Raw genomic sequence first — 144,179 nt, forward strand, 5'->3', positions numbered from 1 at the left:
GCAGATGTATGAAAGGAATGTATTCAAATCAAGTGTTGCCAAATATTGTTTCAGAATCCACTTGGGACAATAAAGAGGAGGAATGAAAATTATCAGCAATAAGGGAGTCCATATTTTAATGCTCATATAACACCATGTGATTGTTAAAGTTAAATATTGAGAAATTGCCTTTTGAAACATTGATAATATATTTTTTTCCTATTTCTATGGCATCAAATACGATACTTAATTTCCAAACTTAAAAGCTTCTCGTGCCAGGTGAATTGCATGCTGGCTCCTGTAGGAGCTTTGTTTTAGGGCTGCTCGTGCAAGTAAAGCTAAGCAGATGCTTCAATGACTAACTGGTTTGTATATGGGAACAAAGGTAGAGCAAACATTGGAAGTGATATACACATTTTTTTTTTTTTTCTCTTTTCATGTTGTTACAGGAATCTCTAGTTAGGCTTTGAGACTCTCAGGTAGTCTGCAGAGAATCAAAAAACCATGGATGGCACAATGTATAGGGGCTGAAGGTAAGGCACAAAAAAGTGGAATTTGTCTGTCTGCATTGGCATGTCAAGCTAGATACCCTATGGCCTGCTTATATGAATTAAGGGAAACGGGCGTTTCCGTGGCAAATTTAGCTTAGTCTAAAATTGACATCTACAGTGGCTCAGAAGAATCTGACCTAGAAGGACAAACTTTTCCTCGCTGTTTTTAAAGGCAGCCCAAGCCACGACTTTGCTCACCTGTAGGTATGGAAGGTTGGGTGAGATGAATTCCATGAAATGTGTTTGAACTGCCAAGGGCATGAAGGACGAGAAGGTGATTTACCAAGGGCAAATCATGCTTGCCTGGCCTGTTCTCCTTCTCTGATGAAATAAGTGGCTATATAGAGAAGGGGAGACTGGTAGAGGGGACTCTTACATGGGCTGAAAACTGCCTGCACTGCCAGGCCCTAAGGGCAGCGATCAACGTCTTGGTGTCCAGCTGGCAGTGCTATCAAGCGGAGTACATCAGGAACTGCTGCTGCATGAATATTGTTCAGTATCTTCATCAAAGACCTGTGTGATGGACCAGAATGTAGCCCCTTAACAAATCTGTGGTTGACACGAAATCAGGAGAGGCATTTGGCACAGTCAAGTGTAGAGCTTTGGTTCAAAGGCAAAGCTGGGGAAGTTGAACATTGCACAAAGAGCAGTCTCATAGAGTTCAGCAAGGAGAAGCAGAAACTCCGGTGCCTGGGGCAGGGTAACCCCATAGGCAGCCACTGCCTGAGTAGCAGCTGTGCTGGAAAGGGCATGGAGGCTATGGTGGACTTCAAATTGAATGTGAATGAACCCTGCTCTTTCTCTGCAAATGAAGGAAATCCTATACTGAGGTACCTTAGGAGGTGTATGGTCAGCAGTTATGGAAAGTTGTGATCTGCCTGTCTGTACTTGGCACTGGTGAAGCCACACCTGGAATACTGTGACCACTTTTGGACCCTCTAGTTCAAGAGGGATGTGGAGAAATAGGAAAGGGTCCAGAGAAAACCACCTAAGCTGGTTAGGGGCCTAAAGCATATGACCTACAAGGGAACCTGAGGTTGTTCAGCCTGGAAAAGAGGAGGCTGAGGCGCAATCTACAACTACTTGAAGGAGAGTTACAAAGATGATGGAGCCAAACCCTCCTCAACAAGGGGCAGCAGCCACAAGTTGTGGCTTGGGAGAGTCACACTGGACATTAGGAAAAGCTCTTCCACCAGGAGGGTGGTGCAGCACTGGAACAAGTCACCCAGGGATGGTGTGGGTTCTCCCTCCTCAGGGGTTACAAGATTTGGCTGAACAAAGCCACAGCTGACCTGATCCAGTGTTGATGACCAACCATCCCGCTGTGAGCACATCTATGGTACTGTGAAAGTCAGGTGTTATCCCACTCAGCCCCTCAGTCTTTCTCCTGGGTTTAGCCTTGTGTTCCTGCACATCTAAATATACATCACAAATGCTCTTCTGTGGCTGGTCTCTTCTTACTATTCACACTGAGCAGGGAAAATAGATGCTGAGGGTATGTGGTACTGCAATTAATTCCATTTTTTTGCCTTTTTTTTTTTTAAAAAAAGAAGCAAATTTATTCATTATATCAGCATTGGAAAGGTTAGAGACCTGGCTGGTTTTGTGATATTAGATTTGCTTTTAGAAAATTAAGATCCTCTGGTAGGTGACATACAGGAATTTGTGTACGTGTGTGATTTGCTTGGAGTTGTTGCAGCAACTTCTCAAATATAGAACAGCCAGAAAAATTATATTTTTTTTTTTTTTAATAGGCACTCCTACACCAATTTAAAAATAGTAAACTGGAGCAAGGTAAGTATCACAGAGCCTGATGTGAAAAAGTACATTGATAGAAAATAAGGAATAGAATATGTGATGAAGATTGACATCACAAATGAAAAAGGAAGGAAAAAAATAACACAAAATAACAGAAGATGCAAAGTGATTAGGGAGCACCGAGAGAGACGGGAATGGAAAGTTGGTGACAGATGAGGTTGATAAGGCAAAGGGCCTAAAGGAATTCCTCGCCCCAGTAATCACAGAGGCAGCAGAAGGCAATATCCCAGGAACTGGGATTCGTTTTCCTCAGGGAACGAAGGAAAATGTCAAAAGGTTTTACTCTTGCACTGGAGTGGATAATAAGGCAATTAGTACTATTAAAAGTTGTCAGCGCACCCAGACTGGAGTGATAAATCACATCCTAGGATTGTAAAGGGAGAGGGAGATGCTGGAAAGGTTTTGTGGAGCAGTTGCGATAACTTACCGGAAAGGGAATTATTGAGAACTGGTGAGTGTTTAATGAAGTTTACACTGAAAAATGAGAGGGAGCACCGCAACCCCAGCATTTACAGATCTGTAAGCTTGACTTCACTTCTGCAGGAGAAGCTAAATATTGGTGAGTCATGGCTGTGTACATTTGTAAGTGGCAAAATGAATATATTATTAAAAACACATTGTATTAACATACATGCTATGGGAGAAGTACATATAACACAAATGACTTGGAGTCTGTTGCACAAAAAATTTATGCAAATAATCTCTATTAATAGGATTTCTCCGTGCAGATCCTTTCTTGTCAACACAGGGAAAGGTCTTGGCAATGTTATGCTCATGATTTATCTTTCCAAAGGGTTTCTGATATTTCTACGGTTTCAAATAATGTTTTTCCATATGTAAGCAACTATTATAGAGGAGGTAACTGCTAACCTTTGCAAAGCTTTGTAAATATATGTACTATGCAGTTTATCATCCACAGATTGAATAAGAAGGTAGAGGAATATAATTTTTTTCATATACTATACCTCCACATACCTTCCCTCCTCTGGTCTCCACACCTTCTTATTGCTTGCTCTATTTTAGATAGCAATGCAATTCCTCTATGAAATAGTTTTAACTGCTGCCAATAAAAATAAAATAAAAAAAAAACCAAACAGGCAAACTTCTCCACTTGGTGTTGTGAGCTGGTTAAATCCTCTGTTGCCCAGTGGGGGCAAGATCCTATTACCCACACCCATCCCCAGGGAGCGGGGTGGCGGGGGGGTCCCCGTGGGAGGGTGGCAGAGCACCTCCTTGTGTCGGGGACATGGGCACGTGGGTGGGGGTCAGGATGAGCAGGGCCTGTGGCCAGGCAGGGCTGCACCACACCTCCGGTGGGGACCAGGACTAGGGCCTGCACCGCACAGTAGCTCCCCGAAGAGGCTGCCCACAGCTGCTTCTCCCACAGCCCTCTTCCCAGCACTCTCTCCAGGGTCAGGTGGGGGCTACCCTCGGGGCCCTGAACCTCAACCAGCATCTCCAGAGATGAAGAGGGGCTGAAGGAGTGAGACCAGGTAGGAAGGTCATAAGCTCTGGAGAGTGCTTCATTTACCTTCTCCTAGAGCTGCATGTAGTATGTTCCTTCAGGGGGATCTCTGCTCAAGGGGAAAAAAAGGAGATAAGGAAATGGGCTGGAAAAATCTGAACCTCTTGAGGGGAGCAGCCTCTGCAGAGAGTGGTTGAATAAACTAGTCTGTCTCCAGCTGGCAGGAGGAATCATCTGCCAGAAGATGAGAGCTGAAGGGTGGCAAAGATGCTTTGCAGAGTGTGTCCACAGTGCCCAGCACCAGCAGCGCTGGGCTGGCTGAAGAAAACCAGTGAGGAAAGAGCTGTGGGAACAACAGACTGTGTTAGAATAACCACCACTGGGAAAATGAGAGGAGCATTGAGGGACACAAAGGCATCCTTCAGGTCCTCCCCATCTACAGTGACTGTGCTTCCCAGTACCCATACATAGCACCTGCCATGAGGGGTTTCTTCTTCAGGACTTGTGCACACTCAAATCCTAAGTGGATGTCAATGGGAGATGGTCATCATTGCACAGTGGCCAACAGACCCTCAGATACCTGCAGTTCTTGTGTGGTTCAGACACACGCCCAAGGCTGGGAGACCTCATGGGACCACTGTGCAGCTGCACTGCCAAGGCAAAAGAGCTGCCAAGGCCAACCTTGCCAGGACACCTGGAGACACAGCTACCCAAGGCTGGGACCTTGAGCAGTCCCCATGTCCTACTCCCATCTGAAGAGGAGCTCCCCTCCTCTTCAGCTCCCCGTGGACACCAGTTCATTCTCCAACACAGCCTCTGCTCTGCTTGGCAGCTGCTGTGCAAGATTGGATGTCCAAACTCATCTTTGAATAATTCAGGACTTGGGAAAATCAAAGGCATGACACAGTCCAGCTGGAATTAGCCTGCTGAGGGCCAGAAAAACTGGTAGCGACCCAGTGAGTGGCTCTGCGTGCGTGTGCATGTGTGCGTCTAGGCAGGCACCACATTCCTGGGGTTTGTGCAGCGGTCCAGCATGCCTGACCCACCTGCATCCTTGCCTCACCTCGAGGTGTCAAAATGAATACCTCCTTTTCAATGCTGCGCGGCTCAGACAGGACATGGCCATACCCCTGGTGCTGTTGCAGCAGCATCTCTCCATGCATGGAAGAGAACCTTTACTAAAAGGGACGACGGGCATTTCAAAAAGCCGGGTATCCCTGTGCAGTGGGACGTAACACCGACGACCCAACCAGACCATCCCCTAACTTCTGACCAGCCCCAAACAGCCTCACTTGTGTGTGTGGGGGGGGGTTGTTTGGGTTTTGGTTTGATTTTTTTTGTTTGTTTGTTGGTTTTTTTTTTTTAAGGATTCAATATCTTTCCCTGCAGGTGTTTTCCCTCTTGAACTCTTTTGAGTTCCACAACAAGTTTGTCTCAGCATCCCTACCTCTGACTGTAATTTTACCTCTCTTATCTCTGTGCTGACTTTCTCATGGCTCTTTCTCAGCAGCCTGACTCAAGGTTACGCAGCTGTGCCGTATCCGAGCTGGGCCTTGGGTCCTTGATACACAGGCAGCCGAGCTCCCTGCGGGGAGGTCACAGAGGGGTACAGCACTGCGCTGCCTGTGTTACAGTATGGGTATTTCGGGAAAGTCGACCAAGCCTACAAAATCATGCTTTACTCCTCAGGTGGAGATGGACAGATGGACATTGCTTCAATTTCTATTGTCTTGGGAGTGACAAGGCAGTGGCCACCGCTGTCACCCATCACTTCTGCTCCTCCTTGCTATCATGTCACACCACTGAGGAGCTATATAACATGCAAAACTGGTGTTTTCTGAGTGAAACTCGAGCACAAGTATTTCTACAAATGCCTAAAAGTGATACCATTCCTGTGCAGTGGGTATTATTCTCAATTTTGGGTTTGAGTTTCTTCTAGCCTGCTCAGTGTTGGGAGACATGCAGTTTGGCTTCCTCTATGCTTCTTCCTCAAACCGATCCCCTTCAAGACAACAAGCAGTGATGGACTTGATCTCCCCAGCTCCATAATCTAAACTGGAACGGTAGCGTGAGGCATGCACAGGTTTTGCATTGCTTTTCGAAAGCTGTCAGTGCTTCTCACAGATGACAGTGCTTCTCGCAGCAGCGCCAACTGATTCTGGGTTTCAGACAGGGTTCCTGTTCCCTGACAAACAGGTTTCATTTTTCAGAAAAGGCAAGCTGAGTTTTGTGCAAGAGGTTTTTTTCTGAAGAGAGGAGAAGACATGGATACATGCAGCCCAAGGTTTCCACCAGGAGCCAAATATGCACAGCTGAAGTGGCAGCATTGGTCCCACACAGCTAAGAAAATGCAAAATGCTCCTGAGTGATTTCTAAAATCAGCGTATTTTGATTTTGTTGATTATCTGCACTTCTTTTCTTAATCTCCAGCTTTGTAAGAAGTGGGAAGTCCATTGTGTTGCTATCCAGATTACCTAATATAGCTTTCCTTGGCTCAGCAACTAGTCACTTAGGCCACTGCAAGTTCAATAAGGGATCAGAGGCAGCAGCCAGTTGAATTCTCCAAACGCTTTTGTTGGAACAAAATTGCAAACCTTTATCTCACTAGAAGGATTTACAGATTACACATGACACTGATAAATAAGAGTATCAGTTTAACGTCTGACAGGTCGCCTCTCAGAGGACTAAAACCTGTGTTTGCAGAGGGATAGAGATGGTTATCAAATGATCATTCCTGTCTCTTTCTTTTATGAAAAATGCCTATTTTGTGGCCAAGTGGTACAAAAGCAAAATAATTTGGGAGAGTTATTTTAAGGCCAAAACCAAGTTCTCAGAAAATCTGTCTCCCAGTCTTCCAGTATGTACAAGGTTGTTATAAAGAGGATTATGATCAACTGCTCATCATGTCCATCAGAAGAAGGACAAGAAGAAATCAGCTTAAACTGAAATAAAGAAGATTTAGGCTAGGCAATAGGGAAAACTTCCTAATGACGGCAGTCGTGCAGCACCGGAAGACATAACCCAAGGATGTTTTGTTCATCTTTTCAAAGAGGAGATTATGGAAACATCCAGCACTGATGGTTCAGAAATGCTCACCCCTGTCTCAGCGCATGAGGCAGCAGGGGTTGGGAGGGTGTCCCTTCCAGCTGTGAATTCCTGTGACTTTGTGATGCACTAATCTAATGCAGTGAGAGGCTTTTCAGGTAGCCTAGAGTTGCTGAGGGATTCGTGGAGGCATAATTAAGTCCTTCGGGCATTTTGCCCTCTTAAGCATCCTAAAATTTCACCTGATGGACCTCTTCAGTAAAAAGTGCCATCCCTGCATGCATGCAATTATCTGTCCAGGATGTTGTAGATCTGTGTGTCACCTCATCTCTGGTGGCGCAACAAAGGGGACAGGACTCAGGTGCCTGAACAGGGAGGGTCCAGTGCCCTTGGGACACCTCAGGATATCCAAGCCATCCATATAGGGTTTTACGTCGTCTCTACCAGCTATTTATGGATGACTTGGACACTGTAGGGTGTTCTACATGGGACGGGGTGCCTCTGTTTAGACAACCGAACCACAGCCTCCAGAGATCCAGCTTGTGTCTACAGCTGGGAGTCTCACCCTCACCTCTATACAGCTCCCATTTGAAAACACGCAACCAACTCCCAACCTGTCATCTTCCCAAATGCAAAACTGCTGACCCTGAAATGTTTTTTAAAAAGGAGGTTGGGTTGTTTTTCCAAATATCACCATAGTTACTCAAACCTCCTGTAAATAATCTGCAGCAAAAGAAAGCAAACATTGCACCCCGAGGAGTCTTTCAGCTGGGAGAGGAATCATGGCCAGAATGACCACATTCCACATGGAACGATGCCCCTTTCCCTTCCCTGGGACCTCGTATTGATATGATATGATCTGAAAGGCAGATATTTTCTGTGCTCAGCTCTTGCTGGCAGCTTGGCCGTGCAAAAATCTTCATGCATTAAATTACCAGTGCCACCATAGCAATCCTCACCATGGCTGACCAAGCCTTGGAAACGTAGAAAACTGCGGCCAGCAGTAGCACAGGACAAAAGCGACCTGTTTTTCTTGATAATGGGCTGACATATGCTATGCGTGACTTGTCACTTGATGTGCAGACTGTAAAGTTGTGATTAGACAATCTCCCCTCACTTTCGTGTTCTCACCTAAGAGAGAAACTTGACAAAAAAATGGAAAATGTGATTGCAAAGCTATATAAATTAGCAGAGGGATCCCAGAATCTGTTAGCTCCTGAATTTATTTAGAATGATTTTTTTTTAACTGCCTAATTTCAGTTTGATGGGTCCCTTTGAGAGCTAAGCAGGTCATGTAGCTAAACTAAGCAAGAGCTTGTCTTCTTTATGAACTGCTTCTGAGTCATGTTTGTACTCAACAGGAACAGTGTCATGCATTAATTGAGTCTCACTGGTTTAATTTCCAATTGACAAGTAAATAGCTCCGGTACTTAAAAAATTACACAACAGAAAAAACTCTCAGTAATACTCTCAGTGACAGTCTTCCCAGGTACATTTTTTTTTCTTTCCAGATCAACACAAACTGCAAATGCAGTTGATATTGCATCATTCTGTTTCAATGGATGTTATTACAGTTCATTGTATTAATCTGATTATCCTGAATTTTGGCTCTTATTTACAGTTAAATTAACTTTACTTATTTAATACAGCTGCATGTTTAACACTTAATAAAACTGCTGTTCATTTCAGTGAATCTGATTTTGTTCCAAAGAGAAATTCATGAAATCTGCCAAACTGCTGGGTGAGGAATCCAGAAGAAAAGCGGTACGGACACAGTTTAAGGGTCAGCCTTTCCCAGCTGTTTACAGATACAGAAGAGAATTTAGGCCTCTTGATCTCTCCATGGGAAACAAGAAAGTGGGAGTGCTTATTTTCCTGACTACAAAGATTACAGAGAAAGCAGCCTCTCCTTTCGCCGGTTTTGAGATCATGCCAGGGTGAAGGAATCCCGGTGGAGGAAGACAGGAGGTAAAGGCGGATTGTGGCTGGGATCTTCTGTGTATAGGTGTCAACCCATCACCCTAGCTGGTGACGGTGCAACCCATCACCAGCCCAGGCTGCTTTTGCCTCAGTTGCATACTTGCTTCTTGTTGGGACACTCTCAGTACAGGGGAAACGTGTGAGATGGCAGTAGCTTGAGCGCAGCATTTTGTCAGAAGCATGGTTGGTGCTTCAGGAACAAAAGTACGTGCAGAGGAACCACCTCTCAGTTGTGTTTAGCTGTTGAGGGCTGTGGGCTGACAGAGAAAGTCTGCTGTCTCCACCACCCCATCCCCTGCCCACCATGCAGCTGGGAGAAGACCAAAGGGCAGTGGTACACACAGCTGCACCTGGAATACCGAGGGCACAGCACAAATTAACGCCTTGCTAGCAACCATGAGGTCCCATCTGTGCATACACCCAGCTGGCTGTTACTTTATTTCTATATGGCAATCTAGGAAAAAGACTTAGTTGATATGCATTTATTTATATCCTTGGGATAGGAGTATCACTGACTCCTATGAATAAAGTCGAACTATTTGAATAAAATGGAAAGTGGCAATGGTCACAATATACAGATTGCTGCTTCTTGACATTTGCCTGTCCCCTTGAGACAGCTAATGAAGAGAGAAGGCTTTGGAGGGATCTAGCAGTCACCTTCCCACACCCACAGAGAGGTCACTGAGATGGAGGAGACGGGCTCTTCACAGGGGTGCGTGGCAGGATGGAGAGAGACAATAGGCATATATTGAAACAAGAGAGGTTCGGACTGGATATAAGGAGGAACTTTTTCCCTATGAGGACAAGCTTGAAGCAGAGCAGGTTGCCAGAGAGGTGGTGCAGGCTCCATCATTGGGGGTTTCCAAGTCCTGTCTTTCACAAGCCATAAGCCACATGGGTTGATCTCAGAGCTGATCCTGCTCTGAGACACCCAAGGCCCCTTCCAACCCGAGTTATCCTGTGATCCTATGATTACTTTAACACCTGCTGTTGGCAATGCATCTCCCACAGGTGGGATCAGCCTCACTGGAGCTTTGCTTCCCAACCCCCCTCTCTGCTGCTATCTTACCCCCAGAGAAAACAAGTTATCTTCTGGCCAAGGGTACTTGGTGGTGTGTCACCATGGGTTGGCTGTTGCAAGGTTGCTTGCAGCTTCTGGGTGAGCAGTAGCTCACTTAGAACAAGATATGGGAGAAGATGTGACAGGGGAAAAACATGTGGCAGGCTAAATTTGAGCCTTGTAACTTCAACACGGTAATTTCCTCCTTTGGTAAAACACACAAATGTGTTTCTCCTTCTGTGCTACGTGCCATGTTGTGGGGCACATTTTGCAGGTCATCTGTGGTGGTAATTCCCTCATGTCATAGAGTTGCACAACTGAGCATACAGTAGAACTGCTTTTGCAAAATAATGGAACTGATTATTGGCAAAAATGCCTTTGATTAGGGATATTGCTCATTGACTTCACAGTACCAATGACAGAGTCTTGATGCCATTTAGGAATACATAACATTAATCTTAAATTGACTATGTTGTCAAACCTTGTTTTCCTTGACCAGCAGATGACAAAAAAATAATAGGTTCCTAAGAAACTGTAAGTCAAAGTATTTTGCTTCACACAGAACACATATTTTTATTTACTAATCTGTATGAATTGCATTCTTGTAAATTACTCAAAACTGCCCAGTATCTGGGCTGATCACCATAGCTTAGCTGTGATGACAACCAAGCACCACAAATTTTTACATTTTCAAATCTATGACTATGATGAATCAGGCATAGAACACAGTTAATATGTTCCTACTTTATTAAAGAAGAAGGCAGTATAGGTATTAGAAAGATGGCCTCTCTCCCCTCTTCTTCAAACCAAATAGAAAAAAAAAAAGTCCAGGAGAGAATATTCTGCTGCATCTCAAAGTCCCTTTTGTGTTGTCTGTCCAGCCAGCGTGGACCAGAAATGGTGCTGAATTTTCTCTGTATCCGTGTAATAATAGTACATTTGCCCAGAGACTGCCTCCTTGATCAGAAAAACAGTCCATCTTGTCCAGAATCTATACTGCTTCCTAAACGAGAACGGGTCCTCTAAATAATCCTCTGTATACCCATAACTAAAACCCGTATTGCTGTACAGAGGGATTTAGATCACAACTACACAAGAAGCTTTAATCCTGGCATCTCCTATCTTTGTAACCAAAATGTTTTTTCAGTCTTTTTTTTCGATCCTGTATTGATATTAATATCCCAAAGAACTGTGTAACTTGATGAGTGGTATCTGCAGTACCTCTTTGTGATCTATAAAAGAGGTGCAACATGTGAAGCATCTGGGGGAGCAACATCTGAAGGTGACACAAAGTTATTTAGGTTAGGCTGAGCCAATGGATAGAAAAGAATTCTCAAAAGTTTTGTCCAGCCTGAGCATGTGGGCAGTGGGATGATAAAGCTGTTGGTGCTCATTAACGCAAAATCATGTCCAGTGGATGGAGTAGCCTGAAGCACTCTGCTGCACAGTGCTCGGTCCTAAATCACAGACGACAAAGTCAGGGAAAGACTGTGATGACATTCACCTGGAAGCTCAGTGTAAACCAGTAGTCAAATCACAAGAAAGATGTTGGGGTACATAAGGAACGGGACAGAAAATATACCCAATATTATGACATTACTGTGTCGTTAAGGTTTAGTTATTTACCTTGAATACTGCATTTGGTTCTGTACAGCCTAATGCTCTACAGAGACCTACTCCGAAGAGCTAATTTAGTTTAAGGAGCTTACTCTCCCTAAGATCCCTCTGCAGACAAGGGATAGCTTTTGGCTCTCTCCTAGGAGGCATTTCAAGCATCTCGCGGTAGGTTACTGTTCTCCACCATCCTTCAGAATAACCTGTTTTTCTCCATTAAAACAGAGGCTAATGTTAGCCCTTTCTCTATCAAGACACACAGAAATGTAAGGCACAGTTAATGAAAATTGTTAGGGAAGTTGGGAAAAAACAAATTAAGATTGAGGAAGCTGTTTGGTTTACCTAGGGAGCATTCAGAAGAATACAAGCTAAGGAAGTCAAGAGCAGGTAGACCTAGCACTTCTCCCAACTTTTTCATAATAAGACAGCAAAACCCACCAGTGACACTGAGAGGCAGCGGATGAGAGAGGGAGGTTGTTCCACTCAATGGGGAGATGAAGCTCCATTGCCTCGAGAGCTTTGCAGGATTAAAAAAAAGTCATCCACTCCACAACTGACAAGATTACCAACAGTTATGCCAGCATGGGCTAAAACGTTAGCAGCCTCAGGGTTTGGGTAGCTGTGCTTCAGATTATGACTTCGCGTCTAAATGTAGAAGCTGGATTCTCATATTTGCCCTTCTTCCTCCAACGAGCAGTTTATTCACTGGTTACCCGCTCACACGGCTTCTGCGTTTCTCCCTGAGAATCTGGCACAGCTGCCCCTGGAGAAAAAATATCCCACCCGCTGGATCGGCCTTGTGGTCTCCTCAGCCATTTCCGAGCAAGTGTACATTTTCTAGCTGTGCAGAAGGAAAAGAGCCCACAGGGACAAGCCTGAACGAGCACCTCAGAGCAAACGATAAGCCAGATTGCCGTGAGTGAAATGCCACCTGTTCCCTCACCTTTCCAGTGGGGTTCCTGCTGGGCCATTACCGCAGATACACTTCGTCATACCCTGGGTGAAAAACAGTGCTGAAAGAGACTACGCAAACTCATCTACAACATCCCACTGACCCTGGGGTGGATCAGCTGTACCTAAGCCATACCTAGCGGAAATCTATCTAACCTGTTGTTACAAGCCCTGGAAGATGAGGATGCTCTGCCCAGCAGGGGCATGACGCTCTTCTTCGCCATCCTCACCACTAAAGCATTTTTCTCTTGTAAGTGGATTGCTTTTTGTCTTGTCTTATCCACTCCAGCCATTAAACACAGATAAAGAATCACAGCTCCAGAGATGTATTTTGAACGTTGAGCTTCCTTACATGCAGCACTTTTCCCCGCGTTTAGTGCTCTCTGTAAGGCATTGGCCCGAGCATCCAGGATGCAGAAGCACAGCGAGACGCTGTCAGCACTGGGAAGGCCGGCTCCCTCTTACCTGCAAGGCTTTTGGGGTCGTCCCCTTTTCCTGCCATTCAGCTCAGAAGCACAGGGTGCTCAGAGCTATGCAGCAAATGGCCCCACCAGCCTTCAAGCACCCCCTGTGTCCTCCCTTCTCTTCTTAAAAAGGGCCACAACCGCTCTCAGCTGCAAGAACGCACCCACCGCTCACATCTCTCTCTCTGCCAGCTCCTTTCAGCTTGGGTGCTCCCTGCATTTTACAGCTATTACAGACCACAGAGTCCTCAGCGTAGGCAGCTGCATAAGCACCGGTAGCAGGAACCAGAGGGGAATCGCACATTTTTCCTCTGTTTGAAAGCCCCCTCCTAGCGTATTCGTGGTCGGCCTGGCCAGGTTCCCCCTGACCCCCAGCACACACACATACACACACACACAACTTTGTGTGCGGCCCATATTGTTCCTCTTGTACCTACAATGCCTGTTTGCCTGTCACAAAAGGTAATCTGGTGGATTTGGAAAAAGGCAAATCATATCAAGCTGCATCTCATTTTTAAATTCCATGGAGTTATAAATCACCTTATTATTTGTTTTAGTCTTTTTGCAGGTGTTACAGGGATGGTGATTATTTCTAATTCCCTGGCTCCACAATTCCCTGCTCCTACTTTTGACAGAAGCACTCTGTTTGTCCTCTTCTAGTCTTCTTCAAAAAGGGCACTAAGCTCTCTGAGCCTTTCAGCATCATCTGCCAATTTTCCTACCCATAGAGTAATTCTTCCCTTGGTTTCCCTTTTTGTTATTATAAAAAATGCCCTTAAAAAGCCTTATTAGTATAAGCAAAGAATAGAAGTGTTTTATTTTGTGCCTTAGACTTTCTGATTTTGTCTCTGTATGCTCATGCTGAGGTTTTTTTAACATTCATTTTTAGATATTTGACCTAGTTTCTATGTTCTGTACACTCTCTTCTTGCACTTGAGATCATTGAAGAGCTTGTGATTTCACAGATATCTCCTACTGCATTTTCTATCCTTTCTACACGCTTGGATATTTTGTGATTCTGCTCCTACTGTCTTTTGTTTATTTATTTTTTGTTTAAATGACCCATCAGCTCTTTCTGGAGCTCTTTTCTTCCACAGAACTGATTCTCAGAGGAATTTACCTGCTAATATCCTTTGTGTTCATTAAAGTCTGCTGCCTTCAAGTCCTTTGCCTTCAGGTTTATGTTATCCTTCCTTCGTTCCCTGAGGTTTATAAATCCTATGACTCTCTCACCAACATTGTCCTCCACCTTCACACTCCTCAGTGGTTCCTCTCACGTGGTAGGAACTGACTGCAGGATTGCCACCTGGGAAACTGCTTTCTGTACTGCTGCATGACAAAATGCCGGTGACACACTCACTGAGCAGGCTGTGCCCTAGTTTAGTACGTTCTTCATAACTGTTGGAGTAGTTAAAGACACCACCCCACCCGCCCCAAAACCAATCAGCCCTATTTTTTTTAAATGATTCTGCTAGCTGTTCACAAAAGAGCCCCATATATCTGAGTTTCTTAGGGGAGAGGAGACGAGTGTAATGGACGTGATTTTTTACCCCACTATCTCCTGCTACTATTTAGAGACCCGGTCCATTGCGCTCTACACATTTTGTCTGAGAAGAAATGTATGTATCTGCTTTTCCCTCGCCAGTTCCTATTTCTCCAGTTCACTGCTTTCCATTTCTTCCTCGTGTATACAGTCTCATGGAGACTCTGTAGAGCATCCAAACGGGAGGGGAGGGCAGAGCTCTGGCAGTGGCTGAACCTTCTGTGCTTGCGAGACGTGACAGTTGCACAGAGAAGCGCCTCTTCGCAGGCAAGACCTCTAAAGGAGATTACTTCATCCTTCCAAAAAGTCACATAAATTAGGCAGTAAGATTTTGCCCAACCCAGCAGCCATGACTTGACTATCAGGACCGCTTTATTCCCCATTTCCTTCATAGGCAGCCTTTCTTCTTCAACATAGACAGTTAAAAATTTGGTGCTGAGGCCAAGCTGGATCACTAAGTTTAGTCTGATTTGATCTTGTCCTCTTCATTATGAACTGAGCCTACAATCTGAAACAGAAACATCATAGCTACATTAAATACCAATAAAATTACGTGCAAATACAAAGATTAACTCATTCCATCTTGACTTTTTGCTGGATCCTGTCTTCCTCATCCACATAAAAATTATTCAGCCACAAAAGGCCCTTGAGCATAACATGACATTTACAGCATCTCTGAGTATTCCTTGTTTATTTCTCATAAATTTCCTTTGGTAATAACTTAGTCACTCAGCAACACTCTACAGTACACACATGCATTACATGATTATCTCATATTTTATACAACACATGTTAAAGTAATTAATTTTCCCAGGCAAATGTCATACCATTTAGTTCATTGTTAGGAGCCAAATATTTGTGCAACCGTTTGTCACAAATATATGCATAACCACAGAACACTTCAGCTCCATGGTATTTATTAAGTGTAATTTAAAGTGACACTGTCGAGGTTGTTAAAGTCTCAACTTTCACATTAGTTTTTGTTCCACTTGAAATTCCTTTAAGGATTCAACCTCAATTCATTCATTTATTTGTTAACTATCCCTGCTCCAGCATTTAGCACACAAAAATAAATAGGGCCTCACTGTGGTGTGGAATGTGCTAGCGACCAGCTAATTTCATGCCCTAGCATGACAGAAGGGTTTCATCTCTCATTTAAACCTTCTTTATCCTTTTCATTGACAAGATCTGGAGTTTGCCCCATCTTTGTGGTAGAACCATATCAAATCAGAATAGGTACCTTCTTCACAAAAAGAACTGAGTTTAATCAGAAGTTCAACTGAACTTCAAGTTAAGACATTTCTTTCTGTGCTAACACGGGTGACCTCCAAACAAACAGACAAAACCCCATCAGGACAGCGGCTCTAATTTCAACAGATGGAAGACAAGTTAGCCATGCAGCATCAGTACCGGTTGCCCTGAAAAATACATTTTAAGGGCACAAAACCACCTCTGATAGATAGCAAACTCCCATCGCCTAAATTAGGTCTTACCTATATTCCTCACACGCTGATGCAAAAGCCCTTCCAAGTACATTTAGAGAGAGGAAGAGCAGCAGTGGAGCTGTGCAGTAAGAAATTGTGCTCAGAGACTCGACAGGCTGAACCAGACGGCTCCACTCAAGCTAACAGCCCAATAAATCCTATTCCCCGCAGACCACTTATTCTTCAGCATGTTCAATCAACAGGTTTGGAAAGGGGGACCTGACACTTTTCTCACTTATTTTGGCCTTCAATGAGAAAAGCAGCAGTGAAGAAAAGAAGCAGAACCAAAAGCAGTCCAAGTGGGAATAAGTGGTCGGAGGAAGCACAAACCCCAGAAAGCAGAAAGACAGGACAAAGAAATACTGAGCAGACACAGCAGAGCCACAGCAGAGATGAGAGTGACTGGAACAGTGCAGCACCTTGGTGAGACTTCTTTTAGGTTATTGTGAACAGCTACCTTCTTTCAAGGAAGACGCAGTTAGACTGGAACAGCCAGACAGAAAAGCAGGCCTGGGTGTTCAGAAGAAAGATGAACTACCACACAAGTGGAGTGCCAAAAAGTCTGGTTCGCTGAACTTGGCGAAAAGCTGAAAGGAGATGAGATTGCTATCTGCCATTACGTAAGGAGCAGGCATCGAACGGCAAAAAAAAGAGACACATTATTCAAAGGACAATGCCAAAACAAGGATGAAAAGGATATGTTTCCCATGAATGCCTTTAGGCTGGAAGTTAGAATAAAATCCTAATCAGCAAAGGGATTAGGTTTGGGGTAAACCTCAGTTCCTAACTTATTCATAATTGACTGATTTCAGTCAGTTTTGAGAAGCTGCTATTGACCAAGACTTTTGATCCGTACAGATGACCTCACTGTCATTAAGACAGAGCTTGATTAATTTAAGAAACAATTTCTGATGTGGTGCCTGCAATTGCCAAAGTCTTGGTCTCTGTGATGGAGGGGATTACTGTCACTCCCATTCTGCTATTATTCTGGCAGACTTCTCCAGCTTTGGGACCACTGCTTGGAAACCCAAAATGTACTTGCCGCTTTGATATCTTACACTGCCTTATTTTTTTTCTGTGGACAATGCGCTATCATATTTGAGGCAGAAGGGATGAGTTCTCAAAGCAGCTTTGATCTGTCCTATACCTCAAAGCAGCCTGCAAGAATAGCTTGAAAGCTTTTTATTTAAAATAAGTGGCATTTCCTCCCCTCTCATTTTAATTGAAATGGATGCTGAATGCAGGGCAAATTGTATTGTAAGCTTGATTGCAGAAAGCAAGTATACTTCTAAACCAGCCTTGATCAATAGCAGTTTCTGGTAATTGTAATCTATCTATCTATTTATTGCCATGGGAATTTTAAAAATTGTTGGGTTTTTTTTTGCTTGTTTTTTGTTGTTGTTTTATCCATCGGCTGAAAAGATTAAGCTGGAAAATGGAGGACAGGAGGAGAGGGAGGAATTGATCAGTCATGCAGCCTCAACCGATGGCGTATCCTCAAGGCAACTTGCAAGACTTGGAGAAATGCCGACAGAATTTTCTTAGGCAGAAGGAAGCAGACTGGTAAGTCAGGCTGAACAGAGCCAGGGCTGGGGGTTTTTGAGTGTCTTGCGGTGCCTCTTTGGCTGGATGGGAGAGCTTTGACAATGGGCATAGAGATTCAGGCTACAGGCAAGTTGCACCACTGGTGGAAAGAAGGAAAGATGTGTATTGACACTTCTGCTGAGCCAACCCCCTCGTTTTTGCCAGCAAGGCAGCGTGAGAGCAAAAAGAGGAAAGTCAGGAAATGTTCATGACGTGGATGGATTCAGATTCAGTCCCACTGACATCCCAAACAGGTCAGGAGTGAAGGAAGGAAAACCAAATACAGTCAGGAGGGAAACAGATGCCTCTTTTCTTTATTGTGGCCATGAGTGCGACCCACCATTCTGCAGTGTCGGACGCCGTCATCAGGTGTCTGGATGCAGCAGTGGAGGTGACAGTGGCATTTCCCTGATATTCGTGGGGCTGTCTGAGGGTGGCTGCTCCTGTTAGACAGTCACTCTGTCCCCCTGCCATGGGGGCTTCGTGTTCCCAGGTGATTGGTCTTCACTCTGAAATAGATGTTACCTGGAGGGAGGAACGTGTGCTTCGCTCTTTGCACAGGGAACGACATAACTTGGAGGCCCCGATTGCATTTTGACGAATGGTTATATTGCTGCCGAGTGCTGTATTCATACTTTCCTCCTGTCGCTTTGTTAGGTGCGTTACTTATTGTGGGTTTTTCCTACTCTTCCCAGCAACTACTGTGTGCTGTGGACACGTGTCTATGGTTTAATTGCAAAAAAATCCACATTCTGCTTCTGAATTAAATTAGAGGCTTTTCTGTCGGGTTCATTTTACCAGCGTGGCTGCATCTCAAATCAGCCCACGTAAGGAGGGTGAAGAGGAACCGAACAGCTACTCCGTACTGCAGATCTCACTGAATTTATGCAGCGGGGGCAACTCAAAGGTATTTACCAGGCCCAGAATATTTCTTTTTCGTGTACTTTCAGAAGTGTGGGGGATTTAGGAAAGCAGCCCCTCATATTCTCCCTGACTTCAATGACGGGGAAGTCAGGCTGATTGCAAACATCCCTGAAGAGCTCACACCTTATGTAAAAGAGCTGGGTATCAGATGAGTCGGAACTTCAAAATGCTTTAAACAGGCACGGCAAAGTGAAACACGCCCACCGAGCTTGTTCCGTGAGACAGCAAACTCCTTCCACCAAGTTTCCAGAGGCTGATGAATTTGTGAGATGGTGTGATGGGGTGGGGACAGAAGGGGAGGAAACCCAGTCTACCGCAGGGCCTCTAGCACACAGGCTGCCCCAGGGAGGCAGCACCAACGGGGGTACGACGGCTCCCACCCTTCTCCCTGCCCAGCGCCTCCACAAAGGGCACGGCGGATCTGAGCGGGGTGACTCATGCAAACGTGCCTTATTAGGACATGCTGAATTGGAGCAATTAGCCATGGAAAGGTCATTCCGGCTAAGGAAACCTTCCAGTGAGACCAGGCTGGATGTAACTGCTTTTCTGCTCTCCTGTCCTCCACAGCATCACCAGGAGAAAAAGGCTACAGGCCATGAGCTGTGGAAATTCATGCTTAATACCTTGCCTTCTTGGGGCAGTGGGCAGCTGCAGCAATAAAGCACCAAGTGCCTGTGTGGTACATGGCCAGCACAGACCCACAGCCGCAAAAATGCCCGATTTTCCCTGTGCAGGTTGTCTGGAGCACTCCACAGCCGCAGCCAAAAATCTACGGTCTGAGCATTGTTTCCTGGCCACTGAAGAAGTATCTTTATATGATACATGTTTGTTAACCAGTGAAAATAAACTGAGTGAGGTAATAAAAGACATGGTAAAACATAAGGAATCGATATTTCTAAGGATTGTTCATTGATGGTATCGGCTGACCCACACTTCGCTGCAACGAACAGCCCTGTCAGGATTTGCCTGTTCCATTCCCCCCCCACTAGCTACAGGCCGGGCTGTAGCTCTCTGTGTGTCTATGTGTGTTTGATTCCTCTGATCCTATCCCCTATGTGGTTTCTGAGATGACTGGTACAGCGTTTGATATTTCTCTATGACAGGCCTAAGGAAGAAGGTATTAATAAGTAATAATTTTCCATTCTTAATTTCTGATACCTAATTAAGTGTATGTCAGAGTTCGACTTATGTTCAAGTTTTAGTGTGCTTACGTGATGATCCATATAGGGCCATAATTCACTTTAAATTAGGCAGCCTCGGGACAATCTAATTTTGGACAGCCCAGCCTTAACATGGCCTGTAAAACCAGTCCCAGAAAGAGGATGAAGTAACACATATGATGGAAGCAGAGATGTATTCACAGTGAAATGACACTAAATTTTGCTGATTTTAGTCAAACTTTCCTGGTCTCCTTTCCAAACTTTCCTATTCTAAACCAACACAACTTGGAAGTGGAAGATCTGGTCTTCCACTCAGACAAATGGACTAACAAGAGCCTGGAGCCAACAGCGTTTGATCAGAGTGAAAAACAGTATTTATTTTAAAATTAAGGCTTTTCTGGAAAGTTTTGGGTTGCTCAGAAGTTTACAATTTGAATACCCTTACCGATTTCAAGTTTGCTAGTAAAACTCAATCCTAATATAAACAGACTAGAATCTCTGTTTTATCACAAAACCAGTATTTTCTGTATTTTCCGCAGCTTTAGCTTCCCTCCTGCTTTCTTCCTCCTTTGAACTGTACAACTAATGCAGTCTTATGTACATTCACCACTATTATCCGTAGAGTACTGTCAGAATATACAGTTAATTTACTACTGCCAACTGCTTGCCTTTGTTGTTATTAACAATCTTCATTTAATAAAAAGCTTTTATCAAAAATGGTTTTCCTGTAGTACTTTTATTTTTTCCAGAAAAGGCATTAATTTGTTTTCACTTGGTCAATATTCTTGAGGGAACACAGCAAGGAACAAAAAAGATAAACATTGGAGAGAGACCCCAAAGAGAAGGTAATGTAGAAAGAAACTATTCTGTTCTGAAGTAGAATACACTTTATTTTTTTTTTCACTTTTGAAAGCAAAAAAATGATTGAAGACTGGTAGAAAACATCACATTGCAACCATGCTTTTGGTGTACAGGCAAGATGCTCCCCTTCTCCACAGCTCCCTGCGGCTTCTCTACTTGGTGAGGCAGAAGGTAATCCTTTGCAGAAAGATTTGACCTGAAGGTCAGGGACGATTCACTGGACTTTCTGCTGGAAATGTGTTGGACTCTCGATTGATGCCATGCACTTCACTAGCCTTCCTAAAGAAGCCATACAGCCCCTGCCCATTCTGCCTGACACCTTAGAGCTGCAGTTTACTGTTGATATCAGAAGAGTATTAAGACATTTCAGCCGCCCTGCTATGTAACGAGCCACAAAAACCCAAATAGGAGATACCAGTTCTGGAGGGAAAATGAAGTGAAAAGAGATACCAACTCTTCATTATTGTGTTTTGACAATGGTTACTATCCCAAATGAGACGTTGTGCCATTAGTTGCAAAGGGCCTATGGGGATTGTGCACAAAGCCGCAGCTGGGCTGGTTCAGTAATCTCAGAGAGACACATTGGCACATACATGTTGTAAAATGCTTTGGATCCACTTTCTGAAGATCCTCGCTCTCTAATGACAGCTGCCAAAACTGAAAGGTATGTTGTATGAGTATGCTAGCTGTCTCCTGTTCAACGTTTGTCAGGTACATAAAGACATATTGAAAGGAAATCAGGGGATCACATAAACGTGCAAAGAACAACGGGTGATGCTGAAGAGCTTCACTGCTGAAGTATGACAGTGTTGCATGCCCTGCAGAGACCCTTTCAGAATTTGCACAGCTTGCTTTCCTTCCTTCCTTCTCCTTTCCTTTCTTTCCCTTCCCCATTTCAAACTTTTGGCCAAAAAAATACAAAATGAAAGAATTTTGACTGAAAGCACAGTTTTCGGAATCAGAATATTTTGGCCCAACACCAATTCAGACAGCAAATGCTGCACAAGTGCTCCATGGGAGCTGTATGGGGAGCGCCTCCTGGACTCATTCAGACTGAACACATCGCCCGTGCTGTTCCACGAGCCTCTGTTTCAGGGAGGAGAGATGATATGTTATGGGAATTTCATGGCCTGATGCATCACAGAGTATGAAATATGGCAGGGGAGATCCACTCCATCTACGAGAATAAGGACATTAAGCAACTGAAGTACAGCTCCTCTGAGACAGCGTGATGGCCTATCAGAATTGAAATATTTGGGTTTCAGCTAACTATTTTACCCATAAATTTATTTTTCTGTAAAAAGCCGTTCTAATTAAAAAAATATATTCATGAACAGCTTTACGTAAAATGGAGGAACATAACATAGCACGGTTGCTGTTCTCTTGAACAGGCTTTGGAGGCAATCTGGAATGCATCCTCCCTTATTAACAACAAAAATGTTATTTCCATTAAAGAAAGAAACAACCCTGCCCCCCCCAAGCCATCCGTGAGAAACTCTCAATGTATTTGGCGTATTTCTGTTTGAAATTTAAATTTGAGCGTAATACCACCCACTGTATGAAATGAATGTGATTAAAACGATGGTTCCTTTTATTTTCAATTAAAATACATTTTAAATGTTTACCTTTCCGCACTAAATGCAAATGCAGGTGCATAATACAGCACTGGGAAACCAGAAAGTGGAAACCCACTGACCTAGTTTCACCATCCCGGTGGACTGAAATGCAAAAAAAAAAAAAAAAAAAACCAAACAAAAAGATGTAAAAGCATCCCACCCCCCGCTCCCCCAAGCCCGCCAGGGACCCTAAGTAAAATGCGCTGTATGAAAAAAAGTTGCAAAAAAGAAAAAACATTAAAAATTAATTAGTGCAGAAAATTCAGACGTGGTGGGATCTGCCCCTACCCGCGATCCCCGTTCGAGTTACTTTCGGGAGGGAACCACGTTCAGACAGAGGCTGCTGCGCTCCAGCAGGTGGGCGGGAGGCACGGGATTACACAAAGCTTTGGGCCTGAGGTAAATATGGAGAGATTTGTGAAGAGGACGACAGCGAAGGCTGAAAAATTAAACAAATGGATTCATATTTAGTCCTACTTCGGTCCCACAGGCCGCCAACCCTGGCTCGCCCCCGCCTCTGGGCCCGCACCGCCACACCTCCCGCGCTCCCGCGGGCGCTCCTGAGGACGAAGACCAGGGCCCGCCTCACTCCGGTACCGCCTGGGCGGGCTGTAACACCGGGGGAACCTGCGGCGGGGCCGGCGGAAGCGGGGACAGGCGTCCCCTGAGGCGCCCGGCCGTTGCGGGCCCAACGGCCGCCGCAGGGCGGGGTCCCGCCCAAGAGCGCGCGGCTCGGCCTGGCCGCCCTCCGCCCCGCCCCCTGTGACGTCACAGCCCGGTCTCCAGGCAACGACGCTCCCAGCGGCGCGGGGCTGCCGGCGGGCCGGGGCAGCCATGGCGCTGCCGCTCCTGCCCGGGGCCTCCCGCGACCGGAACGTGAGTGACAACGGAGGGGAAGCCCCTATCCCTCCCTGCTCCGGTGCCGGGGCTGCCGCGGGGGCGGCGCCGGCGCCGGCGCCAGCGCCAGTTGGCTCGGCCGCCCCCTTCAGGCCACGCCAGGCCAGGCCGGCGGCGAAGCGGCCGCCATTAGGGCGGGCGGAGGCAGCGCCCCGCCGGCCTGAGGGGGGATGAGGGCGGAAAAAGATGTGCTTTGGCTGTCGGTGGGACCGACTGGAGCGGGTGAGACGCAGGCGCTCCCTGCGGAGACGGCCCCAGGGTTGGCGAGCAAGAGCCGGTGCCACGGCCAGGCCTTTCCCCGCCTCTCCTTACCCGGCAGGTGGAAAGCGAGATGGTGTTAGGTGTACAAACCTCCTCTGGTTTTACCTTGGGAGGGAGAATACTTTGCAACTAGGCCAGGACTGAGGGATTGAGAAGCTGCTGTGGGGCAGTTTGAACTCTTGTTGTGTCTCTAACAAAGCAAAACGGGGAGAAGCAGATTCCCTCTAAATAAACCAGTCTTTGCAGATGGGGGGAAAAAACGCTAGGGATGCCAGTGTGGTTTTTCAGAATTGCCAGTACTATTAAATACCAATGGCAGTCTGAATATATAAGATGGTATTTTTATCATGAGCTACAATAGCAAATAAAAGCGATGGTTGCCATCATGACTTCAAACTCATTCATCAAGGATGGCTAGAAATTTGCTGAATACAATCTCTACTGTGAAATGGTACAGGAGGTAAGGAAGGATTCAGGTGTGCACTGTAGCTGGTGCCTTCAGGAAGCAAATGAAACACTGTAGACTATTAATTAATAATGTTAAAATATTTGGAAAGGAATCTGTTGTTTTCACACTATGAACATGGGGCTGTTAGGGCTCTCGTTTCTGCATCCTGACTGCTGGGGTGCTTTGCTAGCTTCTGAGCTGGGTCCACCCTATGAGGGAGACCGTAGAAAATAGTAATGTATTTTAGGGACAATTTGCAAATGATTTGTTAAGATGTGTATTAATGCCAATGATACCATAAGCATCAGTACCTCTTCAATAGGAGACTTGTCCACACTGGTAGTGTATCTGGGAGCCCACTTTATGAGCTATGAATCAGTTTACATTAACAGTGGTCCAGCATAAAACCTCTGGAAGGTCTCTAAACAAACAAGTGGGAGCCTAGGTGCTGGAACAGGGAACATGAAATTGAGTAGAAATATACGAACGCCCTGACCTCAGCTGGTGTGCCAGCATTGCATGGGTGTGTGCACACACAGTACCTCTTACAGCAAAAGCCCAGCTTACAAGCAGTGAGGATCTTTCAAGTAACTTCTTGACAAACACCAGGCTGGGTGCCATTGTTTTAGATGGAAAAACAAAAAAAAGGGCCTGGTGGTGAATCCTCAGTCTCTCCTGCTGAATTCAAATTTGTATTGTAAAGAGTTGGTTGTGTATATAGTGCTTCAGGTAGCTGCTGAGTAGGCATATCAGCAACCTTGAAATAGGTGTGTACCATTGGTATCTGCTGGGTGGAAGCAGAATAGCTAAGCTCAGTGTTATGCAAGACTTTATTGTTCTCCAAATTTTAATTTAACTTAATTCATAGGAATTAATGTTTTTGGAGTATGATGGAGTGGGTTGTCTCCAGAACACCCCATACTGGCGTACATATAGTGCATATATGTGTTATGAGAACTAAAGGGGTGAAAACCAAGTCATGATTGGCACAAAATGGCATTGTAGTACCATGGTTATACCATTGTCAGGGCTCCAAATCGCTCTTTTTGACAGTCCTTGAGATAGTGGAGTTAATACTGCTAACTCACCTTTCTTGAAAAGCATTTCTGATCTCTGCTTAGTTGTTGACTGTTAGATTTAATTATAATTTCATATAGTTCCACAAATGAGAGGCCAAGAAGAGCATATTTAAAGGAAAAAAAGTGTCACTGCTATAGAGAAATGAAAAGAACTATTTTCACCTGTTAGTACTCTGAGCATTGCCATCAACGCCTCTTACTGCACAGAAACAACAGTAGCAAAGCATGCCCTGAAGAAGGACAAGCAGGAGACAGGGGATTGCTGTTGCTGACAGACCTTGATTTATAATTATGGGTATTAATTCCACTCTTATAGCTGTTCAAGCTACTGCTGCAATCCTCTTTTCTCTGTCCCTAATTCTTCCACCTGCCTCATATATAGGCCCATGAAAGACAGTAGAAGAGGAGTACATATGCATTTTGTCTACCTTGGGTGTGTTTAATAAGGTGGCTGGGCTGTCCAGAATATCAGGGCTTTAAGATAGTTAGGGATGTGGAGTCTTAACTTGAGAGCAGCAGGGACTGCATTGGCAAATGGGGAGGAAGAAATTCTTCCGCAGTGCTTAGGTGTCTGGATCTAAGAGCCACGAACCCTTGTATTACTCCTCTGTTACGTTTAATTCTAGCTAGCTGTGCTGGGAACGCTTGCTTCCTTTCCAGCTAGGAGCAGAAACATCCAGGAGCAACGGCAGCAAGGCCAGGCAGCTCGCAACTGCCCCTGGTGCCGGCACTGCGAAAGGCAGCAGCCACTGGCCGGTTTTCACTATTTTTTCCTCCCTTAACTGTAACCAACTGGTGCCTGATTCAGCAGCTTCCCTGAGAGCGATGCTGCTGCTGCGGTCTTGTGTAGCTGGGACAAAATCTTGCTGCTTGGGCATCACAGCTAATGAGACTGGAGGGAAACATAGGGAGGTGATAGGCACTTTTAAAACAGCAGAAGTGGTTCCTATGGTAATGTAAGGTAATGTTTCCTTTGCGCTGAATGAAGAGCAGGGGTAGGCATAGCACAAGCAGCTCTGTATTTGATGTTTGGTTTGATGGGGTGGAGAAGAATGATGACTAGCAGAAGGCATCAGGAGCAGAAAATATTTTCTGTCTAAAAAGAGAGTAAAAGGAACCACCCGTATTTTTTCAAATCTCTTTAAAATCAAAATTACAGTAGTATGTGTACAGACAAGTCCACCCATCAGATAAACTCCCTTCGCCTCCTTTAAAACTCCTGTTCCTTGAACAGAAGTCCAAAGATGAGCTGTTCATCAGCAGTTCCTGTTGTGTTCACATGTGGGCAATCCAGATATCTAAGGATAGAGCAGGCTGGTGTTTTGTGCACAGGTTAGCCCATCTCCTGCCCACTTGTGAGGGGCCCTGGCTAATGGGGAGAAGTCAGGCCTTTCCACTTCACCGAGGCTGGGGAGGCCAGTCTGTGCTGGGAGTGCTGCAGCCCCTCGGCAAGGCTGCTGCTCCTCCGTCCTGAAAGCCTCAGAGAAGTGCCCTTGTCTGCCTGGCACTGGCAGAATGGGGTACTCACACATCATTTACCATCCTGTTGAATTCAAAAGTATATTCATTTCTTTATTTTCACAAACAGTAACTCCTAGGTTACCTGTTTGAAAATTTCACTACCTGTTGCATACCCTTGAAAAGGGGAGCTCCTCTTTTCTTTTGTTCCTGCCACTGAAGCCAATGTTTAAGAGCCGTGGGGCGACCTATGTACTGTAGCTCCTGTCTGCAGAGCCCAACTGGTATTGGAATTGCTCAATAGCGATATTTTCAGCTTTGTCCATATAAGTTATATGTGTGTCACCTGTTTGTCAGGACAGAAAATCATGGATCTTGATAACTGTGTTTAATCCTGCATGTGGTGGAAATGTAGCATATAGTAGGTTTACTCTGTTACTGCAGGAAAAGGTTTATGCATTCAGAGTCTGAACTGTGTTAAGAATGACACTGGTTGCAATGCAACAGCATTGTTACTTCCTTTGTTAGAGTTACTGGTCCACTTCCTGTTGTCCAAGGCAGCTGCCCCTTCTGATACCAGATTGATGTTCTTGCCTTTTATCAGCAGCTAATGGAGAGGACTGCGTATTCATGTGCGTCAGACTTACCAGGTGCTAGCTGACTGGTGTATTTTCGTGCCTGAGGTTTGAAATCCCTCTTGAAAAGAGAATTCTGTGCAACAATTCTGCATGGCATTTCTCAGAGACTCAGACAATGAGTGTATCGATCTCTGGGGGAAAATACGTTCTTAAGCATATCAGTTTCTGTTGCAAACTTTAGTGGCACAGCACAAATTCCCCATCTTCCTTGTTTGTTGCAGAAGATTGGAATTGCCCTCAACTGTGCTGCTGCTGCTGTCTCTATGTTTCCTGGCTTGAGTAATCCTGCTGCTCTGTAATCATTGGTGCCAAAACGGGACATTAGTTTTTCCTGACAGAGTGCTTGCTGACCTCTTTATAAGTAAGCCTGCCTGCTGTGCCTTCCCTTCTCCTTGCCCTGGCCTTCTTTCCTGAACCCCTTTCGCTACTTCCTGCCCTTCAGCCCCACTCCCCCAGATCTCTGTCTTTTCACTACCCCCAAACCCAAATCTTCCTGTAGCTGCCTGTCAGGGTTGCATTTTCAACCCTTTCCCTTATATCCATCTGTTGTCTTCTCTCAGGCTGTACCAGCTCAGGCGATAAGAGCAAGCTAATACAATCAGAGAATCATAGAATAGTTTGGGTTGGAAGGGACCTTTAAAGGTCATCTAGACCAACCCCCCTGCAATGAGCAGGGACATCTTCAGCTAGATCAGAGCCCCATCCAACCTGACCTCGAATGTTTCCAGGGATGGGGCGTCTACCACCTCTCTGGGCAACCTCAATGTAAAAAATTTCTTCCTTATATCTAGACTGAATCTTCCCTCTTACAGTTTAAAACCATTACCTACCCCTTGTCCTATCACAACAGACCCTGCTAAAAAGTCATTCTTATTTTTCTTATAAGCCCCCTATAAATATTGACAGGCTGCAATAAGGTCTCCCCAGAGCCTTCTCCAGGCTAAACAACCCCAACTGTGTCAGCCTGTTGTCACAGGAGAAGTGTTCCATCACTGACCATTTTTGTGGCCCTCCTCTGGACCTGCTCCAACAGGTCTGTGTCTTTCCTGCACTGATGCAGGCTGTTAGCATGGATGCACCGTGTTCTGGAATGTGTTAGAGGGGCACCACAGTTGATGGGAGCACTGTCTTAAGGTAATGCTTCTTTTATAGTACCACTTAACCTCTGAAGATATTGAAATCTCTGCAGAAAGCTGGGAATGATAAAAGATTTGAAAATCGGTAGCTGAAATAATGGCTTTTCACTAAGCAGTGAGTGCTAACTTTGCGAGAGATGCTACTTATAAGTATTGCAGGAACTTGTGCTGTTTGTCTTGTCTCTGTCTGGTGGCAACGTGGGCTTTCCACAGGGCAGGAGGTCACATGAATTTGACTGGCACAGCGTGCAGCATTTGCATTTATTTCCATTGCTTAGCTGAAGCAAACAGGAGAGTGTGTCAGCAGGCTAGAGTAGTTCAGAAATGCCATAGTTCATCCTGATGCAGGATATGAGCAGGGCCTCCACAGTGCAGCTGCTGTTCTCAAGGTGGGAATTAAAAACAGATACAGGGAAGAAAACCAGACTGCTACCAGCGGATTCTGCCATAACTCCCTGTGGGACTTGGTTAAAAACACGTAGCTCCTGAGACAGCATGTGTCACAGGGCTCCCTCATCACTCCAGCCACTGTGGGGAGAGATTTCCAGTTGTGTTTGGTTCAGCTGAAATGTGCAGCTCCCTGATGAGTTTGCTGTGACTCTGTATGAGATATTAAAGAGCAAGATGGAGAGCACGAGGCAGTGTTCCCCAAGGACTGCAGTGGCTGAGTTTGCAAAGCCAATAGCTGCAGTCAGAGAATCCTGACCTTTGTATTAGTCATTATTGAGTGTATCCTCAATATTTATTTCAGGCTCACCGCACAGAAAATGGCCAGCTTTGTTCAGCAGATCCACAGCCTGCTCAGTTCAGCTGCATTAGCACAGCAGACACAGTAAAGCTCTTTCCCTGTGCTCTCACAGATTTCTTTTAGAAGTCATTTAATATTACCGTGGAGGTAACACGATGTTCTGTCACTATTTTAGGCTGGATGTGGTCTGACTTCATTAGCCATGAATGACATTCCCAAATATAATTTTTCTCGTTTGTGATCTTCAATTATAATTACTCTTCTTCTTAAACTTTCTTTTGTATTTTTTTGTTGTTGTTGTTTTGTTTTGTTGTTTGTTTGTTTGTTTGTTTTTAAGAAATAACTGTACAGACCTTTAGAAGATATTATTTTGCATATGGATTTAGCTGCTTTTCATGGAGAAGGGGCTTATAAGTAATTCTATGATTAGGAATCTAAAATAGTCTTTCTGTCGAACCCTACAAAGTTACAAGAATGCCACAAAAGATACTTAACAGAATTGCAGCTGTTGGGCTGTGTATTTTTCATATCAAATTATGAATGATGTTGCTATTTTGTCCCTAAATTCTGGAAAATTTCCAGGAGAAGCAAACCTGGATTATTTTGAATAACACTTTACCACGCTGTAGCTCGCCAAAACCCAGAAACAGATGAACAGCAAATGCTTCTAGAAGAAGCTTTGAGGACATGAAAAGCTTTCCTTGGCTCAGGAAAACTGCCACCCTCACTGTGCTTTGTTAACTATGTCTTTCTCCCTAACTCATGCTTTGGTAATAGGGGGAACATAATTAAATACTTGAGGTGCCAAAAAGTGGATCTGTTCTATTGCACTTTCAGTATAAATCAGATGTTTCTGCCTAGAAATTTCCCTTTTAAAACTCAGCTTGACTGTAGTTATTCCACATTTGAACTGATAAATGCTGAAAGCTCCCTCCCATTCTGACTTCTCCCCACCTCTTTATCAGTTTACCGAGGAACAAAATTATTAAAAAAAATAATAGAAGAAGAAAGGGCAGCTCAGTAGTGCTCAAAGGAGAGAGAGAAAACCATCCCAAGTGCAGATATGTTACAAAGTGGGTGCCAGACCCCATCAGTGCCCATCCGTTCCAGTGTCCAGTACCAGGAGAGCGCCTATGTTCACTTTTTCAGGGAAGGGTGGGATGACCACATGAAGATCTGCTCCTAATGCCTAAATGTTGGTGCTTACACTGCTGTGCACCACAGCATAAAATTTTATATCACAGCTCAAAAAAATGTGCTGGTATGAAATATTTTATTTTCAGCATCATTCCTGCAAATATACAACTCTTCTTTTAATCTTGCTAAATTCCTGGCTTGAGCAATGTTGTGTGGCAGGGGGGGCTATGGATTAATTAGTCATTACACAAACGAGTATTTCCTTTTATTGATTTTCTCTTTTTATTCAGTAACCCTTGTTCTTGAGTTATGAACATATGGTTCAGGAGTACTTTTTATTTTCCTTTGTATTATTCTTTAAACTATGATACTTGCCATGTGCCCTTTTGTCCACCTCTCTTCAAAACATTGCTTACCTTTTCAATATCTTCTTTGGGGAAGTGATACCGCGCTCCCAATCATTACTGTCCCCAGCATATGAACCTTAGCTCATTTTGCAATGACTGTTTCAAAGGGTGCTGGCTAGCCCAGCTTTCGTTAACCTAAGCAAGGTATGGCCAATGATTATTATGGTATTAAAAATAATAATTTGTAAAAATAACAATTTATTATTTTTCATACCACTGTCCTTGCAAAACAACACAAGTGGTATGCAAAAGGGTTTCAAGCAAAGGTTAAGCTAATTGAGCTGTTCGTGTCAAGGGCAGCTCTCCATCCTGTATCATTGGATTTAGAGCACTGCAAAGCAGGTGAATGGTTCAGATTGTAACTTTCAGTGTGCAGTAGCTTGCCTATACGTGCGTTGAATGTTATGAGCCATGAGGTTGGGTAGCTTCCTTTCAAATTCCTCACTCTCTTTCATATCAGCAGAATGAAATAACTACTTGGTTACTTTCAGGTTTTGCTGCTTCACTGCTTGCGCTTGTTCACAGAACTGCTGTGCTGTGTAACGTTATCTTGGAGCACTTGAATGTTGCCATGATGAAAAACAATGATCTGTCCCTTTTCTTTGTTGTTTTGCTTGGCCATTTTTTTGATTCCTGATAGTAACTTAGAGTTGTCTACAACCTTGAGGGAGTACTGTTTAAAATATATATGCATGTGATAATTAGTGTTGCTCAGTCTTCCAAATGAGAGGCAATTTTGGCCCTCTGCTACTTTGCCAATATAGCTGCTCCAGTGCTACTGTGAAAATTTTGCTGTCCAGCCTTTTCCTCTACCAAGGCTTTCTTTGTGCTCACCCATAACATCAGTTCTTCCCCCTTCAGACTCAGCTTCCTCCATGTTCACCCAGTCCCAGGCTAAGGCAGGGCACAGCTGCGGTAGTCTCCATCTCCCCTTGCTAGGTGTGCCTGGGTGCAGTTACCCATGGCCCTTCTCTGCCTTCCCAGGCCAAGTGTTTTGAGGATTTGAGAGGGTGAGGAGGGGAGGAATAGCAGAGCCAGAGAAGCTGAGTCAGAACTGTGGCTCATGGGAGGAAGGGTTAGTGGAGCTTTCTGTTGGCTTTTCCTATTTCCTTGTCCTCTTGTGCGAGACTGATGTGTGGGGTCATTAGGGGATTGCTGCCTGAGTGCAGCTCACACCAAGGGAACTGGCCAGCAAAGCAGGCAGCTCATTAGGAGGGACAGGACTGATACTTGTGTGAGGCCAGAAACTTTCTGCATCACTTCAAGACTGGCTCTAGCCCCAGCCACAAAATGCAAGTAGGCAAGATGGGTTTCTTTGCAGTTGGTTGTGCATATTTTTTTAAGCGCTTCATCCTTAATTGCCCGAAAAAATAGTAATAATATAAAGAAATCACTACAGAGACTTTCTTTTGGAATAAGCCCAGATGGAATGAATATTCTGTCTTTTGATTTAGATCCAACTTCCCAAAATTCAAGTGTGTTCACTAGTGCCGAGCTATTTATTTTGCACTCAGGGATGCAAGTGTAAATAAGATCTTTGACATAAGTAATGAGAGCAGGCTGTTCTCTGGGTGCTCCTGAACTGTTTCCATTTGTCCTCTGGAGATCTATAGAAAAGGCTTTTCGCATCTACCTTTTGCAGCAGTTCTCATGGGTGACTTGCTTCTTTCTACCACACGCCTCAATCCTTGTTGTAGGGGAGGAGGAGGGGGGAAACGGCTGGTATCATCCTGTTTCTCAGCCTGGGTAAATTACTGGAATATTTTTCCATTTTCATCTATAAGGCTGGCAAATTCACCACTGAAATATGCCGCTTCACTTGCAGCATTCCAGTTGTTACAGGTTTTTAGACTCTGTATTTAAAGTAATTATAGAGAAACTTTTACATGATAAGTCCCCCTTACCTAGATAGTTAACTCTTATGGATTTTAAAACAAACACACAGATGTTTTTTTCTCTTTTTTTTTCCAAACTCTTGACAGATAGGGAAAGAAAAGTTCCACAAGTCACAGCATTGGGGTTACTGCAATAATGTTGCTATGCTGGTTGGAGAAGATAAACCTGGAATAGGAGGTGAACCGTTACCTGGTCAGAAGCTGAAACCTGAATACAGTGTGTTTCCTAAAGGGATGGGAAGTGATGCTCCTGCTTGGGTAGCATTTGACAAGCAGGTATGTAGAAATCTGTATGTGTATGCTTTTTATGAATAGCTACAGTATGACAAAGATGGTGCAAAGGTGAAATTCAGTTAGTCAGAAGATTATTTTGTGCATGCAAAAACAAGCTTCTAGATAGACTGAAAGAGTGGTAACGTCTATTTTTCCATCAGATTGGTATATTGGACAATTAATAAAAACATATATCATGCCATACAGCAACATAAAAAATATTTACATGTTGAGCTACATCTCCTACTGGATATAATAAAAATAAGGGAGTGGTTGATATATTTCTTTTTAGTAAAAATGGTGACAGTAAAGGAATTTTTTAGCAAGAAGATAAGAATGAATGTAAGGTAGGCCCCGGTCCAGGAAAAACTGCGTGGGCACTCGGAAACCAATAACCACAGTGGAGTGCTATAGGCCTGGAATTCACTTATGCCATTCATGTTTGCTTGCTCAAAGTCCTGCTGACTTTAGTGTGACCTGTTCATGTGTAATATAGCTAGATTGTGTCCATTATAGACATAGGAATTTAAAAATATTTTTTTTTTATTTTGTAAGAATGTAGTGACACCTTTAAAGTTAGAGTTATCAAATAACTGTAATCTGTGATGATATGAATTTTGTAGCACAGTCATTACTTTCCATGTTTAAATTTACATTAAATTCTACTTAGTGATGTTTTATTTCTAAAGCAAAAAGCCTACAATCAGAGAAGAAAAATGATCCAGAAAAATAAATCATTCAGCAAATCGCAGAAATGTTGCATGACTAAATGATTACAGTATTTGAATATTGGGAAGAATGGCTAAGATCATAATTTTTGCTTTAAAAGAAAAGCCATGCAGGTAATTGCGGTACAATTATGCATTCGTCTCTTTGGCAGACCAGAACTACTACAAGAAAATGTAAGGCTTGAACAGATACATGTGACTTCGGTTAGCATTACCTCCAATGTCCTTAGAATTGCTCACATAGTTTTCAGCAATGTGCTTAAGTGTGAATTGGTCTAATGTGCCAAAATGTTAAGGCTTCAGCCAGTCCTGCACTTGCTTTAGCTGCACCCTTCTCTCAACGAGGAGGTGTGTACTGGCTTCTTCAGGGCCATATGTAAGTTAGCAGGACTTGGACCGGAGTTTATGAAATAAGGGGGTTAGGTAGGATGCAGTGGGAATCTGCCACTGAACACAGCTAATGAGATGAACTGGCTAGCTTTTCGACGTTCGTTCTCTAATCAGCTTATTCCTCCCCAGGACAATACGAGGGGGGGTGGGGGGGTGGGGGGGGTGGGGAGGGGTTTGCAGGTTCAGAATTGGCCTCTGGAGGGCTCATGTGTTTGTATTAATTGCAGACACTTAAGGGGTACTACCCAACTAATTTAGCTTCCCCAGTTAAGACCCTAGAATGCAGCTATGTCCTGCAGTGCTGCAGTTTATGACTCAGCAAAATGGACTACATGAAGAATGGTTTGGGTAGGTGTTTATCTTTTTAAGTGTAGTCTGCTTTCTTACCATTTTTCTATGGCTTCTAACTTTCAGCTGTACCATAGTAGCTGGAGGACGGACAGGCATGAAACCTTATTATTAAGTAGGTTAAGGAATAGGTTTTTCAATTTCATATGCCTAATACGAAGCAGGTGGAAATTTAATTTCTTCTACGATTAAGTACACACGCAAGGCCTCCTGGGCTTGAAACGATGTTTATAATTTGACTGCCACAGGTGCCAGGAAAACCTTGTGCCAACTTTATAAAATGCCACAAAGTTTATTCAATATTTGTTACTTTTGGTTTTCATACATAACATTTAATTTTTTAGAGTGGGATGGGAACGTTGCACCCAGCAATGTAGTACAGATGAGACGTGAGTTAGGAAGTGTTACATTTCAAGTATTTTTAAAATTAACTTTGCTTTAAAATGCAAAGAAAATCATCTTCTTTTCTGTTCCTTCCCCTACTCACCCTGCCTGAATCATCTGTTTTGATCTGCAAAATTGAAGTTGGCTGCTGCATATTATTTCATACAGTAGCATGTTGATAAGGGTATAAAGAGAATAAAGTTTAAATGCAAAAGAACTTGCACAAACTCCTTGAATGGAGTAAACCAGAACATAGGTGTATGGTCAGTGAAAGAAATAAATACAGTGTATTTTATACCTGATTGTGCTTGGAGATCTATGCAAACAGACCATTTCACCTGGCTGGTGTCTCAAGAAACACCCATTGTCAGAAAAGGTCATTGACAAAACTAAGAATAATTAGTAATCAAATAGGGCACTTGAACAATATGTTTGTCAAACAACTATACTCTAGTGGGACTAGCAAAACAGGGAAAAGAGTGTACAGGAATTTTCCGGTGGCTGCATGGCTTATCAGCATCTGGACAAGGAATGAAATTCAGCCTCTTGGTCAGCTGAATCCCAGAATGTTCAGACTGGGATATAGTGTTCCACCATAGTACCTTTTAGGTCCCCTGGAGTATTCAAGAGATTTACACAACAGTAACTGCAGGCTAGGAAGGATACCTTGGTCACAAAAATGGCACTATACACCAATGTTTAGACAAACGGAAGGAAGAAGACATGTTAAAGGACAATAGAGGTGTTAAAGGAGGTGATTCTGCCCCTCTACTCCACTCTTGTGAGACCCTACCTGGAGTACTGCATCCAGCTCTGGAGTCCGTCCCCAACATAAGAAGGACATGGACCTGCTGGAGCGTGTCCAGAGGAGAGCCACGACGATGATCTGAGGGCTGGAGCACCTCTCCTATGAGGAGAGGCTGAAAGAGTTGGGGCTGTTCAGCCTGGAGAAGAGAAGGCTCTGGGGACATCTTATTGTGGTCTTCCGGTACCTAAAGGGGGCCTACAGGAGAGCTGGGGAAGGACTTTTTACTAGGGCATGTAGTGATAGGATGGGTGGATTGGCTTTAAACTGGAAGAGGGCAGGTTTAGATTAAACATTAGGAAAAAATTTTTCATTTTGAGGGTGGTAAAGCACTGGAACAGGTTGCCCAGAGAAGTTGTTGAGGCCCCATCCCTGGACGTGTTTAAGGCCAGGCTGGATGTGGCCTTGGGTGACTTGGTCTAGTGGGAGGTGTCCCTGCCTATGTCAGGGGGGTTGGAACTTGATGATCTTCAAGGTCCTTTCCAACCTAAACCATTCTATGATTCTATGACAATAGAGTTGTTTGTGTTGGCTCTGTTGTATGTCAGATGTTTTATCCAGTGTTTTTGTGTTTGATACATGAAACAGTGAAATCCACAGTTAAAAATTACATGTGGCCAAGATGCATTTTTGTTTATTTTCAACTATTGAGTCTGTAGGTTGTTCAGAAACTTGCATGTTGTACTGCTTAAACAAACCATAACAGATAGTGTCTAGATTCTTTTTGTGAGGGTTTAATGCCATCAGGTTTAACACGTAACAGTTATGTCATTTGGTTATAATTTAAATTTTATTTCTCTAATGGTGGCTGGTCACAGTGCAGGAGAGTTGATGCCAAAAATGTGTCTGTCATATCGTTAGATGCATCCCAATCAGTGGGATCTTAGCCTTTGAAATAGTTTGCGGAAACAGAGTGTTTCTCATCTTGTAGTTACCCTGCCTGAGAGAAGAGAAAGTGGCCTATTGAGAAGTCTGACTAGGACGCAGAGTGGCTATTCTTGTGTGCTCCTGAGCAAGCCACTTAGCTCTCCCCCCCTAGATGTAGAAAGACGTTGTGTTTGTCTGTTAGGGTGTTTTAAAATCTCTGTTGTTAGTATTCATGGAAGTACTTTGAAGTTCTCAAAGGCACGTGCCAAAGGAATACAGACTATTAACTGGTCTGTTCTGTGTCATACAGGGATCTTGGCTAGCTCACTAGATTTCAAGCATTTTCAAGCTATGGTCTGCCAGATGCTCTCTGAAACATAGAGAACAGTTAAGTTGTCTTTTTTCCAATGCTTCAGTTTGTCTAATATATCAAGAATAAAGGTAATTTAATATATTAAATAGAATCATTGCAAAGAGTGAACTATGGGTTAGCACTGATTTGACCCAACTGTTTTATGGGGCAGGATGGAAACCTTATTTTAATTGTTGCCTCCTTGCACATACTTATCACAGAAAGCATCCTGGTAGATAATGCACTAACTAGATACTTCTTGCACATTCCCTTAAAATTGTTCTTGGTGATTAAACACCATAAATGATATCAAGAAGTGCAAACTGTGTAATGGTCTGCTGAGTTTGAATTGTCATCACCAGACATAGAGGCCACTGTAGTAAACCACTGAGCACCTCAACCTATGAAGGTTTTTTTTCTTGCATTATTGCTATTGCAAGAGACCTTGAAGACCAGTTGGTATGCTCTCTGAGATTTCCCCACTCACTGAATTGCAGAACCAGGTAAGTTTTGAATGCCAATATTGCATGGCTCTAAATGACTCCTGAAAAACATCATTTCTCTCTGACAGTCTTCAATACCATTCATTAGACAGCTTTCAGGATCTGCTTAAAAGAACTCTCCTTTCCACTTACCTCAATAGTAAAGCCATTACTATCATAATGCATTTTATTTTCCAGCGATTCATTGAATAGAAGTCTAAAATTTGCTTCAGGACCTAGATAACTCTTTGTGTTATCCAAAGTGCTTTGTTCGGAAGATTTTCCAAGCAGCCTGCTGATAGTTTTATATTCGATTTCTTTCTTTATCTCTGCTTAGATGTTGTGATAATAAAAATGCCAAGCAAAGAATTTTGAATTTATGTGATTTAATGTGGATTTCTAGTCTTACATGTGTGAGAAATAAATCTACCTTCTGAAATCCATATATTTAGTTACTTATAATCTATACAAGTTTATTTTATTGACATATTTTGCAAAAGCATTGAAAATTTTGCTGCCTTTATTTATTGTTTTTAATAGGTATTGTCTTTTGATGCCTATTTTGAGGAAGAAGTGCCTGACAAAAATCAAGAGCTATATAGAATCAGACATTGTAAAATATACTTCTACCTTGAGGATGATACAATTCAAGTGGTTGAACCTCATGTGAAAAATAGTGGCATAACTCAAGGTATCTGTTTTCAATTGCACTCTTTTTTTTTTTCTGCCTATACAGTCGTGGTCCATTCTAATGGATACATAACATGAATTCTTATAGTTAAAATTGGCTAAAGTGAACAGGTATAATTGTCTTTTCTTGTTATGGATCATAATCACAGAATCACAGAATTTTCAGAGTTGTAAGGGACCTCTAGAGATCATCTAGTCCAACTCCCCTGCTAAAGCAGGATTGCCCAGAGCACATTACTCAGGACTGCATCCAGGCGGGTCTTGAAAATCTCCAGAGAAGGGGACTCCACGACCTCCCTGGGCAGCCTGTGCCAGTGCTCTGTCACCCTCACCGTAAAGAAGTTTTTCCATGTATTTGAACGGAACTTCCTGTGTTCTAACTTGTGCCCATTACCCCTCGTCCTGTCACTGGGAACCATTGAAAAGAGCCTGGCTCCATCCTCCTTCAACCCACCCTTTAGATACTTGTACGCCATAATAAGGTCTCCTCTCAGCCTTCTCCAGGCTAAAGAGTCCCAGCTCTCTCAGCCTTTCCTCATAAGGGAGATGCTCCAAGCCCTTAATCATCTTAGTTGCCCTTCGCTGGACTCGCTCCAGCAGTTCCCTGTCCCTCTTGAACTGGGGAGCCCAAAACTGGACACAGTATTCCAGTTGTGGCCTCACCGGTGCAGAGTAGGGGGGGAGAATTACCTCCCTCGACCTACTGGCCACACTCTTCCCTATGCAGCCCAGGATTCCATTGGCCTTTTTGGCAACAAGGACACATTGCTGGGCCATGGATAATTTACTGTCTACCACTACCCCCAGATCCTTCTCCTCCGAGCTACTTCCCAGCAGGTCTGCCCCTAACCTGTACTGGTGCCTAGCATTCTTCCTCCCCAGGTGCAGGACCTTGCACTTGGTTTTGTTGAACCTCATTAGGTTCTTCTCTGCCCAGCTCTCCAGCTTGTCCAGGTCACACTGGATGGCAGCACGGCCCTCTGGGGTGTCAGCCACCCCACCCAGTTTGGTATCATCAGCAGACTTGCTGAGGATACACTCTGTCCCCTCATCCAGGTCATTAATGAATATATTAAACAAAATTGGACCGAGTATTGACCCCTGGGGGACACCACTGGTTACAGGCCTCCAACTAGACTCTGTGCCGCTGATCACAACCCTCTGAGTTCTGTCCTGCAGCCAACTCTCAATCCACCTCACTGTCACCTCATCTAGCCCATACTTCCTCAGCTTCCTAATGAGGATGTCATGGGAGACAGTGTCAAAAGCCTTGCTGAAGTCAAGGTAGATGACATCCACAACTTTCCCCTCATCCAGCCTTAATGTGAACTTTTTTATTGTATTAGTTTCTGAAGATGTAGGTTAATAAGGCAGATAACCCCTCCTGCACTAACACACAGTTTTTTCTCTAATATAGCTGTTTGAAGTCATATGATATTGGGCCTACTGTCAGTGTCATGTCACTTCTGCCAAAACAATTTGTGTTCTAGATCTCCATTGCTGAGCCTGGTTCCTCCCATCTTGGCACTGACAGTAAGTTCTCTAGCTACAGCTTTGTAATTGTTCATTAGCTGCTGCAGTATCTCTGCCATTGTTGAAGGAGAGTGCCTTTTGTGCTTCTGGCTGTTGGTTCTTTTGTGGTTAAATGCCCTTGGCACAGTAATTTTTCCTTGACACCTCTAAGCTAAGAAGCTGCCTAGCCTCAGTGTCACATCACTTCACTTGGGCCAGCCTGAGGACTTTTGGAGGAGGGTTTACTGGGCTGATTTACTGAAGTATTAATGGACTTGGTTTACATTAAGAAAATGTGATGTAGCAGTCAACATCCTGTTGCAGAAGCGGAGCACAGCTGCTGCTTCTTGGTGTTTATGGGTCATTGCCAGAATTAAAAAAGTTTTCAAGGGATATAGTCCAGATAAGCAGGATGTCTTGGGATGACTGCGCCTCCCAATCCCCAAAGATCTTTTGTATGTTCTGGTGGATCTTAGCACAGCAATTTTCAGAAATAACTTAACCATTTAATTACCTTATTCTTTTCCAAGATGAGCTGATGCTATCAATTTCGTTGTCTACAGAGTAGGATAATATTTAAAGGTGTTATGTGGATCATTACTGTTAGACTTCATATAAAATTACCGGGCAATCTTTTCTTAAACCAGTAATTCAGGCCCTGCTTTCCCTGTGTTGAGTGGTTCTTCTTGCCAGAAATCTTACTGGCTCTTCAGGAGGAACTGATTTTGAATTCAGAGGAATCTTGTCCTACTCCTACCTGGGCAAGTGCTTTTTCAAGACCTGGAGAAAAGCATGTTGCATCTCTTTTCTTGGGAACTTGCAAGTTACTTATCCCCTCACTGTACTCATATGTATGACGCCAGAGACATTATCAGGTTTAGGTTTTCCTTGACTTGTCTGTCACAGGAGTGGGAGCGGCTGTTTCTGGATTTTGTGGCTTAGAACAAATGAGCATCAACAAAAGAAGTACAGTTAACCTGAGGGGCAGAGGCAGCGTCTTTGAGAGGGAAGGTGGAAGCCAGGTTCATTAGAGCAGGATAAAGCAAATTCAAAGCTGATTCCTTTGAATCTAGCTATAGAAATGAGTCATTTTCATTGTCTTTGTTGTATGGGTTGTGCAGACTGCCCCTTCAGGCCTGATGTGGCTGGCAGTCTAGTCATGATCCTGCAGTGACAGGAAGGCTTCAGTTTCCCCCATTTCCTTGGTTGTGTCTCATGTTAATGGTTTTGGAGTCACCTTTGGTAACTGAATAGTGTTAGAGAGAAACAAGAATTCTCTCCATCTTCCACACAAGGATGTTTTGAAGGCCTTTACAGCTTTGTATGAGTACTTCATGTGGGATAAATGAGTATACACAACATATTAAACTGATGGATTAAAAAGAAAAGTTCCAAGATCTCAAAAGTGCACTTAATTTGTTTGTTGCTGGTACCTGGGCTGGTAAGGAAGCTCTGTATATTGATTGTGTTTAGGAGGGAAGAGATACTGTGGACTGAAAAGCCCAAGGACTATTTGGGGTGTGTTTAGGCTTCACAGTTGATGAGATAATCTGGGGCCTATACTTTATCATAAACAGCTACATAAATATTCTTACTATCCTAGAGATTAATACGATGTAGAGGGAAAAAGGTGGTGGAGATGCCTATCAGAGGACTCTTTACTCACATGCACTTGGGCAGTGGCTTCATACTCCATAACTGAAGAACAACCACAAAGTTGTTATGTTGAAGGCACTAAATATTTGTTGAATAAATGCAAAAGCAGTGTTTCTTAAAAAGAAAGCCCAAACAAATAACTGCTTGTCTTACTCCGTTTTCAATTAAGAATTGGCCCATTGCCTCTTTTATTGTAATTATATATATCTCTTATGGTGCTCAAATTCCCTGTCCTGACTGGGAATTTGTAAGCCTAAGAACAACGGAAGCGTAACTGTCTGCATTGTGAAGCTGGTAAACTGAAGCACAGAGGAATGAAAATCTTGCCCGTCATCATGCACAAAAGATTGTTAACAGTATGAGGAACTGAACAGAACTGAAGTTCAGGATCTTAACCATAATGCTGTCCTCTGCATCTCTGCTGAAATACATCATCTCAGTTAATTAAAAGGCCAGGGGTTTGTAGGGGACAGTTCAACTGTAGGAAATCTTGGGTTGTTGAAAGGCAAATTGCACCGAACAAAAGAGGACAGGTGTGGGGATGTGGGTGAAGAAAGAAGTGCGGGAACATCAGGAGCAGAATAGGCTCAGTCTATGTGAACCGTTGGGGAGTGGCCGTGGCAGGAAAGGGGTTGTGTAAAGGAGGAGTGGCAAAAAAATATGATGGAAAAAGTAGAATTGAACTGTTGAAGGCAGAAGGTGGTGGTGACCTTAACTTGGATGTTTACCCTGGCGGAAAAGATGTAAAATAGACAGCTCAAATGGCTGTTCTCAGGAGTCTTCTTGCAGAGTAGATATAGCAGTGGTGGGGTAGATCAAAGGCAGGTGGTAGGCTAGATCAAAGGTATATCTTCTTAGCTTGGCTGCTTAATGCCTTGAGGCCACAGGATTACCACTGTTTGTGCCATGACCCACAAATGAGACCTTGATGGTCTGAATGGGTGTCTCTGGGCATGGTGGGATCAGAGAAACGTAGTAGTTTCCCACTGTACTCTCCACTGTGGGTAGCTCTTGTGGCTTTGCAGAAAAAAAGCTTGGAGAGGCTTATGGACTGCAGGAAGATTTGGTGAAGGAACAGCTGTCGAAGAAGTTAGAAGAATTTCTAACTTTGGTTATGATTTTACAAAACTAAAACAAATTGGCTTCAGAAAAAAAAAGCCAGAAACTCTGCTTTTACCGTTGGTTAAAATCTCAGAGTGACACAGTAAATGGTCTGTGGGAAATGTATTTCAGTGACTTTAAAAAAGAGCATTATGGAATCGTCTGCTGTACTTGGACGTGAATTTGGACAGATAAGGTTACTATCAAATAACTGAAATTTAAACTTCATTTAATTTTGGAAACTGCCTTCCTATAGTTTGAACTTTGGAAAATATTAGAAGCATTAGAAGAAATATATACAAACAGAAAAATTAAATGCAAAACAAAAAGGAATGCAGAGGCCTGGCTGAACTTGAAAAACCAGAATAAAAGCAAAAAATACCAGGACAATCAAAGTGCACAAAAACTAACTAAAGATAAGGGAGTACAGCGTGAAGAGAAGGACAGTAAACTCAATCACATAACAAACTCCACTGTGTTCTTCCAGAGCCAGAATGCTAATTATTTTTCCTGTATAAAAAGAAATTCTCCCAAAAAGAGCCAGGCTAGATATGGCAGTGCAAGTGTTTTGTAGATCTAATTCCCAGTTAACAGGACTGTGGCTGGCTGATACTGTCTTATCAAAAGGTCATTTATGTCCCATGGGGCTGACTGTAGCTTCCAGTGCAATCCAGGCCCTGCAAGCCGGAGCAGAGTGGAGCAGCTGGCTGGTTTCCCCAAGGTCAGCCAGCTGAAAGAGAGAATGGAGCTGCTTGCTGGCTGGCTTCCCAAGGCCGGCTGGCTGAAGAGGAATGTACAAGCGGGAAAGTGAAGTTGCAGTCAGCTCCTCCACTATAACTGATAATCTAAGAGTTTAAGACCTCCCCTGAGGCCTTGAAATAATTGTGATTTTGCCATGCTTGATGGTGGCCAAATTATGACATTGCTATGTTCTGAGGTGGGTGAATAAGTGAATGTAAGAAGCTCCCTTGTTTATTGGGGTGACTTCTTTGCGTTGCAGGAATAGCAGTGGTGCTTCTCCTCCTTTCTGTGCAAGCAGTCAAAGAGTGTACAAACTCCAGGTGTTACCCATTCCTCTCCTCTCTCTAATGCACTTTTGAGTAGTGCAGAGGGAGTCAGAAAGCTGTGCTGAGGAAATTCTTGATACCACTATTTTTTCTGCAGAGCAGTGTAGCAGCAGAGACCAAATCATTTGCTGCGCAGTTTCATAAGCTGCCCCGTAGTCAAAAGGCCTTCACTACTATTAAGGTCTCCCTAAGCTGCTGCTGTAGTTGCCAAATAATCAGAAGCCCTGAAAGAAAAGAAGATATGCTACAAATTATGGTGTGGGAATGCGATGCCACCACCACTGTCAGAGAAAAGCAGTACCCCAACTCCCTTTACAAGAGCACAGTAGAGGAGAGCTTTAGCCTGGCCAGATGCAAATATTTAAAATATTGGTGGTGGTGCAGTAGGACAGCCTGCTCTATAAACTGACAAAGGACGCAAGAAACATCAAGAATAGCTATCTGTCCTGAGCAACCTGAGTGTTGCATGTGCCCAGATCCTCCTATGACAACTTGTAGCAAATTTCTAGAAGTAGAAATGTAATTATTTTCTAGAAGGAAGGACAATTTAAAAAATGCTGAGTACTAACCTCAACTGATCAGGTTTTACTGAATTTGAAATTCAACAATATAAAATGTATCCTCTACATGTGTAGATCAGGCACAGTGATACCTAATAAAAGCAAAGGATTGCTACAGATATTATCTTTACAAGACATTTTCCATTAGGAAAGAAGTTCTTATCCCTCAGAACAAAATGCGTTTGTGTATTATACTTTGAAAAGTGATATGTAAAACTAGTTGAAGTCTTATTCACCAGTTCTGAGGTGAATATACCTTCAGAAAACACCTCATATTAGAAAATTGTCAACCGTTATATTTTCACTAACATGATGATTCAACAAGATTTGCATTGTTCTGCATTTATGCGGAAGATTGTCCTGTCTTAGCACATTATCCGTTGATTTTTGTAGGAGTGACCTAAGGATTAGCCAAAATCAGGTAACATACTTTAATGTCTGTGGTTTTGCTAATGGTAATGTAATGCAGTTTTGCATCATGTTAAAATGTGCTAATTACCATGTTTTCTAACTAATATTTCTGTGAGGATGCATCTTAAATATGTGTATGTTTAAGCAGATAGAGGTTCAAATTTATTTTACAGTCAAAGGTCAGTAACCAGAATGTCAGATTCGGTAAATGTGAAACATCAGGATGCTGACTGGGTCTTAAATACTTATTTTAGTGGGAACATAAAGTGAATCTGCTTTGTTGCTTTATTCCCCTGAAAAATTAAGGGTATGTTTTCATTGTAGGAGTTAGACTTTAACAAACAACTCTGATAATGTAGTAGTGGAAGGTATTTCATACAGATTAGTCCTTAGGGAAATAAAGTGAACAATAAAGAATTTCCATGGACTAACTCAGAAATAAGGCCATTAAAACACCAACAAAATCACACAGTGATATCTTTCTCCCTCCTCCTCTGCCTCTCTTCATCCCCTCTCTCCCCAGGCCCTCCTCCACCCCCACCTACCCCCAAAACAAAATAGCAGCACTGGAAAATCATCAAACGGGACTCAGTGGGAAACACCACCAGATGCACAGCTGAAGGGCACTGGAAAGAGATCCAGCTCTGTAGTGAGAGATAATGAGACAGACCTTTTAGATAGTTGTGTCTAGTAAACTATTACTGTAGTAGTAGGTTAGTACTGGAACTATTTTTAGTTTTGGAATTTTTGTGTGTTTACTGTAGTTGTCTTAAAGTTGCATCTTTTATAATTACTGTAATTTTAAAGTTGTTGGGAGCCTATGGTGGCAAGGAATTATAATTGTATGGGTATCCGTGTTATAAAGCTGGTGCTACAGAGGTGTCTGGGTTGGTAAGCACAGCAAAGAGCCTGAGATTGAAGACTGGACCATCTTTTTATTCTCTGCAGGGCATTTTCACACAACTATACTGAGATATTGATGTGGCAAAATTGTCACTGTTGTCTTTTTTGCTCTCTTGTAATGTTGAAAAAAAGAGTTTAGACTCAGCTTTGCCAATCTGCTGTTCTTTGTGAACTTCACTCAGAATAAATCATAGGTTGTCATACATGCAGCTGCATACCTTGCTTTAATGTATGTGTTACATATTTGTTTAACCTACTGAGGCTGTAGCTTATAAGTTGTTTCTAAAACACTTACAGTATCACAGAATTGTTGAAGTTGGAAGGGATATCTTAAGATTGTCTAGTCCAACCCCCCCCTTTTAAGTATCTCCAAGGATGGAGACTCTACAGCCTTTTTGGACAGCCTGTTCCAGTGTTTCATCACCCTCAGAGTAAAAAAGTGTTTTCTTGTGTTCAGATGGAATTTTGTATCTTTTAATTTGTGCCCATTGCCTCTTGTCCTGTCAGTGGGCACCACAGAGAAGAGCCTGGCTCCATCTTCTTCATTCCCTCCCATCAGGTATTTAAAAATGTTGATAAGATTCCCCCCTGAGCCATCTCTGCTCCAGGCTGAACAGACCCAGCTCTCTCAACCATTCCATATGAGAGATGGTCTCTTAATCATGATCAGTGAGTACTTTTGAAGCATTACCCATTTCATCAATATATTTGTGAGTTTTCAGCTGATAGACCAATAGCAGATTCCTTCTCTTGTAATGTGGTAAATGTAAAAAAATATAATACTCACAGAAAAACAGTCCTTTCATTTAAAGACTATCAAGGAGAAAATTTAAGTGCATACTTACTTTAACAAAGTTAAAATGTCTCTCTTTTTTCTTTAGTCTTTTTATTTTCCTTTTCTTCTTTTTGATAGTGTTCCTGTTATACTATGGGTTATGAGTTCCTGGCTCTGTATTTCGGAGATGGATCAACATTAACATTTCTTTACTGCAGCACAGCAATCAGCCCAACTGATCTCGGTTGTCTCAACTTTCAGTTTGCTTCTTTAGGGAAGTTAGTTGAATGCACCTCTTTCCATGCTTGATATATTAGATTTTTTTCCTTGGTAGGGTGCTTTTTTTCTCTAACCTTAGCTACGTATGGCTCTCCACACCCTGCAGAGCATAGACAAATCTAGTCCCTCTCATACACTGGTGCCACATGGGTTTTTTGCACAACTTTTTGTGTGTTTTTTTAAAAGAATAATTAATGATAGTAATGAGTAATGCTTTGCTTATCAGAAAAAGTGAAAAAGACATTTCTTATCTTAATGAGAGCAGTGTCTTTGCTATTCTTGTTGACAAAATACTAACCTGTTATGTTTCCATCAACACTGGGGGAGTTATACCAGTAGTTTCCTGTTTGCTTCAGAAGGTGCTAATTTTCTATATTAATTTAAGTCAAATACTAGAACTTAAGGTTCTAGAAGATAATAATTGTAAAGTATTGTTGTTAATAGATAGGATCCTCTTACCTAATAGTTCTTTTGCTGAATGAAGGATAATTTTATTTCTCCCATATTATTTCATCTGTTTTGGTCATATCGGCATAGAAAACGAGCAAGTCTGTAAAGTGATCCTTAGAGCAGAGGATATTCACTCTATGAATTTGTTCTAATTCTTTTACAGGAACTATTGTTCGACGACATCGGATTCCACTTCCTCCTCCTCATGAAGATCAGTTCTATACTATAGATCATTTTAATATCAACATAGAAGTAATCCTTTATGCCCGCAGATATAAGATTACAGATTGTGACCAGTTTACAAAAAATTTCCTGAGGAAGATGGGAGTTAGATTAAATCCTCCTGCAGAACGTCCAGATGACCCGTACACCAAAGAGCGGCAAAAGGTCAGATGAGGCAGTAATAGCAAAAACTTTATTTTCATAAAAGTACCATTGCTATTAGTAATATGTATTATATAAAATATTTCTCTAACAGCACATAGAAAGTATGCAGAGGTAATTATTTAAACATAATTAATCACAAGAGAAAACTTGCATTTTAAAATTTTATTATATGGCTCATACTAACATAATGAAGTCCCAAATATAACTGATTTTCTCCTCATGTGTTCACACACCTGTTGAAATAGAACAAAATTAATTGGTAAAAATAAAATAAACCTTTCTGTATTAAAATGAAAAGAAATTGACTTACATGTTCTACTTATGATTTTGCTTAAGCTAATTTAATGATAATAAACACTTTTAAAGTGTTTAAAGGAAGATCTAATTGGAATTGTGGCTCAAGCACATCCAAGGCTTCCTGCAGACTCACTCACTTCTATTCATATGTCAATTTGCATCTCTACCCTACATGTCACCTACAGGTCTTTGCATGTGTAAAGCAAATTCTCCTGCCACACAGAACCCAGCAGTCTGCAGTTTTAAGACTTGTGAGGTTTTATTTCAATGCAGTTCCCTCTTTTATGAGTATATGGGAATGCATACACACTTCCCCCAAAAATCTCACTCACAGCTCCTAAATGCTATGTGGATTCCTCTCTGCAGGATTTGGGGTCTTTTCTCTGGGAATAGTAGTGGGAGTGATGTTTTCTGTAGGAGATGAGATAATGACAGTTTCTTTCACTTCTGTTTTTCTTGATTAATATGAGTGCAGATGGCACTGTATTTTTTTCTTACCTGACTCTGTTAGGACTGTTGGCCCACGATCTGCAGCCTGTTGTGATAGATCCAGCCTAGTACTCTGAAAGCAACAAATACTCCATGTGTCTCTTGCATTCAACTTAATCCTCTATTGAGAAAACTGCTGCAGCCCTCAGCAGCAAAAATGGAAGGTAGTTATCACTGAGATGTGTAGGACCATTTGCACGTCTTTGAGGCACTCTTAGACCAACATGTTGGTTTCACTTACTTCATGCTTTCAGGCTTTTTGCAGTCCCCCACTGAAAAGTAGTGTTTGTAATACATCTCCTGGTTCTGTGTAGTGGTGAATCAGGCTGGCCGTGGGTTGCTTTTCCCTTACTCAGGCCTTGTAGGTAACAGGTGTATATTAACACATGCTGAGTTGTCTTGATATTGTCAGACCATGTCAGCATTATATATGGTATAGCATAACCTTCTTAGATTTTTTTTTTTTTTGTAAAAACAACAAGCAAAACATTCAAGTATTGTGCGTATGTGTATCTGAAGAGAATGGAGAGGGGAAAAAGACGTTTGAGAAATAATAGCATCAGAAAACCAAATATTACTGAAATCTATGTCTTAACATCCACAGTTGTTGAGAAATTACAGAAAAGTTACTCAGCAAATTCTGGCTGCTTTATGCTCTCACTTTCCTGTGACTAATTTGCAGAAGGTAATTTTTCTTATTTGTTAAGGGTGGATTGCTCTGGACTGCTTTGAGCAAAATTAAATGGGTTTGCACCAGACTTCTAATAGGGCAGATGGACAGAAAATGAAGGTACAAAAGAAAGGAAGGTATACAATGAGATAGAAAATGAGACCAATGACAAATGTATCAAGACCCTTAGATTCATATTTCTGTATTGCTGAATTCCCATGGATAATGATGTTATCTGGCTCCGTGGCTGTATTTCGTTGCTCATTGCATCATTAAGGGTCAGGAAGGAAAAAAGATAGTACTAGGATGGTAAATACCATGCATACGAGCATGATGGTGCCTGAAATGGAAAGAGTGCTGCAGACCAGCAAGGACATTGGCAGGCAAAACTTGGTTCTGCTTTCCTTATTTTGATTTGATGCTCTGAAAGAATGGGCCTTTTCTCTCTCATATTTTTAAGGCTAGAAGATATATCAGTGGATTAATAGAAATTTAGACAATGATATAAACTGCCCATAGGCAACAGTTCTTTCTGTTTGGACAGCTCATCTTACATTATCTCATTGATGTCTGTCGCCATTCTCCTTTGGAAGCAATTTTGTAGATTTTTGTAGATTAGATGGATTCTCTTGCCCCTTTAACACACTTTGGACACGATGGATTTTGACTTAGGAGAAACACCCTGTTCAGGTCACCATTTATATATGTGACTGTAACTGACAGTATGTAAATGCAATCCTCAGATTGGATCATCATTCTGGGATCCAATTTAATGCAGTGCTACTGGTTTTGCAGCATCCATGACTGTAGATAGCATCTTGTTATAGATCACATCAGCTGGAATATATCTTTAGTTTGAAATTTGCTATTCCTTTTCAGACCTATGCGTGTATATTGGGAGGAGAACATATGTGCCCAGTACCTGCCAACTGTATGACATGAATCAAAAGTTAATTAACTGTGTTTTAAAGCTAAAAAAAAGAAAACACCAAAGGGAAAAGAAAGAATTAATTCTTTATACCACATCATCTATAAAAAAATAATTTTCAAGGAAGTAAATCAGGCAGGTTGATGCTGTTTGGAGTTGTAGTCATCTGATTATCATGGACAATTTGTTGAAAATGTGAGCTGTACTATAAATAATTTAACAATTCTCTGATCTGAAGGACCTTATTGCAAGAAAAACAAGGATCAAAACCATTCCAAAATTGTTTTCATATATTTTCTGAGGGCACAGCAACCCTGTAAATAGTTCTTTGGTAATGACATAAAATAGTGTTTCATATATTGTAATTGTGTGGTGTTATTTGAAAATCCTAAAAGCATATTCTAAGATTAGGTGGTACCCAGCAGTTTGGTATCCTGTTTTCAAGAGCAAATAATTAAAAAGGTGTTTCTCTTAATTTCTCCTTTATCTGCAGATTCTGGATAGTATGAACCCATTGCGCCCTTATGAACGCATTGACACTTTGAAACAATTTCTGGAGCACGATGGACAAGTTTTACGTTTTTTCTGTGTGTGGGATGACCCAGAATCCATGTTTCATGACCCACGGGAACTTGTTCTGCACTATTATTTGTCTGATGATACTATTGATATAAAAGAAATTATACCAGTAAATTCAGGCCGGGATACAGTTCCACTTTTCCTCAGAAGAGATAAGCTTCCAAAGGTGAGGAATGAAAATTTCAGCTTATTTAAAATTCTTTCACTAATTAAGAAATATTAAATGCCTTGTTTTGAAAATCCTGTATTAGGATTGTAATGATATTTAGAAAGTGTTATCAGAGTGTTAATCATAATTACATGATTTAGGTTATGTACACATATTCATATAGTAACTTAATAAGTGGTAGAGAAAAATAAGTTTAGGCTTGTCATGCTTAAATTAAAAGGAGAGAGAATTTAAGCGGAAAGATATCCTATGATTTCCTTTCTCCAATGTTAGTCTATTAAGGTAAATGTATTAATAAAGCTCTGCAGTAATGGAAGTCCAGAAAAAAAATTAACATTGATAGATAAACTAATGTAAAACTCTTTGAAGAGAGGTAGAGGGGAGCATCTGTTGGTCCCATCTGGGGTCTCCCAGGTCCCCAGTAGCGGATTTGGCCTAAACCACGACAGAGGTGAATTCAGATTTGATCCATATGACTTATATTTGAAACCTTTGGAAAAGTATAGTTTTAGTATTCCATAACATTACTTCTTTGTAGCAAATCTAGAGTGATTTCTTAAAATTGAGTTCCTGGATTTGGGACCTTATGCAAAGCTAGTTAAAATCAACAGGAATCCGTGAACAAGCTTTGTCAGACATTAATCAGGTGCTTATTTGAGAAGGCTTCTCTCAGAGAAACCTTCAAGTGATTTGAGCCCTCTGTAACTTATTATTATTATATTATAAAATTAATGAGCTGGATACACTTCTGTATCGCTCCAGACAGATCCTGATGATAGAATAATGTCAACCCAAAGATGGAGTAAAATACTGGAGAATCTTTTCCCTCCTTTCCTTTCTAATACTGGTAATCTATTTGTGATGCCATAAATGTACATGAGATTTTACAGTAAAAGACCTAACAGCAAAATATTACACTTTTCTCACCTTGTGAATCCTATGTTCTGAGATGCTGATTTAGCAGTGGGTCTATGTTAACAGACCCCTTCTACCATTGAAGTGCATGTTGCAATTTTAAGGGCTGGCTTCTTCCTCTGGATTCAGTGGAAATTTTGAGAAGGACACCAGAGGAGGTCAGTCAAGAGTTGAGGTCTCAGGGAAGGTGGTATGACAAAATAACCCACTTTGGTTACCCTCTATCAGTGGTATGTTCATAACTTAAAAAAGTGTAATGTGTTTGCATATTAATTTTGATATGACTGAGATAAATTACTTTTGTAATTTTGAACCTTAAGGTATAAACAAAGGTACTAACAATTTTGCCAATAGAATCATGCCAACTTGAATCCCCTGTGTTTGTGCAGTGGTTAGCACAGTAGGACCAACCCTGAGTGGTTCTTTTGTGTGTTTTTATAATAATTACCAATCCAAGTAATAGCTTTTAGACCAGATATTGATAAGGATGTGTTACTTTGGATGTGCTAACCATTGCTTTCTGTTTGCTTCCATGAAAAAGGAGACTTTACTCTTGGATACACAGTAAGATTCTGAATGCTACTTCTGGCATACATACTGGCTTTTGACATATACACTGACTTTTAGGTTTGGTAGTATAATCTTATCTTAAAATTTACTAAAAATTCTCCCAAGAAAATACTACAATAACAGTGAGTCTGTAAAAAAACCTGCTAGTTCTAAGGTAACCGAGTTATCTTTCTTCACTGTTAACTGTATTAAGCGTTGGTGTCTTTTCTTGCAGTATGCTCCCGCTGGGCTGTATCAGCCGGGGACAATCACCAGTCGCACTGTTCTCAATGTGTTTGGAAAGTTAGTAGGAAACAGAGGCCGTTACATTCTGGACAATCGTAAGGTCAGATATTATTGAATGCCTCCAGCTGTTGAATGTCGTTGTAGCAGTTTTTGTAATTTCTGTGGTGGTTGTCCTCTACTACAGAGAGAGATATTTATAAAACTGTGTTGCTACTGGAGAATAGCTCAAATGAAAACTACTGAGATTTACTGTATGTAAATTCCACATTTGTGAAAGTGAGGTGGCTTAGCATGGGATGAAAAATACTTGCAAATGGACTGTGAAGGTTATATTTTACGTAGCACACACTAAATGACCTGCATTTTAAGAAAGGTTGTGGGATTCTGAGATTTATAGAGCTGCCATATAAATGTTCCCTCTTTTATTAGACAGGAGCAGTGCATCAAGAATTTTACAGAGAGAGTGACCTGAAAATAGGGGCAGTAATTAATGTTTGGGGAAGGAAGATAATACTCTGTGATTGTGATGAATTCACTAAAGAATATTACAGGACAAAGTATGGAATTGGTAAGTACTGATAATTATCCTTTCCTTATGAGCATTTTTATACTTCTGAGTTTGACAGAGCTGTCTTTGAATTTTATTACTGACAAAACATGTTCGTTAAAACCTTTAGCAATAACAATCTGTTGTAGGCTGTTAACAGCAAAGCAGTAATTTTGCAGGTGATCCAGAAGGGCTTTCTTATATGTTACTCCATTGAAAACTAACACATAACGTGTATGTTCTGTTCCTAACTGCCTCTATTTTAAAACTAGAATGACAAAATAGTCATATGGATAGACTGCCAATTCTCTCCTTCCCCCCTCCCATTCCAATAGCTGTGTTTGCAGTCAGGAAATAATAAAGAGCATGTAGTGAGTGGGTAAGTAGAATGAGCTCAATTATTCCCCTTATGCTATGTTTCATTTTATATGGATGTCAAGAATCCTCACATAATAAGATTTTCTGATGCAACAGTAGTAGTCTGTCACATTATTGGTTTTTACAATGCAGTTTTGTGTATTCTGGACCATTAGAGTATGTATTCTGTGAAGTCTCAGCACTGAATTCTGGAAACATTTAGCAACTATGTCCATAATGGAAAAGCATTTTGGAAATGTGTAACAATAGGGGCTTTCGTTTATCTGTCTCTGAATTCTCTCAGTCAGACTTGATAATAGTTCTATTATGGACATCTTCCTGCAAAAACAACTTAGTTAATTTCTGGCAGTTTATTCATTCAATAAATATAGCTAAGTGTCTGACTGTTCAGAGGTGGTTGGAAGAATCCTACTATGGCCTTTCTCTGACATTGTGAAACAAAATAGCTGGGTAGACTATTTCTTTCAGCTTGACTTGTGATCAGATCGAGTGTAGTGTTTGGATCAAAGCTTGTCTGCTGCACTGGGGGAATTCAATGACGTAGCGCTGCCATTACAACACTAAATTTCTTAATTGGCAAAACATGTCTCATTAGGACTTTTTTATTAATAGCTTGGCATGTCTGTACCAAAATAAATCTTTTTGTATACTAGCCAGTGTGTGAGGAAGCCATATTCAATAACCATAGTATTATCTATAATAATAGTGAGTCTAACTCCAGAGATGCAAAACAGGGGGTTCTTCCCTGAGAATTTTTTCAGCCAAGACCACTGCCGCTGTTTGGCAGCAATATCCTGTCTGAGCAAAATATCCTGGAACAGTGAATGGGGATTTCTTACTCACGGCAGGCAATAAATGAAATGCAGCTGACCATTCTGTATCAACCAAGCAATGCAACCAAGTGTTACACAAATGCAAAGGCTCTTGCCCTCCTGTAATGCTGGCTCAGTAATTATTGGTTATATCTCTGGATATTAAAGATAGGTGGTTTGCAACTTAGGAGAAGTCAGAAGTTGCTGATGTGCAGAATTCTAGAAAATTGGGACCATAAGTGATCTCGTCCATTCCCATTGTTCTGAGGCAGGATAGTGTATATACACAGATTGTCACTGACTCGTGTTTTTATAGCCTTTTATCAGCATCCTTCAGTAGAGGAGATCTCTTTGCCTCCTGAGGTATCTTGTCCTAACTCATAGTTAGAAATGCTGCTTACAAGCTACTCTGAAGCTGGTTTGTGTAAACTAACTTTTTTTTTTTTTGTCTTACCTTTGTTGGACGTTGAGAACAACCTTTTTTTAAAACAACCCTGTATATGTTTGAACACTATTACAATACGCACCATCTTACCACCCTACTGCCCTCCCAGGCCGTTTGCTGCTGGGGGAAACCTTTCATAACATATTTCAACCCCATAGTCCCTTTTTTTATATCTGTGATAATTTTTGGTTTTTCTTAGTGCTCTCTCCAGTTTCTCTGCCTCCTTAACATGAAACACCCAAAGATGTGCTCTAGCTGAGACCTTTGGGAGACTGGGAAGTGACTCTGGCTAACATGAAAAAAACATCCATCTTGATGCAGCCTGTCTTGGTCACAGAAAATACACACTTTCTTAGAGCTAAGAGATTCTCACAATTTGCTGTGACATTCTTTCCTGTTTTCCCCATCAGGATTGAAAAAATGTAGGTATGACTTTTTAACTGGAAGGGACTAGAAGTAGAATTAGGGTAGTTTTTGGCTTAGAAGCAGGTTTTGAGAGAGAAAGGGTGAGGGTTCACCTTTTATTCTTAGTGAGTTACAAATTTTGCTTTTGTCTGGTGGACGTACAAGGTACTCTCAGTGGGCTCAGTCCCACAAAGTGCCCAGCATTTTGCTCCCATCCAATTAAACACTGAAACGGGCTTAATTGCAGTTTGAGTCCAGGGAGACCATTTACTTGAGTAAGAGTAAGCAAATGGGTAAATTAGTTCTTACATCAAGACACAGTGTGCTCAGCACCTCACGGCATCAATCCAGCTGTTTGTTATTGTGTTTTCACATTACTCCCCTTCAATTTATACTCTTCTGCCAAAGCCATTAAAGAGGCCGACATTTATTTTTGACTCTGCAGTTTCAGCATAAGTTGCTTGCCAGTGGAATTTGCCCTTTAGGAGAATTAAGGGCAGTTTAGATTTCCCTTGAAGTGCATGATTATGATATCTGATATATTTCCAATGTTGGTTTTGCCTGTTTTGCTCCTTATCCTATTTGTGAAGAGCAAAGGAGAGCTTTTCCACGGGTAAACGATAGCTAATGCCCTTCAAAAGGAAGCTAATGACATTACTGTCACCTAGCAGCGCTATGAATGCAAGAGAAAATGCCTTAACATGTGATATTATCTGTCCAGACTTGCTAGTGCGGCTTCAGAGAAGGAGAAAAATACTCTATAGCCATGTAGGTGTTGTGGTCACCCAGCTGAAACGTGAAATATACTGATGGATGCGCAGTGGGGGGAAGCTGATACTCATTCTTCTCACTTAATACAGTATCTTAGCACAGAGTTGAGCCTAAAGTGTAGAGTTCAGTATAAAGTGTTCTTTCTTAAATAACAGATTGTTCCCGAAGAAACAAAACCAGTAAAATCTGGTTTCCGACTGATTTTTATTCAATGTCCCAGCACCTCCCAAGCCTTCCTGTTACGCCTTTTTGCGGCACCCTGCGATCCCTCTCCTGTCCCAGCTCTCCTCGCCCTCCCACCCCCTCATTTCTCAGGCTCCCTCTCTGACCTGCTGCCTGGGCAGAGCAGCGTGCGGGGTGATCTGCTGGCCAGTACATGTGTGCTTTTGGCCAGGCAGCTGCTGCTGGATAACAGCTGACTTCTTGCTTTTCCCTCAGTGGGGGCATTAAAGCCTGCTGCCAATTTTCACTGGACTCGTCAGAGATCAGAGCCTCTCTGGCGTCTAACCTCACCCCTACACATGGCGGAGACTGAGCAGTGGCTTCTAAATATACTTGTGCATTTACAGATGCCTTTTTTTCCTCAAGTAACTGGAATAATCATGATGTAAGACTCTGTAAAAGGAGATTTTTGTTGAATCAGTATAAACACTGACATGTTTTAGCTGCATGGACACTCCTGTGAGCACTAGATTTTCTTTAATCCTGCATGAAGAAGTTGTGAAGATGGTGCTATTGCCTTTTTATTTTACTTCTTACCTAAACTGTGAAACCTCAGTCTCACAAACCCCAGGTCTCTGCTGTTTGTTATACATCTTCTCTTATGTAGAGAGAACATCATGTTAACAATGCCATCCCTCCAGGTTATGGCCACCTCTTACATTGTCCAAGGCTAGTGGGGTTTCTGTCTCCTGTTCTGGGCTGTAATGCTCAGAGGTGTCTGTCCCCTTCCTCTGAAGGCAGAATTTCTTGCCGGCCTGCTATGTACTGATACTCAGTATGGTTATCGCTCTAATCCAAAATATCTAGCACTCGACTCTTCCTTGAAATATGTTTTTATCTGACACGAGGGCTTTTCTACAGTTCTTTGACTGAGGGCCAAAGGTAATCTTAGAATGTATATTGAAACTGAAAGTAGACAAGCTCATTCAAGCTGGTTTAAAGCTGCCTCTGTGGCAACAAATTATTTTTGAGGAATTTAGTTTTTCTTACTAAGAAGGCTATGCCATCTTCAAATTGTTTAATGCTAAAGATGTGGCTGGAGCTGTTTTGTTTCTTGCTGCTCCCAGCACTTGTTCAAATCTCACTCAGGTTTTGATGTCATGAGAAAAAGTTACTAGTATGTGATACACGTTTGATGTACTAGGTGGAGGAAACACCACAGTGCCAGCCCATCATCTCCTGCTGGGCATCGACTGATGGAGTAACAAGGGTTGAAACCGTCCATGGGGAAAATATCTGCGCTATTCTTTCTGGAAATAGAAATTTGTAATCCTGGACTTTCAATTTACCCTCTACTCACCGTAAATTCACATTGAAGATGGTACAGCCTGGAAGAAGAGAGCATTGATTCCCTTTTCAGGCTGGACAGAAGTAATTTTCTTAAGAAATGGTGATAACCTTGAGAGGTGTGCATTTCATGTGTAAGCGCAAGCTCTCTGTCTGATTCTACCCTAATGGCGCGTGGCAGAGCAAAGATGAAATGAGTTTTGAGCTCAGGTATGGCTATGAGTTTACTGCACTGAGCTGGCCCTTCAAAAGTTGCAGAAATGAGTTTTTAACTAGTTTTGTAAACTGTATTTCCCCACGGCAATTTCTTCCTGAATTTCCCCATTCACAGAAGAGAATCTGAATACATGATCCTTTAAAATCCTGGGAAGTGTAGGTGGCACGAGGCTGAATGTTTGTGCCCGGTGAATCTGAATGAAGCGAAGTCATTTTACATCAGGGAAAGGACAGGCACTGAACTTCTCTGTGAACTTCGTTTACTCCAAGCTTGGGTTATGAGGGATTTAATATACTCTCTGGGGCTAACACAATATTCCTCTTAATTTGTAGTTTCCTTTTAGTTTATAAATCTAATTTTCATCCATATGTGCTGAAGTCCATACAAAAGGAAACGCTTTCGTGTTTCTAAATCAGTGCCTTATGTGTGAGTGTTAGTGTGCACGCACTGTGACCTGCATGTAAACACATTAACTTGTCTTTGGAGTTTATAACCGACTGTCCCCGCCTGCCCAAAATCTTTTGGCGGGAAGCGCGTTATTTATTGGCAGCCGTGTGTGGTGGAGCGGGGGTTTGTTTCTGCTGCAACACGCCCTGACAAACCTCCGGACGTTGAGGGAGAAAATGTTACTGCAGATTAACGTATTGCGTAATTAAAAAAAAAAAAAATATTAACGTTAAGGTTTATGAGCAGCACCAAGACCCTCATGAGAAGAACCCGAGATGGGACCTCGGCGCCGGGCGGTGGGGGGGGGGGGAGCGGTGCGGTGCGTGGCCGCTAGGTGGCGCTGCGGGAGCGCGGGAACCACCCGCCGGGGCTTTCCCGCCCTGGCGCGGGCGGCGGGAAAGGCGCGGGGTTCGCCCCGCTGGCCAGGGCGGCGGTGGTCGCCGGGGCGACTGAGCACGCGCCCGCTCCGGAGCTGTGGGTGTTGGGGTTTTCCTTCTGCCGGCCTATGTGGCGATTTGCACACGCCATGTTTGTTGTAGCAAGAACGGCGTGGATAAAGTTATATAACGTGGCACACTGAAAATGTCTTCGTCGAGAGGCAATTTTGTCACAAACAGTATTTAGGAAAAAGTATTTTGGTGTATGCTTACATACACACATACTCTTTCACAGGGAAGATTGCTTTGAAAATTTCTGAATGGACTTTCTTATGAGTATGGGCTTGGCCTTCATACTTCTGAATCACAGAAAAGGCACATGTAGTTTTTACGGAGAAAAATGTTGCCATGGTTTTGAGCCCCTCCCCCCTTTTTGACTGATTCAGATGAAGGTATTATCTTTTCAAGTCAGACCGTATTCTTCTGAGAGGTGAAGACCAAAGGAGATCTCACTGTGTTTTCAAGTTAAAGAAAAACTCTGACATAGGAATTCTTTTTATATTTTTCAACTTCGTACTGCTGTTAGGCAAGTCAAGATTTCTGATTTCATCTGATATAACTATGTTTAAAACATTTTCATCACAAACCAATTCAGAAAACGTTCCAAGTGACAGCAGTTTTATCATTCTTCTCTATTTGGGCTGAAACCCATGCTACAAGTGTAGGTTATTCACATCTCCTCAGTTCTGGGTAGAAAAGCTAACTTTTAAAGAAAAAACCTTTATTTCATGGGGTCCATTTTTTTCCCTGGGTTGTGGTTTGTGATCCGTCTTTCTTCCAGTTTGCCTCGTGTTTGTCTTTCACTTACTAGCCCAGCCAGCTCCCTGTTCCTCAGGGCAGCATCTCCAGCCCGCCCAGGTGTGGAGGTGATGCGGCTCCACGCGGGCAGTGCGGCGCCAGTTGGACCGCAGTTCGCTTGGACCTTCTCATCGCTCCCCTGTTGGTGTGGGAAGGGCCCTGCGTGTTGGGGAGGGCAGCAAGCTGGGCTTGGGGTCAAAGCAAAGGAAGCCAACCGCAGCCTGGGCTGCCCCAAAATCAAGGAAAGTGACTCTCCCCTTCTGCTCAGTGCTCGTTAGACCTCATCAAGGTACTGTGTCCCCATTTGGGTCTGCCAGGACAGGAAAGGCATGGACCAGCCATGGCAAGTTCAGGGGAGGCTCCGGGATGGTCAGAGCCAAGGAGTGCCCAAGGAAGCCAGGCTTGCTCAGCCCGGGAAGGGCCCCAAGAGACCACCTGCATCCAGCTGTGAGGAGGCTGCTGAGACCAGGCAGCCTAGCTCTTCACCAGGGGTACATGGTGGGAGGGCAGGAGACCACATGCATAAGTGGAAGCAAGAGGCTCAGAGTTGGATATCAGGAAAAAGTTTCCTCCCTGGGCCAGGCTGTGCAGGCTCCATCCTCGGAAGTGCCAAATCCCAACTGGACACAGCCTTGAACAGCCTGGTCTGGCCTGGGGCTGACCCTGTCCTGAGCAAGGAAACCACACTAAAGACCTCCTGAGGTCCTGTCCAGCCTGAATTACCCCGTTTTCCTATGATTTATGTTTTCATTTGCCTCAGGTCTGCCCATTTACTTTCTCCCATATACAAGTTACTTTTTTTCCTCCCACCTTTTCCATTTTCCATTAACCTTATTTAACCAGCAGACTGTACTACTCTGTTGAAGTTTTATGTGAAACCCTGTTGGCAGCTGGAAGCTGTGTTGCAGAGAAAGAGCCACACAGGGAAGCAACAAGGGGCCAAATGGTACAGCAAGATTTTTGCCAAGAGAGGAGTAAGGAGGGACCATAGCCAGTGGGGCTTTTGGGAGCAACCCCTGAGGGAAGTGAGTACAGGTCCCTGACCAGACATGTCTCTGCTAACTCAGGAGAGCTCCTGCTATTTATCTACAATAGTCAGGACCATTGATCACTGCAAGGAAAGACTTGAGACTGAGGAAAATGAGTAAAAAAAAAACTTCCAAAACTCTGGATAAAGTGAGATGTGGACTGAAGCTATTGGCTTCAATGTACCAAATTCTTCTTATGTATGTATGATTTAAATAATGCATAAATTTTTATGTATTTATTTTCCTCTGGCAAAAAGCAGAAGGCAGGAAACTCATAAGCCAAGTATTTACTTAATCGTGTTGTCTCAAAGGATAAAACTGAAAAATTAATTTAGAATTGTTAATTTATTATTTTATCCCATTTTGAAACTATATTTGTCTTTCGTTTTGCCTGTGTATCTTACTGATATTTGTCAAACATTTTAAGATTATAGATGAGATCCTTCAAACCATTGAAGAAACAGTAGTTTTGCTGTTGGCTTCTATGAAGTCTTTTTCTACCCTGTAACAGTAGGTAGGATCCTGGTTTGACTTTGTTCAGTGCTCTGTTACAGAAATAGGCTAATAAGTATTCATATTGGAAGTTTAAATCCTTAATAGAATGGCTTCATCAGAACAGTAATAAATAAGTCTTGCTGTCTTTATTGTAGAGGATTTCACCCCAGTTACATATAAGGCTTCACCACCTCCAAAACCAGAAAAAACGTTTCCTCCTTATACTGGATTTGGTTCCGAAGAGGATTCTCTGTGCTCCTGTAGGGGTCTGCTTCTCAAGCCTCCCCAAAAAGATTTCAAGAAATTCATGGAGAAAGACAGGTATTTCAGTGAAAAATAATTCTAACTTCTTTAAGTTTGTGTTTTTCTGAAGGAGATAAATGTTAAGTAGGGACATCTCTTTTTCAGCAAAATATGCAGCTCTTCAGACTTTTAACGGACAGGTACATTAGGACTGGTTTGGTGACATGATACTCCAATTTTCTCTGAACTCAGCAAAATTTCTCTTTTGAGAAGGCAAATATTCTGACCCTCCCATCCCCTACCTCCTTCCCTTCTGCTGTCTTCAGTGAGAGTTTGATGGAAGTCTTAGTCCAGGAATTAATCAGGAATTTTGTATTCTTCAGCAGTCCAACACTGATTTGGTTTTCTGTTTGACTTTCTGGCATTTATTTTTTTTTTTTTTTGTCTGCTGAATTTTATGCAGTTTACTGTAGCAATATTAAAGCATTAACCCTTTACTTTCTGATATGAAATGGTTTGTCAGACAGTGGTTGCTGAAGCCTAAGTGGAAAGCAAAGTCACTTGCTAGAGATTCACCAGTAGAACCTCTGTAAAAGAAGAAAGCTATTGGAAAAAAGCTTGGGAATGTATTGGTAGTGCATATAGTGGTACTGTAAATTATTTAAAACACAATCACTTAACAAATATCCAACTAGTAAGGTCATCTGGTGGGCCTGATTTTGTGGAGATAATCCTAGTATGTATTGCTATTCAGAATTTGATTTGAAAATATACATATCTAAATGTGTTCTTCCTTTATAAATTTTCTGGAAAGAAACTTGGAGCTTGATTTGCAACTGAATTTGAATCCAGACCCGTGGCAAAGAAGTAGTTTTCCCCTGAAAATGATTCCTTTCTGTCTGGCTGACTCTAGCTGGTTCTGTTAATTTAAGCTGAAAATGGTTTTTGACAAAGTAGAGAATCTTGTGTTATTTCCGTTCTTGGTCCAGGAATAACACAATTAATGTATGTTACAGAACTCAGGAGAACACATCTCTTAGTGATGAAAACTTTTCTCATACTCTGTTTTTGCTTTCTTACATTTTCTGCTTTTTAGAAGTGGCATGGAAAGTAACATTCTGCGCTTTCTTGCAAAACTCGTCACAGATAGTCCTATTGACAAGGATCGGAAATTCATTATTTCCTATTTCCTGAGTGATGACACCATTTCAGTTTTTGAACAGGTACAGCAAAACACAGGTAAGGTGTAGCAATGTCTTGCAATCAGTCCCAGTTGCCCTGCTCATTTGATTAGAGTTTACAGTAAACGTTGTGGCCAGGTTCAGCACTAGCAGAAGCAGGGATGTGGATTTTTAAATGCAATGGGAATTACATCAGCAGGTCTACTGCATTGTCTTGCATATTTGTATGTCATAGTAATTTATAATCTTCATCACTCAGAATAACACTGTTCATTGTATGACAGTACTTCACAGTATCCTTTGGGAACTGAAAGTTGAATGCATTGGAACTTTTATTACATTTTAATTTGCAAATTTGGCCTTTAAACATTTGCTTTTTTTGTGGATAGCATACAAGAATTGTATTGTAACTGATGATAAATTGGGACGGGAAATGTCAGACATCAAGAATGAAAGAGTAAATGCTTTGTTTTGCAAGATTGTGTTACGGTGTTATGATACCTATATAGCATCTGTTGTATAGAAGCAGCTCATGGAAGCAAAACAGCTGTGATATTTTTTAACATACTTTATCATGAATCATGTATTGTTGAGCATATAAAGAGTGAAGATTACCCTGTACTAGTGTCTGTACACGTGTGTGCATGTAATACTGAACTGAATTTTAGGACCCAGACTACCAGTGTTTAAATGACAAATGCTTTGTTACTTCTCAGTTGCATGTTCACATTTATCCTGTTGCTGGAGGATGGTCACCCAATGTTGTCACTGTTAAATTCTTTTGACCACTGTTGTCTGTTGTAGGCTGCCTCCAACTGAGGATATGAAAGGTTTTGTGATTTTCAAGCATCTGCTTATTTCCTTGGAGTGTCTTGCACACAAATGGAAGGGCACAGCACTGGGAATGATGTCAGGAAGTCATTCTGTAACTCAGAGAGATAGGGAAGCCTTGGCTGAGCATGACCCTGTAGGAGAGATTAATGTGTTTCTCTGAAGCCCACAAAACATCTGCAGCAACAGTTTCAGAGCAGTTAACATACAGAAGTGCTCTGGCACCTCTCAACATGTGCAGTCGAAGGACTGACTCTTAAAAGCTGCTGTCAGCCTCTGATAAAACGATAGAGAGAAAAAAAAAACAGGAAATCACATTCTCTCAAAGACAAGGGAAAAACAGTAATAGAAGGTTTTCTTAGTTACCATGTTAGGCTGTTGTGGAACCTTGTGACTAGCTCTTTTGATATTGCTTGAATTGCCCTATATCAGCTTCTTGGCACAGAGCACCTTAGTATGGTATTTCAGGTACACCCTGCAATGGTAACCACCTCACTGCGCTCAGTACTAACCTATGTGGTACTCCCAGTTTACTGTCTAAAGCAAAGGCTGTCCTAGGGAGGACTGTTCACTCCCCTTTGCTTCAGGGTTTGCAGCAGCAGTTGGCTTTCTCAGGTCCAGTTATTAAGCTTACAGTTAAGGACTAAGTATTCTTGTGACCCTATGCTTAAGCCTTTACTGAAAATGTTTTCTGATCTTAATCCTTTTCAGACCTATGACGAACATCACATCCATAAAAAATAAAGGTGTGGTGAATATCTACACCCTTCTGTATTCCTAGAGAACTGTTTCTGTGCCAGTGGTGCTACTAAGTAATTTTGAGTGCCCTGCACATGAGTAGGTTTTTGGCAAGGCCTGAGCCTTTTCAGTGCAAAGAACTTTTAATAGCATTTCTGCTTGTATCCAACTATATTATGAATGCATAAATAGGGACCTCACCCCCAAGTAAAATACAAGCAATTCTCTTAGACATGTTTTGAAAATGTGTAGAGTACCTTCCTAGGCTTCAGTGAGCATTCCCAGTTAGCCCTACTCCACTGCAACATCGATTTTTAGCTCTGCTTATGGCAGCAGTGTCCTGTCATCATCATTTTACTAGCTTCCTGCCATCCAGTGGACTGCAATTTATGCAACTTCTTTTATTACAGTTAAAGATACATACACTTATGTATGTATTTATTATGTAATGCTGCTGTGAGGCTCAAGAGCAGCTCATTTCTCCACTAGTGAATGACATGTTTGATTGGCATTCTTTATGTCTGGAGACATGAAGGAAGCTAAGGGTACAGCTGCACTGTTAAAGAAGTCCAGGGAACCATTTGAATATTGGACCTCAATCATATATGATGCCTGTTCAGTCACTTCTGGTTCTCCTTTGCACCATTCCAACTAGACAAGGCCCCAGAGAGGCTGTGGCCCCTCCTGGAGGATGCTTAATGCCAGGGAACTCTCCTGCGAAGCAGTAAGGACAAGGCTGCACCAGGTTTGGCTTGCTGCACCATTATCAGCCATCTAACACTATCCCAGGAGGTTTTGCACTCTCAAAAATTCAGATCCTTCTGCCACACCCAGGGGCTGTGATACACACCCTCAATTTTATGCTGTTGGACTACAGCACAGCCCTCACATACCTTCAAACACTTTGAACACACAAAAGTAATAACTGTGACTTAAGACCCCAGATTTATCACATAGCACCCAGAGCAGAGCCAGAGCCACACGCTGCGCAGTGCAGATGTGGTCAGTTGGTCAGGCTCTCAACAGCTTGGTTGCTCCCTGGCTTCCTTTTATTTAGGAATGAGAATATATGCTGGGATTGCAGCTGGGAGCCCACTGAACATTGCTAGTCAAACAAAATGTGAAACAAGAAATGGGCAAGTTTGCATACCAGCAATAACAAATGCTTTAAGATGCGTATGAAAGGCAAGTGACTGTAAATAGGTTTTTCACTTCCCTGGGATGTTAAAGTGGATGGAGTAGCTGACTTTCAGAGCTGGTAGAAAGCTGAAGTGGAAGGATGTGGCTAAGAACTGACCATTGGACAATTTAGTGAGAACAGCCCTGAAGAGGCAGGATAAAAAGTAGGGATGGGGTGGGAGGTAGAACAGAAGTTGGAAAGAGGCCTGGGACTGCAGAAGTTTCTTTGTTCCCACCTTCCTTCTTTCCCTTCATCTCTCTCTCCCTCCCTCATTTTAGTCATGTCTGAAGGAAGAGTGAGCGGGTTTCTTCAAGGTTAGGAATGAGAAGGTTTTGCAGAGGTCAGATAACAGCAGCTGGGAAAAAGGAGTAAGGCATGCAAAATGGGAGCGAGAAGGACATTTGTATGTAAGAAGGAAAAGTGTTGAAGCGGGTGGGGTGGGAGAAGAGTAAGGTTGAGCACACCTTAGAGAGGCAATGAGTTAAAACAGTAAATGGCTCCCAAAATAATGACTTGACCATCCTTTTTCTGCACAGGTTCAAAGGGCTATTTTTGCCTTTTTATTTGTATGAATTGATACAAATTGGCAAGTAAAAATGTTCCTAAGTCCTAAGATGGAAGTAATAAAGTTACGCTTACTTTTCTCAGTCCAGCAACCTGAAGGTTGCAGAGAAGTATTTCACACTACTAGTAACATGTGAAACTGTATTTGAAACGCACAGGGCTGGACATCTTGAAGCACTTGTTGAGACGGGGGTCAAAGCATGGGAACTTTGGCTCCCCATGTAGAAGATTACAACTCCTTTTTTACTCAGAGTAAGGCCAAGCCAACAGCTGTACAAACACCTGCAAAGTCTGATCTGATCTTAATGGAAGAGAGTCTTTGGTTGTGGTGTTTATTTTCTGCTTTGAGCCAGGCTCTTGTAGATTTCCATCAAAATTTCTCATCAGGTTTCAGTGTAAAATCTCTAACCTAATGAGATGTTTTTGATGGTTTTTCTTTATACCACGTGAAATGTACTAACTTGTAACATTTAAAAAACAATCATGCAACAGAGGAATTAAGGTAAGTTTCCAATCTGAGTGCACAAGAATGAAACGCCAGTCTTACAGAGACCAGTTTTGTTTAAATATTACAAACAGTTGCCAGGATTATATAATCTAAAATTTCATATTTGTTTTAATAGCTAGGTGAAAAAGAATGTGTTAAGATTAGAGTTACATTAGTGATTTTAATAATTTTTTTATTCAAGCTAGACCTGACCATTACCATAGTGTATTTTTTGTCTTTTGCTTTTACGGTGCTAGTAAAGCAATTAAGACAGACATCTGATCCAAACTCTGGTTTAGTAAGTAGTTTGGGTTTCACATTAATTTATAATTTTGACTATAAAAGGCATTTTATTACACTATTCATCAGCCCTTTATTGGACTTGCATCACTACCTAATATGTAAGACACCATTACATGTTACTAAAGTATACTTTCTGGCTTTTGGCTTGGAAGCTCAGATATAAACAGGAAACGAACACCAAGCACTACAGAGTTGTTGTAGGGCACATATCCTGATGTGATAGACTGTCTTCTAGAAAGCTTAGCACATATAATGCAATTTTGTGGTGCACCAGAAGATATTACTGGAAAGCAAAATGTTCCTTGTAGTATCTTACATACCCTTGAGCACTGCGCACGGTTTCCAGTGGCATGAATAAAGTAATTATAATGTGAAAAGAAATAATGTGACATACCCAGCTCACAAAGGAAATAACAGATTACAATTAAAATGCATTGGCAGAACAGTATGTGGAAGATAGCGTCATGTCAGTCCTACTTTGGTTTTTTTACATTCAAAAGCCCTTAAAAACAAGTTAGAATTACAGTGCACCAGGATTCATGATCCTCATAGAACTGTGCTATCCTAAGTTATGAATTTCCTTTTTTTTTTTTTTCCTTTTTTTTTTCTGTAACAGTTCAAGGATAATTGCCTGCATTTTACATTTTGCATCTTACGTTTCTCATGGGTCAGTTCCAAGGCTGGTGATAGGGTTATGGGAACGATTAGAAGAGTCACATTTCTGTCCCATTTTAAAGAAAAGTAAAAAAGGGAAGGTGTTTGGCAGGCATTCAAATGGGACATGTCACAGAATATGCACAATGTAACTGTTGCTGTGGACACTGGCAGAGACAGTTCTTTTAGCAATGAGAGGGAAGGGGAGAGTACTCTATGAGACAAGAAACTCAAGGGTGAAAACTGATATTTAAATAAAAACTAGCTGGTTTGGGGTGTCTTTTTGGTTTTCTTCTGTGGTTTTTTTTTTTTTTTTTTTTTTTTTTTTTCCCCAAGTAAAGCCACAATTAATTATTTACAATTCTATTCCCATAGGGATACTTGGTGGGAAGTTCTTGGAAAGAGGTCGCATTAAGAAGCCTGGGCAGGAGCTCTTTAAGAGTGAGCCATCTGAGTACTTCAAGGCTCAGGATCTGTTTGTTGGAGCCAGAGTTTGTTTCCATGGTCACAACTTTCTTTCAGTAGATGCTGATGAGTACACGTTCAACTACATGGAGAAGCATGCAAATGAGGTGAAGTAGGCTCTTGTTACTTTGTATTATCTTTAAGGACTGCACCTTATCTATATGTTTTTCAGAGTTATTTATACCTAGTTTCTTCACCCAAAGTTCACAGCCCAGTGTGCTCTGTCTAGCAATGGATTTAGGAGATGCTGGCTAGGGAGTGCATACAAGCCTGGCCACTCTTTACCATCCATTCCTCTTCTACTTTCTCAGCATCCACTCTCAAAGGTATATCCCTGCCTGTTCCTTCTTGAGACTGTTTATGGACCTCTTGTCCCTTAATTAATCTAACCCTTGTTGAACCTACAGATACTGTCTGCTTCCACACCTTTCTGTGTCAGCAAGCTGAAAAATTCACTTCCTACTATGTAAAAAAAAGTATGCTAAAAGAAGTAGATGTCTTTTATCTGTTTTAAACCAACCTCCCACTAGTTTCAATGCCAGTTCTAGTGTTCTGGGGTTTGGTGAAGATCCCCATTCACCTTATGCACCACCTTCATAATTTTGTAAATCTCATACATTCTTCCCCCTCAGCCTAATCCTATCCAGTTAAGAGTCTTACCCTTTATAGTCTGTCGTTGCAAGGCAACTGTGAGATGTGGAGACTGCAACAGTGCACTGTACTCAAGATGTGGGCACATCCAATTTAGAGTCTTACAGATGAGGCTATTTTATTCCCTGATGTGATTTTTTGGGGTTTGTACACATTTATCTGCCAAAACGTTTCCCTTGTAATATTAGAAATTCATATCACAGTCAGGAATTCAAGCTTACAGTCTGTACTGAGTTCCACTATCTTTTGATGATGCCTTCAGAGGGGAGAACAACAATAAATACAGAGCTGTGGTGCCCTGTTTTACACTTTATGCTAGCAGTCATTACACAAATGGCTAGTAAAGAAGCCCTCATTTGCCAAAGCCAGAAACATGTCCAATAGGAGGATATTGATTGTCCTACAGCAATTCTCACAGAGATCAAAAAAGAAAGGATACAGGGATGGAGAAACACAGAAGAGCCACAGAGTGTTTTGTGGGTTTTTATGTTGGTTTGGTAAGAAATGTAGATTACTTCTTTTTTTTATGATGAAGTTTGTGCTGCAATATTTGAATAAATGTAACCCGGTATACTTGGAAATCCCTGTTATGTGCAGCTCTGACCCAGTCACTCTGAGGCGCATCTTAAGAATACATCAGCTCAGGAGCCAAGGCATTTCTGCATCCTGATCCCTCTTGTGGATTGTTGCTTCATCACAGCACGATCTCGAACATCAGTGTTTGAACTAGACTGTGCTGTGAGGACTTTGCAGTTGTGTGCATGTTTCGTAGCTCATGGTGGGGCAGTGGCATGAATTGTGTCTTCAGCAGACCTCCAGAGCTGCCCTTTTGCTTAGGCTTGCTGAGATTGTGCCTAGGGAAAATATCCAGGAGGATTTATCAAGCTATGGTACTCTGCCCATTTGTCCAGACCTTTTGTGGGTGGAGAAGGGAGTTCATAGTGCAAGTTTTAATTGTTCCCTGTCTGCATGCTCACCAAAGCGAGTGGACCTGCGGGACTCCCAAGATGCCAGTAGGCCTACCACATTCTTGGGGACCGTGAGTCTTGATGCCATTGTGCTGCTGAGGCAGAGGTAGATGCAGCCTGACCCTGTGCTGCCTTTGGGCCACAAGCACTCAAATGAAAATAGCAGAAAGGTGTGATTTCTTTGTAAATTAACGTGGAGTTAGCACCACCTGCATTCCCTGGAATAATGAGGAAGGTCTGCGTTTGCTTGTTGGTGTAAAATGCTATGGCTGCTAAATGCTTTAAGCAGTAAAATACAAAGCTATATACATTATGTGTTCTTACTGCTGGGCTGTTTCTTCTAGTAGAATCAAAACCAAAGCTACTCTCTAAAATGCAGAGCGCATCATTAAATTGTGAATGTTTTTTGGAACTGCTGTTTGCATTGATTATCTTGGATCAAACAGATGAGATCTTAGTTTTCCAGACGGAATGATTGTATATTATCAAAATAAAATCAGAAAATGGGAAGGAGCAATGCTAAAAATACTTCTTTAAAGTGAATTTTGAAATGTTCTTTGCACTGTTAAGATTTTAAAACAGCTGGTAGAAAAAAAAGGTTTGTTCTCCCAATGATAGTTGCTTTATTCACATCCTTTGAATAGAGCTCCAGAGGAATGGGCACTCCTTGTTTGCGTCAGTTCATTCAGGGATTGCATGCTCAAATCACAAGAACTTCGGCAATTATTAGAGAAGAGCAGAGCTGGAAGATGGTTTGAAGAAGGGGAAACAATTTTAAGATGACTATTTGTCAATTATTTCTAAAATTAGAAAATAAATAATTTTCCTTTGAATAGACAGAGGTTTTCTTTCAGCAGAACACATCAGTACATTTTCTGTGGAATGTTTTTCTTCTGGAAAATGCCATTTTGACCACATTTCTATAGGCAGATGTTGATTTAGATGAAATTTTGATTTGGTAAACATAGTGCAGGTGAGAATTGATTTAGCTATCACGGAAACATTTGTTTGATACTATATGAGATATTTGGAAAGTTTTAATTTTCTGTTTCAAAGTTGTATATGTTATATTGTTTTTAAGTTATGGGGAGAGAAAAATCATTGAGTCCTGTCATTTTGATTGCCACCTGTACTTAAAAGTAACTTTAAGGATCTAATTCTCAAAACTTTTCAACACCTTTAGTTTTTTTACAAGTCACAGAAAAAAGATGTATTTAGAACACATAAATTTGCTTGCAAAACAGAACTTGTGTTGTGCACAGTCCTACTGGTTTTATCCAGGTTTGAGGAGGAGTCTTTCAAACAAGGCATCCCTATGCCTCCTTGGAAATTAATGTATCGTCTCTGAAACAGTCTCAATTGTTCAAACTTTGTAGTCTTCTGCAGCCCAAACAAGGAGGTTGATTTTACTTCCATTGAATTCAACATAATAAGCTCTGACTTAAGCAAGAATATCACACAAAACTACATTGTGACTAAAGCGTGTCAGCAATTACATGAGAAGGGGGGAAAACAACTGAAGAGTTATTGCCATGCTGCTCAGATACTCTATGTCTATGTAGGTGTTTGGAATATGTAGTTTAGAAAAAAAATGTAAAAATAACTGGCTTGATAATGTAGAGAGAGCGGGTTTTTAAATAGACAGAACACTTTGTCCATCTTTAAATACTCTACTGATTGATTCCTTCTGACCAGTCTTTTCTTAATCTCTGTTCCTTACATTTTCAAAAAAGCTGTTTTTATGGCCCAAACAATAACAGCTTGGGGAGAGGATTGAAAAAGTTGCTGTCTCTAAAACTTTTTGATTGCTGGTCCAGCTGCTCCACACCACTGCCTTGCATGGCATTGCATGCCAGGGTTGTACGTGGAGCAGTTTTGGCATATGCAGCAATGATTTTCTCTAAATCTGAGCACATTATCTGCTATCACTGATTATTAAATGTGGATTGCTTTATACTGTTCAGTCAGTGTCATAGGGACTTTAAATACCCTTTTCTAGATCTTTTTGAACCGATACAATGTTGTAGACAAGCTTCAGCATAATTGAGAGTGAAGCCCAATCTCTGTTGTGATTAGGTCCTTAATACCAGTCATACCAAATTTCAAATAATTGCTTATTAAAACAACATTGCTTAGTGTAAGAAATGGGGGAAAACTATTTTTGGACAGTTCATTGTGCTTTGTAAGTTAGGTAGAGCATGACAGATGTGAGGGCATATCAGATATTCATGCTTGGACTCAAGCCCTATTTAATGACTAAATACATAGATGTTTTATGTTAAAAATGATAATAGCAAATAAATCTTTGGTAGAGCTCTAACACAACCATCTGAGTGTAGGGTGGGAGTTTAATTGCTCCAGTTCTGTTTACCTACATTTAATTTTATTTTAATGGCCTATATTTAGAAGAAATAAGAATTCTTCTAACGTGACAGGAAAAACTGGTTCCTAACAGATTTCCAATCTGCTAATTCTGAGTATGTAAAACAACATACTCAGTCTAATATGAATGAGAATATCTGTTCAACAGTTCATTGGAGCCAATGGTGAGAAGATTAGTTTTAACATGATGAATTTTATTAATTGAGAATTCAGTGAGATGCACCAACATAAAATGAGGACCAAGTTATTAGAGCTATACTTTAGATGTTTCTGCTTCTGCTTTAACAATTCAATATTTGAAGCAAAAGTGGATGTCCTTTTATGTAGCTAGAATAAGCTTTCTGAGAGTGCATGGTCTGATGGTTTTTGTTTAATTTTTTATATTCTCAGTAGGAAGCAATTTTTTCCAGTAGCAAGCTTCCCTCTAAACTTAACACAGTGCTGATTTATGCATTTCAAATGAGACAATGAAGGAACTAGTAATATTTAGCAGTTCAGCATTCCCCTGCATCTTCGCAACTCTTGCTGATACATACATAGTGCCTTTCTCTCTAATCTGTGTCTTGTTTTGCTTTGTTAAGTTCTCTGTGGCTGATATTGGTGTCATCCTCAAGAAACTGAAAGACATAGCCGAACCTCGTTCCCGAGAAATCAGACAGGTGTTTGCAGCTGCTGACCCTGAGCATACCAAGGTGATTGAGTATGAACCTTTCAGGTAAGACAGTGGATTTTGTTTTTTAATGTTTAATGGAGGTACATTACTCAAAAATGTGTAGAGCATGACTGTTTCTTGATGCTTTCTGCATGTGTTAGCTGACAAATAGTGTATATTTGTTTTGCATTTACTTGGAGATGGTGTGTGAAAAAGAAAGTGAATCCATGCCCAAGAAAAAAAGAGAAATGTGATAGTTTCAAGTAAGCTGAAAAACACAACTAAAATCTGTCTGCTTTTTATGGAGCTGGCACAGGGTGTTGTGAAGAAGGGCAAGTCAGCAGTGGTATACACACTGAATGATAAAGAAAAATCCATCCTGACAGTCAAACAAATTAATAAGTAGTTTTGAAATTCAAGAAGGAATGTTTGAGTTGCCTCCTGAAAATGGGGTTATTTGGAGTTTGAATCATTGATAAAGAAGAGAGTCTTCGTGAAACCAAGGTATATTGAAATTATGGGGTGCAGTGGTAAGCATCTTTAAAAAAGACTGGAAAGCAGTAGCAAGAGCAATAACTAATGCTTGGATAGTAATTTCAGCATAGATAGGGGGAGCAGAAATCTGGATTCTGGCAATGATCCAGATATAGCAATAGGCAAATATGTAGAAATTTCAAAGAAGAAATCATGCTCAAATGCAAGCTGATTTCAGTTTATCCCACAGCCAGAATACTTGAGCATATGAACTGTGTTGGGTACTAGTAAAGTTAATGATGTGTAACAGAGGAGGAAATATTACCTAGAAGCATTTGGTTTTCACAGTGGTAATATAGTATATATTTAGGAACTGTCATAATAACTAAAGCATATAAGTAGATATATGTTGCATGGAATGTCATCCCTATAGGAATGTTAACCAAGGTAGAAATTGCTTCTGAAATATCTCAGAAGAGATAGAGATCAGCAGGAGGGTCTTCCAGCAATTCAAAGTGAAAGTAACGAGAAATGAAAACAAGCTGATATTCAGAAATGAAAAATAAGTGATTAAAAGGTGGGATTTAAGCTAAGAGAAGCCACAGTTATTGGCAGCTTTTTGGTCAAAATATTTCTAGACTCAGATATTTTAATCAACAGAAGCAAGATTTTGAATTGTTAATTGCATTAAGAGGGAAAACATTACTAGAGTAAGAAGGGGAGGAAATTGAAAGTTAATGTATATCTGGACAAACTTGATAGCACTTGGAAGAAGGTTTTAATTTATATGCACAATAACTTTACAATCAAATAGTTATGGGTTTAATTGAAATTACAAAATAATCATCTGCAAAACTATCTTACACACAATAAGAGCAGGGTGAAGTTTCAGAGCATTTGTATGACAATATTGGTGGAGCACACTTTTAGAAGGGATGATTGTGCAGGGAAAGGTTTTTATCTTATCAAGGAGAGGCTCAGTTGAGTGTAAATTTAATCACAGTCATATTCTGTGCAGCTGTGAATAGTAAGATATGTCTAGTTATATGGTATTGAGTCACTTGGTTTCAGCAACAAAAATGCAGTAGCCCTCTCCATGAGCAAGAAAGAAAGCAGCAGAACCCACATAATAAATGTTTTCTTGGCCTCAGTGCTCACCTGGGCCAGTCGGAGCACCTAGTAATGGTCTACATCCCTCTTTCAGTGGGACCACAGGGGGTCTAACAGGAAGCATCCACATTGCCAGAGGAAGAACTTGCCTCTAAGGAACGTTTAACTTCTGTGCTTTATAGTGAAAGTAGATTTTGGTTCTGTTCATTCGTATGATATCCAGTAATCTAAAGGCTCTCTTTTTTTTTTTTTTTTTTAATCTATGTATCTTATTTTAGAACAAAAGAAACATTTTTAATGCTGAAGGCAAGAGCAGTTCTTTGCATCTATGAAAAGTCAAAAATATTTTTCTGTGAATAGAATATGTATTTTTCTTTCAGTTTTGTATTTTTCTTTCAGTTTTGTATTTTTCTTACAGTTTTGTATTTTCTTGTGTAAATCACTGTTTATTTTTTAATCTATCATGGCATTGCATGATTATAACTAACTGCAAATGATTATTTTTAGTACAGGCAATTATCTGTGTGACAGCTTCAACCATCATGATAATCCTCTTATCTTAAACACAGCTAAAGCTTTACTGTGCTCCGAATTTCACTGTTCAGATTTCTTCCTCTCTACCTGTGTTATTTGATATGAGCTGCATTTAAAAATAAACCTATAAGTATGATGCAGTGAAGCAGAATTGTAATTATACAATTTACTTCAACTACTTTCAGAACCCAAATCTACAGCATATCATCCAGGAAATAAATATGTAGCATACACTGAAGCTATCCCCTAAGCTATCATTAAATCTATTGAAAGCTTTGTTAAAAAGAAAAGAAAAAAATACCTAAAACTTAGATGCCTGTGCATCACATGGTCCTATCCAGACTGCTTTTCCTCATAAGTTACTGGCAGTCTGTTAGACTGTTCGCTGTTAGAGACAAAGAACCATGTGGGTTTAACAAAGATGCCTATCTTCAGTGCAGCTTGAGAAACAGCTCTCTTAAGCAGTTTGTTATTATTTCTTCATTCTTTACCAAATTCAGATTGCAATCTGTCTTATTCTTCTAGAACAAAATAAAAAACCCACAGTAAAACAAAAGATAACTAAGCTGTAGGAACAATTGTTGCAGCTTGTTTCTTTTTGTCAGAAAGAGTTTAGATGTAATTCTGTTTGTGAATCTTGGGTATCGCTCATTTGTCCCTAGCAATTGCTAGAATATTCCTTAATTCCCAAATGAGACAATAATTTTATCCGGGGGTTTTGGTGACTTGATTGTTACTGTCTAGCTTGAGAAAATAAAGACCTTTAAAATCCTGACACTGACAAATCTATGATATTCAGAAATATTCAGATGGGTGATGTTATCTACATGCTTTCAGCTTCCCCAGCCCAAGCATTCAGAGCGCCAGGCTTATCAGGCAGTATAGTCCTCTTCTTTGTGTTTGCAGTAGTAGTACTGCAGGCTCCAGGAACGAGGCTCCAGTTTTGACTGGATCTCTGAATGCTGTTACAGTATAAATAATAATATTCAGTAAGTGGAATGATAATACTGACAGGATAATGATAATATTAATAGATGGACCAAGTTTTGATCATTGAGTTTGCATAATCTCAAATAAGGTTTGCTACTGTCAACAACTCATCTTCTCCTTACATTTATCTCCTGCCACTGCAGATAAAGGATCTTTCAGATTTATTTAATAATTAAAAAGCAGCAGTTGAATCAAAGTAGACACTACACTGTGTTTATCATCCTTTTTTGAATAGCTGTGTAAGTGCAACCATGTTCTATGAACAGACATCTTCATTTGAATAGGACAAGCTTCTGCAAGGAAGCAAGTGAAAAATTATGGTTGTTGATAAAATTTTGCAATTTGGAAGGGTACTAAGTTTCTGTCCTTTCAGTTTACATGTGGATGTTAAGAGACCCATTATCAGATTTATTCAAGAATTTAACTGTTCTCCAGCCAGAAGTTTGAGACCTGTGTCAGTACTTTGTGCATCACTAATAATTTCTTCCATTTGTTTTCAAAGATTGGTATATAATCACAGTGATGCAGTGCCCTCAAGAGTACCACAAAGTACAGCTCTAATTGCATCAGCAATTACAGTGAAGTTTATTCTTAGTGCATTTTATCCAGAAGTATTGTATATAATTAATCTAATTTTGACTGAAGCACATAGGCCTATATTGATGCTTGCTGTTAAAAAAAAAATCCTGTTGTACATGAGTTCACCAGAGACAGAGAGATTTGGGATCATAACACTGATGTAGTTGCACTAAACCAGGTTTGACAAGAGGCCTTGAAACAGCGGAGGTAACCTACAGTTCAGGTCAGTTTTTTCCAGGACAGCAGAAAGCCTCCTAGGTTTCCTTGCATGGCTCGCTGCTGGTGGTTTTCTTCCGTTGTGTTGTGTCAACATCCAGGATGTATGAAGAACTCTGTAATCATTGAAGACAACAACACCTTTACTTCAAAGACAATGTAGCCTTTAAAAGTAGTCCTTCTCCTTCCCTCCACCAAGAATATAAAGCAGAGGGAGATTGTCCTGAACTGTAATTACTTGTCCTGGTTCTTAAGCTCCAAAACTTGTGTCCATTTGCTGATATACTACAAGTGCCTATGGGACCTTACCCAGTAATCACTCCAGCTCTATTACCAGCAACAAATTCTTGATATTAGCAGGAATGACTAGTCATTCGGTGCCAGCACTGTCCCATCAGGTGGATCTCAGGAACGTTTCTTCTTCCTTGAATTGGACTGATTCATCTGAGCAGTACAAGCAGTCTTGGGAGAGCACATCTCAGGCCCTTCCCTGCATGGGATCTGCTTCCACTGACAGTGTCCAAGCATAAACTGGTCTTGCTACTGCTTGCTGTCTTCCATTCTCGGCAGTCCTTTTAATTTCTGTTTCCCTTCCCCCAGCTTTCCCCTGAAAGCTACCCAACAGAGACAGCTTTCACAAGTCTTTGTGAAGTGTGGCTTGACACTTGATTAATATTCTGTTCTCTGTTGGGATCTTCTGCCCCACTTCTCCTCTGCCATTGTTAATTCTCTGTCTATTTTATGCAATTGTTGTTGTGCATGCTTTGTGTTTATGGATAATTAATCAAGTGCTGCAGAATGAAAAATATAATTAGGAACAAAACAGGATTATACCTTGTTAATTCACTATCTTGTTGGATAAATGCAATGACAAATAGTCTGCTAATATTCCATGCCAGTATGGCATCTTCAGGTAAAAGGCTTCAATCATGATTGTTATGTATTTTTGTATGTATAGCCAACTACTGAGGAAATGTGGACGTCCTGCAAAAGTTTAAGAGTTCAAGTAATTTCCATTATACCTTCTTGAACAGATCTGGATTTCAAATTTAAGTGGATGCATTCTTTAAAGATCTAAATACAGCATTTCATAATGAATGCATTTTAATGCTTTTTCCTGTGAAATTTAGTGATTATTAAATGATTTTAAGTCCTTTACTTAGAACTAACGTAGGCTGTTGTTTTTGTGAACAGAAATTTGATAGTCAGTATCACTGATGGAGCGTTTTCAGAACATGAAATTATTACTCTGGGGCGCTGTTACAGTGTAAGAGAGGAATATGAAATGGACCTCCACTTCCTCCTTGCAGTGGCTCAAGAACAACTGAAGAAAAATAGCTTTGAGAATTTTGAACAACTGTCTGCAGTGCTTATATACAACGACCGTGAAAAGTAAGTTTCCTCTCTATCCTAAGCTGTTATGTGGGAAGCTCTGCTTGTAAACCTACCTACTTTCTGTTTGTTGCTGAGCAAATGATATATTGTGGTCAAAGAAAATTATTTGTGATGTTAAGCCTCTCTCAACACTTGACAGTAGAAAAGAAAACGATAGCCTTTTTGTCTCTTTTTCATTTAGTTTGTGGACTTTTTATTGTAGTTGCTGTACTGAACATTCTGTGACATAATCAGATGCCCATTCACAGGCAAAACACAGTATTTTAAATCAAAGAGGAAATGAAGGATTTAAGGGGGAAAAGAAACGATTTGTGGCTGATTCTTTATGTGACTCGTTTGCCCTTTTTGTTCTTGTCACAGATAAAGAATCACGGAGAATCACTAAGGACCTCAGCATAGGGAAGATAGGCTACCATGTGTACTTCAAGTTTCTCAGCTTTTCATAAAAGCTTGTTTTCTTTACTTCTACCCTGATATTCCTCACATGTTTTCCTATTCACAGCAGCATTCACTTGAAATAAATCTCGAAAATGCCTAATGTACACTTCTTCCCTCTCTTTCTGTTTGTGTAGATGTGGAGTGCTTCCCCATGAGATGTGCAGGACTATTTGCAAGTCCTTTAAGTTGCCACTGGCTGATGATGATCTGCAAGCTTTACTGACCATGTGAGTTAAGGGCAGATAGTATGACCTGGATGCATGGGTGCAAATCAATGCTAAATAACTACTGCAGACACAGTTCTTAAGAATTTGTCATTTATATAATATTAATCATTTAATAATACTGATTTTGTCCCTGTATGCATGCAGAGGTTCCTATTTATAGAATATTTGTAATCAACTGAGGTGCATCCATCTTAGCAACTTCTCTTCATTTTGTCTATAATGGTAGATCATCTGGGTTTTGCCAGAATTCTATGGAATTAGTCTTATGGGAATCAGCCACCGATACTTATCATTATCAATGACATTCAATTGTTTTGCATTACTTGTTCCTGTTTATATGTAAGGTAAAAACAATAATCTTATGAAAGCACATTACGTGAGTTTTAAGGATGAATATAATGAAGTGTCCTTGAATCAAGTAGACAGCATCAGTAGTAAATAAAACTGGTTTGCTACTCTTTTTAATCTCACCTGAAAGATATTTTATGGTAATTTTTAAAAAGGAAAAGGACTGGTGGCATAGTTTTGGTATTTTTCCATAGCACATTTCATTGTTTTGAGACTAATTGCTTGGCTAGCTATATTAAAGGGAATAGAAGTGAAAAGAACTAGTATTGGGTGCAGTTGTATTAAAGGCTAGAGTTCAGAGTAACCTGTGGTGTTTTGAACACTCACGTCATGTTGAGTTTGGTTTTCACGGCCAGATTTTTCTGGTAATAGGTTTAAATGCATGCTGATTGGTTTCTTCTTTCCCGTGTGGGAAATCCTTAAATGTTTTGTCTGTGCCTTCATACTGTGTTAAAAGCAGGAGCAGGTCTTGTCTTCTGTCATGTTTAGATGCTTTCAGCTAGATATGCTTCTTGATTTCAGGAGGAATTGCAATCTAAGCATCTGGTTTTATCAAATAATGAAAAGACTCTTGTCAGGTAGAAATGTGGAATCTATTTTAATAAAGTGTCTTCGTGCTGCAGGCAAGACTTCCTACTTAAATCAGTATCAACAAGACTGCTTTAAGAAGCCTAGAGGGCTATTTTTCACAAAGCCCCCATTTCCAGACCAAAAACTTTCAGAATAGTTCACTAGAGTAGCCAGATAGATGACTTTGGCAATTTGTTTGCTGTTCATCACTTCTGACAGTAAGTTACAAGCACTAGTCATCAGAAGCATGTCTGAATTTTAGCATTAATCTAAAACTCATTTTTTTAGAACTCCCACTAAGCTGCCCAACACAAAAAGTGTTGGAGGGCAATTGACATCCTGTACTAGACAATAAGTTCTCATAGTTTCCACTTTGTAAAGGCTGAAATTGAATAGATGCACAGACAAGGGGTTGGAGGTTTTCCTTTATGTACTAACTCAATGCTGATGAAAAACAGACAAGCCTGACACATCATAGGCTCCGGAGGTGTGTTTATTGTTTGTGAATTTATACCACTGAAAGCCTTTGTGTGATGAACCTCTTCTCTCTTGAAGAGTCTCAGTGTAGGCAGTTAAAAAGAAAAAGCTCAGTATGCTATGATAAAAATCAGAGAAAAGCTTAGAAGAGAAGGAGGAGAGTAAGGGTTGGATTTCACCCAGCTCTAAGCAGGTACCCATGACAGCTGAATTAGGATTCAGCTGCTGTAAGTTCTTTCTGTAGGCGATGAAGGAGAGAGTTATCTCAGAACGACAGACTGGTAGGGGTTGGAAGGGACCCTCAGAGATCATCTAGTCCAATGCCCCTGCCAAAGCAGGTTCACCTAGAGCAGTGCTATGTGTAATGCCATTTCTAAGTTACAGTATCAGCTGCTTTGAAAGATGGCAGTTTATGTGGTGAGTCACTGCACTGCAGGTAAGAAGGAAGATTGTCACATTGTTAATAATGGGTGCAGTTGGCTCTGCCTCGTAAGTTTATTGTTTCATGAGGGTGCAGATTCAGGGAAAGATTTTTTGAATCTGGAAATTGAAGAGTAGAGTTACCTGAATGAGATTTAGACTTTTCTCTTCCTTTTCTCTCCTGCTTTCTGTAGTTTTCTTTGAGACTGAGGAATCAAGAAACAGGCAAGTTTATTATTAGTGAAGGACAGTCTCACTCCTTGAGTATATGCAGTTCAGCATGGGCAAAGCTTTCAACAATATTCTTTCCCTGTTTTTTTTTTGGATGAGGAAGCATGTAATTTTGTGTCCATTGCGTTGATGCTTCTGAAGTGAGCGGTGGTGGTGTTCCTACTGTGTGTCTGTATTTGTGAAGGAAGAAAGTGGTATAATAAAAGTTGTTGGATTGATTCCCGCAAAATCAGTATATATAGCTAATGCACTAGCTGGACTCTATTCAGCTAGAAAATGATGCTTGACAATGCAATCAGATAGTAGTTGAAGACTGAAGCTATATGTTTATTCAGCTTTGCTATCTGAGATTAGGTGGCAAAGACTTTCTGTAGCACTTAATGGTTCTATTTTTCCATTTTGAAAGGTATTACTCTTAAAGTATTTATTATTTACATTTGTAAATTATACTGCAATGATCTATCACATATTAAAAGCATGGGATGGGACTAGAAGTTACTGTCTAATTTTGTGGTCACCTCCAAATGACCCAAATTACTTTGTTTACAGTACCCACACGCCACTCAGTTTCCACAGAGCACAGGGAGAATTAGCACAAAGACTGTGAGGTTTCGTAAGACCCTTTCAAATTCTCTGTCTAGAATAAATTTGTATTTTTAGTCATGGGATGGTGGAATAGTAGGATGTAGGTACCCAACAATGTGTCCATTTTTCCAATTTATCTGAGCCGGCTTATTAAAAAATATTTTGTTTCTCCATCAGCATTTTCTCACGTAGTTTTTTATTCCCAGGGCAATACAGACTTTTAATCACAATGTATTAAGCAATGCAGATGGTACAGAATTGTTTCTGCCAGAAAACTGCAGTAACCATTATAAGCATTTCTTTAAATTTATGCAGGCATAATGAGCAATTATAGTTTATTTAATAAATAAATGTTACTAAAGTGCTTAAGTAATGGATTTAGTTTTTTTTTTCCTGTTGTTTTTATTTACTGCAATACTAAATGTATGCTAACAAGGACTTTAAAAGATGCAATCCTTCCCCAGAGGGTATATAAACAGCTGGCAGATGAGGAAAGAAAAAACGAAGGGAAGAAAAAGTGAATGACAAGTCTGCAAGTATTACATGTTGATTGTTCTGTATTAGTTTAGTTGTTAAGCGTATGTCCCTATTTTTTAAAGTATGTCTTTTAATTTCTGTTAAAAGCAGCTGTGTAGTTCTTCAGCTCTTCACAGTACCAAGATTAGTCCTTGGACTCTGGAGGGAAGCTTGTCATTTTGAAAAAGTTGATCCCTACTGTTTCAGGTAGCAGTGCCTGGTGGCAGTGAGCCTTCTACATGGCTATCCCAGTTCTCAAGTCACTAATAGGCCAGGCTAGGCCACTCCTGCATGCTCACCTTTTCCCTGGTTTGTGGCTGGATAGTAATTTTTTTACCTACTTACCTACCTGTAATGTTTTTATAGGGCTGACCTATTTATTTTGGGAAGCAAACCCTCTTTTCCTACTACAGCAAGTGTCCTGGTAGCAGGAGCAAGGTTGGAAACAGTCACAAGATCGTTCAGATCTTCTTGTTACCTTTGCTGTCTGAGACTCCCGATGCTATTTGTGATGAAAAGACTGTCCAGCATTAATATTTGGAACTTTTAAAAGAAATTATTTCTGTTTTTCAGTATGCTGAGAAACTGATGGTTCAATTTATAGCTTTTAAGACATACATATAACTTTTTAAGTTTTTATATAGTTTTGTAAGTTTTTTTTATATAGTTTTTAAGAATAGATGTATACACAAGATGGTAACAATTACTCAATTTACACTGATCAGCTGCATAGACTTGTCCATGCTTGCTGTTTTAAATCTTTTCATATGAGCAGTTTATGACAATTTAGGTGTATACCTGTGTATAAGACAGGCTGAAGGATCCCAACATTTTCTCTAAGGTTAAAGCAGCATGATGCTTCTCCTCTATTATTGTCAGATGAACTTCTTAATAAATGTTACTCAAAACTCAGGAATTAAAAAAAAAATCTGCATGTTCATTAACTTCTCACATAAATGCTTGGGTTACAGATTTCTTGATGGGAAAGAAAAAATATTTGTAAGTAGCCTTTACAAAAGCATCTTCAGGAATGGTCATAGTGTGATTTAACCAGATTTTTCACATATCTGGAGTATTTAATTATGAATATATTTTTAGAAGTTGAAATCTGTGATTATTTCTGTAATGTCAAAGGAAAAAAAAAAGCTCTGCAAACTATGATAGGGATGAGGGAGTGACTTTCATAGTCTAAAATCACATGCATCGGTGAAGTCATAGGGCAAAACTGAAGAGAAGCATGGTTTCAAGAGGTCTTTGTTGCATCTTCTTGATAAGACAAATCTAATTTCCTTTCCTGAAGAGCACTGTCAGTTTCAGTCATATTAACTCCTGTCCCTGAAATGTATGACATCTGTCCTAATAATGCAGAAATTGATAACATCTCCTCAGTCCATCTGGGTACTCTGTGCCAAATTGCAAGTCTGTGCATTTAGTAGATTGATAAAATAAGTCACAACAGGAAAGAGATCTAAAGAGTAGATTTGTTTTTTCTTTCCAGATCATTCTAGAGTAATATTTTAAGCTGCTTTCTGTAGCTACTCAAATATGGGTTTTAGGAATCTCATTTCTTCTGCCTGTGTTAAAATCTTTGGTTATAATTAACTTCATGCCCATGTTGTCATCTCAGTTTGCTAGTGCTGTCCCATCAAAGGACTTTTCTCCTTGTTAATGTTTGTCGACAGCAGAAGCAATGCTTTCCTTGACTTCATTGCCTCAACATAAAGTTTAAGTAGTTACATGCCTTCACTTTATTTAAAATTCCTGCTTCTACAGCTCTGCGTCATGGCAGTAGACGTAATCTTTTGACTTTTCACAACGAGCAAAAGATAAACACATATACAGTAAAAAAAAAATAAATTGTTGTGATAGTTCTGAAATTCAAAATTGGTGTGCCATAGTTTTTTTTCCAAGAGGTATAAGCTTTTACATTGTCCTTGTTACTTCTAATGCAGAACTCCTTTTTTTTCCCAATTGCCACCTGCAAAAAAACTGAAACAAACAAAAACCCTCTAGAAGTGGGAATGATAATTTTCTTGCATATTGGATATATTTCCCAAAAGTAAGGCTTTATGAAAATGTTAACTTGCGTGTAAGCTATTGTAAACAAGCAAGCTGTCATAGGAGGGTTTCTTATGGCAATGTTTCAGGCTTCTCTTTAGTATTAGCAACAGTAGCAATCTTTTCTGACTTTGCTTTCATCTTAAGCATAACTCACTCTACTTAACATTCCAGTTTATCGCTAGCATCTCTGTTTATGGCTGTCGGTAGATTTTATTATTATCTCTCCTGCTGACTATTAAATGAAAGGTGTGGGGGGAGAAGGAAAGGATGCGTTGCAGTTTATTGCAGTTTATTTTTGTCACTAGATTTATTTTTCCTCTTCTCCAGTATTGTTTTCCCATTTTGTGCTGTAAATTGTCTCTTAAAGTACCTCATGACAAATTTTTACCAGAACCCTCTGCAGTGGTTGAAGTGTTTTGAGGCCCATGTTTTGTGCAGTGCTATTTCTTTAAGAACAAGATAAAATTATTTTCGAAAAGACTTGTGTCCTGGAGATGATCCTGCTCCTGTGCAGTAGTATTTGCCTCACCAGATTACAGAGCAGGATTTTTTAACCTGATGTTTCCCACCCAAGAATAGGTATTGAGTCTTGCTAGTTGTATCTGTCTCTCCAGGGACCCCAGTGAAGCACAGACTCTTCCAGGCTGTGCTGATATGCCTAAACCAGGTCCCTTGTATATGTAGGTGGTGTTAGGTGAGCAGATGTCATTCACAGAAGCTGCTAGTACAGTATTTATAGCAGAGCAGTTAAGCTGTTCATTTCAAGAACGATTTGCATGGTAGCTTCAGCTTATGGATATCTTTCAAGCATTTGTCTAGTCCCACTGAAATAACAGTGGTTCCCAAGTGCCTTAATCACATGTTTCGCTGAATTGAGGACTTCTTTTCTGAAACTGCTTCATCCAACTCAATGGCAGAAGGATGACGTGGCTTACAGATCTGCTCCCACGGGGTTTATTAGTGCAGGGTAATGATTTTAGAAGTTTGAGGGAGGGAGACAGCATGTTCCACATGTACCTGTAAGACCTTATCTTCATGCATTTAGAGAACCCTCATAACTGACACAAATATATATTTATTCCATAGAAGTAAAGAACAATGCCATAAAACAGCTACCAAATGACAAGTCTTGTGATTTTTAAACCTGGCTATTATTTGATAGGTTAGAGAGCTATGTGTTTTTCAGTTGTAAATTGATCCCAAGGTGTGTGCAAACAGCATTTTTGAAGGATTGCTTATTTTCAGGAAATAAAGGAAGTCAGTTGTGTTATAGCATAGCGCACTCGTGTCATTCTACCTGTTTCTTTTCTACACAAAGGAATCATACACTGATCATCCCACCTCTATGTTTGTCACCAATTGTGAGATCCCAGTGTTGGAAAAGGTTGGGCAATGCTTCAAAAGTAAAATGAAATTAGTTGAAACGTAATAAAACTTGAAGAAGTTGAATTCTACTATAAGAGACAATAATAAGGTGTAAGAACGTTGAATAGAATGTATGATATAGAAGTCCCAGCAGTTTGGTAGTGTTTTTCTGTACTCCTGCCAGTATTTGGTAAAAAAGGAGTGAAAAATTATTATGCAAAAGGTGGTGTATTAGTGTGCTGTAGATAACATGATACAACTTTGTTAATTTCCTTTAACCTTGATTCATCTTATGGATATTCTGCTTAGGTTTGAAGATGACCGCAAGCAAGTGGAATATAAAAAGTTTGTGGATGGGCTGAACTGGAGAGAGAATCAGATCCCTGCTTTCCAGACAATAAAGGTTCCTCTCAAGGTAAAACCAGTGTGTCTGAGCAAAGGAACAGTACAGTACATGGATATAATTTGTCCGACTTTCACAAGTGCCTTTTCCAATGGAGACCAAAGCAGTTTTCATATTTGTGTATTTATGCCTGTTTTCTTCAAGTAATTATTTTTTTTCTGGGAGGTTTAGAATTAAGCAGAGAGGTCAAAAAAGGATGAGGAGCCCTGTAACACCCCTATGCCTAATAGGTGTTTCATCTCTGTGTCATTTTTCTAGAAGAAAAAAAAAAGAGAAGGAGAAGCAGGTGTGTTTGTCCATGAACAATGGGAGTGAATACCACTTCATCCACAAATATCATTGTCACACGTCAAACGATCTGTTCACTTGCTCAGATAGTCAGGAAATACTTTAAACTTCAATGACACTGCAGAAAATAGCTATGTATTTTTTATAACTCCATAGAAACTTGTACATAATACAGCACATCACGGGTAGGCGTACAGCAAGAGCAGTATTGATGGATTAACTTTGTATAGCTCCATCAGCCTGCTACTTAGGGTAAATAAAAATGTGGTATCAACAAACTGCAGAGATTAATCTAATCTTGCCATCTTGTGCTGAATGGAACATTTTAAAATAGATGGTAATTATGCTGATTTTTAAAAATTTTGTAACAGATAAATCTGAAGCACTTCTTCTAACATGTAGTTTTGCTGTTCTGGCCTAGCCAATGTGTTGCTATGCTTGTACAGAATGTGTTTGATTGTATTTAGACCATTTAGAAACATAGCATTGCTTTAAATTCAAGTTTAGTGGTGACATAGTTTAAACTAACACTCTTCAAGTACTGTGCTATTAACCTGACTCCTCTCTCTTACTTGGCTTACCAGCTCTTTCTTCTGTAGCATCTCAAACTGTGGGTGATGTCTAATGAGGGCCCAGTGCTGCTGGTTTGCTCTGCTTTCCATGGTGGTTTATTTCCCCCTTTGTCATTGAGAAGAATTTTTCCATCTTGTACAGATAAAATCAAAACCCTTCCACGTGTTTTATATAGCAGTCCTCTGGTTAAAAGTCTGCATTAGGTTTTGTTCAGTGGATATTTTTTTTTTCCAGAAGAATTCTGTGCTTGAGTTATAAATCAATATTTAAACAGTGACTGCTCTCAGGAGATTGTGTCAGGATAAGGGGCCTCATGAGCCTCAGTACTACAGAAATAAAAAGAAGGTCAGAGCCTATGCCCAGATGACTTTTTCCCTGAAGATGGTGCTAAGCTCCATACCAAAAAGCAAGTGTGAAAGAAGCAGAGGCTCAGATACACTTGCTGTTTGGTTTGACCATTTTTTTCCCCTCACAGGATGGCTCATCTAGCCATTGAACATGACCTCATTTCTGGCAGGTGAAGGAAGATGGCTCCTATGGGGTGAAGGTGGGGTGCAAGTGATGGTGGAACCAAGAGGTAGCCTTCACAAATTGACGGTGTGGAGGAAAAGGTGCTTGTGAAACAGGCAGGTGGTTGAACTGGACATTTGTACTGAAACATACATTCTGAGCAGCATAAGAGAGGAGGTTTGGTTTGGCTATGAAGAAGATACTATCTTTGCTTGGAAGACAGCCAGTGGATGGGCTTTCCGGGAGTGGCTGATGCCTAAGAGCCCTATTTGAGAACAGTGCATGGAGTTATGGGAGGAAGGTTACAACTGCAATCAAAAAGGAAGAAAGAGCATCGATAGAAATTATAATCAGTCATCATCATGCTAGGATAATCAGTTCCTCATCAGCTCTAAAGACTTGCTGTAACTGTCATACTGATATGCAGCACTGTTTTTATGAACTGCGCCCAAATTGGAGCAAGGACAGGAAAGGAGAGGTGATGGAGTGGCTGTGTATGTCAGAGAATGCCATGAGAGCTCAGAAATTTAGTGATAACAGGGCCGAGAGTGTTTGGATTAGGATAAGGGTAAATAAAGGTGATATCGCTGTGGGAGTCTGCTATAGACCTCCCAACCAAAGCAGTGAGGTGGATGAAGCCTCCTATAAGCAACTGGGAGAAATATCGCAGTCATTTGCCATTGTACTTGTGGGGGACTTTAACCTCGCCAATATCTGCTGGGAATACAACACGGCAGACAGGGAACAATCCAGGAGGTTCCTGAAATGCGTGGAGGATAACTTCCTCATGCAGCTGATAAGTGAGCTGACCAGGGAAAGTGCCCTCCTAGACCTGCTCCTTGTGAACAGGGAAGAACTTGTGGGGGAAGTAAAGGTTGGAAGTCGTCTAGGGCACAGTGATCATGAGATGATTGAGTTCTCAATCCTTGGAGAAACAAGGAGAAGGGTTACCAAAACTGCCACCTTAGACTTCCAGAGGGCAAATTTTAATCTGTTCAGAAGACTGCTAGACAGAATCCCTTGGGAGGATGCCCTTATGGATACAAGAGTCCAGGAAGGATGGACATACTTCAAGAAAGAAGTCTTAAAGGCACAGGAGCAGGCTGTTCCCATGTGCCGAAAAACAACTAGGCGGGGAAGGAGGCCAGCCTGGCTAAACAGGGATCTTTTGCTGGATCTCAAAAAAAAAAAAAAAAAAGAGAGTCTACGACCTTTGGAAGAGGGGGCAAGTCTCTCATGAAGACTATAAAGATGTAGCGAGGCTATGCAGGGAGAAAATAAGGAGAGCCAAAGCGCAGCTAGAGCTCAACCTGGCTGCAGCTGTTAAGGATAATAAAAAATGTTTCTGTAAATTCATTAATAACAAAAAGAGGATTAGGGGAAATCTCCCTCCTTTATTGGATGCAGAGGGAAACATAGTTACAAAGGATGAGGAAAAGGATGAGGTGCTCAATGCCTACTTTGCGTCAGTCTTTAGCAGTGGAACTAGCTGTCCCCTGGACACCCAGCCTCAAGAGCTAGGAGACAGGGAAGGGAAGCAGAATGAGAGCATCATGATTAAAGAGGAAGAAATCAGTGACCTGCTACGCCACTTGGATGCACACAAGTCTATGGGACCGGATGGGCTACACCCAAGAGTGCTGAAAGAGTTGGCAGACGTGCTTGCCAAACCGCTTTCCATCATTTACAGGAAATCATGGCTAACTGGATAGGTCCCAATGGACTGGAGGGTGGCAAATGTAACGCCCATCTATAAGAAAGGCAGAAAGGAGGATCCAGGTAACTATAGACCTGTCAGTCTAACCTCGATACCAGGGAAGGTCATGGAGCAGGTCATCTTGAGTGCCATCAAAACCCACATAATGGGCAACCAGGGGATCAGGCCTAGTCAGCATGGGTTTATGGAAGGCAGGTCCTGCCAGACGAACCTGATCTCCTTCTATGACAAGATTACCAGAATATTGGATGAGGGAAAGGCTGTTGATATTGTATACCTGGACTTTCGAAAAGCATTCGATACTGTCCCCCATACAATTCTTGTGGAAAAACTGGCTTCGCACGGCCTGGATGAGCATACGATCCGCTGGATCAAGCACTGGCTGACTGGAAGGTCCCAAAGAGTGGTGCTCAATGGATTTAAATCCAGCTGGTGGCCGGTCACAAGTGGTGTGCCTCAGGGCTCAGTGTTGGGACCATTTCTGTTCAACGTCTTTATTGATGATCTTGATAAGGACATAGGGTGTATCATCAGCAAGTTTGCAGATGACACCAAGTTAAGCAGGAGTGTTGATTCCCAGGAGGATAGGGAAGCTCTACAGAGAGACTTAGATAGATTGGATCATTGGGCCAACATCAATGGTATGAGCTTCAACAAGGGCAAGTGCCAGGTTCTGCACTTGGGCCACAATAACCCCATGCAGCGCCACAGGCTTGGGGAAGTGTGGCTGGAAAGCTGCCTGGCAGAAAGAGACCTGGGGGTTCTAATTGACAAGCAGCTGAATATGAGCCCAGGTGGCCAAGAAAGCCAACAGCATCCTGGCTTGTATTAGAAATAGCGTGGCCAGCAGAAGTAAGGAGGTGATTGTGCCCCTGTACTCAGCACTGGTGAGGCCACACCTTGAGTATTGTGTCCAGTTTTGGGCACCTCAATACAAGAGAGATATCGAGGTGCTGGAGCGAGTGCAGAGGAGGGCAACAAAGCTGATGAAGGGCCTAGCAAACAAATCATATGAAGAGCGGTTGAAGGAGCTGGGACTGTTTAGCTTGAGGAGGAGGAGGCTGAGAGGAGACCTCATCACTCTCTACAACTATTTGAAAGGACACTGTAGAGAGGTTGGTGCTGGTCTCTTCTCACAGGTAATTAATGACAGAACCAGAGGGAATGGCTTCAAGCTCCGACAGGGTAGAATTAGACTGAACATTAGGAAAGAATTTTTCACAGAAAGAGTGGTCAGGCATTGGAATAGACTGCCCAGGGAGGTGGTTGAGTCACCATCCCTGGAGGTGTTTAAGAGACGTTTAGATGTGGTGTTGGGGGATATGGTGTAGGGGAGAACTTTGTAGAGTAGGGTAGATGGTTGGACTCGATGATCCCAAGGGTCTCTTCCAACCTAAACAATTCTATGATTCTGTGATTCTAAGTATAGTTTATTCAGTTTTATTGACTGTAATATTTTGTTAATTATCTGCAATACCTAGGCTATCTTTGGTACAGTACAAGAACATTTTAATGAAGACATCAATACGAAAGGAAGGGGTTTAAATCTTGTTCAAATTTAGAATCCAGTTGTCATTGTTCACGACTTACCTTGAATTAACAGCAATATTTTGGGGCTACAGTACCTGTATTTGACAGATTTCAGCAAGAGTTCTGCTTGTTTAGCTGACTTTTTTCTTCTTTCTCTCTCTATCATTATTTTGTATGATTCTTGATGTTGAGACATAGAGGACTTGCAAGACTTTCAAATATAAACATCTTAATGAAGACAATACAGCATTATTTAATTTGAAAATATCTGCAAAAGGGCTAATGATAGAAAATATTTTTAATAAAATGTTCTGCAAGGTCGGTAAAAACGGGCATGTAGTAATCTTTTAAGAGGATGTGCTATATAAAGATCCACTTTTTCACAGATTTGGAAATGAAGCAGCTCATTCAATTTTATGTTGACCAGCTTTTAATTATTCTTGTTTTCAATATTATATTCTAAGATATTCTCTGGGTTACTAATTTCAGAATGAAGATGACTCGAGCAGACAAGCACCATCCCTTCCTGTGAAAGGGATCAAATACTTACCTCTTCTGGATGATCTGTTTGGCAAGGAAGAATAATCTGATCTGTGCAAGACACTGCTTTTGGATTAGTGTTTCAGCTCCAAAGCTTACTTAGACAGATACCAAAAACATTCTTTGTAAAACAAAAAAATCAGATATAGGTTTTATTGCATTTAATTTCTTATTCCAACATAGATGTGTACTTCATGTGTTTTTGTAACTCCTTCTAAATCAACAGTACTCTTTCATATGTATACAAGCGTAATTAAAACTGTATCCTCTAATCTTTGTGTCTGTTTATATGGAGAATTTACAAGTATTGAGAAATCTTTGGGTCAAACAGAGCAAAATCTGACTGACCCTGCTTTATTCTGCAAACAAAAGAGGTTGTTGGATGACCTCTTAAAATATTAGGTCGGACTATATTAGCACAATAAGGTAATTCCATTCAAATTTCCTCTCTTGCTCTTTAGCTTTTATCTGTGTTTTTGCTGTATCCCTGTGGTAATGCTTAAGTAGTGTTTGCATCAAAGTTCATTATTTTATGGAGGAAATACTAGCAAGGTTTTAGTGCAGTATAAAGTTGTTTTGGTGTCAGAGGTAATTATAGCCTTCCAACTAGAAGTAAGTCTTTTGCAGCCACAGCATGGAAGCTATTGGTTCTTGCTTTTTGTTTTAAATGTGACTCAGATTAGTAGCCAAGTAAACTTGGGTGAGACATGTATGAAGAGAAGGTGTTTCAGTACAATTTTAGTGTGTGGCTTTCTTGCAGTAGCACTGTACTTGCCCTTTGAAAAGTAATTGATATCTTTCTCTTTGCTCAAAATTGCAGTGACTAAATGGAGTTTCTATTAGCATTTTTCTATCTTTTTAAACTTATGCCTGTTCGAAGCCATGATTAGATCTGAATTTACTGCATGCTTTTGTTAGAGAAGTAATTACCCCAGTTTAAGAAATGGGAGAGCTGAGATGAAGCGGGGAGCTGACTCATCCATGGTGATTCCACAGGGGAAGGGGAAGAGGTGCGAGCCAGTGCACTTCTGCTGGTGGCTGGGAAACTCACACAGTCAGTAGACCGAGAACCCTGTGCTTTCTATAATCTGAAATTACAATTCAGGGAGGAAGTGTTTGATTTCGAAGGATGAGAATTTAACATAACTAAATCCCGAAACAGGGAAAGACAGTAGTTCAAAGAATAACTTAATTCAGGGAGCCTATATCTTTTTGGAAACTTGGAGATCCCTTTTAGAATTATGATTCCATTTAGAAATGCCTTGCACTTTTGCATGATAGTGTAAATGAAATTTCTAATTGTGTGTCTTCTCTCTAGCCCCCCTAGCTCCTGAGAAGAAATTATTTTCCCTCCATATGGCAAAATATGAAGCTTTTGGCAGCTTGTTACCTTCTTTGTCAGCAAAAAAGGATTTGAGGCAAGGCATAATTATGTGTGTTGCTGCTACTTAGGAAGATGTTTGCAATAAATCGGTAAGTGATGGTTGTGTCCAGGGGATCAAAAAGAAAACTGAAAACTTGTTGAAGTGCTCCAAGTTGTAGACAAGACCATGTACTGCCTTTTGATCCAAAAGAGGAAAATGGTTTCTTACGTAACAAGAAAAATGTCTGATTGCTGGGATAGTGTCAGGAGCCAAAACAATAATAACTTGCGTTTGAAGCCAGTTTGATGAAAATTGAAGATTTTTCAAACATGCCACCAAGACTGAACACTTGTCACTTTAAAATAATGCAGTTGCCCTTGTAAATTTTTAACATTCCCCAGATTTCAGAAGGATATGTTTCAATTGTGGAAGTCTTGTACAGCTGAGGGTTTTCAAGAAAGACTGACTCTGAACATCTAGAACTTCCCAAGTAGGTTTTAGAGATGGGAAATTCAGTTTAGTTTGTTTTCCTTTATGTGTCTAGGACAAAGAGGAGCGTCTTTTCAGAAGGAAAAAAAAAAAAAACAACATAAAACAACCAACTCAAAACTGAATAAAATAGTGCAAGAAATATAATTCCTTATAATTTCATGTGGAACCCTTTGTATAGATCTGGTCGATAATGGTCTGGTCATGGTCATAGTCAAGAAAGGTGACTGCAAACTGGAACCAGTGCAGAGAATAACCAAAAAGGTGACCAAGAAAGGAGACGAAAGGAGCTTGGCTTGTTTAGTGAAATAAAATGAAGTCTCAGAGAGAATATGACTTCTCTCTGTAATTACATTAGGGCCAAGCAAGGAAAATAATCTCTTTCAATTAAGAACATTGGTAGTCTAAGAACAAATGGGTATAATTTGCCACAAATAAATTTAAACTGCATAACAAAAGGTGATTTCTCAATTCTAAAACAATGAGGGTCTCAAACAGCCTTCCAAGGCTGAAGTACTCAGTTTTAAGGTTGAGATGGGTCATCTGATGACAGTAATTTTAGGATGTTTATTAATACTCTTCTGAATTATTATTCTCACTTCTCTTTCTCCTCTTTTCCCATGCATCTTGCATAACCCTGATGAGCACAAAAGGATCTACTAGGGGCAGGGTAGACAGGGCCTGAAAAATATTTTCAGTGCTTGTCACTGTGCTCACAGTGTGTCATATGCTGTGGTCTGATGTGTTATAAACACTTTTCACCAGGTTTTCTTTTTCACAAGCAGCAGTGCTTCCAGAAAGGAAAGCCTCAGCCAACGAGCAGTCCAATAATACTCTTTGTATAATGTGACTTACAGCATATGCTGCCCAGAATATTTCAACCTCTCCTCTAATCCTACCACCAGCTTCTTCTCTCTTTTCACATTGCTGATGAGGGGCCTGAATGAAGACAATACCACAAGATTATATTTCAAGATGGCAGGAGGCCACAGCTTTAAAGCATGCATCACATAAAGGGGAAGGCAGCCCTCACAGTTGCCATTAATCTCAGGTCTCGATCTCTGTAGGGAAGCCAAAGATATCTTCTTTCCGCAAGTATCTGTGCTGTCCACGGCAGGAGCGAAGAGATTCACATTACAGTACCGGCTCCCCATCTCACTGCTGGGGTCTGCTGCGTGTTCAGTGTTAATTTTTATTTCCTCAACTTGGCATTTGAGAATAAGAGGCTTTAAGGTCTCTGGAATAGCTGCTGCTGCGAGCAAATGGCAGGCTGCAAATGGCAAAGAGGACCAGACCTCGTGTGCAGGTGGTGCATTGGTTAGCTCATGGCCTCACATCGGCTTCTGCTCCCGTCTGGTTTAGAGTGCCTGCTCTTGTCACCAGCAGATGGGCCCCCTCAGACGTGGTGGCCACAAGCAGTCATAGGCAATCTGTGGACAAAAATGAAGTTCCTCTCCAGGCAATACTTTCCCGAGCCCTGCCCATCATACAAGCATCTACTGTATTTTTCTAGACAGAGGCATTTGTACCAGCATTAGACAGGTGTTCATCTACATAAATGAAAAGGTATTGAAGTCCTACTTCTGCATTTGTGCCCCAGGTTGTGAAGAGAGTTGATCCTACTTCATGGCAGGAAAGCTCTTCACAGAAAAAGTTTGGGCTCAGTTGACTCCTATCTGCTCTCTCTGTCTTGTCCTTTTAGCCCAGGAGATATTTCTGCCACCCAAAGATGAACTTTCTGTGGGAAAACTGCAGGGATCCTAATTCCACGATAACTAAAATATTGGATGTTTTCAGTAACTTAACTGCATTCAGAGGACAGCAGTCCATGTACCACTGATAGTAATTCACTGGGCTCTTGCTTGCTGGACCCTTCCATGTGTTCCCATGGTTTGAGAAATGGAACTAATCATTACCAGAATTTTCCAGTTTTTAACATCTTGTAGTCATACATAGGTTGTTCAGTGACATGGAGGGAAATATTAGTTCTGCAAGCAATAATGTCCTGTACACTCAGTAACTTATCCATTGCATATTTACCCGCAGCATTTCTTCCTCTTCAAGGTGGCTTAGCCAGCAAGCCCCAGTACAATGAGAAAGACAAAATGGCAGCACATTTGTGAAGAAGTTACAATATCAGGAGGAAAAAATACCACAATCTGAGTTCAGATGGATTTTTTAAATTATTATCAGGTTTTAGAGGGCAGCATAGATAACATTTGAGAGAAAACCATCTTGAAAGAAGACTTTGTTAAGGTACTGTTTGCTCTGAATTAATTTCTCATTGTTTGTTTAGGCTGGTGACTCAGACCCAGTTGGAAGCAGCACTCATGTTTTAGGCAATGGTCAAACAAGCCAGACAGGGGTGTGGAGGGAAGTTTGTGTCCCTACCAGTTTCCAATGTAAAGTTTAAAAACCAGTGAGAGAGCATAACTAAGACAAGGAAGGAAGTTAGTATAGATATAATATATTAAGGTTCTAGATTGATTATATAAACTTGCTTTGCACAGTTGGACATTTCTGAATAATCTGGAAGTTTCTTCTGCTATGCATTACACAGAGATAAACTAGCTATCCTCATCTGCCCTTCACCCTAGCCAGCTGTCCTCTTTGCTCTCCTCTTTCGTCAGGCTAGTTTCAGATTAAGAACTATGAACAAAGAGAAGTAAAGGAGCTAATTCACAAACTTCTCCGAAATCTGATGCAGATCCCTGGCAAGCATCATGGTGGGATAATCTGTATCAGCAGAAATTCATTGTATCACCTAACAGTACTTGAGAGAGCTCCCACTTTCAAAGGCAAATCTGTTAGAAGAATGGCATTGTCTTGAAAGACAAGAGGAAGACTTTTGCAGAGCTGCTGTGGCACAGGTGGGATGCAGCCTCCTCTAAATTAGTATGAGGTTTATGGGTGAGACTTATGTCCCTTGCCTTCGATGTCCACAGTGCAGTTGTCCACACTTGCACTAGCTCTCTGGATCCCTTACTTGCCAATGGAAGGGTGATGGGCATCTCTAGGGAGTGAGTAGCCTACAAGAATATCTACAGGAGTCATAATATCCACACACTGCCCCTCCCTCTGCACTGATTGAGAAGGGATTTAAAACAACCGGCTAAATGTAGATGTTTGCATTGCTGTTGAGCGAGATGAATCCCACCCTTGAGGTCCATCAGCATTGCTGGAGGTGCACTGAGGTCAAGCATGGTGACCGCTTAGTTGCTCCCCACCCTTGCTGCAGGTTGCAGCCACTCTGCAGTGAGTACGTTACATGTAGGAAGGGCTGAGCTTCAGGCAGCTGTGGGTAGTCTGGGTTGAGCTGGGCAGACTGGGCAGAGGAGAGCATTAGTCCACGCTACATGCTGACTGTGTATATGATCCCTCTCATGGGGTACTCTGGAGCTTAGGCTGAGCAGAAACTCAGGGCCATGCTTAGCAGGAGGACCTGACCATCATCAATGAGCTTGACTCAGGCTCCGGCCAGTGGTTCTTGGTCAAATTTCACTCCAGCTAGGTAAACAGGAACACCTGGGTTGATTTAAATGCAACTAGGATTTCTCTTGTTAGAGCTCTCTGAGAATCTAATTTAGCAAAGTATTTAAGTAGTATGCGTAAGGCTGTCCCTTTTGCGTGAAGCACCTCAAGTGTGTGCAGAAGGCTTGCTAAAGTCTGTCGAATGAAGCACTGGTGGAAATGCTTTGCTGACAAAGAGGAATTCCTAATTTGAGGCATTTAGGAATCAAATTGTTGTAATAAAAAACCCCACCATATGAGAAGGTAGGAGTGAAAAGAGGTAACATAGAATTGTCTGGACATGTTTATGCAGGCTATATATTGTGTGTTGTTATTGTAGTTCTTTTGCAATATAAGCTAGCAATTAGCAATTAAATTCCCATTATGGGATCATGTTGGTAATTGAGATAAACTCTAAGTGTGTAACTGTTTTAAACCTTTCTTTTAACTAAACCAAATACTGTAGTACTTATATAATTTAGAGATAATATCCCCATTAGTAGAGTTTATGGCTCAATAGACAGCTCCCACAAGTTCATAAAAGCCAAAACCGTAAACACCAGGACTATTAATGCAATAGAAATTCTGTGCCTCCCTCTTTTCTTGGTGGTCTAGATAGAGCAAAGGGGAATGCTATCTCAGAAAAAAAAACATTTATTCTGGCTATATAAATATAAATGAATTGTCTTAAAACCCATCTGGAAATTTCCTCTCCTCCCCATGTCCCAGGTGGTCTGGCAACAGTGATGCATTCTGCTTTTGTCTGCAGGCAAGAGCAAGAGCTCCCATTTAAAATCATTTACATGAAAGGATTGTGTGTAAAAGCACTGGTGGTATCCTCACCCCGCCTCTCTCTTCTGGAGAAATGGGAACAAAATCTTCTCTAGAGTTGGGTTTCAGTGTCCTTTTCTACTTTATTTTTTTTTTTTTTATAAGGAAAAGCCTCATTGAAGTGCCTGGACTTCACAGTTTTTGAACCTCTCTGCTGCTGGTGATTCTTCCTCATTTTGACAGCTAAATGAGTTTTAGGGAAGAGCCTCTGCTTGCCTGGAGGTTAATACAAGCAGAGCTTTTGTAGCTCAAGCCTCTTTCCATTTGGAGCTGAGGGAAGTGATTAAGCCCTTCGCAATAAAAAATGAACCCTTTCCTTTGTCTGAAAGAGCTTTATTTTGCAGTGTGGTAGGGCACTGTTCAGCTTAGCAAATTGTTGCACAATGAACTGCCTCTATCTGGTCACTTACTTTGCTGCTGAAGGATATTTCTTCCTGTGCTGTTAAAATCATATTGTTTGAGTCCATCAAAATGTGTGACGTGTTTGTCATCACTAGCTGGCTGGGTTCAATTGGATGTGAAAACCTGGAGGTACACAACAGATCCCCTGCTCTTGCCCTCCCTCTCCCAGTAGGTGTCTCATCCTGGGACGAAACACACGGTTTTCATTTGTTTTGCTCTTGCATCATGTCTTCTGTTTTGCCACTTTTGTGTGAGAGTTTGTTTCCAGAGTAAGCAGCTCAAGTGGCTGTTGAGATTCGTGTCTGTCACCTTGCCACTGCTGGATTCCTGACCTTTACGCCTACGAGTGAGTTTGGCCTTTAGGACCCCAGGAAAGCTCATTTTCACAAAGGCAGAAATTCAGATGTTTTGTTCTGCGGAAGTGCGGTGAGCAGTGAGCAAATGCGGTCTCTCTTGGGCTTCATGCCATTTACATTTCACTGGTCTTCCTGTTTTATCCTGAAGTTTTAAGTTTCCACAAAAATGGTATCAACATGGAGGCACTCCCTTGGGAACGTGCCTGTCTGCTCACTCTCACCCCACACGTAACACTCGCTCGGTGAAGTTTCGCAGCCTCACAGCAGGTTCAGAGGTGCCCTTTTTGATTCCCTGTTGGCAGCCACATCATGAAGACAAACCAAGACCCGAAGCAAACCAAATATTCAAATTAGAAAGACTCAGCATCTTAATGAAGCAAAATTCCTTTTAGGAGGCAGACAATCATGAAGGACCTGAACCGTCGCTGCTGGGGTCCCGACAGCTTCACCATTGATTTCTGCAGGAGCAGGGTTTGGCTTTACTTCATGGGAAAGGGCAATTGCTTCACTGCTTTCCTACCCTTGCGCACAAAATCCTCAACTCGTCTCAGGGTAGTCCACATGCTCCAGCTGCAGCAGCCAGGTCCTAGGACTGGGTCAGACCCTGGCAGATCCCAGCTCAAAATGCAGTATTGCAGGTATGCAGGTATGGGGTCTGTGAGGGATGCACTCGACCCCTTAACCAAACCAGTGGTAGTTTAGTACAGGCTCCAGAGGAGGTGAAGACCTAAGCTGTAACTGGGCCAAGAACTTCTCTAGTTCCAATCTGCTCTCTGAACACCCACAAAAGAGCAGAGTGGTATAATGAGCATCAGTGCGTCTGAGCTTGGAACACCAATCATGTGACTAACACATGAATAGTGAGTGGCTTTTCCAAGACTCATTTCTCAAGGAACAAAGCTGTGGGTACAAGGTATCTCCTGCATACCTTTTCCATCACATGTAATTTGACTGCAAGCCAGCCACTTTATTCCATAAATATGACAGCCTATCCTTGCCATCAAACTTTGTTAAGCCACGTTTTTAGAACACATTTCAATAAAACCACTTTTGCCGATACTTTTGACAGTGTTCCTTTAAGTGATCTGTATTGCCCATTTGCGACTGGGTCACACCACCTCCTCCGTGGCCACAGCATTAATGGCTCTGGCTCCCGGCACCTGGTGGGACACAGAGCCAGGAAGAGCCATGCTCTGGCTCCTAGCAAAAGGAGAGTCTGGATCAAAGCCTCGTGCAGACAGGAAAGACAGATGGTGACTCCGGTGCCAGCCCCAGCCCGTGAGTAGAGAGGTTTTGCAAGTAATGCTAGCAAGACTGCACAGGGATGGGAAAAGGAGTGATTCCTGGGTATGAGATAACCTCTCTGATGCCATGTAAGTATGTTGATGAGCAGGACAGGAACTGAGATGCTGCATCACAGAAAAATGTCTGTAATATTGTCTGCCTGATCTACTACGTCTCTGTCATCTTTGTCAACAAAGGGCATTGATGGAATAACAGAGAAACTCTCATAAGAAACTCTCATAAGAAGAGAATTAATGACTTTTCATTATCTTAAAGGACACCTTAATCTAAGTATATGGGTTGGCTATTACTTGAATTACAGAGAAGAAAACTGGACTTCTCAGACTTTGACTCCATTGTATGCAGTTATGAAATGCTCCAAAACCTCCTGAGAGGTTCTTGGTCATTTAGAGGGAGTGGGATTTGGCCCTTCTCCCAGGTTAGAAACTCATCATTTGATATTTGTGGGTGACTGTGGGTCTTATGGGTTGCCCAAGTCGCTGTGTGTAGCTCGGGAGGCAGTTGGGGGATGTTTTCCCAAAGCAGGCCCAGCAATTGCAGGATTGCCCCCTCACCGAGGAGGGGTTTCAGCTTTTTTATCGTTCTATTCCTTTCTGCGTTGCTCCTCCCAGTTGCACAAACCTACCACTTTCCCTGGGTGAGAAGCAACACTCCCTTTCTTATGGGTCAGGGCAATCACATAGTCTTCCTCCTGCTTCATCAGCTGAGGCTTTCAGATACTCTGGGACTGTTTAGCCCTTCCCTGCAAAGCTCCTGGTTGAGCTTTTCCTACTAATGGCACATGGAGAGCTATAGAAAGAACGAATGGCGTGAGTATTTACACCCAACAAGCAGGAAGAAGAGCTGCACAACTAATGTGTGGATGTTGATGAATGCTTCCCTCTGCTCAGGTTCTTTTTATAAAAATGTCCCTTTGGTGGCTTTTGAGGCACCTCTCTCTCAGTGTGCCAAAGGCTTCTCATATTGCAGGAGGCAAACCATAAATCACAGAGTGAGATACAAATTTTTTGATTGCTAATTTGCCGTAACGTGCCTGTGTGGCCAAAAGGGCCAATGGCATCCTGGGGTGCATTAAAAAGAGTGTGGCCAGCAGGTTGAGAGAGGTTATGCTCCCCCTCTACTCTGCCCTGGGGAGGCCACATCTGGAGTACCGTGTCCAGTTCTGGGCTCCCCAGTTCAAGAAAGACAAGGAACTACTGGAGAGAATCCAGCAGAGGGCTACAAAGATGGTCAAGCCACTGAAGCATCTCTCTTGTGAGGAAAGGCTGAGAGACATGGGTCTGTTTAGCCTGGAGAAGAGAAGACCGAGAGGGGATCTCATCAATGCTTATAAATATCTAAAGGGCAGGTGTCAAGAGGATGGGGCCAGACTCTTTTCAGTGGTGCCTGGCGACAGGACAAGGGGCAACGGGCACAAACTGGAACACAGGAAACTCCATCTCAACATGAGGAAAAACTTCCTTACTTTGAGGGTGGCAGAGCACTGGAACAGGCTGCCCAGAGAGGTTTTGGAGTCTCCTCTCTGGAAATATTCAAAACCCGCCTGGATGTGTTCCTGTCCAACCTACTGTAGGTGAACCTGCTGTGGCAGGGGAGTTGGACTAGATGATCTCCAAAGCTCCCTTCCATCCCCTACCATTCTGTGATTCTGTGATTTAATCCACGTTAGTGATGCTGAGCATGCATCAGCTGAAGAAAGCAATTGGTTGGCCATCTCTGGGGAGCATTTTCAGAGTGTTTTCAGGTCCAAAAGGTGGAGTCCAAGTTATGGAACAGGGTGTTTCCAGCACAGGTGAGTGGAAATAATTCTTGGGGTTATACAGTATAATGTTGTATTTATCTCAGGTGTACAACTCATAGAGAATGTACCAGTGCAAATAGATTTTACAGTATGATGTCATAGCAGCCTTTCATCTGTGTGCCCAAATATTCACACCAGGATAGCATCCTTGAGGGAAATTGTTACTGTCCTTCTGGAAGATAATAACGCAGGATTCAGCAGGAAAAGTTGGCCTTGTGCAGTAGACTGAACTACATCAGTTAAAACAATGGTGGTAATGTAAAAAGATAGGTGGGTTTGTTAGGATAGTAATGGGACTGTTGCCTCTTCCCTACCCCCATTTGCATCACTTGTTGTATCTGCTCTGGGTAATACAGTGGAGAGAAAATATGGACCTCTGAGTCTGCCAGGAAAGCAAGGGTGGGTTGCACCAGGCCACATTGTTTCCGAGGCACAGGCCATTTTAGGAGGGATGAGCAAGAAGCACTGGGAAAGATTTGCCACACAGAGATGATTACATTTAGGTGAGTAAGCTTTGCTTTGCCCATTGGGAACTCATGGCTTTTGTTTCAAGAAAGCCAATGTGTGTCAGATGGCTGAAGGCAACTCGTTAAACAACATACGCTAAAATTACTCCAGTGTTGTGGTGAGAAGGAACAGGAAGCGAAGAAGAAAGGAATAGTCAACACTTATTTTCTTTTAACAGTGCTGAAATTAAGCTTTTTTTTTTATTTATTTTTTATTTTCAGGGCCAACTCCTGAGGTTGCTGTGCTCTCTAAACCTCTGTTCATGGCCACTGCTGTTCCTTATGCAGAGCGGTCTTCCACGTAAGGTGAAAGCCAGCGTTACGAGTTGGGCACAGGCTGGTGTGACCAAGGAAGGCTGTGCCTCTGCCAGGCTGTGCTTGCCATTTAAGTGGTACAGATTTCAGTCTCTATTTTTTTTTCAATTCAAAGTGTGATGCTGTAATGTTGGACTGGTGGGAATACTGCTGCACACAGTTGCTAGGGAAACATCTTCAAGTTCATTTTCCTTTGAGTTTTGTCATTCAACTCACAGCATGGCTGTAATTGTTCTTTTAAAAGTGGGACGTGGGAGCCATGAAGGGGTGCCAGTCACTGATGTAAGAGCTGGCATCCACCAGACACTCTGGCTTGAGTCTCACCAAGGGTCTTGGGGTCAGCAGAGAGGTTTCTGCAGGTGCTGGAGGGGAGTGGGAAGCAAAACAGCGTCGACGTGGATTTGAATAATGTGTTGAGAAACCCCTTCAATTATACCTGCAGCAATGATTCAAGTTCAAGTTTATGTGCTTGAGATGCTTTGCTAGACTTTGCATTTACATTTGAGTAGGCTTCTCTTCTGGCAGTGATTCCTCCTGTTTTGTTAATAACTCTGCTAGCAGTGTATTGGTGTATTGGACTAGATGGTCTCTGAAGGTCCCTTCCAAACCCTACCATTCCGTGATTCTGTGATTCTGGGATTTAATCCATGTTAGTGATGCTGAGCATGCATCAGCTGAAGAAAGCAATCGGTTGGCCATGTAATGAAAGGCTCCTTAATGAAAGAAAATATGGCAGGCGTTATTGACACATTACTCAAAATTGATCAGAAAATTATCCTCTGGACAGGAAGTGAAATGCCAAGCCTTTTTCTGTTATTCAACCTTGAAGGCCATTAAAATCATCCTTCATCAGCATGCCACCGAGGCAGGGATGGAAGTTGTAAACACTAACCTTTGTGGAAGCAGAGGCCTCTCAAAATAGGTGTGTCTCCCAAACATTTGTGTGCTAAACTCTAAGGCACAAAACAGGCACAAAAATCACTCACCCCTCTGTAGGAACCGAGCTGGGGACTAATTTTCTAATGGACAATTCTAGGAATTGCTCTGAGCAGAGACAAAGCAGATATTTTGGAAAAACAGTGGCAGTTTTGTCATCATGTCTCTGTAATGCCTGTGCGTCAGCAAAATTGTGCATGGAGCCTCGTTGTCTCATTGCACAGACGCAGCAGGAGTCGGCTTGTGATCCAGAGATACTGCCCTTGAAGTAGATCAGACAAAAGTTGGGAAGGGGTCCTGAGAAATGAGATGAAGTGGCACATCCAAGATTAGCACGGCAGACCCGAGGCAAAATCCTGACCCTTCAAACCCCTAAATAGCACCTTCTCCAGGGGGCTTCATCTTTCCCTTTTTTTTTTTTGGGTCTACAGCCCAGGTGATATCTTCAGAGGATGGCTACTCTTGTCCAGAGCTTGCCAGCTGAACTGGGATGGGGTCTTCTGATGGTTTTGCCTTCCTGGGGATCCCAGTGTCCTCTGCTGGGTGACGATTTGCATCACATAGAGAGGGGGACACAAGGGAGGCCCCCACAGCCCCTGGGGCTGCGCAGGACGGTGACCCCCTCCAGGCCACGAGCCGCTCCGGGCAGGCTTGACCACTTCTCCCTCTCCTTGGTCTCCTTCACAGCCTTGGTCCTTGGTCTCCTTCTCCTTGGTCTCCTTCACAGCTACAGGCTGCCAAGCACAAGGAGGATTTTTTTGGAGTGAGATGGGATCCTGAGTGTCAGGAGAGAAGAATGATCCTGCACCGGCTCCCTCACCCCCGTCCCCCTTTGACAGAAAGTTGGGTCAGTGTTTTTGTTTCTGCTGCTTTCTCCCTTGCCAAAGAAATCATTGTGACTAACTCCTCATCATATGTGTTCCACAGTGTTTCTGGGATCAGGTCCTTCTCAAGAAAACAAAAATAATCCCTCTTGCCTCCACTCCCAGCTATCCCTTAACATACGTAAGTGTTCAAGGAAGCCAGGAATGTATTTTAATTCAGATCATTATTAATAAGTTCAGGAGCTATGAGTTTTCCCGTCTTCATTCAAAATGAATTATGTTTTGGAGAAAAATATATCTATCTTACAAAGTTTTAATCCGAAGGGACACCTCTTAATTAAATTAACCAGTGAAAAGGAAATACTTGTAATAAGGGTGCAAGATAAATATTTGTACCGTGCGCATTCTAATTTATCACAGCCGTAAAAGAGTGCATAAGGTTTGTTTTTCTTCACTGAAATGTGACGCATTCAGATATCATTCTCGTTTATAAATTAGTGTATGCCACATGGGATACCCCCCTATGGGTTAAGGGTATTGGCCTGTGAGTGATATACTGCAGCTGAGAGAGCTGCGACGTGAAGATGAGTAGTCCTGAAACGCAAGCCCTAAATTTAACATCACCCGGAGGCAAACACAGCTCTGAACTGGCTCAAGGGTGGAGGCAAGGCTGCGCAGCCCTGATGTGCTATTATGTGGGAATGCACCGTGTGGTGGTACTGCTAATTTTGAGGGAGAGAGGGAAAAGCACCCACACTCCCTCCGTTAACCTGCCTACGTTCACCTAGCTGGTACGGCGATGATACCCGTGGAAGCCCTGGGTAGGCGAAATATTTAAGCGTGAGCCTATTTTTAAAGCACCTGATAGGCTGCATTAATTTCACAGACAGCACTTTCATATTTGTAATTATGTTGATGACTAAATACTTCTTGTCTTCATTGCTATAGGTAACCTCTATGCCTTTAGGTTTTAATTAGCATTTTTTGAAATAAAACACAACTCCTGTACACACACCTTTGTTTCTGCATTCACCTTCTCTCCTGTCTGCATGAATGCTCGTGCAGTCTTATGCCCATACCCGCATGTACACATGCTCGGGTGTATAGGACAGGCAGATAAGTCAAAGACAGACTTGCATATTTTTACCCTATGTTACACGTTTGACTAGATTTTAAAAGTATTCACATTTTTACTTTGTAAAACCGGGGGTAATCCTGCTGAAGGAAAATATGCTGAAACATCAATGCATATGCACAGTTATTCCAGGAAAGGAGCGTGCACAGGGTTCAGCTTTAACCAATATAACTGAAATTATAGAGGCAAAATAATGCTAGTGCATTTCCCAGTCTAAGAGGGCTCCAATTAGTTGTGAACTCAGATCATGGTGTTAATTGCAGATGCCAAACTCTATGACAACTTCTGAATGCCTTGTATTATGTTTGACGCACAAAAGACTATGGGAGTAAAATTGTGAACACAAAAATGGAGTTTATGGGAGAAGAAACCGCCAGTGCTTTTTGCTGTGCAAAAACGAAATCAACACTTTATTCAAGGAACAACGGCAACTTTCCAAATATTTCAGTTGTGGGCATGTTTTGGCCTCGTTTGTGGAAGAAGTTGCGCTTTTAACAGGGAAACTAGCAAAGATAACTGAACTTGTCTGCAGGGACTATTTCTTGTCCTTCTAATTATTGATAAAACCTCACATTTGAACCTTTTATTCCAGATATATTAACTATAGCTGGAAATAATTCAAGAATGAGCCCGAGAACTGCAAACTAACGTGCTGGCCTTCTGTACTGAGCAAGGTGTTGAAAATTATATCACGGATTAGAATTGATAGACGTGGATGGGTCCTGTGTGTGTGAGATAGATGGTGGGAGGAGAGAAAAGTTTCTTCTGTGGGGGAAAGTCAGGCTTCGCAAATCTGTTGGCAGTCTTTGCAGAGGTCAGTAAGTGTGTGACTAAGCGAGGCGTCACCAGCAAGGCGTATCCAGCTTTCCAAAAATGGTACTTTGCCCCAGGCACATTGGAGAGCCAAGCTGCGGAGGGAAAAAGGCCCAACTCCTCTCGCAGAGCTGCTCTAGTCCAGAAAACATTGCCGATGTATGTGGTATAAGCCAATGTATTAAAAAAAGATCTGGAAGAAGGGGTAAATAGTGAGTTAAGTCCATTTGCAGATGATGCAGACAGAGCTCTTCAGAAGAGCCAACAGCAAACAGTGGCGGGAGGATCTCACACTGCTGAGTGACCGGGAGATGAAATGTCAGGAGAAAGTCAGTGCAAAGTCATGAAATAGAGGGAAAGCAACAAAAGACCACTGCTTATCCAACAGTTGGCTCTCAGCAAGCTGCTGCCATTTAGAAAGAAGCTTGGAATAACGATGGAAAATTCTCATCAGAGAATGCAATGGAGGAAAAAATAGGCAAATTAAGTACCAGATACTACCAGGAAAGGAAGTTGTTGTTTGAATCCTAAGGCCAAGCCATGCCATGCTTCAATCCCCCTAAAATGGATACAGGAGAGATGGAGGTACAGAGACAATGAAAATAAGAACGAGGAGGGCTATGACCAAGCTTACACGAGAGGAGTGATGAAATAGCTTATGAAAAATAGGCCTATTCAGGGAAAGAGCCTATTCTGTGTTTCTCGTAATGTAAGAACTAAGAGTCTTCCAAGGACATTATCAGGTTTAAAAAGAGAGCAGGGAAGTATTAGCTTCACACGCAGCGTAGCTGCCTCGTGCCTGTGTCTTTGCCACGGGAAGCTGCAAAGGCTGAGAGGGTAGATGGGCTCAAAAGCGGATTAGACAAATTTGGAGAGGATCGGGCTGTTGGGGACTGTCAAACACAGCTGCCCAGCTGCAGCTCCAGCTCAGGAAGCCCTGTGACCACTGAGCACCGGGAGCACAGCAGGGACACCAGGAAGGGGCCCTGGGCACTGGTCCTGTTTTCTCTGTGCTTTGCTCTGAGCATCTGCTACTGGCCGCCTTCAGAAGCAGGATACAGGGTTGGACCGACCCTCAGCCTCACAGAGCTGTTCTTGTGTTCCTCTGTCTCACCAAGAAATACAGATGTGCTGCGCTGACATCTAAATAAAATAAAATAATCTAACTCTAAATAAACTGAATGTTCTCCTTGAACTAAAAAAACACAACCCAAACAAAACAACAAAACTCCCCCAAAATAAAACCAGGATAATGTTTATACTGGGAAATGTACATTTTTTTCTTCCTGGGTAATTCAAAAACAGCTGTAGGGTTTTTATTCAGACTCCCCCCCTCCAAAGTTCACTTGTAGGTTGAGACAAACGTTTTCAGTGCCAAAGAAGACATTTGAAGAAGGCTGTAAATGAGAGAAAACAGAGTTAAGATGCAAATTGTGTTTTGCTGCAACCTTAACCAGTAAACTCACGATTTACAGTAATTTTGCTAACATTTGCTTATCTTCAAGGAGAGAATGGCTCTGGTTTAGCGGAAGCTGTGTTTTATTAGGAGGATAAACAATGGTCTTACTGATTAATAAGAATTTCCCAATGTTGTCTCATGAAGATTTCAGGAAAAATCTCCTCAGAATAATGCTCTTGATAGTAGTGCTGAGAGATTTGAAAGAGAGCATTAGACCTGATAGTGCTTAGCAGCTGCTGGGACAGGCCCTGTAGCATGTCACAGAACCTAAGAAAATCTGGAATTAATCTTGGTGGCAGGCGCAGCGGGGGATTTTGCCTCCAGTAAAGACAGGATTGCCCAACACTTCCCATTATAAGCTCTTGCTTATGCTTTCTCATAACGTTGGCAAACTTTAACTCTTCAGACTAGAATTATGCACATCTTTCCCTAGCTTACAAGTCTGGGAAAATGTCAATGCAAACAGAAACTTCTGAGAAGGAGGAGGAGAGAATGGAGACAGAAATGGGGCCTTACAGCCCACCTGCCAGCGCGTTCCCATAAAGGCTGCTAAGTCCCTCTGGAGGTGCGGCAAAGACTTGAAACCTGGCAAAGGGACTGGTGTCAAGAAAGTGTCTTTTCTGGCTGTCACCACATGAACTAGCTGCCAGTTAGTTACGTGATGCTCAAAAGACCCATTTTTACATGCTCAGAGATGAGCAGAGAGGCTGCTAACGTGTCAGCAGTACTGGGATTGCTCCTATCCCATTATACAATTCCTGTTCGGCGGGCACCATCCTCGAGAAGAGGAATTACCCTGAACAAAGTTTTAGGGGGTAGGAAGAAGCATACGTTATCAGTTTGGCTCTTCCCCTTGCAGGTTACTAGAAACTGATTTTATAAGAGCGCCGGTGGTGTGACTTCAGGCCCTGCGGCATTAGGGAGTGCTGGAACTGAGCGTGCAACCTTGGCAAGGCTGGACTTCAAGGACAAGGTCCCGGAACTTCAAGGAGAAGACCCAGCACCCTTCCGTCTTCCAAGTGGTGTCATCCTAGTGCTTCAGCGGCAACGTCAGAGGCAAGGTTGTGTGTTAGCAGCCACGGTTCTCCCCCTCTGAAGAGGAGATGAGAAATGACCGAGGGTGATAAGTACCAAAAAGCTGTTGACATGCATTCAGGACTCGGGGAAGGGACGTAGGAAATTTGCGTTTCCTGTTCTGCCAGAGGCACATTTGATGAAACTACCATAATATATATGTGCAGAAGGTTTGAATGAAGGGTCATTATATGTTAAATTAACTGTATTGCAAGAGCATTAAAGAAAACAAGAACAGGAGAAACTCTTCAATCCATGAGAGGATTTGTGTGATGCCTCAGAAAAATAGATCTTGTTAGCAGGAGGCCTATCATTCTTGCGGGGTCACTGGAAGAGACCCAGAGCCTTTTGCACTCTGCATGTGCAGCGTGAAATAGCTTTGCATTTGCTTGATCTTTTTCATTATATTATACAACCTTGAGGAAAGAAAAGCAAGCACTGGATTTGTGATTTATGGCTTGATATTTACTTGCCGTATCCGGGTGCGAGACCTAGTCCAAGAAACAAAAAGAGCCTGTGAGCCCAGAACAAAAGCTACATGCTTAAGGGCTAAATGTATTTTTCTTGGAGTGCTGTCATCACTAGCTCTGCTTGGAAAGCCGACCGCCTGCTCACCCTGCAAGGGTTTCCAAGCTCATGTGCTTCCACGTCGAAGTCCCTCTTTCTCTCTCTCTCAACGTGCTTCGCACTTGGCTCAGTGGACCTTAACCCCCATCCTCACTGCTCCTTGTGGAGGAGATTCCTGCATCTCATGGCTGGGCCGAGAAAACCCCTTTTTAATAAATTAACACAGTACAATGGGATGCGGGAGCATCTGGTGCTCCCAGTTCTGATTTATTTCTACAGCAACACACAAAACATCAAGTGATAAATTATTGAAAGTCAATGGGCCCTTGGAGAACAGGGCCATGATGAATAGTGAGCAGTTGGCATCCCACATAACCGTGCGTCCCGGAGGGCTACCTAGGGAGACGGTAAGGGGAAAGAAAAGGCCGAAGCCTTTGAAGGATACAGCTGTTAGGAATGTCTTCCTTTCAATGAGAGATTACTTTGATTTTTAACGCCTTATTTCAGCAATGGGAAATGGGATTAGTAGTCGGCTGGGAATAAATAGTAACCACTAAACTCACTTTCACCTGCAGCCCGGTCTGGTATAGGATGACAATGAAGCTGAATATTGATTTATCCTAAATGAATTTTTCATTAAGGAAATGAAAGCTTCCAGCTCCCTTAAAAGATGTTGCAGATACCAGAGCTGTCTTTTGCAACTTCCAAGGCGGGGAGATTCACAGGCTGTGCCTCACCAGTAAAGAAGCCACAATGTGCTTGTTTGGTATGGAAATCAGGATATTTTGGAGTTGGTGTTTAAAGATACTGAAACAAAGGCCACCTAGTGTAAACACTTCATGATTGCCGTGGTTGTGTACGATTTTCAAAAGGAGCAGTGGAGAAACCACTGAGAAATACCTTTCCTTAATCATCCTGGAGCTTGCGGTCATGGGGAAAATATCTCCAGGCGAGGGGATGTGGTGACTGGGATCACTGCAGGGGGCTACTGGCTGCGGCTCCTGGGTGGCACTGGGGCAGGCAATCACTCCCTGCGCCTCACTCCCTTAAGTTGGGAGCTGGGTGCAGAAAACGCAGCGTGGGTCATGCAAGACCACTTGACAGAAGGTTTGTTGCACATCAGATTGTTACAGCAGCCTTTTCCAAGCCTGTACTTACCGTGAGCAACTACATCCTCTGAAGCAACATATGTCCATATCTTAGCTACGTGGGTGACGGAGTAAAAATAAGCCCTGTACCCAGAGCTGAAAAATTGGAGCCGGGATGAGAGGAAGAGAGGGTAGCGATCTGGGACCCGACCACCCCGGCCTGACTCCAACATTTCCCAATGGATTTCCTTTCAGGAGGGCATGCAGGTGGCTGTGCATGGACATCTAGAGCATCCTTGTGCAAGCACTTTGAAAATCTTGAGCTGGTGCTTCAGACTGTCATGCTTTTTGGATGATATGACTATTTATCAGTATTACAACTGGCAGCCAGGGTATATCCTGCAGTTTTATTTGGGAGCGCTCTCATTTACAAAGATTGTATCTGGCAGCTAGTGATGACTTCCCTTTGGCTCCAAAATTTTGACTTCAGTTGCCACAGAAGCCATCAAATGCTACATCTTCCTGTCTGCTTCTGCTTCAGACAGCTCTGCTTTCAGATACGTGAGTTTGGGGGAGACAGGGAGATGGTCACATGCATATCTACCTCAATGAGAAAAAAGTCAGTACAACATTTTCATGTTTGTTTTCTCTTGTCTGCCTCTTGTGTTTTCTTCTCTGCCTCCATCTTCTTCTGTAATGGGTATTTGCATTTATTATTTATTGTTCAGTAACTGGGGAATTCTTTAAGTGTAGTGTTTTTTTCTACTTTGCTTCTGGCTGAACTACATGTTTTGGAAGTCCCTAAAAATTGCTAGTTAGATGGCTCTCATAAACTGCTATAAGTTACTCTAAACAGAAAGGCAGAAACACCAAAACACCAGTGTAATTTATAATTGCTCGTTGGAAACCTCCATGCAGGTTTTTGTTGTAACCGTGAATTGCTCAATGAATGGGCTGGTGGAGCTGTTTGTTTTAGAACGTCACGGGCAGCTGCAAAACTGCAGGTGTGGAGTGGGATGGGCGCCCACAGAGTGGAGGGGGTGTGGGAGATACTGGTCATGTACACCTCGTGTGCATCGGTGGCAGCTCCGGCTTTCCCTGCCCATCCCAGACTGCGACGGCGTATCGGCTGATGAAAGCTAACTTTGACTAACTTGGGAGCCACCAGGTATGGCGTGGAGTCTGGAGTAGACGAACTTGCACTAATTCTCTGGAGGGCTTCACAGCCCAATCTGGGGTCTGCGCTGGCAGGGGTTGGTTCAGGCTGTCTCCAGTGTCTCAGACTTTATCCACTTCTATTTACACCCTTAGCACTGTCTTATCGCAGCTATCACAAGGCAGTGGCTACTGAGTCGCCACTGTGAAGGTGCTTAGAACACAGCCATGTCAGGATATTTTCATGCCCATTTAAAACCTTCCTCCTTGCCTCTTACTCTCCTTAACTATCCCTATTTCCAGACTCTCTCTCTTCCACAGTGACATTGTCACTGGTTGTCCATACTGCATTGCCTCCCTTCCCATCCATCCTTGCTGCCAGCCTGTGTTTAAAGCTCCAGCAAAGAGACAAGGGTCTGAAGGGACATTAGAGATTGAATTAATTCTGACAATCTATTCTTTTTACCAGGCCTCCGAACGTACCTGGCAGCACCGACACTGCCTCCTGAGCTGGGAGACACCATCAGGGTGCGGTGGGTACCTACTCTGCTCACTCAGGACTTCGCTCTTTCTGTAGCTAAACCAGTGGTTTTCGTTAGTGCACTGCATGATAGAAAAATACAGCACAGATATGCCATTTAAAGTATCATAATTAGAATAAATCCACCACTAATGATATTAACAGTGTCCTTCTTATAGCAAGAAAACAAAACATTTATCCTTTCTAATGGACCTTTTTTTCCTTCTGCGTCTCATATAAACAGCAGTTTATTATCACCATTTCCACTCCTGTGTTCCATATGTGACTCCAAATCAAATCCTGAGTTATTTCATCTCTTGCCTGGAAGGGTCAGTTTAACGTATCAAAATCAGCCTGGCTTACATCTGCTTTGCAGATCATCACTGGCATACTTTTAAAATTGTTATATGTCTATAACGACGCCTTCCTCCCCTCCCCCAATGCTCCAGTAATGTCAAGATTTATTGAATCTGAAGGTCCAGTTGTGACCTTGGCTCCCACTCACTAAATCTGAACCTCTGGGGTCTATAAATCTTTGTGCACTGTTCAATTTATAGAAGTGAACATCTGCTTATCATACAATATTTAAGTTGCAGGTGTATTCTACCAGTAAAATAAACACATGAGTTCACGATTACCTAGGCTATAGGACATTAGGCAGATGTTGAAGAGATGGCGGTGGTTTCGCCTGTTGGGAGAGCCCTCAGCAGGAGCACTCACCGTTGGCAGGGCTGCTGGACAGCGAGGTGGCTCTCAGGGCTCTGCGTCACCAAGACATGAAGGTGGCATAGCTTTTACCGCAAAACATCAGCCTAGTCATCTTGCCACGTGGAGAGCGATATCTGGCTGAGATGCACACAAATCACATAAGGAAAAAAAATCTCAGCTTCCTGCCTCCCCTACATCTGGTGGGAAAGGTGTCAGCCCACGTAAGGATGGTTAGCTTTCTGCACAACCTGGGGAACGAGAGGCAGAGCGGTGACTCTGTTTCTTCATTCACATGATGAAAAATACGGTGCACAAGAGAACACAATTTCAGAACGCGTGCGGAGAGGGAAAGACCTACGAACACCTGAATGTGATGAGAAAGGCTGAAGAGTCCTGCTCTGCAGCGTGAGGAAAGCATTACTGACCACAAATCATTGGAAAGAGAAAACAAAAGGAGCAGAAAGTATCCACTGTGAGTGGAAAGGAGCAAAGAAGAGATGACCAAGCAAATATAATCAGTCAGTGATGGCTAAGCTGGGAAACAGAAGGGCAGCAGAAAACCAATATGAGTTAGTAGGACCCATAGGAGATGACCAGGACTGAAGACTGTTGACAACAACTGAGACAGCTAGGGGAGACAGCAGTTTCACTAAGAAAAGAAGGAGGAGATAAAATGATTGACTAAAATAACTGAAAATCTTCCTCATTTGGAAGGAAAATGTTGTGCTTTAAATACTGCTTATATTTTAAGGCTATCTCACACCAAAGCTCCTGAGTCCAGACAAGCATCCTGGCTAGATCCTGGCTCCCTGTCAGGAACTTATCCTCCTCCCTGTCTCCTTGCCTTCTGGGAAGGCAATGTGGCCATGGGGTGGTGTACCTGGGACCTCCTCAGGCGTGTGGCCTGATGCCCCGCAGAGATGGAGGAGGTTGATACAACCATTTGGGACAGTGGGATCACTCCACCCAGCTCCTCTGCTCTCCCCATGGCTTGAGGCCGGTCAAACCATATGCAGAAGTACCACTCCAAGCAGTATCTGGAGAGTAAGTGAGCTCAGAGCTGTGGTCGGCATGCACAGAGGCTCGGGCAGCATTTCTAGTTGCGCTCCATCCCTGAGGCTGTCGGGGCAGAGCCTTTCTCCTGGCTTTGCCCAGGAGATTCCTTGTAAAGGGCTTTGGCCCAGCACCAGGTGAAGTGTCAATTGCAAGCAAAAGTGCCTTCGGGCATGAGGCATTTAAAAAAACATATTTGCGTTTTGAAAGCACTTATGGTCCCTTTTGGGGATAAAAAGCCTCTCTGCAAGAAGCCCAGCTCCCATACTGGAGCATGGGGTGTTCTCCTGCCAGCTAGCAGGTGGCCGGGGAGGGAACCAGCTGTGATAGACACAGCTATGCAGCATGGCATGGTGCTGGGCTGAGAAACTGGTTGGGGTCTCACAAGACATGTAGCTGTGTCGGCGATGGGATGGCCTCCAGCTAGGTAGCCCTGTTTTGCAGGAGGAGAAAGAAGGACCAGCACCAGAGTATTTCTGAGGCAGAAGCCTGGACCCTATTGTGCCTGGGCAGGTGGCGGGCCACTGTGACTCTCCCTGCTCACTGCTGCCTCAATGCTCCATGACACTGCTGGAGCTACTTTGCACAGCCTTGCAGTGAAAATGTGAATTTGCTAATTGGAAGGGTTGGGCATGACATGAAGAGCTGCAGTGGCATGGAATGTATGTTACTTTGTTTTTATTCCTGCATGTCCCTGTGGAAGGCATAGCCCTGCAGTTAGAGATGGTCTCATCAACCTGTTGCACTCATTTTGGAGGGTGACCAGCTCAGTTCATTAAGCTGCCCATGAAGGAGGGCAGGAGGGCATCTAGTTAACAAAGCACCTGAAGAAAAAAAGATTGTGAAACATTTTAGCTCTACTTCTATCAAAACATCTATTAATATATCCCAAGACCTTCCATAGTTGTTTTCTCCTCCCCCCAAGCTAGTCTGACCCCGGCCATAATTTAGCATGAGGCATGAATATCTTCACTTATTTTACCCATAAAAGAAGAAAATTGGGAATTTGTTCAGACTGCCAGGAATCTGGAATTTGTTGATGAATGGACATTTGGCTGAACATAGTGAATTCCCAGCTAATTGAAAGCAGATAACAACAGTAATGCATTTACCTTGAAAAACATAATTTTCTTAATAAATAATTAAAATGGCAATCTTTTGACAGATGAAATAAGAAAAAGATACTAAATAAATTCAGGATTAATTCCTGTCCTATATATTATAGCATACTTAAAGTCATACCCTATGAGGAGATTAAAAACTATAAATCTTTTTTTCAGCACAGTCCCAGAGACTACTTTGGTCTAGAAGGTGCAAGGGCCATCCTGTTCAGGGGAGTGTGGTTTCAGTCATCCTCAGCCCATGTTTCTGTCTCCAGATACCATACCTAGGGAGAAGAATGCAGAAGCCGGAGGAAGAAACCAACCTCGGAAAAATGTAGGGGGTAGCCAGCGTGATCACAAACAATTGAGTTAACATCTTTGTAGGTGTTCAGCCTTCTCATCTCCTTCCTCTTGATAAGAGTGGGTCAGCAAACCTGTTTCAAGCTGCACTGGTGGAAAATTTTGCCTGGATATTACACTTCAGTCAAAGGGCAATGATCTTAAGCTAAAGGGAGGTTAATGGCTGAAAAGACGTTAGCTTGAAACACTTGCAGATGACCTCAGCACGCCCTCCATTTTAAGGAAAAAATAGCAAAGGATCCAAACAAAAGCATAGGGGTCCAAATATGCTGATCTGGGCAGGGTTATGACTTGGAAACCCTGCTGGATCTAGAAGCAGGTTCCTCCCATCTTTATGCAACAGGACAAAATTGAACTGTAGATCTGAACTCCATCAAAGTGTAGAATTTTCAAAATGCAAAGGTGGACTTTTTTCCTAGCTTTAGTTTGGCGGTAATAATTTGTTGTGGGATTGTGGTTTGAGTGGAACAGAATGTTCACAGAGAGACATGAAATCTGACAGTTTTTAATCCGTTAAACTGCAAAACTTGGCCATACTAATTGGAAGAGTTATTAATCTGGGTTATGTTTGGCATTACTTTTCAATGAATTTGCAGCAGGTTGTGGTTTTGAGGAAAGGCCATGGAAAATTTGGTAGTTTCACAAATTTTTAATGCAAAAAGGGGAGAACTGTGGTGATTTTGCTTGAGTTGTGATTTAAGACTTCAGACTTGGTCAAACTGACAGATTGCAAGGCCACATGAACTAAAAGAACAAGTCCTGCAAATGGAAACTTTCCCACCAAGTGCAGCAGAGATGCTTCCCATCAGATCAGCTCTTTAGCTGATAAGTAGCAAGAGATGCATCCATCTTCTTCATAAAATCAGTGGGCAAGAAGTGCTACAAGGCCACAAAAGAAGCTGAGGAGTATGAAGAAATGGGATGAATGTTTTTCAGCCTCTAGCTTCCTTGCTACTAGATGTTCACTGATTTGCAAGATCTGTAAGTCCTCTTAGCAGGGGGAAATTGCCCTACTCCCAAGATAGAGTTAAAAGAGCAACTGCTGAAAAGCTTGACAGTGACTAAACATGATGGGTGAGTTAGCCAAGATGTCTTTTTTTGTCTATCTGTAAGAGCATCTAGTTGGTAAAAACAAACAGTAACTTTGGGAATGTTACCCTACTCTACACTCTATTGTGTAAAGAAAGGTCTTCCTAGTTGTCTCAGTGGTGAGACAGTCTGCTGGTGAAAGACTCACTGAAAGTGTATGTCATCACTGATAATCTATTTTCTCAGATTTTTTAAAGTTACAGGAGACCCGAAGGTCTTCTAGACAGATCCTCATTGTTACACAGCCCATGGGACCTACCTGGGTTTCTTCCTGCTTGAAATTTTCCGATTTCGAGCTTTATTAGAAACTAGTCAGTAACAAGGAGCCTATTGGTGAGTAATTCTGGCAGTTAATTATTCTATCCTCTGAAAAACAATGTCTTATTTCTGCCAGAATTAATCTAACTTCAGCATCAGACCATGAGATTTATTAAACCTTTGTCCAATAAATGAAGGAGCACATCTTTGCCCTGCTGTGTGGCTGTAACACATTAGTACCAAGTCATCTTTGAGCCTTCCTTTGGACAAGTCTTGAGGTCTTGAGTCTCTCAGAATAAAGCATGCTTTCCTATCCTTAAATCAAGTTAGTGTGGGTTTTTTTTTCTAATCATCTCAATTTTTTTTTCAGGACCCTTTTTCTGAACACCAACAATTGCAGGAGCCATCACACCATTGTGAAACACAGCTCCTTAATGGACCTTACTTTCCACAGCTGAAGGCTGCCTTGGCCTCTTTGAACACTGAGCTCATGTTCAACTAACTTTCTACCAGGATCTGAAAATCTCTTCAGAATCACCGATCTCCTCGCCTGGTAAGTCCGGCCTCCTTTGCTGTCCCTTACTTGTGCTGTGTCATGGTTATGGAGCAAACTAGATTCATCTCCCAGATTATCTGTTACATCTTCAACACTCACCAGTCCCTTCCAGTCTTGTGTGTCAACTCCATCAGCAGGAAATGCTTGTTAAAGAGTGAAGGGCCAAGAACCCAACTCATGAGATTCACTGGTTCCCCAAAGACAGTTTTACGTGAGGACCTATCAGTTGATAAAATAGTCCAACAGTATCATTTACCTCAGCACTATTACCTTTACCAATTAAACTTGTACATGTTCCAACATTATAAAATTATTTGGATAAGATCTGTTTTTAGTAAGTTCACAATAGTTTCAATGTAATTCTATTATTTCCCCTTAATTCTTAATGGAGTCCCCAAATAACCATTCTATTATTTTGTTCAGATTGATGTCAGGCTGACAGGCCTATATTTATTCATGTCATCCTAGTTACTCTCTTTAAGTGCTGGCACAACATTATCTTTCCTTCACATCTCTAACTTCTCTAGTGTTCCAAGACTTATTCAAAATCAGCAGCAGGGGTTCAGTGAACATCTTTGCCTCTTGGATGCAAATTATTCAGGAACTGCCAATTAAAAATTTCTATGTTTAGAAATTATTGTTATAAAAGAAAGGGTTGTTTTTCTTACATAAGATGCAACGGGTTATCTGGCTTTTCCCCAAACACAAGTGGGAAATATTTACTCAACATTTTTACTTCTTTGGGTTTATTATTGGCAGTCTTAGCCTGTCCATTTAGATGCAATGTGGTACTTTTGTGATGATACCATTTGTAGCTAACATACTTTTAAACTCCCTGCTGAGCATAGAGATCTACTTGTGGCCTTTTCTTACCATACTGCTATAATTTACAGCCTGTAATTCATATTCATTACCATCAATTTTCTCTTTTTTTGATTAGTGACTCCTCTGGACCAAAGTCTTTACTACAGTTTCTCAGCTTTCTAGACATCAGAGGACCCACCCCAGAGAGACCCCTTATGAACAGCCAGCACTAAGCAAAGCTTTGACCAAGCTCACGCCTTATCAGACACCAATAGTCATTTAGTGAGGAAAGACATTTATCTTAGTTGTCACTGATCTGCTGTCATTAAGCATTTGTCAATCATCATCCATGTTTCTATGTTTCTCCCTTTAAATTCTTCCTTGTGATATTTTCAGTTTTCTGAAGCCAGGCTTTTCAAAATACCAAATAGTGGCTGGGGATGTGTGATGATGGTCCCAACAAACGCGATCCAGCCATGATGGCTTGTATCTATGCAGCCACTACTTTGCTCTGTCTGATCTGCTGGTAACCTGTAAAGAAAAAAAATCTAGCGGATAGAATGTTGCACACCAGACTTTACACACTGCGTGTTATAGAGTGCATGTATTTAAGTTATGCTATGTCTTCTCTATGTCTGGACATACCATAAATGTGTTGGTAGATGCAACGGGAGGTCTCTCACTTGCACTACACAGGCTGCAGCACCCACGACAATGCAGTTTTTTGTCCCCGTACATCATAATCTAGGGAGCTAAATTCACTTGTCCCTGTTGGCTTTGGAGTTGATGCTGGTTGTACCCATCTCAGACACCATTTCTGAGGACGTTAATACATAACAATATGACAACATTTGTTCACCAGTTGCTAAAAACTTATAAGCAGGCCAAAACCCTTTTCACAAACAATGCAAGTCCTGCTTAGCTTTTGCTCAGCTGATCCTCCTGAAATATGCAATAAAGGTTAATTTAAACATTCCATCTATGGGAATCTTCCTACTAGATTTCAGCAACAGCGACCAGGTCAAGCCTGTGTTTCCAAAGGAGCAAAAATTGTTCCAAATTGGCTATACAAGCAATTATAGAAAGTCTTCTCTTGGACTCTAAAGATGTTTAGATGTTTTTCCTGAACTTTCTGATTTTGTGCTAAAGGAACGGTCAGATCTTCTCTTTGCTCCAGCGCATCAGGAAGGTTGGTTCCTTCCTGAGATGGAGGCTCTCCAGCTCGCTGCAGCCCCTGCACCAGAGAACAGAGCCAGCCGAACCACAATCTAATGATAGCTGCTCTTGGCATTTTAAAATGGGCAGTGGTAATTTTGCTTATGAAATAAAGTTTCTAGCTGTTTCTTACATAGCACAGGAGACAGCCTGTCTCAGTGCAGATTGAATTATTATAATGAAGCAATCATCCTTTTACTGCCAATCTACCCATACTCTGAGGGGGTTGTGCCAAGCGATAAACAGAGGCAATAGCAAATGCAGCTAAGATGTTGTCTGGCTCCCTCCAAAACGTCCCCTCAGGTCTTTACAGAGGCATGGAAAGGAAGTCTAGGTTGGGCAAATGTTCTGTGATTATTAGGATGAGGATAAAGTGAAACATGATGTCATTCTTCTCTGAATGCCTAATTCATTCATTACATTTATTAGGATAGTCTGGCTGGTTTTCATATTGATTTAATGGCAATGTGTTGCTTCTTGAAATTCCTAGCTTTATTTTCTTGTTGGTATTCAGTTTGGGGTGAAAAGCACAGAAAGAATAAGTTAACTCGAAACAAGCTGGTCATCTATTAGCAAAGGCTAATGTGTGCCTTCTGTATGTGTGTGTTGGAAGATAATGGTGAGGCTGAGGCCAGTTATCTTCAAAATCATTCTCCAAAATGAAACTAAGTTGTACTTAGGGCTGATGGCTTGCTCTGACCACAGAGGTGGAGTCTACCAGAAGGAAGGTATGTGCCTACGAACTGGCGATGTACTCAGGCTGCTTTAGTCATCAGTGGAGAAGAATGGGTTTGTTCAAGGCTTCAGCCTTCTCTTCCTAAAGTAGGTGTCTGCACAGGTGTCCCCACAGTCTTCCATTTTAATTAACCACCTTTACACATTCTCAGCAGCCCCAAACTTTGTGGGCAGCGCTGGTTCCCCCAGCAGGACTGCCCAAGGAGTGGAGCCCTGCCCAAGCTGGGTGAGACTGGCAGAGTGCAGGTCTAAGCCAGCCCATCATTTTGCACTGAATATGCAGTGATTTGATCCATTTCTTTAGATTTCAGAATTTGAGAGAGAACAATGCAATTCTCACAGCTCTTCCCTTCTGACTCTCCTGCCAGACTTGGAATGCTCTTCAGCCATTTGAGAAGGTATTATACTTGCAAATCCATTTATTACTTTGACTTTGGCATTCTCATTAGAGCCCTGGCTGTACATCTGAACTATTACCCCAGCTCGGTTTACCTTCTTGTAAACTTTGCTGATATGTGAAGTGTTGGATGGGTCCTGTGTAAAGCATATTGTCCTATTAAAACACATTTAAAGAGTCTTGTAAACCCTGGAGATTAACCCCAATGTTTATGGAGAGTTATAGATGCTAATTCTTGCATACTTGTCATTCCAGAGCACGGCCGGGTGGCAAACATTCTTGCTACCCCACAGCATTTACGTCAATGGGATTTGTCCATGCTCTGATTCCTTAGGACAGAGAAATGAAATGGTGGGAAAGTGAGGATATGGGCATTTACCATCCTGGACTACATTAGCTGGTCATAAAATCTTATAGCTATCTCATAACGGGAGATTTCAGACTGGGGAATAGCAGAAGGACCTTCCCCAGACGACAGCTTTGATTAGGAGTGTATTGATAAGAGGTGGTCTTGTCCTGTTGGAAGAAGAATTTTCTCTTTCGTTTTTTGCTAACGTTCCTGTGATGGGTCTCATCTCTGTATGATCTCCTCTCCTCCCTGTCCTGCCAAACACATAGTGGCAGCAGCACCCCCACAAACCTTCAGCTTCCTCACCAGCTTTAGGCACCTTAATCTGCCCAGCACCCATTGGTTTCTTCTCTTCTGGGTTTTGCAGATTTTTAACATCAACAGACTTCTGCCTGGTGGTAAAATAGTAAATAAAAAAGTGACAAACTCAGCTCTTTGGTGTATAAGGGTCTATCTGTAGGAAAATATGCTCAGGAAATGTAGGAAAGTATGTATATATATTGGTTAAGTGCATTTGTGGGTGGGGGTGTGCATGTGTGTATACATGTGCATACACACACATTTTGGCATATATTTATATGGCTAAAAAAAACCTGAGCAAACTCCGTTTGCTTGAACTGACACATAACTGCACTACTGTCTTTGTTGATATTTTAAACAGGTAACTTAATGGATCTCCATAAAGCCAACTTTTTGGTGGAACAGCAAGACACATTTTGGGTGATATAATTTCTTTAGGAGACAACAGAGATATCATTTATGACACTCAGTAAAGCCACAGCTAGCTCAGGAATTTGAACTTTATGGATAGATGGGCTTTTTGGGGAGAACTGAGGTTTATGAGAGAGACCACCAGGGAACTACCATGGAAGGAGATGATGAGGATGGAAAGGTAACGCAGCTCTGACCAAGAGCTCTGGGAACAGCTGCCAGCCAGAAAGGTTATGAGGGGTACCTGCAATGAACTCCTTTCCTGATGTTGGTCATTCCTGTCTTCAGGAGAACAGGTCTTTATACTTTTTTTTTTCCTTCTTGGCTAATTCAATAAATAAACAGATGCCATCAATAAATGAACTGGCTTTATTATCTTGTTAATTCGACACAATCTTCTGGATTCCAAATTTTGGCTGACCACTGTGATTAAGATGAGTGAGGAAGATGGAGATGAGTCATCCTCACACTAGCCAAATCAAGACCAATTTTTTTGATGGAGAAGGGTTCTTGGAAACTTGAATGAAGAGAAAAAGTGCTCTATACAATTAGGAAACCAAGAAGCAATAATAGGACAATTAAAGGGAAGCAGATCATACAGTCTTTTCTAGTTAGACTGCTACTTGACAACGCTGGGCTAATAATTTGTCAGCAAAAATCAATCTGATGAATTTAATCTCCTTTTTTCTTTTTGATGTATTTCCGAGAAAGCTCATTATTTTGAATGCACTCATTAATCAACAATACATTCTGGATAACTTTTGAAAAATATTTCTTAATCTCTTGGTCTGGAGCAGGTCACAGTGAGTAACAGATATTTACAGTGCTTTGGTTGCATGCTCAGCCATTTAGCACACTTCTACTACCTGCCTAAGGAAGCGCAGCTTAAAGAATCAGGTTTCTGTTAACTATATCTATTACCCAGCTATATCTACGATGTAGCATAGAGGAAAGTACATTCACCTGTATAAGAAGATTTTATATGCAACAAAGATGGTAAAAAATTCTTGCTCCCTTTGGCTTTTGGAGCATGCTGGGCCTCCTGGTTTCTAGCAGCAGTTAAATCTTGGGAAGCTTTTTCCCTTAGACCCCTTGCTGTGGCCAGCTTCAATAAATAGATATGACTAAGAGGTGTGTGGAATAATAACTCTTGCCTCCGTGATGACCTGTCTTCATATCCTTAACATTTGATTGTGCTCACAAATCAAAACCCTAAAAGGATGCCCTTATAAAGGGCCAGAGGCGTCCAGCTCCAGGTGGTGTTGAGCACAGCCGTTTTACACAGATGTAGCATGCAGCCAGTGTTTTTTTCCCCACTGAAAGGTGGGGAAAAGTCCAGTCAGAAATACCCACAAACTACCTTATGATATGGTGTTTCAGGCCCTGTTTATAGTGCAGCCTCTGAGCAACATGCAAGACCTAGCACTCTCTTCTAGCAGTCTGTCTTGGTTATCCTTGGTAATAATTATGTCCTCCTGCGAACAGTTGTGTGGGCACTGCACGGAAATGTTGCTGATAATGGTTTAATTTTGCCTCTTGCCTTTCCACAACATCTCATTGCCTCAGCTTGCCTCATGTAGGAGCAACTTCTGTGTCTTGCTGACCCACATGCTGACCCAGCGTACGGGTTACAGTGGAAATGAAGCCATAACATGAGCAATGACCTAAAGACAGTTCAGCCTTTGGATGACTGAGAGATTTGAGTGTTATCTCAAATAGCTAAAACACAGGGAGCCAAAATTGCTTCATCTTGGAGCGGTGCAGAGTTGGATGAAGACAGCTCCTCCTCAGAGAGAGAAGAGGAAAAGCTTCCCTTCCCATTCATTTACTAATTTCGTGCTTGACATGGGATGGCCGATAACTTTAAATAACAAATCCATTCATTGCATTTGCTTATGGGAACAGATTGCAGCAGCTGATTTGCTGCAGACCATGGACCAGAGCGCTGAGTGTTTCCTACATCTGTGCAGCATTCTTCTGAGCACCACAGCTTGGACCTTGGGGCTACCAAAACAGTAGCCAGGCACGGGCTAAGTGCGCTGCACCTTGCCTAAGTAGAGAGTCCACCCCGCAAAAAAGCGAAAAACTATGTAACGTGTAAAGGGTGCAGTGACAGAAGGCTGGCAAGTTTTGCTCATATTCTGGGAGCCATAGTGGCCCTTCGGCGTTGATATCCCCACCTTTTGTCTCTCAGTGGGGTTGATCTGAACCTTTATTTTGCAAACAATGTTATGTGCAGGCCCCATAGGCTCCACTTGAGCAGGAATTTCTTCTGTGGTCACAGCAGGTCTTTGGAGGAGCGAGGTTGGCCGTAGGAGTGTTTGCAGTCTCACTCCTTGCACGTGCCCAGAGGGAGTGGAATAGCCTCCGGGCTGCTGTGTGGGGGTCCGTCCCCAAAAGGCCTTGGCGGCGAGGTGAGGTGGTGGGCAGCAGAGATCGGGCTTTCAGCATCGTGGGGAGAGCCCGAAACGTCAGGATTTCCCAGTCACTAACAAATGTACCTTGACTGGATCTGGTTGATTTCTTCCTCAGTGAAGAAAAGAGATGTTGTTGATAGGGTCTATAAAGAAGATGAATCAGGAATAGACTAGCAGAGCTGAGTGTCTTGCAAGCTAAAGCAACACAGAGCTGTTGAGTTTGGTCTGGGTGAATGATTGCTTGGTTGTGCAGTTACTGGAAAACATGTGCTTTGAGTGACAGCGCAAATAGTTTGTCACAAAGCCTTGGGAGATGCTGAGTTCCCGCTAACCATGGGTTCCCGCCAACTATAGTCTCCCTTGCATCCGCTGACGAGCAGGGAGTCTCTCAGGGTGTGTGTGGGAATGCTGGCTCCATGGCAAAGGGTGGCAGCTGATGCAGGCCCTGAGGATTCTGGGCGCCCCGCCGGCCATCTGGCAGTGGGAAAGCCAGCCGGCGTTCCTGTCGGAAGCACAGGCTCTTTGTGGAAGCCAAGGCTGCAGCATCACCAGGCGAACAAAAAGTGGCAGCCTCAAATGAAAACAATTTGGTGGACTGAAGGAAATCAGTAAAAGATTTGTGTTGCTTAGAAACGTGCCACGCTGCCTTTTTGCTTGCGAGGGCGCTGAGGTTATAAGCCCACAATGATGACCACAGAGGCAGCAACCAGTAGCTCATTGTTTGCGAGGGAGGCCCCATGTTAATTGTTTGTTGTCCCAAGCAATTGTTCGTTGTCCCAAACAATTGTTTGTTGCAAGTACTCTGTGGCTGATTGTTAGAAAATCTGTTGCCCGTTTTTAAAATAGACTCTTTCCGCAATACCTGAGGTTCCGGTGTGGGGCTTTAGCTGGCTGAGCACAAGAAGGGGAGGCTGATAGTAGGTTGGATTGACTTTAACATTCATAGCATCTCCAGCCTGCCTGGGCTTGGGTTAGCACTGAATGGGATGTGGCTTAGCTGGGGCTGCCCACGGCTGCTTCCCTGCCTTGGCTCTGCGTGGGGACTCCTTCGGACGAGCGGGGCTGGAGGGACACGTAAGTCATCTTGTCTGGTCTGACCCCTGAATGGTGTTTTCCTGTTTGGATGAGCACAGCAGAAGAAAGAAGGTGCAGATCATGGGAAAGTGGTGAGAACCTCCCTCGATGAGCCAATTACTCAGACTTTCCCCCTCTGATTGTGTCAGGTGCCTCTTTCAAAAGCCTTAACTCACACTGTTAAGAGTTTAATTTTAGGCTCATGCCTCCCACATATGGCTTTTATACTGTGGGAAGCCTTCAGACATATCACACTTAATCTGTTTATCCTTACTCATTTTCTTGCCATGCTCGATATTTGTTTTTAATCAAGAACAACTTTTCTGTCTCATGCGTTCATCCAGCTAAATGATAATGTGCAGTGCTGCTCCAAGAAGTCACTGTGTGCTCGCTGCGTCAGTTCAAAGCCGGGCTTGCTGAGTTGGCTGGCAATATGGCTTTTTCTTCTGCTGCCCCTGAGCAGCTAGCGCAATTCTGAGGCAGTAAAATGAATTCCATTTTATTTTGTGCCTCATCAGAAGGAATGGCAGATAAATTCTCTATCCGTGGCCAGCTGTGTAGCACTTTGAGGGTGCTTGTAGGACTTTTCTTAGGAGAGGAGCTAGTAAGGACAGAAAGATTCCTGTCTGAGTGACACTGTCGATCTGCTCACTAGAAAAACCACAGGGAGTGAAAGCTTGGCCCTTCAGAAGACAGCAAGAGCTTTGCTACGGACTTTCATAAAACCAGGATTAAACTTGCCTACTTTTAACACAAATTAAGCAAATTTTGCACCCAATACATCTGACATGCTTTCTATTGAATTTACTAAGTTGCTGAATTGGGTTCTTGGATCTGAAAGATAGTAAACTCAGAGCCACGACCATGTTTTGCTGGGGAGCCTATACTCTCATACAGCAGTTGATGTCGCCAAGTACTTGGAAGACAAATGCAGACGTTTTGGTTCTGTAAACCCTGGAGTCAAACTGGAGGAAGAACTGGATTAAAAGAAAATACGCTCTTGCTTCCCTTACAGTCATTGAAGCTGTGACAGAGAGAAAGGAAAATGCTCATCCACAACATGTATCCATACGGTATGAGTTTGCAGGGCGTTAGAGCGAATAAGTTCTGTGAAAGCAGCTTTGTAAAAAGACAAGGAGAAAAGGTGTATGTGGGTTTTTTTGTTCAATCATCTCATTTTAATCTGCTCCTTTATTTCTGTCAGCTATTTCAGGGTGTGTGAGCTGTATTTGGGAATACCTGACACAGACATCAGGTATTTTCCATGTCAGAATCACCTTTTAAGAGCTATCATTATGTTTTTCTGCACTCGTTTTTATCTGTTAGTGAAAGAGATGAGTGAATGAATCTACATTCCCAGCAGAGCTGCCCGGGTGGGATGGACATCCTGTAGACACAGCCCCCTCACAGATGCTGACAGACATTGGCACTTTAAAACTGCTTATCTTTCACCTTCCACTTTTACATACAAAATAACCCGCAAAAAGTACATGCCCTGGAGGGGTTCAAGGGCTAGGTGAGACATAACCATACCTAATTTTTCGTCTACCCCTCCGCCTCTTGCAGAAAGCATCCTCCAAGCCTCTTCATTTAACCTCGTCCCTGCTCTGCTTTATAGTGGGCGTTTTTCCCTGTGGCCAGGTTTTACACCTGCGCCGATGTCGGTCTGTTCCTTCTCTGCTCCTTGGAGCATCACCTCTGATCTGGGTGACCGAGAGGGGCCACGCCGCAGAGCTGTGGTGTGACACTGCCGGTGCACGAGGAGAGGACAGGGCACAGGTGGGCTGCTGTTTCACTCAGCCGTAGATGTAAAGCCAAGCTTTAGCCGATCCGTGTGTAACTCCTGGGTGAGCAAAGCCCTGGCCCGCTGCTTTTTAGCTTCTTGGGGCCCACAGCTTTGGCGCTGCCTCAGTTCTCATGTGGCTGCTGGGGCTGATGAATTAGAAAATGACCTACGGTTTGCTTTCCTGGAAGATGCTACAGTCATGGGACAGCTGGGAAAGTGGTGACATTGCAAAAACCAGAGAGTGACCATGGGGCAGCTGGAAGGGAAGAAATGCTCAGTCAGATGGTTTGCTCTTCTCTGGGCCAGGATTTCTCTCCTGCTGAAGAGGTATCCCAGTATTAATTCAATGTGTCTCCTGTTATGGTGACAGACAGTTTTGGTTTTGGCTTCTGTCAGCGCCCACATAACTCAATGACTACTTCTTTATAGACATAACCATCAAGGACTCAAACCGTCTGACACTCCACAGGCAGGTGTAAGAAATGAGAAATAAAAAATACAGAACACCAGTAAAACTTCTAGAGCAAGGACGAGATTTGAATTATTTTTTATTTCAGAAAGAAACAGAAAACACATCTTTAAACTTTTATCTTTTTATACGTCATTAGCTAAAGCAACTATAATCCTAGGTTAAAATAAAATATCCTTAAGTCCACTTTAAGTTAGTCTTACTCACATTTCAGTCAGGTACTGAAGAAACAAAACAAAGTAAAGCAGCTTTTCAGCCTCATAAATCAAAAAGCTTTTCCCATCATACTAAAGATTTGTGCCAGAATTCATTTTACAGATAAACGTACACATATGCTCTGCCCGAAACATCCACAATTGCTAGAAAACACAGAGAGGCTTTGAAGGATTAAAACAGAGCATGGGACCTGCAAACAGAGGTTGGCTAATAAGGTTTTTGTTTTTTTTTTTTTTCAGTTCATTGGCAGTACTGAAAGAACTAAAACACAGTTTGTTTCAGGTTGCCCTAAAATGAGAATATTCAAAGTGTTTTGGATGAACAGAAGAGTGAAAAAAATCACTTGTGGCTCAACAAAATGGCTTATCATGCTTGAAATCAAACTTTACAATTATTTAAGTGAAGCAGGAACCCTGTTTTCAGTCGTGAAAGCAAAGCATTTAATCTTAAAAATATTAACATTCTGTTGTGTTTTCACTTTGTCAGAGTCTTTTAAGGTCTTATTTTTCTGACCAGTCCAACTAGGCAATGTTGGAATTAGAACTTATTTTTGTCAATTTATGTCAGCATTTTTCAGGAAAAATCTATAACCATAAATGCTATCCATCTGTCAAACCAAAACCCATGATGTTACCTGCTTCTAATTTGTATAATAAGTGTGATTCACTAATGACATGCAACTGTTGGGAAATTATCACGAACTCTCAGTCTTACAGCAGACCTCTGCTTTTCATCCTTTTAGGGTAATATTGTAGCGAAAACATAAAAGAAGACAGTGGTCTCTGCAACCTCTCCGGGGGAAAGATTTTCTCTGGAGTGTCAGCTCCATCTCCCCTGCAACTATGTGCGGAGGCTGCCTGGCATGAATAAGTTTGTAGACCCCAAGTGAACAAGTTCTTGAATGTTATAATCAACTAGCATTTTTAATGGTGGGAAATATTCCACCTCCCAATGGATTCTTACCTAAAATACGTTATGCAAGACTTTTATCATTCATTCCTGAGGTTGTGAAGAAAGATATTGGAAATGCATAATATATGTTATTTTACACAATAACGTTTTATGTGCAGCATATATTCTAAGTTATTTGCTCAGCAAAGACCTGTGGTAAAACCTATGTTGACCTCAGTAACATTCCCCCCCCCCCCCCCCCCCCTTTTTTTTTTTTTAATTTTAATTTGCAATATATATGGTTGTGGAAGAGCCAGTGCTTTCCTATCTGTCACAGCCTTGCATTTGAGAGCCAATATCTGAACAGAAGACTCATATAATGGGGAATGAATATATTTGTCAACTTCATATTTCTTTCTGGCATATTAATGCATATCATGGGGTGAGATCCTCCGTTGCTGAATATTAGGTCCCTGTGTGTTTTCTCTGTGCAGCGTACTGGGAAGTCCAGTGGTTGTAATGCAACAACAAAGCAAACCCACTAAGCCTGGAGCAACTGCAGTGTTTCATAACCCACAACATGGACACAGTGGTGTTGCCAGGACTGTCAAAGCAGCTGTGCAGACTCCTGACCCCCGGGGAGTTTGATGTTGCACCTCAGTCAATGGAGATCAGGACCTTGTGAAAGTTAGCGTTTGTGTTAATTAGAATAACTGAGACGCTTGTCTGTTTTTTCTTTTGGTCTCTATCATCCATGGATCCATGTCCTCAAGCTAGAGAGTATTCATTTGCCTAGGAAGCCCACCGTGCTTTTTGTTTCTTGGTAGTGTCCCAATAGGACTAGCTCCCTGGACACAGCGGAGGAGGTTTTTCAGAGTGTTACTCAAAATCTTTTCTTTGCTGGAGATTGTGTATAGCGCCAGGAAAAAAACACAGAGGAGGACACGGAAAAGCAGCAGACATTAAAAGCACTGTCACATGCTTCTTTCCGATTCTCAGAAAGCCTGGTTGTGTACTCTGCGTGTTCTCTACAAGGAAGAAATCATGAGAGTGAGGGGAGGGGGGCAGGAGATGTCTTTCAGTTCACCGAGGAAATGAATTCTCTCTTCCCTTCTCCGCATAGGAATGGGAACCTTCCAAGGGAATCCAAAGGGATGCACAGTCCCAGAAGGATGTGTTATCGGTAAAATACGGCGGTTTGCACAACTTAAGAAATGTAGCAGACAAGCATTAAATCATGTCCATTGTTGGGAAAGACATTTCTATCCTGGGTAAAAGCTTGTCTTTGGTTCTGCAGATTTACTGCTCGGCTGTGGGGGGCTCGTGGAAAGTCCTGAGCATTCTGGTATGAGCTGTGCTGCGGAGGTGGGGAAGGTTTACACCTGCCTTGGGCTGGACCACTGTCAGAGGGCAGTGTAACTCTCTGACATGATCCAATTCTGGACTATAGAGGGCAGCCACTCAGAAAATTAGTCTGGAAACAGCAAGTTGATGAAAAACCCAGAAATCAATTAAAAAAAATAAAATCCTTTTCAGTTCCAGAGAAGTCTAGGCTCCTGCAGAAGATCAGTTCATGTTATTTATTTGCATTGTGCGGTTGCCTTCAGGTCCTACTGAAATGCCAGCAGAACGATGAGCCCAGCACATTAGCACTAGAACCAGTTGCAGTGACCTTCTGGCCAGTAGTCAAGCAGAGAGTACAGAAAAATAGATGTTGAAGGTACCACTGACAGAGGGGCGGTTACTATTTGGGTAAGCTTTTGCTGTTTCACAGTAACACACCACAGTATAAAATTGCTCAAATTACAATTTTGGCACGTCATATTCCAGTCTTCACCCTGGCTGAGGAAGACTATGCCTGACAATGTGATGTGTGAAGATTGAATTTTTTTTTTCCCATGGGTACCATAGTACAACGTGAGGACCTGTCACCAGGACCTTTATGGTCCACACAGCCCTGCTGGACTTCCTGTGGCACTGCAGTGTCTGTGCTGGAGATCTCTGGGGGCTAGGACCTCTCACCGCTCAGGGTGGCAGGAGTCTTGAATCCTTTATCAAAGACCTTCTTCCTCAAGAAGAATAAGGGAAAGAAATGTATGGGTGAGGGAAGACTAAAGGACAGTATAAAAGCAGCCAAGGTGCAGTGTGTAAGAAAATCACTGGACATTTCGGTCTGTGCAGTGTGGCACCGAACCAAACTGTGATACCGTGCACTTTTTATTGTGAGCAACAAAGTAAAAAAAAAAAAATCATGGTCAATTTGTGATTTTTCAAAAAAGACCCAGGCAGAGAGACATGTCATGTGAAGCACAGGGAAAGTATGTGGGATTTTGGTTTCCCAAAGGCAAGCAAGCATGATTTTGGCAACTTCCAGAGGCACACGTGATCTCCCTCTGACCCTCCCACCCCAAAACAAGTGGTCCTTGGCAAAGACAACCCCATCCTCACCCTTCAGACTGGTGTCTGTTTATAAGAAGAGAGTCCTGAACAACAGCAATAACTCCCTGCTCAACCTTTCTCAGCTGACTGATTCACTCTTTTTATGGAGCTAACCCATTTGCAGATGTCCTGTGCTCCACAGCCAGAAATGATTTGCTGTTGTCTTCTGGGTTTTTTTTTTTTTTTTTTTTTTTGCAGCAGAGGATGCTTGCTCCATGCCTGCCCAGATCCCCTGGGGCGCTGTGTGGCAGAGAGAGTGACAGCTGTGTCCTGTCCTTCCCATCCTGCCTGCCCAAAGCCCACCACAACACCCTTGGAGGCTCAGCATTGCTTAAGAAATTCATACATTGAAATGTAGGGCACAGGACTCGGTCCCCTTTGCTGCTTTCTACTCGCGATGTCAGCTCAAAGCAGGGGTTTCATGGAAGCTGGTAGCTCTGGTGGGTATGGATCTCATCAAGAAGAAGGAGAGACTGTGAAGCCATAGAAAAAGCGGGTGGGTGGGTGGCCCAGGAGGTCAGTGGGACCTTTCCCTGCTCTGAAGCAAGCCCATGTGTATCTGCATTGCCCCTGGCAGCCTGCTCGTTCCAAAGCATTTTGGACCAGCTCCTCACTTCTGTGCCTGGAGTCTCCCAGAGATCTCCAGCATAGCCACCCCATGCCAGCAAGTCTGTGAATTTCAGCATTTAATATTGTTCTGAGTATTATTTACGGCTGAACCATTTCTCTAGCCTAAACGAATTATTCCTTCAGCTTTTCCCCATAAATCATGCATTTCAGTCCCTTGCAGCTCCTCTCGCTCCTCTTTCCTATGTGCTCCCACTGCCTGCATCCTCAGCAGAGCCTGGTGCCAAGGTCCGGGCACAGGGCTGCTGCTCAGGGCTCCTCAATGCAGAGCAGAGCGGACTAATTGTTTACAGTGTTTGCTGGCATGTCCCAAAATGACATTTGCCTTTTTTCCAACAGTATCACATTGTCGATTCATGCTCGCGCCCCGCTTCTCTCTGACCCCCGGACCAGTTTGTGCAGCAGCCTGGTCCATCTCACCAGCTTGTTCTTCTTCTGGACACCCGAGTGTTCTTTCCTGAATGCCGCCCTCCATGTCCATCTTGCTGAGTTCCACCCTGACAATTTCAAATCTGTTTTATTTTATTTTATCAGGACAGCTTTGAATTCCAGTTTTGTCTGTGAAAGCACTGCTCAGGCCTCTCCAGCCTCACGTTGTTGAGAATATTATTGAAGCCAAGATATACCACATCTACAGCGTACCCCTACCCACCAGCCCTGTGACCCTGCCAGAGGAGATTTGGTTGATTTGACATAATTTGCTCTTCACAAATCCATGTTGGCTCTTTTCCCTCCCCTTGCTATTCTCTGAGAGTCACAGACTGATTGTCTAATAATTTGACTATTTTTCAGGGTGTCCAACTTTGATTGACTGCTTTATGATTCTCCGGATGGTGTTTCTCTTCCTTTCTAAAGCCAGTTACCATGCTTTGCCCAGAGTTAGTGAATCCCACATCTCAAAATTCATTCACACCTGGCTTACTGGGAGCAGTCTCCGTGGGATTGCCAGGAGCACCAGCGGTACGCAATGAGTACATGGCCAGTCCTGTAGGTAGATCTACACACACTTACTGGCCAGCTTTCAATGAGCCGTGTGTTCCCAAAAAGCAGTTTGCTGCTTTCCGAGACACAGCAAAAGTGGTGTCATAGGAAGAACGGTTGCTGCAAATAAGTCAAGTCAAAATCTGCTGTGTAATTCTGGGAGCTGAATTTGTCCCACGAGAGGTGAGTCTCCATACACAGGTCTGGGAGCGATGCCTGAGCTGACTAACATGACCACTGTCTTTCGCTGTATTTTTGGAAAGTGCCACAAGGAGCTAGCTCCTCCAAAAGAAAAAAAAAAATATACAGTGCAACATCCTTGTGTTCACCTCTCCTAAAACATCATCTGGTGGAGTTCTCCCTTGTTCCCTTGAGATTCACTGGTGAGTTTTCTGAATTTGGGAATGATGTAATTTCCTTGATCTTAGCCTGGTCCCCCAGCCACCTAATCCTGAGCTACTTGTGCCTACCCACCTGACTTAAATCCCTGTGCGATACCTTTTACAGACGCCTTCTTTAAAGATAAACATATGTTGTAATAATAGTAAAATAACACATTACTCTCGCAGGCCTTCACACTCGTTAACACTCATCTGGATCTATGCAACCTCATTTTTATGTCTATAATTTTATTTCCATAAATTTTAAATCCATACCTAGGCTGTGGGATTAAATCACAGGTAACTAATGCCTTTCTTTATGAATCTTACTGTTGGTGCACTTAACTGTAGTGCAGAGTACAAAGCGCAAGAGTAAATTTCTTTCCTGGGGACCATATGTTAAAAGAATAAAGCTCTGACTTAATGCCATAGCCTTGCAGAGTAGCACAGTCAACAAACCGCTATTAGATCATGGGATGAATATCGACAAGTTCCAGAGTATTGTTTAAGCCTGTTGCTATAGTAGTTTGAAATTTTGTTCTATCAACTGCTCAAAAAAAGGGGATGAAACAACACGTTGGTATTTAATTCTTCCCAAATTTGCTGCGTTGGCAACACTCAAAGCAGAATCATCTGCTTTTAAAATAAAAGTGGAGCACGGGCATCTCTAGGCCAAGTTACTCTGCATAGGCTTCTACCCTGGAAATTATTTTTTTGTATTAACGGAGAAGAACAGTCCTTTCCCCGCTCACTCAGCCGATGCTTTAAGGTTCACAGCTCCAAACCAAACAGCACTACCTGTTTCTGGAGCCACATAACTTTATAATTTCACGTGAAGGGTAAGTGTTTCAATGGGTAGTAGCAGAAGGGCATGGGATCATGTAGCGAGCTTTCCTGAGCAGCGAACGCCGAGGCTCTTAAGTGCAGCGCAGGAAGGCATGTATCATCCATAATGTATGGACAACCCCTAAGCAGACTTTCTGCAGTGTGAAAAGGTGGTGTGAGTGCATCAGGGAACAGCAGAGACGAAGGTCAGGAACCTGGGCGAGCCTGAGGGGACTAAATTAATTGTAGGATGCGACAAAGGATCAAGCATTGACTCTTATCCACGTTACTTCTCCGTAGCTGTAGCAACCGTGTGAGGCTTGTGTGCCTTAGCAGGACCCAGCAAACTGACCAGTAATATTTTTTCCTTGTTTCTCATGCATTTCCTTCCATACCTTTAGTAAACCACAGCACAATCTTCTGAGACTGCATCAGTCCCCTCCTGCATGTACAAAGTTGCTACAAAATGTGTGTAATTTGAGAAAAAGTTCCTTTTGCATTTTCTCTGAAGTAGGCAATATACTTTTGCCCCTCTGTTTTTTATTGTTCTCTTTATAACCAGTTAGAGGTGTCCTGCTAGGTAGTTTCTTAGGATTTTACGGTTACTTTTTCTCAATATAAAGCTGTAGTTTAACTCTTAGCATTTTGTAAAACTAAGGCTCTGGAAAGGAAAGTGCTTTTCAGTCTGTGGTACACACATTGTGCTGATCTGTAAGGCAGCAGACGGGTGGTCTGGGAATGGATAAAAGAAGGAAGCAAATCAAAGCATGCCCATACACATCTGAGAAACAAACAAACTTGGGGGGGAGGGGGGGAACAGAACAGACTTAAAAATTGACGTCTGAAGTTTAACATTAATTGCATTTGGCTGTGGAGGAAAAGCAAATTGGCAAGCACTACACAAGCTGGCTCTTGATTTTTTTTTTTCAAGACGATGCACAGCTTTTGGAATAAGGAATGTTAAAAAGCACTGTTGGGCAGTATTGCCCACACTGTTGCATAAGAGTTACGGAGACTGCAACATCGCCATGTGAAATTTGGTAAGTGCCTTTGTCTAAATGCTGGGGGATAGCACAATTGCTGTTGTGTCTTTGCCTTGGCACTGTGCTGCAAATTATTAAATAGATGGCTGTCTGTTCTGAATTTGCTGCGTAAAGGCCTTTGGTGGCAAAGACTGATAAAAGTGAGCTTCATCGCCTCGTGCAAGCCAGGATTTGTCACTCTGGTGCGTCTTGGTACCTGCCTGGGCACATTTGCTGTCCCTGCAACTCTCTGCAAGAGCAACCCTGGAAGGGTTAAATCTTTCCATTGCCAGTGACCAACTCACACCCCTGGGTCCAGCCTTTCTCCTTCCCCCCTTGTCAGTGCTCAGGAACCGGGGGGCTGGCACCCTGCCCGTGGGCTTGTTTGTCAGAAACTGGGATCCTTTCTTTTCCGAGTGCGTGGCCGAAGAGCAGCGAGCGTGCCTGGCCTGGCCTGATGATGTCCTGCCGTGTCCTGGGGCTGAAAACATTTCTCAAGGCTCTGGTGACTTGCTGCTGGGGTGGTGACAGTTCTCAAGGTCCACTGGATGACACCTTTTTTTTTCCCCTTTGTTTTCTTTTCTACCTTGCAACCCTGGCAGGTACAAATCTTCTACTCCTGGCTCATTCAGCAAGCTTTTTTGCAAGGAAGGGTGTCGTGGTTTAGGCCAAAATCCACTACTGGGGACCTGGGAGACCCCAGACGGGACCAACAGATGCTCCCCTCTGCCTCTTTCTTCGAAGAGGGGTCCCCTCCTCTGCGCTCATCTTGACTTGCATCTCTCAGAAATGAAGACCGCCTGGTGGAGGGAGTGAAAGGAAAGAAGAGCAAACACTCTGCTCTCTTGCTGAGGACTGCTCGCCCTCCACCACTGCCATGAGCACCTCCAAGGGCTGCCCCAAAGCTGAATTTCATGCAAGACAGGTAAAAGAGAAATTCAAACACTCTTATTTGCACCTGCAACTCATTTGGAAAATGCCACGCTGCAGGCTCAACTGCAAGGTTCAGGACCGTTTTTTTTTAAAATAATTTACTCTGGAGCACCGTCGCTTGGGCTGCTGGCAAAATCGCTAGCTGGCTGATGGAGTCAACAAATGCTTTTGCACATTCATTAGGTCTCATATTTGCAGTGCTGCCCACATAGTTCTCATCTGACACACAGAGTTTATAAATATTCAAAAGGTGACAATCTAGTTATTTTTGCATGAGTAAGTTGTCTGGGCAGTAGTGAACTGTAGCTGCTACTCCAGCCTGGAAACTGAGGTAGTTTGTGTGACCTCGACTCGTTTTTCCATGAGAAACAAGGTCAGACAATTTCATTCAGCATGGCTTGCAACATCCTGCCCCAAACACTGTCACACACCTTCTGTGCAAAAAGTACCTGGGAAGATTTCTCATAGCTACACGCTGTAATTTGCAAATTTGTCTGCTTGCCTGCATGATGCCCTGAAGCTGTTGACGGCTGCAAGGGAGCTACCTCTGAACCCTTCTCAGAAATGCCCAAGGTATGCAATGCGTCCGTAGCCATTTTTAAGAGGTGTCTGTGATATTTACAATAATGTGCACTTTTTGGGCCAAACTCTCTGTTGGCATAAACCAAGAGAGTGTCAAGGATCCAGTTAAACAAAGCCAGTTGTGCAAGTGAAAGGACTTATACCACTGGACAAGACTGAAGATGAAGACACCTAATTTTGGAGCCACAACCCCCTTGTGCTTCCCTCGCAGCATGCCAAAATGGGCTGGCAAGGAAGCCATGGTGCATGTCTCCATCTCTCCAAACTCGAGAGCTGGTCTCTTCCCTTCGGGCTAACAGGAGTCTTCTCATACGCAGAAGACCAGGAAATATCATGGGTGCAAGTTTTGGGTGGGGGAAGAGGAAGAATGTGGTCCACTAATAATCTGCAATGTTGGGCTCATTGAAGATCACAGGTTGAACTCTGGGGCAGCACCCTTCTGCAGATGTCACTGGCAGCATCAGTGACAATTAGTGGAAAATTTGGACCAGTTTGTGAAGCAGTAGCTTGGAAATGAAGCAAAAATGACTTGTCAAAGCAGTATTTAATCAAGCTGTGCTATTATGACTGAGAAGAAAGTATGGTCAAAGAAAATAGGAATGAAATGCATAAGAGGACAGTTCACCTAAATCCCGCAGAAAAAATATTTGGACACCCTTAGCTCACTAACACACCCAAGGAACTCTTGCAGGAGTTATTGTTCTTCAGATATGATCTCTCTTTTTTTGACATTTCTTCTTTGCAGTGCAAGGATGGTCTCTGAAGTGCCTCTGTAGGGAACTGTAACTCTGTATATGGCATCTGTGACTCTATGTATGGTATCTGTGGGTTTAGGGCAGGAATATGAGCAGGCAAATGTAGCCATCCTTTAAAGAAAAGGTTCTTGAAAAGTGAAGAGTGACCCTGTAAAACTGAGAGACTCTCTAATAACTAGGAGCAGTTGGCAGGTCTAAGCATTGGACAGGGCTAGAGGCGGGTAGGCATATGCAAACATTTATTTTACTTAATCCTTGGTAGAGGCACATTCCTGAAAATAACTAGAGCACCACGTCTCACGTGCGTTTTGGGAAAGCTGTTTCGGCAGCCGAGACCCTGCGGAAGGGGCACACAGCCTTGGATTCATGGGGTTGCCGTGCTCTCGGCACAGGTTCGGGCAGAGCTGTGTTACACGGGAAGCATCGACATGAGGACAGGCATGGTGGGGAGGGCAACAACCGCTGTGGTTGCCTCAAGGCACAGCTAGTGCAGCCAGGCCCCACCAAGGGGTGGGAGCAGGGACTTTGTCCCAGCTCTCTGAGTCACAGTTTGCTTTCCATCCTGAATGTCTTTTGGCAGGATGTCTAGCCAATTCTGTCTGATTTAAGCAGTATCTTCCATTTCTCACTGAGTGCAGGCCTATGGGCATGAGAAGCACCTGAGCTCTGTTCCTCGTGGCCCAGTGAAGCTTGTCTGTGGCACACGCGTGGTACGTTCTTCCCACAGCAGCCCTGGATACCCTGTCATGGGGTGAAGGGCTCAAAGGCATGCAAAGTTAGTGCAATAACAAGATTTTCACCAGGCTTATGGACAGACATGCTATCTTTCATCAGACCAGCTGATATTTGAAAAAAAACAAAACCCAAACAGGCCAATTGGTAGACACACAGGTCTCTCCTCAGTACTCAGAAAGCAGAAGCATCTTCTTCTAGACAAAACACAGGTTAGAGACAATAAATCTGTTCAAGTCAGTTGTACTAGCTGACCAGTCAACTTCAGAGAAAAAGGGTGGTTACAGCCTGTGGGGTCAAGATAGGGTTTTAGCAAGGGAAAAGTGATAACACATTTATTCCTTCAGAGCAAAGCTGGGCGCAAACAGGTTGGCAGGTAGCCCACGTGGAACAAGCATCGTTCAGCTAGACAGCAGGAAGATCAAAGTATGCCTTAAATACATGGACTTTGTTAAGTCCATACCTTTTTTTAAACTCTACTAGAGTTAAGCATTTTTCTTTTCAGAGTTGTCTTATCAAGAAGCCACCCTTCAGGATGACACCCCGAGAGGTCAGAGGGAATGTTTAGTACGAAATATTCTCTACACGGTAACTGGATGCTAGGGTCCTTTATTAATTGTCCAGCAGAGTTCACTCCAGCACAGAAGTGTTGTCCAGCTGCATAGTTTCCGTAAGTCCTGTAGTGTACGGGTGTAGTGTATGTGTGTCACGTTTCATGGTGAGCATGTGAAGGCTCCCTGGATTGCAGTGGGGCTGCTCGGAGGGCAGCCATGGCAGGGGCTGCCGACAGTTTTTTTTTCTGCTTGTTGCTGTTCATTTGTCAAGGCCAAGCGTTCAGTTTGTTTTGCTTCTGATTATGAGTTTGTTGAGGGTGGGGGCTATTTAAAAGTTAGGAAGCTAGATGCTGGGGAAAATTTCTTTCAAAACATGTGATCTTCTAACACTGGTTGTGGTTGCTTGCTGATTTTCCACGTGGATCCCATTAGGGTTTAGTATGTGAAAACCGATGGGTAGAGTCAGTCAGTTGGTTTGGGTTTTTGCATTGAAGTAAGCTTCTGGTTGCTCATAAGGTAAGAGTAGTTTCTTTGATAAACAAAACCCAGTCTTACACCAGTGAAGTAAGTGTCATCATTGCTCTCCTCCAAGTGAGGAGTGGTCCTGGAGTGTCTGCTCTAAGGTACAGCAATGTAATACGTTTTGAATGGTTGCAAGCTCAGTGGAGATACGTGTGTTGATCTGCAGGCATGCTTGTGCATGGAAGATGAAGTGTGTCACTTCTGTAATGATAGCGCCCATGAAGCTGATAGAGGTGTAAGAATATTTCAAAGACAACTTGATGGCATTGCTGATTACTGGATATGCGATGGGAATTGAAAACAAAGTATAGGCTTCCAATCCAGATGGTGAACATGTGATTTCAGAATGTTGGTTAAAGCATAGGCTTGGTGACATAGTTATTTAAAAAGAAAAATCTTCTGTGAAGTTAGTTGTAAAGAAGTTGGTGTATTTTTTGGTAAACTAGGTGCCTATGGCCTGAACTTATCGAAAAAAAAAATAAAATTGGTGGGATCAGGGATGAAGTGGGTGAGTTTGGTGGTGTGCTTGGGCTGGGAATCTGTGACTACATTGTATTTTGTAGGTTCTTAAGAGAGGCTGCAATGCTTTCACTGGGGATGCTGTTGTGCAGGCGGTGCTTGGCTGTGGTAGCATGAATAGTGCTAATTTGGGGTGCTTCACGTTACCCAGCCCATGGAAAAAATCCTCAGCTTTCTGTATGAGGAAGGGCTGAGGATCATTTCTCTGCCTTGTGGTAATTCTTCAGGACAGTTGGAAGCAGAAGACCTGCCAAAGTTGGGCTTTTTGTGTGTGTGTGTGTGTTTTGTTGGCTCAGGAGAGCAAAAGCACTGAATTCAGAATTGTTGTCTCAGGGCAGCCTTTGTGTGCCGCAGGGCTTCCAAAACACTGCAGCCGGGCAGCTGACCGGCCTCCAGTGGCATCCCGGCTCCGGCTGCCAGCGCTACGTGTGCATGCATGCAAAGAGCTGCCTGTGCTGCCTGACCTCCTGCATCTCCCCCTCTTTTTCCCTCAAATCTTCCCGCGGAGGAAGAAGTTGCTGCAGGGCTGAGGAGCCGCGCAGGCGGGGAGCTTGGGGGGTATCCTGGGATTCTGCAGGCGTATTACACTGCCTTGGGAAGCTGTTTGTCCTCCTTCAGTGTTCCAGGCAGCCAGCCTGAAAAGAAGTCCTTACGCTGTGTTACAGGCCGGTTGGGTTCACAAAGGTCTCTTTGTTACACCCGTGTCTGTTGCATTGTTCCTCTCCAACGAAACTCCCCTGCCAAAGCCCCAGCGTACTTGGCTCTGAAAGTGCCAGGCTGGTAGCGCGGGAGGAGAATTCCTGCTCGTTCCTCATGTCCTGCCTCCTCCTGCCCCATAGCTTTCCTCTCTCTCCTGCTATGACGGGCAGGAGAACACAGCCAAGATGTGGTGGTGCATCCTCCTTGCAGTCTGTGTCTTTCACTGGCTTCACATTATCAGGTGGGCAAAACTCTGGCTGTCCAGACAGGTTTGGATAGGTTTGCCTAGTATCTGACCTAGCCTCTGGCCTTGGAGCAGGTGATGGTGAACGGGCTTTCAAACACGGGACCGGCTGCTCAGCCTGCGGGAAACTGAAGTGCTAAGCTCTTTGTCACACAGGAGGGTTTTTAACGTGTGCTGGATTCATTGGGATTTTAGACTGAACATTAGGACAGAATTTTTCACAGAAAGAGTGGTCGGGCATTGGAATGGACTGCCCAGGGAGGTGGTTGAGTCCCCATCCCTGGATGTGTTTAAGAGACGTTTAGATGTGGTGTTGGGGGATATGGTGTAGGGGAGAACTTTGTAGAGTAGGGTAGATGGTTGGACTCGATGATCCCAAGGGTCTCTTCCAACCTAGACAGTTCTATGATTCTATGATTCTATGATTGGGAGGCTCCTCCTGCCTCCTCGCTGCAGCCATAGGAGCAACTCAGAGAACAGCACCATACACTTCAAAAATTGACCCTCCAGGGTATGAAGAGAAAGGAGAGCAGTCACAGGCCCAGAAATGGAAGCACTGGGGCTATCAGGAGTTGCCACGCTCCTTGGTGTGTGCACAAAATCACACTGCCAGGCACCTGGGAGAATTTGACAGCTTTTTTTTTTCGTTGAATGCGCCCATTTCTGTCCCCTGGGGCAGGGAACACACTGCAATGCCACTGCAGCCAAAGGCTGTACCTTCAGTTCCGGTTGCTGGAGGCTGTACCTGAATTGCCATGCAATATTGTTAATGTTCTTTTTTTCTAGTCAGCTTGCCCTGTACTCCTGTGAGGGCTCAATACTGTGCTTTTCACTACCTTTGAGGAAAACCAGGAGAGTTTTCCAACAAGTATTTCTGTTCAAGTTGACTTGTATTTCATAACAGGAGGTTTAATAGGGAGGTAACAGAGGTAGAGAATAGTAAAGACCCTCTCCCTTTCCTCCCCTCTGGCTCTGCATCTTGGTCCTGAAAGGTCCCTCTAACGTGTCCATCTGCTCCTGCCAAACACCAATCAAACACCTGTGAGCCAGATGTAAACAGCTGCATGGTAGGTGTCATTTGCGAACCAGCCTTAATACAAACCGCGCTTAGGAATGGTTACAAATGGGTCCATAAAAAAGACAAAATGCATAGCAAAAGTAAGTAGCACCTCTTTTCTTATTTCATCTTTCCTTTTATCTTATTTACTTTCATATCTGTGCTATGGAGGACACTTCTGTGTGGCGAGATGAATAGCAGTTGAATTTCACTGATCTAGACTCGATGTATTAGATCACTCAAATAAATGCTTAAGTCGTGTGCTCAGTCTAAACATTTTTTTAACTGCTTACCTGATTAGGGATACTTTAGTGCTATTACTTACCTTCACTAACTCTGGTAGCTAGCCTGGCAGGCTGGCGAGTTTCTCTCTTTGATATTTAAATTGATGCATGTAAAATTACCTAATCCGAGAGTTTCTGATAGCAAATCCCTTTAAGCACTGCAATCCCTAGGCAGCACAGACTTTGCAAGGGCATTGTTTTACAGCAAAGTACCTTCGGAAGACCCCTCTGGGTAAGGGTAATGTGCCTTTTGCCTTTGAGACATCAGTGACGCAGGCTACAGTTGCCTTTGTTCACCCCTCCAGGGCTGGCTTTTCACTACTCGCTTCCCATTACATTTTCCACTTTTGAACACTTTGGATTTATATCAGAGGCTCTTCTTTTTTGTTTATTTTTATTTTAACCTTGCAACTTCTTGCCTTGTCCAAAGGCTGCTGTTAGCAACTGTAGAGAATGCGCTGACTATTTTCCAATAGTCTGTGTGCCTTTGCTGACAACTTCAACAAATATATTGAATTTCAATCTGGATCGTAGTATATTATAATCTCTCATTTTATAATCTCACATTCCAGGCAGTTACAGTTTGATTCTCTTGTCATTGCGAGCTATTCGTATTTTTAGCAGGCTGCTGAATAGTTCATGTTGTGTCAGATCCTGCTGGTTTCTCTGTAATAGTTGCATTATAAGCCCCCAAGGAAACATCTTCTGTAAAACAGGTTTGGCTCGAACTGGTTGTTAAATCAAGGTTATAAAACAGCTTGCGCTGTCTTTTCTTCATTTTCTTTCTTTCCATTTGTGTCCTTCTTTCCTCCCTCCCTCCCTCCTTCTCTCCCTCCCTCCCTCCCTCCCTTCCTTCCTTCCTTCCTTCCTTCCTTCCTTCCTTCCTTCCTTCCTTCCTTCCTTCCTCCTGTTCCACCCTCCATTCACGTCTGGCATGTATCTGTTTTCATTTGACGTACAGGGTGGGAATGGTCATGAAAAAGAAAGCCTTGAGGTTGTTCTCACCTACCATCAAGCAAAGTTAACCTGCTTGGGCAGGGGGGTTGGACTACACGGTCTCCAGAGGTCCTTTCCAATCCTGACTATTCTGTGATTCTGTGAAAGTTGCTGAAATGAACTTGTAGCCACAAGAAGCAGGATCAAAAAGTAAAAGATAAATAAAGACAATGTCAATATGCAGCTTTTGCAAGCCAATCTCAGATACATTTCAGAAACCTCTATAAAGTGGAGTACCTTTAAGTAGACTTTTAGTGTTTTTCTAATCACAACTCAATAAAGCACTACGGCCTTGATACAGTCAATTGCTTCATGTTTACCTTACAAAGCAAACAGCAGCCATTAACTGGTATCCTTTATTGTATCCTGACTAAAATTTTAAGGGACACATGAAATACAAATCTAGAGATAACAAGCACATACCTATCAGGTCGGTTTGCACATGCATGCAGACCTATAGCAACCCCTCAGTATAGAAGGGAAGCAGGGCTGGAGCTTCTGGCAATGCTCCCTTAAATCAGATCGGTTAATAGCAGTGGTCTCCTGTATGGGCGCATATTCCCTGCCATCTCCGCGATGCTGTTTCCATGGTATCACTTTGGCGACAAGTCCTGAAGAGGTGGGGAGAGACCGGAGTCAAGCATCTGCTGGTACTATCGCACGTAAACATGATTTACTTAATCTTCAAATGTCAAAAGAAAATGTAGAGATGTCGGGCTCGGCTGGCAATACCAGTTGCAGGTTGGACACTTGAAAGTTAGAGATTCAGTAAATACAAGCCTTTTTGGCCTTGTTTGCTCTCGCTATCTCCCGGCCTCTTTCCCACCAAACACTTCACTCTCTGACCCAGCAATAATTCAAATAATTTTTGTTCCTGTTCCAGGAAGTTCTACCTACAAATTTCAAACTTTAATAGAAAGCAAAAAATGGGGCAAAGGAAATACACCACCTTGGATTTTTTTTCTTGAGAGCAAATTTGCAGAAAAGTGTTTGACTAACTTAATTTATAAGGAAATAACAGAAAATGGAAGATGACATTTAAAAATGTTTAGTGTCTGGGCAAATTCTTAAGATGAAAAAAATCACTTTGGCTTTCTTTGAAATCGTTGCATTAAGGCTGGGGTTCACGATTGAGAGGAGAAAAAAAAAAATGAGAAAAGAGAAATAGATAGGTTGGTTTTCCCCATCAAAAAAGGGACTGAAACATAGTCTTCATCTGGAAAGCAAACAAGAAAAAATGTAGACTTTGCAGGGTTGAGTAACCCTCGCTAACAGTTACTGGCACTGTACTTGAATCTAAATGAGGACTGTACATTGCATTGATCTGTGTGTACAGTCTCTGCAGTTACACTGCAAAGCAGGGGAAAAAAAAAAAGTTATGCCATCTCTGTGTTTGATCTAAAGGCTCTAGCTTGTTTTGGGAAAAGGAGTGATATGGCAGTACAGATGGACCCAGTAAAAAAAAGTCACGCAATGATTCCCCAAACCTTCCAACCCTACACCCACCTTTCCAGACCTATATATAAATGACCTTCGGTTTCAAAATGTCAAGACCCCATAGCCCCCCCGAAGGCAGTCACTTTCTGCTCCCCAGAGTTTGGTGCCTGGCAGGTGGCTGGACAGTGCTGGCATCCCACGGGTATGTTGGGAGGTGGCATAAGCCCTTTTCTCACCTCCTTTCCTGGGCTGTGGGACAACTGCCCTCCAGAGAAAGCCCATTGCTGCTTAACACAAGTCAGAGCTGCTCCAACCATCTCCTTGCATTTTCCTTTCTCACACCTGAGTTCAGTTCCCAGATGCCAAAATTGCCTCATCGCTTTTTGGGTGGTGATGCTCCACTGCATGTCCCTGGGGAGGGCACTGGGCACAAAGGCTGAAGCTAGGAGGTAAATTTTGGGGGACAATGCTCCCAGTTGACCCTGCCAGACCCCCACTTCTTCATACGGGTGAAGCATGATGCCATGCTGCTTCTGCCAGACTTTCCCACATGAGGGCTGAAGGGGTTGTTCACCTCACCCCCCCACCTTTGTATGAGTTGAAGATAAGAATGAAAACTTCCAAATGCGATTCACAAGCCCCTGCCGTGTCTTACCTCTGAGTGTTGCAGTGTGCGTAATGCCAAGTAGGAATTTGCTATTTGTCAGGGACCTTCATCCCCTAACCCTAGATATAAAGCCAAACAATTTGAGGGACACAGCACGAGATGACAAGGGAGTACTCCAAGTCATTGCAATTAATATGTCTTTGGTCTGTGCCTGAAAACCACTGCCCTACAGCAGTACTGTGTTTGTAAAGGAGTGGAGGTGCAGGATCCTGATGCCCTGGGTGCCAGAAGGGGTTGTACTCGGACCAAGAGGCTGAGAAGCGGGACTGGGACTGCCCCATCCCTGCTAACACAGCCCCAAAACCCAAGCTTGTTTCACCAGCTTACTCTGGCACCAACCACTTTTTTTTTTTTTAACTCTGCCCCCTTTTCATGATGGCCTCTGCCCATCTAGAAACTGCTAATGAACAACAGGATTTTGGTTTGCTTTTGGGACCCTCCACCAGTTGGATGGCAACTCTGGAGCATCAGAGGGACTTGGACATGGTGGTGTGTGTTAGTGAGCACTAGAGCTTGTGTCTCCAGATGATGCTCCTGCCTGTTCCTGTGCATCAGGGGGCGGTGAAGGGGTACTGCTGCTGCTGTTGGAGCTTTGCCAACTGAAGATCTGCAAATGAATTAGCTGTTGACTGGTGGGTTTAGTTCTTATTTTTAGATTTCTGGTACTTTGTACACATCAGAATTACCAGACAGGTTTATCAGATCTGGATCTTTGTATTTTTGATTTGGTAGCATTATGTTGACTTGTTGACTACAGATAATCTTTTCATAGAAGGCGATACAAATGAAGTCACTGCACAGCTCCTGGGAGGAGTTGTTTATTTGGAAGAGAAACTCTCTTGATAGCTCTCTGTCATAAATTAGATATATTTGTGCCTGCCACAAAACAGTTACAAATTTTTTAACTTCTTGTTCTTTTCTGCAATGCTCCTATGTCAGACAAGATGGTAATATACATAAATTAAATTTTACACAGTCTTCCAAACTTCATAGCAGGAGGTACTTTGTCTTGCTATGCCATAGATGGAATACTTTGGGATCAAAGCGTGTCTCCCTGCACAGGAGGACTCCAACAAACTCCTTTATGACAGGTGATAAATGATTTCAGCATTTTAGCCTTCACCTGGAAAATCAGAACTGGCAATGGTAATTAAAGAAACTGCCTATATAGAGACATCAAAGCTTGAGTGTTATGAGCAGTCTGAGACTGCTGTGCTGAACAAAAGTGTTCTTCAGTTAGTTACAAACTGGGTAGGCAGAGCTGGCCTCTTGAGCTCTGTAGGCTAGGCCATTGAAATAAACGGATTTGATTTGCAACTACAGAGAATCTGAATTGTAATTCTACTATTATAAAACTACAGACGAGATCATTTCTGTTTTCTAACAAACAGCATCATTTTCTCCAGGAAACTAAAGCATAAATGCAAACAAAATGTTCTGTGAAAATGTAACAATCCCAGAAGAAAACCACAACCCAAATCCCCAGACAAACAAAACCAACAAACCCTGATATTGCTTTTCTTTATCAGAAGGCTTCATTTTAATAATTTTGAGAAGTTCTGTTCTGAAGAAGTAAAACTATTTCATCTGGACTTCATCATCTGATTCACTTAATTCAGTAAACTATGATGCCACGCTGTGGATATGCTCTAACATATCTTACCACATCAATAATAAAACCCTAAGCATGGCTGCACTGCTCCAGGTGAGTCAGGGGTATATGACAGAGACAATAACACATTGTGTACCGATTGACTAGTAGTGATTCATAACCTAAAGGGCAGGCCTGATAACAAATGGACGAAGCAAGAAGTCTTGAGACATTGCCAAGGACAGCTCCTGATAACGAATAAGAGTATGCCTTGAAAAGCGGCTGAAACTAACCCTGCGGTCTGGACAAAGACCAAAGAAGAACTGAGTCTGCGCAGGGACAAAAAGTTACTTGCGGTGATGAAGAGGAATCATCAGCCTTCATCGTCACGACCCTCAGCGACCACCACCAGGAGGCATTGCGCAAGCACAGTTGGGAGGAGTTTATGAAAATGACTTCTTAGAGCTAATTTTAATACGAAGCAGGGACAGGTTATGCATATGTATAGGCGTATTGGGAAATCTTACGATTATGTAATTAAG

At 42.4% G+C, this 144,179-nt stretch overlaps 1 protein-coding gene and 1 long non-coding RNA gene across 2 annotated transcripts in view; both read left to right on the top strand.

Annotated features, from left to right (window-relative positions):
- The window catches only part of LOC309683651, a 3,917-nt gene extending 882 nt beyond the window's left edge, over positions 1-3,035 (top strand). The window contains exons 2-3 of the long non-coding RNA XR_014270231.1: positions 429-512; positions 2,285-3,035. This is a non-coding gene — a long non-coding RNA (uncharacterized lncRNA). The remainder of the gene's footprint in view (positions 1-428; positions 513-2,284) is intronic.
- A 19,871-nt stretch (positions 3,036-22,906) lies between these two features.
- On the top strand, positions 22,907-89,195 carry EFHC2 (EF-hand domain containing 2; the record flags this gene model as incomplete). Its single annotated transcript, XM_082484421.1, has 15 exons — positions 22,907-22,975; positions 32,291-32,479; positions 37,373-37,523; positions 46,400-46,623; positions 49,501-49,752; positions 51,455-51,565; positions 51,895-52,033; positions 59,910-60,075; positions 61,094-61,236; positions 66,311-66,507; positions 70,983-71,116; positions 76,151-76,348; positions 76,924-77,016; positions 83,899-84,004; positions 89,100-89,195. Exons 1-15 carry the CDS (start codon positions 22,934-22,936, stop codon positions 89,193-89,195), a joined length of 2,241 nt encoding a protein of 746 aa, XP_082340547.1. The 5' UTR covers positions 22,907-22,933.
- Between the last annotated feature and the right edge of the window lie 54,984 nt (positions 89,196-144,179).

This window comes from Vanellus vanellus, assembly GCF_965231255.1.
Source record: "Vanellus vanellus genome assembly, chromosome: 1".
Lineage (NCBI taxonomy): Eukaryota > Metazoa > Chordata > Aves > Charadriiformes > Charadriidae > Vanellus > Vanellus vanellus.